Here is a 144179-nt window from a genome sequence, read left to right on the forward strand (position 1 = left end):
TTTGAGTATACAATGTCTATCTAAGTTTCGTGTTAAAGTGTTAAACTATCATTGAATTTAAATACAAGTATATATGTCTCTCAAGACTATATTGTGTTAAACTTTTCTTGAGTTTAAACATGAGAACACAATGTCTCTCTAGACAAAATAATGGAATCTCTTTGGATTATACAACAAGAAGTTGTTTGATATAAGATTCATACTCAAATAAGTGGTTATGAAATCTAGGTTTGTCCTAAAAAAACTTACTTCAGAATAGAGAAAAATATAAAAATATGATTAACTTTATTTCTAAGTTGTCTAAAAGAGAAACTATATAACTTAAGTACTTGAAAGCTTTCCCAAACTATTCTCAAGGAGGTGAGACTCACTTGTTGTCTCTTGGAACCTTAGTCTTTTCTTTGCATAAGATAACATCCTTATATATGCATCTATAAAAGACGGTTGTAAATTGTGTGTTTTAAGAAATCTTGCTACATAACTTTTCAAAAGGACAAGACTTTCTACTTGCATGTACTATGAAGTACGAGGAGATGTTTCTTCATTCTCTTTATAGTTGTTCTATTTATGCTTTAGTTAACAATACCCAAATGAGCATACACACATTGATGTATGATACTTTACATTAACATCTTCTTGGAGAGCGTTCTTAGTCAACTATCGTAGATATTAGATGATGTTATATCATACTTATGTGTCTAGTGTCGGACACTTGTCTAGCATACCTGTCTTGCATTTATATCTTCATCTAGTGCTTATGTGAGATTTTGTTGGTATTGTGTACATTAACCAGTGAAACATGTATTTGTTGCTTAAGAAAGACACATCTAGTAAAACTTGTGTATAGTGTTTACATTAGATGTGTCTAAATTTCAAAGACATCTGACACCTATACTTGTTTAGTGTTTTTCCTTTGTTTGATGCTTTTATAGAACACTTGTATCTAAGTCACTTGAGGTCCATTACACTTGCATTTGGTAAACCTTCCATCTAGTGTCAAATGTATTTATCATCTTATAGTGCATTTTGTCTTTATAAGTTTGTGACTTTATGTCTTTATAAGTTTGTGAGTTTATGATTAGAACTTTGTTTAGAATTTGACATAATGTTGCTTTATTTATCGTGACTTCTTTTCAAATGTGATCATTTTGATCATAACATGCATTTAAAAGAATGAGTGTGTCTTTGTATAATCATCATTATGACCATCTCAAAAAATTCATAGATAATTTTTTCCGCTTTGTTAAGTATCTAACATTTATTATATACTAAATAATTTTGTTATTTTTTTTATTTGTTTCCAAATATAGGTTCTTTAGTTTTGAGATAAAAAAAACTATTATCTTATTATAATTAAACTCATTTTTGTCTCAACAAAGTGTTTGAAATAAAAATAAAAACATTTTACATTTTATGCATAAAATAATTTGTAAAATAAATTATATAACCTCCTTAAATTCGTATTTTGAACTAATATACAAACTATTTTTATCTCAAAAAAACAATTTTTATACTTTCTTGTCTTTTAAAATTACTTATTCAAACACGTTTAAACTATACATAAGCAACACGAGGTTTAACCCTAAATCCTATAAAGTAATTTATAAACAGTGGTTGATAGAATATATGCAAGATTTTAAGATAAATCATCAGGAATAACATTAACGATTTCTTTTTTCTTTTGTTAATAGTGATTTATATAAAGATTCCAACGCAAGAATAATTTATGGAACATTTTGAAACTTACCTCACTCGTGAATCACACACGTGCATAATTATTATTTATATGAAGAAATTTGACAGAAATAAAATAAAATAATATATATAAGCAGTAATAATGTAATGCATACAATTCTAGTGGTGCAAATAAATATCAAGAAACACAAGCTTTTATAGTTTTAAAAATAAATAGAAACTTTCACGAGATATACGAGTTTTCTTTATTTAATGTTAGACTTTTTTTTTCAATATTATTATTATAAAATTACTTTTTTAACATACAAATTCAAAAACGTAAATCACTATCATTCATATAAACCAAATTGTAAAAAGCCCTTACATTATTATTTAGTTATAAATAATGGTAATATAATTATTAAGAACGTCATTCTAAAATTTAATAAACTTAATAATTTGTGATTAAATAACATGCCTGCTTTTATGTCATAAAATACTAAATCTATGAATGTTCTAAAATTCAATATACATAATTATCAAAATAGCATGACATGATTCAACTATTGAATCCAAATTCCAAAGAAATATTAATCAAAGAAGTGTGTAAATACGTAGTCTTAAAATAAGCAATTCCATTGAGAAAAGAAGTATTATTATATTTGAATAGGTAACTAGATAGCTAGTGCATCACATCAATTAGCAAAGGTTGTTAGACACAATTCTATTTTGTATGATATAAAAAGTTTACAAAGTCATAGTCACAGAAAATATTAATCAAAAAGCTTGAAAGCTGAAACAATTTGATATTAACAGCTAGGAAGCTATCTGTGGCTATAACCAACCAATAAACTCAACTTTTATGGCAGAGATTTGACTTTGGTCGAACCATTTTCAATAAAAAAAATTACAAAATTTAATGTTTAATATTTTATTTAATAAATATTAAGAAATGAATTTTAAGTTTAACTCAATTTTGTCAAATCAGCTAATATTATGAAATATCTTTATCTTCCTTGACGTCGAATCTTCAACACACCCTCTCAAGTTAGGGTCCTCTAACTCGTGCATATGATTATATATTTATGGGTGGTTCAATAGTGGATAACCTGATAAATCCAACAAATTTCCATATTAAGAAGTGCACTTTAAGCCTAATTAAATCATATAAATTCAGTTTATAAGATGAAATTTACATTTACTAATATATTATGAAATGTTTTTATTTCAAATCGATGTGAGATCTTTAATAATAAATTCTATGTACAATTTTATACTTTTAATAAATAATGTAAGTATGTAAAAATATAAGCTTAATGACGAAGAGTATTAATGTAAGAAGTTGACTAGTAAAAAAATATTATTAGTACTATGTTTAAGGAACTTCTTATGAAAGTTAACAATTTTATTTTATATATGCGAGTGAATTAACATGTGATTTATATGTAATAAAAAAAAAATTATATAACACACATTACTCTCCCATGTGTTTCATCTTTATGACTTTTTCCCTTTGCTTATGCGTATTGGTTTTAACTCTTATGGCCATCAAATGCTTAGAGATGTGACTTCACGTGTTTGTCTTTCGATAACAATATTCAAAGCATGCCAACCTTATGAAATTTTTGTCACTTGTCCCCATTTTGGCACAAAGCATCCATGGTAAGTTTATTACATTTTTTGGTCGATTTTTGCACCTAAATGGTGTAATTTGACTTTCTAATTATGAAAAAGAGTAAAATAAAATTTATTATGAGATTAAATCGTGTATGCATGTATGATTTATAAAGTTGTGCATGATTGAGACGATTTTAGTTGTTTTAAAACTATATTGAAATCGTATCACACATGCACAACTTTAATCATTTGGATTTAACTGTAATAAAATTATGTTATTTATGCACGATTTCAATATAATTTTTTAATTAAATTCGTTCTATCGTTATACGACTTTGACTTCGAATCTCACCAATACTGAAGTTATCTTCGTTGATAATGACTTCTTCACACAAATTTGTGCTCTCAATATACGACTTATCTAATTTCATAATAATTTATTTTAACCCATTCTCATAATTATAAAAGTGAAATTGCACCATTTAGTGAAAAAATAAAAAAGATGGCCTCTTCAAATTGAATGTGCAATTTAGGGTGGACCAAATTTTGGGTCACACTTATTGTGGTATATATTATACAAAAAGAAGGGCACGCGAATGAAAGTTGATATCTATAAGCCACAAAGAAATCTTATCTCTTGTGCAATTTTATGATTTTGGTTTCTTACAAGTGTTTCTTTTTTGGTATCTTTCCCTTAGCAAATTCTTAGAAAAACAAAAGTTTGGGAGTTGCCTTTAGAATCTTTGAAAAAAGATGTAAGAAGAATTAGATGAAGGAATTAAAGTTAAAGACACTCACACCTTTTCCCAATTGTAAGAAAACACAGCACTCAAATTGGATTAGAAATATAAGGTAATCTTTGTCTTTTGGTTAAAGTTTGTTATTGGCGAATGGTATAGAGATGTTGAATAATGCAACAAGAGGGAATTTGGAAAGAAGAGAGAAACATGGCAAAGGGGATTGAAGGTGATAGATAATGGCAAAGTGACACACTAGTCACCACAATTGCAAGCTTTTCAACGTGTAAGATTCTCCAATAACACAAAATTGTATTTGTCAAAAGTGGGGAATCACCTCATTTAATATTGAAGGGTGGCGTGGTGCTTTGGCTGGTTGAAAAATGAAAGAAGCTATGGTGCTGCTATGTTGTTTCTATATGATATTGGATTGAAAAAATTAAATGAAGTTAGTTTAGCCTTTGAAAAAGTGAGAGCCACTTCAATTCAGTTTTTAAATTCATCATGGTTTGCTTCCACTGTTTGTGGAATTCACAGTAATAGATAAACAGTTCCATTAACATACACATAATACTGCATAAATCACACTATATGATAATATTTGGTTTCAACATTTAACAATATCTAACTCCATAACAGTATGCATATATCACACTATATGATTCAACTCTTTGCATGTTTACATATAAAACAAATGTTAAAGACGGTGATTTCTTTGTTTACTAAATGGTGGAATCAGAATGTGATTTAGAGAGAATGAGACAAGGACAAAAAGAAATGCAGAATACCTTATCCGACCGACAAGTTCTTTTTATAAACCTGCACCATGCATTTATAACATGGTTGGATTAGTTTATCTCAAAATACTACCAACTTGGTTTTTAAAACTCAATTAAAAATTATAACTTTGGTTAAGATCATTAAGTTATATAGATTATATAAGAAAAAAATAACCTAGGCAAGTGGAACGATTGCTCAAAACTTTTCTGTGGAATAAAGTGGCAGGCTGCACTGCACCTTCATGGAACTTACAAACCGACATGGATTTGATAGTGATTAGTGAGAGATGAGAAGAGAGTGGTCACCCTCCCATCTGTCATGCACAAAGACAGACAACCTTTTCTTGCTAAAATGTTTTGATCAATTCCAATGGTTATTGTTCATTGAATGTCAGTTATGAATGAGTTAAAGAGTCCACTAGAAATAATCGAGTAATGTATAATTTTAGTGTCACTGTTATTATGCACCTAAAAAACAGAAGAAACATGAACTACGAGTAAAGAAAGAGCTTTACAAAGAGTTGTAAAAAATTGAATCATAAATTTATTCTAATAAATTTCAATCAATCATAATGAGAATGTTACTAGCATTCTTCTTTGCATTTGCCGCAGCATTGGCTATAATCTAATATACCAGCATTCTTGAAAATATATTTCATTAGATGAACAGCATCTGTAAGGCCTTTTTTCTTAACAAATAAAAATCAGTATACAATGAGAAGGAAGGGAATTTTGGCATCAGTCATGTCAACACAAAAATAAGAACCTGCTCCACAAATTAATACTTCTAAGCTTAACCACTACAAGAACCAGTTATGTTGAGACTAGACTCCTATAAATCATGTAAACTTTTGGTTTGAGACTATATGTAAGTGGGTATAAATCTCACCTTATGAATCATGTTTATAAAGTTGAGTTAAGCTTAAAGTTCAGATCTTAATAGAATGATTTCACTTCTTTTTGGAAAGGTTACTTGATCAGGTCTAAGTTTAGATAGTATAATATCTGAATATGTAAGATCAATTGAATTGCTGGAAAATTCAGGAAGTGAATCTTGGCTGCAAGTAAAAGATGTAAACGTTTTTGGTTTGACATCTTCACTGGGAAATTCACCCCCCATTAGGTAACCACTTTAGTTTATAGGATTTAGCTGCATTAATATCACAATATCATCACGCAAGAGAGATTGATGCAAGGTTAAAGGATAAAGTCAAATAGCCAAATAGGTAACTAAAAGCACCATATATATTATCTGCAATACCTCAAGTCCTGTATCTGCAATACGAGGTTGAGTTACTTCACGATGTCCATGTATGTAGCCCAAAGAAAATGGTGCTTTTTTCATTCCTGTCATCTCCCGCATTATCTGATCAAATGAATAAAACCAAACATAAGACTAGTGTAAAATACTATACATAACTGTAGCTAATAAAAGAAATCTCCATTCAGCAAAACACATCAACGCAAGTGAATTAACCCCTCTCATGCAATATGTCCCCTCTTGCTTTAATAAATTTAAAGAAAACTTTCAACTTGTAAAGGTATCACATTTTATATTATCCATGTATAATGTATCATTTCATAATAAGTATTTCCATAACTATCCTGAATTTGTTAATACAAACCATACATTTTTTAGAGGATAATCAAATTTAGGGGTGTGCAAAAAATTCAGTTTACTAAAAAATCGAACAGTTTTAAATTGTTCAGTCCAAATTGAAACATAATAGAGAACCAGTTGGGAGGAAAACAACTTTTCAAGAACCAGTTCTGAAGAGGTTTTGAACTAAACTGATTTCAAACCATTTAAAATATCGAATTGGTTTTGAAGTAAACCAGATTTCACTACTACTATGCAATGCATAGCTGCAATGGGTAAATGAAACAACTTTAAACAGGAATCTTACTTTGTGGGACTAAAGAGGGATTATATAACAAAGAAAGTAACATAAATCTACAGCAGTCTTCACTATCATGTGCAAAGTTTTAGTAGCACCAAAAGCAAAATGAAAATTCCAAAGAGCACATATAAATAATCTATGTTCCTTGCTCCAAAATGAAAGCTACCATTACCTATTGACTCAACCTTCATCTTATTATTACATAATTTCCTTTTTTTTTCTTTTCCATGATACTGAAAATTGTTGTGAAATATATTTCCTCTTATTTCAAAGATGATTGAATGAAAGAAAAGACTGGGAGCCTTGAATATCAGTATTCCAGGCCATATAAACACAATTCACACAATGTAATGCCTTTGATAATCTAGCTAATAGACACTAGATCCATTTGGGTCAATCCAAAGTAAATTGAGGACCTACTGATAAAAATTGGAGTAGAATAAATCCAATAATTTGAAATCAAGGGAAATAAATTTAACTCTTGCAAGTTTGCAACTCTGTCAAACTCTACAATAAAGCATTATTGTCTACAAGGACACATGTACCTCGTCTGCATTTAGAGCTGCTTGTACAGCTAAAGATTTAAAACAAAATGTTAATTTAAATTCAGAAATCTGTCAAATCTTCAAGGTATATTCATAAGTCTATATTAGGTTGTCAACAACATTAGGTCCATTAAGGATAAAAACATTCAAAATCCTAACCTCGAACAATAGCACCAACAAAATGCGTCAAAATATTTAAAAAAATCCCATCACCATTGTACACAATCATCAGGGAAGCAAAAATATATCACCTCTTGACATAAGAATTATTGGAATGCATTGGCAATTGCTGGATCAACACCAAATAAATCAAACTCCATCATCTGTAAGCTGATTCACTTCAACTTTGAAGTTTTCACAGAAGCTATCAAACCACACACTATTATCAACTCCCAAAAGCGCATAAGCACCAGAGTATTGTACAGTAAGTCTACAAACACCAACATAAAAACAACGAAAATAAAAAACCCCTTCAAAGATAATAACAAATGTGAAAACTTGGAATCCTAACTCCTACAATTCCAGCACCCCAATTGAGAATTTAGAAACTTTATGAAACTGAGCGTTAAAAAATAAAATAAAAAATGATAAAAAAAGTGTAGCATATAAAGGGTAACAGGGCCTACATGCACAGGAGCATCGTTGTTGCAAAGAACACGCGTTTTGAAAATTTGGAGTAGTGGTTTGAGCTTTGATAGAACATTTTCTAAGCTCATTATATAATCAAATCCTAATCCATTATTACTCTGTTCCGCCATGGATTCGTCTTCTTCCGGCATCCTTGTTGTGTTCTTCTTCTTCTTTCTACGCAAAAAAAAAAAAAAAAATTAAAAAAAATTGATTATGGTTTAAGGTTTTCGCGGGAATTAATTATAATATAATATAGTTTTTTTTAGCATATTTTTCATTCAAAATTACATAAAAAACGATAAAAAAAAAACTATATTTAAGTGTGTTAAATTAAATATTGATATTGATCTACTCCATTTTAGTATAAATACATTTTTTGCTTCTTTAGTTTAAATTTTACGATTTTTTTCTTTGATATTATTATCAAATTAACTTAAATCATTAATATATGTTATTATTATATTATTAAAAAGAGGTTTTTAAGTGGATTTTTTTAAAGTGTCGAAGTAGATTTTTTCTTCTTATTTTTACATCAAATTTTAAAGTCTATTTGTTTATTTTTTATTTTTAATAGAAATAACAATTTTTTGAATGTTTAATATTTAAATATAAATAATAATAATAATATTCTAATATATACACTTATATTTGTTTCTGTCGTAATTTAATATTTTATTTAAATTTTTATATTATATTAATAGATGGTACTATTCATCTTAAAATATAATAAATTATTTATATTTAATTTCATATTTTTTTTATTAATTTATTGGGGTGCAATAAAATTTTATAAATTCATTCAATAGTATATTTTTTTAAACTCATTTGTTGTATTGGCCTTATTTTTACGGGGTTAATATATACAAATCAATTATTGTTTAGATAAAATAATAAATATAAGTTTTGAAACTGAAAAAAACTTCTAATACAACCTAATATAATTTTAAAAAATATTATTAAATTTTTTTACTATTTAGATACGTTATATTTTCTTATTATATTTTTCACCCTACTTTTAGGACAAACAATAAAAATTGAAGAAAAAATTTCCATGTAACATTGACAATAATATATACCTATATTGTTGCCTCCTATCATAACTACTATATTTTTTAATTATTTAGTTTTCGAGTCATCACTATTATATTTTCAAATAATAAATATTATTCTAACCAAATCCCACACTATTTCTAATAATTCAATAATTACGTATAACGGGTTAAGTGTTACTTATTAGCTTTTGTTAAAATATCTACACAGATTTTTTTTTTCTCATAATAAAATAGATTAAAAAACTATTGTTTATGTATCGTATAAAATATTTTGTTATGTCATTAAGCCCAATCTATATTTTTTTAAACCTATATTTTGTTATATATATTTTTGTTTATATTTTATATAGATATTATAGTACAAAATTATTTGAAAAATATTTAATTTCGATGCATAATTATGGTGTTTGAAAAATGTGTTTAAAAAAAAATTATATGTGTTTAATATTTGTTTATCGGTTTAGATTTTTTTTTATCTGAGTAGATAATACAAAATTTTCAGCTGTCAAAATAATAATTTCAATTATGTTACATTTTGTAGTAATATATTGAAACCAGAAATGAGCAATATAAAAATATAATTAGTCTTTCCGACAATATTTGAAGATAAATATTAATATATATAAGTGTTTACTCTTTCATTGAAAACTTTTAATTTTTTATTATTAGAATTAAACACATTAAACCACCATAAAAAAATTAAATCCCTATCTAATTAAATACATTTTGAAAGAATAAATCGCATTTAAAGAATGTCTTTATATTATTAAATATAAAAAAATCTAAATTAAGAATCAAATTTCTAATTATATACTTTAAATATAAAGTAATTTATTATTTATATTTCATATAAAAAGTATAATACATAAATATTTTGTAAAGATTTAATTTCAATGTGTAATTACTATACGTTATCTAATATTTTATTAAAACAAATATGTATGAGTTCTAAAAAGAGTCCACTATATTTGCTAAATATTTTTTATAATTTTATCGAGGCCACAAATTGAATAGTATAAAAGTATAATTTATTTTTTCCATAACATTTGAAAATAAAAATTAATAACTAACAACTATATATTCCATGTTTACCCAGTTATTAAAAAATTCTTAATTTTTATGGTAATTAAAGACATTAGCTTATAATAAAATAAGCATTCGGATATTCCCATTTAGTTAACTAAGATTTAAAAGAATAAAGTTCATTTAAATAATATTTTATATTATCAAAAGGAATAATATAAATTAGAATAAAAATAATCACATTCTTGAAAGAAAAAAGTTATTGATTATTTATGTTTTATATAAAGATTACAGAGCGTGATCATTTGAAAAACATTTAACTCCAATACGTAATTAGTATACACCGTTGAAGTCTTTTTTATTTAAACAAATGAGTTCAAGAAAAAACGAATTGTAAACTGGTGAATAGTTTATTTTAATTTTTAATTAGAGTAAAATGATAATATAAATGTTTGAAGAATAAAAATAATATTCTCAATAATAATATATTGAAACTACAAAATCCATAATATAAAAATATAAATTTTCTCAAAATATTTAAAGATAAAAATGTATAACTGACTATTAATTTTCCATATTTACTTCCTAATTAAAAGTCTGTAATAATGCTCATTATAATTAAAAACATTAACTTAAGGAAAAATAAATATTTTAAGTCCCCATTCAATTAAATAAGATTTTGGAAAAATATATTACATTAAAATAAACAAATATACCCTTTTTTACACATTAACAATGAATAAAACAACTGAGATGCAACGATAAGGAATGGAAAATAGATTAAAATGAATTGATGGCACATAAGAAAAAGAAATATTTCTTTTCTGATTTACAGCTTTGCAGATGGAAAGTGAAAATGAATATCAGCAGCTAACCATGTGTTTGGAAACTTGTTTTACAACTAGTAATTCATGACTGGAACTCAAAATAACAACTACCAAAAGCTTCAACATATGACTAACTCGAACAAAAATCCCTATAAATTACCTTAGAAAAAAAAAACAAAAATGTGCCCTACGAATAGGGCATGCCTATGATTTCAGGGTACATTTCAAGGGAAAAGACAATCACCCCAGTACTCTCCCGTCACTGTTTCATCTCTTCTTGCCACTGGCTTTGGTCATTTTGTGCTTCTGTGGTTTAACACCTTTTCTCTTTTCTTCTCGTAAAGCATTTCTCTTCTCCTCCCTGCAGGAACCACAAAATGATTAAGGTTTTCATAGGAAGGTTTATTTCCATAAGCTATTATAAATTTATTAATAAAGTTATATTCTAAGTTTACACGGAGAAAACATCTAACCTGGCTTTTGAAATCTCTTCCTTCGATGGAAATTGTCTCTTAGTCCTCTTTTTGGGTTCAGATTCAGAAGATTCTTTGCCATTTTCTTTTAGACCGTTAACTGGTTTAGAGGGGAACTTTCTTTTCTTCGTCTTCTCGGATTCAGATTTAAGAGTTGCATTGCCATTTTCTTTTTTACCATCATTTGATTTTTCCTTCTCGTTCTCCAACGTGGTAACGGTACCTTCTTCCATCTCGGCTATTTCTGATGATTTTGCACCTGCCTTTGTGTTGCTCATTTTTTTCAACTGCAATATTAGGGAGTGCAAAAACTCAGTTTGTTTAAGCCCCACATATATAACGGTACTTTACGCTTCCCAACTAATGTATAACATTGGCAAGAAAGATCGAACTTTTCCAGCTGAGAGGTTAGATACTAAAACTAATGGAAACAATTTACATCTTTTATATTGCACTCCGATAAGTAGAACTGAACTCAATCCACAAGTTAACAACAAAGATAATTAGATAAGTTTCAAACAAACAAGATAAATTTGTAACTAGATTTTACCCAAAAATTTGTAATCCAACAATCTCGCTTTATTTATCCAATTTCATTTATCAAACAGAGAATACACACCTTTGCCACAAAAAAACCATCCATATTTTGCACGTGAGGATAGAAACGCCTTGTCTTTTCCAAAGAAGGGTGAAAACGTTGTTCCCTAAACCTTATAAACCTGATGGAATGCAAATGTCAAATATATTGACATACATAATTCCTAATCATAACAACAAAGAATTAGAAATAAAATCATTACCCTGGACGCCCAAAATCAAGTCCACATGGAACCAGTTTAACATCCCGCTTTTTGAGCGCATAGTCAATAACTGCTTCATTCTGAAGAATAATGAAAGAACTTTTAGGAAATACAACATGAAAAAGGAAAGAAAAGAAAACAAACATACAAACTAAGAAGTTTCAATTCAACTGAAAAACAAACCTCGGCAACCATGATTGAGCATGTAGAATAAACAATGTATCCCCCAGATTTTGAATTAGAATCCACCATGTCAATTGCCGCAAGAATAAGCTCCTGAGGAAAAAAAAAAGGTAACAAACAAGACTATATAAGGATAAACAATTATTCAAGTGCTATATATATTTGTTTTACCAGCAAGAAAGAAATTTATTGTGAGAGAGGCAGAATAACTTGTCCACTATTTTATTGGCAGACAAAAGATGAATTATGCCCCAGCCTGACTTTGCTCACTTCCCAAACAACATTTCAAAAAAAAAATGTCAATTTACCTTCTGTAGCTGCGCACACTTCTGTATATCTTCCAAACTTTTAGAGGATTTAACAGACTCATCTTTGGATATAACCTGCAGACATAAAGTCCTTCAGTGTCTTTCAACGTTTTTCAAGAAAAAACGACACAAAATTCCCCAAACATTAACCCCCGAATATTATTCACTATTTCTTACCCCAGTTCCACTGCAAGGGGCATCCAATAATACTCTATCAACTGCATTGACACCTAAAACTTTTGGAAGCTGAAATAGATGATATAGACATTAGACAGATGTAAGCATGTACAATAGAGAATATCATTATAGGGCCTACAAACCTACAAATTATAGGAGTTACAAATGAATAAACAATGTAACAACTTCTTGTCAAACCAAACATATAATAGAGAACAGAGAAGCCAGATGGATAGTCTAATAATAAAATACAAAACCAAATGACAATAATACAATCTAATACGAGTGGCAATGCGGGTTGACCCGCCCTACATAGGCCTGCCCCGCATTGGGGGCCGGGTTGGCCCGCCCCACACAAGGAGTGAGGGCTCATTTCACTGGCCCACCTCACATAAGAGATAACCTGCGGGTTATTTTTTTTCAAAAATTAAATTTTTATTATAAAAAAACTTATTCCTACTACTGAAAAATTAAAATTTTATTCGTATTTTAATTAATTCAATTAAGATAAAAGATATAAATTCAAAGTATGAGGGTTGTTAGAAGATTTGATTAAAAATAATTAAAGTTCAGCTTTGCATCTATTTTTTTTTCATTTTTTTCCTATATATGTATGTAAATGTATAAGAATATCTTATCAAAGTTTTGCTACAAAATATTTTAATGAAGATGACTAATTTTTTAACTATCCTATTAAAATCTCTTCTTTATATTATTTTTTTATTAACAAATTTTAAATATAAGACTTTAGTTTGAACTAAATCTAGTCAATATCACTCTTAATACTTACTAACCCCTTTAGATGATTAAAATAAAACATTATTTTTTTGGTGCATTAAATTCAATTTTTTTTAAATAAAATAAAATAAAGGTCACAATAATGGAGGAATGGGGTATAATTCTTTTTTTTACAAAAAAAAAAAATTATTATTATTATTTATGCGGGCCAGACCGCCCCATCCCGCTATTGGCCCGCACTACGGACCAAATCGGGTCAGCAGGCTAGATTAATGAGCCCGCCCTACACTTTGTGGTAGCGGGCTGCGGGTTTGCCCACATGACCCATACCGCATTGCCATTCATACAATCTAATAGCAGTAAGGACATCAAAGCTCGTTTGTAGCAAAACAAGTAAACACTAAAACAATAATAACTGGGGATAAAGATGCTAACCTCCTTTCCATCATAGTTACAGACTACAGTATTGGATACACCCATACGATGCAAATTTGCAGTCAATGACTTAAGCCTTGGTACCTTCATTTCATTTGCAAAAATTATTCCTGCCATAAAAAAGAAGTATGATTGGACCACTAGAAACATGAATTAAAAACAAAAACTCGTTTCACATGATTTTCATGCATTAAGATGCAAGAGAAAGCAAACAGTTAGTTAAGAGACACAAATTCAAAGATCCAACAGCCTGTAAAAATACCTTGCATAAAAAATGAGCAGGATAATGCTTTTTTCTATCATCAAAATTTGATTGAAAAGTTTCACATGATTTTCGTGCATTAAAAAATAATGAAACCAGTGTAAAGTTCAATCTAATTCTGATAAAACAAATTCCACAGTCCAGAATAAAGTAAAATGTTTGGCTCCTTTTCCTGCTAGTATTTATTTATCAAAAAAATATTCCAAATCATCCAACTATATATTATATGGACAAAAAGCACATAAACATACATTAAAATAAAGACACTACATACAATTCATATGAAAAAAAAACATTGTTTTACCAAAAGGGCCACACTATAATGTATTTTTTGTAGAAGACATTTCAGCTCAGCTTTTATGCATGTAGAACACAGCATTTCATGGAATATATACTTGACAATATCCAAATAAATAACATGATGAGTAACATGATTACAAGTCCTTACAACAATATGATTACAAGGTTTACAGACTATTTAGTGCCAAATAATAGGTATAAAAGGTTTGAAATGAATGAAACAAAGAAAAACATGAAAAAATACCAGAGTTCTTCATTAGAGCAGCGATGTAAGTTGTTTTACCACCTGGTGCAGCTCTGCAAAAGGTATAAACTTCCTTCAGAAAAATAAAAGCATTGCAAAAGATATGAATGATAATATTACCATCTTATAACCTAAGAAGCACAGACATCTTAAAAGCCGTCAAGCACGTCACAATCATGTTAGAACTTGACCATGTTAGCTACTGTATGGACACTTTCAATTTTAGCTACATTTTTACAATGGTTTATACTTACGCCATATCAACAACTCGTTCCTTCTCCTGAGGAGCCAAGGCCATGACAGGCAGAAAAGAGCTCGCACTTTGTAGCTACAAAAAGAACTAGTAGTAAGTGCACCATGCAATATTAAATTAAATGCCATGAGAAGCCACAGTAGTAAAAGGCCACCTACCATGTAGAAACCAGCCATATACTCAGGAGTGGCACCAATAGGCACTTGAGAATCATACACAACAAGTCCAACCTTTGGATAAAAAATATCACCCCAGTATCTTATTAGTTTGTTGCTAGTACTCACGATAAAAACAACTACATAATACAAAAAGTCAACAGCAACAAAGAAATATAAGGTCCAAATTTGCCAGACATGAGTCCTTTACCTTTGACCATTTGCTTAAAGGATCCAAATTAACTCCCCTATTTATCAAAACATCAGCCAAATCCCTTCTGCGTGTCTGAGTGAATGCAGAAGAAAAATTCATACTATCAGTGGGGAACATGATTAAATCCACATTAAGATATAAGCCCAAAATGACAGAAAATGACATGCAACCTTCAATGTGTTAGTCCTTAGACACATAGGGCGTGGCTTTTCAAAGGCTTCAATCAGTTCCATAAGTTCAACAACTGGAAACATCTGAAACAAAACAAAATACCGAGTTTTAATACAAAAACCTAATACACATCAATAAAACACAAGTCCCTTTTCTATGTCCAGTCACCCCAAGGTAAAAATGAACACAAAGAGCAATTAAAGCATTTGGGAAGAAATTAAAGTTCACCGTGCTAGCAGTAAAAATATAATGATACCAACCTCCACTAGAGCACCCATTAGGAACTCATTGTAGCCATAGTATGAGCAAATATCTTTCTTAAGCAGGTCAACATAATCTTTCCTCGTTGCCCCATCTTGCCTCAAAACCTTCAAATTTGAAAGAACACGAACAACTACAAAAACAAACATTTAAAACAGGTACAACTTAGCATGTATTTGGATATCCATTTAGAGACTTCTAAACTGAAAATCTTTCCCCACTAAGCAACAATGGGAGATGCAACTATATTGATGGATTTGGAAAAACGTGAATTGTTTTCCCAAACACGCACTTGTAGCACAACATGAACAGTATTCTCGACAACAGTCAAAGAAGGTAAGCAGAATAGTAAAACTTACTCTCTTTAATCCTCCTTTGGAGATTGGAAAGATCAGGTGGATTCAAGGCCTCTTGCTCGAGTTCCTAAAGAAAAAGAAACATATTCAACACACATTCCATCATCCAATGATGTAAAAAACCAAGAGTAGCCGGCTTAAACTGCCTTTGGACACCTTAACTAAGCTTAATAGGATCTCTTTACTTGCTTGCTTATTTAAAAAGCACGACCAAGCAAACACACACTAACAACTTACATTGCATGAAAGGTAAAAAATTCCAAATAAGCTCTACAGGAGCTCTTCCTTAATCCAAACACACCCTTACTTACAATTAGCTTACTTAGCATTCTAAAGAAATACTCATTCTAAACCACTCCTATTATTTAAGCAAATGAGAAAGTGAAACCTCTGGGGTCGGCAATCTGAACTCATCAGACTCCTGGTTGATATTGAGCTGCATTTCGGCTTCCGCATCCTCTTCCTCTCTCGCCTTCTCTTCATCAATAGCTCTCGACTTCTTTTCGATATCATCATCATCCGAATCAGAACCAGAATCTTTGTCCGAACCGGAGGCTTTTCCTGCAAAGAAAAAAAAACACAAACATTAGATGAAAGTAACAACAGCAATCTCGAATGCTACACGCGCGAGCATGCGAACAACGAGCACCTTCGTCGTCATCGCTTCCTTGGAGGAAATCGTCGGCTAACGGGTCGTCCCCTTCGGAAGAGAGCTCCGACGCGGAATCGGAGTAGTCATCGCCTAGTTCGAGTTGCTGCGGTTGCTGCTGCGACGGCGTGTCTTCTTCGGATTCGGAGCTGGAATCGTGCTTGGGTTGGGTCTTCTTAGGGTTCTTCGGGGATTTGCTTTGCTTCGAAGGTTTCTTCCTCGCGGGAGCCATTGGAAGGTAGTGAACGAAGCAGTAAAAGGGCAGTGTGGTTTGCGTGCTGAGTTTCTTCTTCTTCTTCTTCTTCTGCTTAGCAAAAAAATTAAAATTCGGCTAGGGTTTAGGGTTTACCGGGAGAAACCCCGCGACGTCGTTTTATGCTTCGCTTACTTGATTGTATGTTCTTTGGATAAAAAACGAGATAAGGGTTGGGCCATTGGGTCTTGCATCTTTTCCAAATTAGGCAATTACTTCCCGCACCATATGACTTTTGACTTCCACCCAATCAACTTTTGAATTTTCAAAATTGTCTTCATTCTAAAATTAAAAATTTAAAAATAAATTTAAAAAAAATCTAAAATAGATGTTTGTATTTTGAAAATAAAAAATTTGAAATAGAATTGAAAAACCAAAATCCTATTCTGGAGTAAAAAAATATATTCTGAAAAAAAAATCAAAAGACAAAATCAGGAAAATTCTGAAAAAATAGAATCCAATAGTTGTAGAAAAAGAAATTCTGAAATGTGTTTTAGAAATTCAAATTTAAAAATATATTAAAAATATATTTTGGTCTGCATTCTTTTATTTAAAAACTGAAATAAATCAATAATTGCTAATTTGGTTTCATTTTATATATATTTTTATAGTTAAATAAACTTTTGTTAATTTTAAAACTAGTTTATATTGAAATTGATAGGTTCAACATTTTTTCAGTATCTTTCTATTTCTAACACTTAATAAATATATAAATATGTTTCTGAAATTAATTTTATTACTTTTTGTACTGGGCCAAGAGATTGGACCGAAAGCAAGGTGTATTAAGCCGACCGAAAGCAAGGTGTATTAAGCCGACCGAAAGCAAGGTGTATTAAGCCGACCGAAAGCAAGGTGTACTAAGCCGACCGAAAGCAAGGTGTACTAAGCCGACCGAAAGTAAACTAAATAACGAAAGAAATAAAATAGAATGGAAATTATTATTAAGCAAAAGCCCATGAAACGGGGCCCAAATATGTAGGTATGTATAGTAAATGTTTAATACAAAAAGAAAAGGCCCAAATAACTTCTGGGCCCAATAAAAGAGTAGTATAAATAGAGGGTCATCCTGAGAGGTAAGGGAGGTTGAATTCATTTTAATATCCTGTAAAACTGAATCTAACTTTGGCATCGGAGCACCTTTCAGGTACGCACACCCATTTGTGAGAGGATGCCGAGACCAAAAACCGAAAGATCGAATGGAGTAAATTAAAGTTGACCGGAAAGTGTCAGTCAAGCAATTCAATAAAACGTGAAAGATTTTCAAACCAAATACAAACCAAGAACGAGTAAGCCGAAAGATCACACCGAGAAGGGAGTCCGGAAGCGAAGGCCGAGAGGTCAACAGGTGGAAGACGAAGACAGTTTGTTTCTAGGTCCTTGTAAGAACATTTTGGCGCCCACCGTGGGGCCGAGAAACAAAATGAGCGAAAGAGGAGAACATTCTAGAGAACAAGAAGATTGTCAGAACGCCATGACTATGGCCATGTTAATGCAATTGCAAGAGGAATTTGAGACACTGAAGAAGAGTAATGAAGAGGAGTTGAGCATGTTGAGAGCTGAGAATGCTTACATGAGACAAAGATTGAATGGAGAAACAGCGTTAAATACTTCCCCGAGAAACTTTGTTAATGAAAGAGAGAACAAGGAAGAGAGTTTCGGGGTTACACAAAGGAAGATACCTGAGACTTCCGGTGTCGCTGTGGAAACGCCAGTCAGAAGACACCCGTTTTCTGAGACTATAATAGAGACCCCATTACCTGACAATTGGAAGAGTTTAACAATAGAGAAGTATGATGGGAGCACAGATCCAGATGAACATGTTGCAATATACACAACTCAAATAAGTCTGTACACGTGGAACGACGCCATTCTATGTAGGGTTTTCCCAACTACCTTGAAAGGAGCGGCTCTAAGCTGGTTTACCCGGCTACCACCCTTATCTGTTGATTGTTTTGACACTTTGATAGAAAAGTTTGGAGCTCAATTCGCTACAAGTAGACCACATCACTTAACATCTATAGCTCTCGTAAACATAAAACAAGAACAGAATGAGTCACTGCGAGCTTTTATGGAACGCTTTGGAAGGATGGCTTTAAGTATTAGAAACCTCAGTCCGGAAGTTTCTATGCATCATATGATAACTGCCTTGAGACCGGGACCATTTGCCGATAGCTTATGCAAAAAACCAGCCGTAAGCCTTGATGAATTAAGACGGCGCGCAGCAAAGTTCATGCAGATGGAGGAGTTAAGGGACTTTAAGAATCAGGCAAGGATGGACGTGAAGAACGAGAAGAAAACAAATGAAAGAGAGGCAGGATATCAAAGTAGACGTTTCAGAGAGGAACCCCGTGGCCGAAAGTTTCAATAATACACACCATTGAGCACAACTCGGACCCGAATACTTCAAGAGGCGATGGCCACCGCAGTAATACCGCCACCAAGGAAAGCACGAACCCCAGATCGAGCTGACCATAGCAGACGTTGCCAGTACCATAAAAATCATGGCCATCACACTGAAGAATGCATAGCGCTGAAAGACCGAATTGAAGAGTTGATTCAGACAGGGCAATTAAAACGCTTTGTTAGAGTCAGAAGAATGAAGGCTAGTCAAAGTCCAGAACAAGATGTCAGGAGTAGAGGAGAAAAATTTGGAAGAACGACTGATATACAAAACGATCGAAAGGAGAGAAGAGGAGGAAGAGACGAAAAAAGAGATCTAAGAAGTGGAGGAAGCCACCTCCATTCTCAAGAGAGAAGGAGCCGACAACGCAGTTTGGGAAGGCCAGTCAGGGGGTTCATTAATACCATCTCTGGAGGTTTTCCGGAAAAGGAAACATATAATACGATAGGAAAGAAATATTTGAGAGGTGCCATGACCGTGAATTATGTTTTCAAAAGAAGAAGTTTGCCACCTATGTTATTTACTGATGAAGATTTCCAAGATATTGATCCTGATCAACGAGACCCAATGGTGATAACAATTGAAATTGCCAGATACGCGGTAATGAAAACTCTAGTAGATCAAGGGAGCTCAGTCGATATTCTGTTCTGGGAAACCTTCAAAAAATTACATTTGAAAGAACAAGACATGGTTCTTTTGAAGGAGCAAATAATTGGGTTTTCAGGTGAAAAGGTTGACACCAAGGGATATATTGATTTGCCGACAACCTTTGGTAGAGGAAATGCAACGAAAACAATTACAATCAGATACCTGGTGGTAGATACTCGTACTTCCTATAATGCCTTGTTAGGAAGATCTTCGTTGAATAAGTTGGGAGCTATAGTGTCGACGCCGCATTTGGCAATGAAATTTCCAACTGAACGGGGAGACATAGCAACCATATATGTCGATCAAAAAGCAGCCAAAGAGTGTTATGCGACCGGATTGAAGATGGTCTGAGAGCCGAGAGTGGCGACCGGAAGTATGGAAGCAAGAAACATGGTTGCAATGGTGGACTTGGATCCCAGAATGAATGATGATGAAAGGATAGAGCCAAGAGAAGAAATTACATCGGTTCAATTAGGCGAAGATGAAACGCAATGTACATATGTTGGGGGTAGTATGCCCGAAGAAATGATTGATGACTTAGTGGCAGTGATAAGAATGAACAAAGATTTGTTCGCCTGGAAGGCGTCAGACATACCGGGAATTGATCATAACATCATTTCTCACAAATTATCTGTTTGCCGAGAAGCAAGACCGATAGCTCAAAAACGAAGGAAGTTGGGAGAGGAAAAACGAAAAGCTGCTCTTGAAGAAACTGAAAAATTGTTACAGGCGGGTTTCATTAAAGAAATCCAATATACGACTTGGTTAGCAAATGTAGTTCTCGTCAAGAAGGCAAACGGAAAGTGGCGAATGTGTACTGATTATACAGATTTGAACAAGGCATGTCCGAAAGATTCCTATCCTTTGCCGAGTATTGACAGGTTGGTTGATGGGGCATCTGGTCAAGCCATGATGAGTTTCTTGGATGCTTATTCCGGTTACAATCAAATACAAATGTATAAACCTGACATCCCGAAGACTGCATTCACTACCGATATGGCAAACTATTGCTATCAGGTCATGCCCTTCGGTTTGAAAAATGCCGGAGCAACATATCAAAGATTGATGGATATGGTGTTTAAAAAACAAATTGGAAAGAATATGGAAGTGTATGTGGATGATATGATTGTCAAGTCTCATGCGGTAGATAACCATGTGAAAGATCTTGAAGAAATATTTGCACAGATAAGGAAGTATAACTTGCGATTGAATCCAGAAAAATGCGTTTTTGGAGTCAAAGGTGGGAAGTTTCTCGGCTTCATGTTGACTAACAGAGGAATTGAGGCAAACCCAGATAAATGTGAAGCGATAATGAATATGAGGAATCCGATAAATTTGAAAGAAGTTCAGAGGTTAGTAGGAAGGTTAAATGCATTGGCAAGGTTTTTGCCGATACTGGCCGAGAAGTCCAAACCGATAGTGAAGTTGTTGAGGAAGGCCGAAACGTTCACGTGGAATGAACAATGTGAGCAAGCTTTTGCAACGATCAAAGAGACGATAGCTAAACCTCCCATCCTGGTCAAACCTATGTCAACTCTGCCTATCATTGTCTACCTTGCCACTTCTCACGAAGCCATAGGAGCAGCCTTGATACAAGAAAATCCAGAACAAAAGCCTATATACTTCGTGAGCAGAGTTCTCCAAAGCGCCGAAACTAGATACCAACGGGTTGAAAAAATTGCTTTAACACTTGTATACACAGCAAGGCGACTTCGGCCATACTTTCAGAATCATCAGGTTATTGTCAGAACCGATTGCCCGATAGCCAAAGTATTAAGAAAACCTGAACTTGCGGGAAGAATGGTAGCATGGTCAGTAGAGTTGTCAGAATTTGGAATCAAATATGAGCCGCGAGGAGCAATCAAAGCACAAGCATTAGCAGACTTTATTATCCAAATGCCGACAATGGAAGCTGATCATGAAGCGTGGATTGTATTTGTTGACGGATCATCCAGCAAGAAGGGGAGTGGGGCAGGAATCGTGCTAGAAGGACCAGGGAACTTTCATTTGGAAATGGCTCTGAAATTTGAATTCAAAACTTCAAATAACCAAGCCGAGTATGAGGCTTTAATTGCAGGGTTGGTTTTAGCCAAAGACATGGGTGCACAAAATGTTATATGCCGAAGTGATTCTCAATTAATGGTGGGACATATGAGAGGTGAATACCAGATAAGAGATCCTTTGTTATTAAGGTATTATCACAAAGTCTTAAGCATTATGGAAAACTTTATCACAGCCGAGATCATACACATTCCGAGAGAACAAAACACAAAAGCAGATTCTCTATCCAAGTTGGCAAGTCAACGAAGACAACCTCAGCACAACTCCATTTTACAACAAACCTTGCACAATCCGACAGTTGGAGTGGAAGAATGTTTGATTGTTACCACAGAGAAAGATGATTGGATTCGATCATACAAAGAAGTGATTAACAATCAAGAACAAGGAATTGAAATTGATGTTAGAATGGCTAGAAAAGTTGCTAATTTTATCCTCATAGGGGATGAACTGTACAAGAGAGGGTTTTCAACTCCTTTGTTAAAGTGTCTTTCTCATGAGCAAGCTGAACATGTAATCCGAGAACTTCATGAAGGACTATGTGGATTGCACTGTGGTGCGCGAACAATGGCAACACGAATCTGTCGTGCCGGATATTATTGGCCGACAATACGTGAAGATTGCAATCAATACGTTAAAACCTGTAAGAAGTGTCAGGAATTTGGAAGCCTCAATCATATACCATCACAAGAGTTGCAGAGCATTGCTTCTCCTTGGCCATTCGCTAAATGGGGAATGGATATCCTCGGCCCATTCCCTTTAGGCCGAGGACAAACAAAATTCATGATTGTTGCGGTTGATTATTTCACAAAATGGATAGAAGCTGAAGCGTTGACAAAAATAACAGCTCAACAAGTTCAAACATTTGTGTGGAAGAATATAATTTGTAGATTCGGCATTCCACATTCTATTATAACCGACAATGGCCGACAGTTTATTGATAAAAAGCTTCTGGAATTCTATGCGGATTTGGGAATCAAGTCTACAACTACCTCAGTTGAACATCCGCAAACAAATGGGCAAGCAGAATCAGCTAACAAAGTCATTCTCAGTCAACTAAAGAGAAGATTGGGAAGTGCGAAAGGGTTGTGGGCCGAGAAGTTACCTGAAATATTGTGGGCATATAGATGCACACCGCAGACATCAACTGGAGAAACACCATTTAATCTCACATATGGAACAGATGTTATGTTGCCCATAGAGGTCACTGAACCAACATTGCGAAGCCAAATAGAAGATTGGAGTGTTAACAATGAATGTTTAAAGGCAGAATTAGATTTGATTGAAGAACTTCGAGAGAAAGCCAAAATCAGAGAAGAAGCAGTGAAAAGAAGAGCATGTAAGAGGTTCAATGCGAAGGTAAGACCGAGAACTTTTAGTGAAGGAGATTTGGTATGGAGAATGAGAACTGATGCAAGAAAAGATCCAGCACAAGGGAAGCTAGCACCAAACTGGGAAGGACCGTTCAGAGTAAAAGAAAACTTGAAGAATGGAGCCTATAGGTTGGAAACGTTAGACGAAAAGCCAATACCCAGAACTTGGAATATGAGTCACTTAAAATTTTATTTCAGTTAAGGCTTGTATTTAAGAACACTAACTATTGTATATTAAGATCTTTTGTTGAAAGTTCTAAGTGTTAACTAGAAACTCTCGGTCTTAGACGCTTTCACTCCAGGTGAAATCCTTCCCGAAAGAACGATTGCCCGCTTGCTTGATTAACATCGTAAGTGCCGGCCGAACGCTCACCAAATTTGCTTGATTAACATCGGAAATATTGGCTGAACGTAACATCGCAAGTGCCGGCCGAACGCTCACCAAATTTGCTTGATTAACATCGCAAATATTGGCTGAACGTAACATCTCAAGTGCCGGTCGAACGCTCACCAAATTTGCTTGATTAACATCGCAAATATTGGCTGAACGTAACATCTCAAGTGCCGGTCGAACGCTCACCAAATTTGCTTGATTAACATCGCAAATATTGGCTGAACGTAAAATCGCAAGTGCCGGCCGAACGCTCACCAAATTTGCTTGATTAACATCGCAAATATTGGCTGAACGTAACATCTCAAGTGCCGGCCGAACGCTCACCAAATTTGCTTGATTAACATCGCAAATATTGGCTGAACGTAAAATCGCAAGTGCCGGCCGAACGCTCACCAAATTTGCTTGATTAACATCGCAAATATTGGCTGAACGTAACATCTCAAGTGCCGGCCGAACGCTCACCAAATTTGCTTGATTAACATCGCAAATATTGGCTGAACGTAAAATCTCAAGTGTCGGTCGAACGCTCACCAAATTTGCTTGATTAACATCGCAAATATTGGCTGAACGTAACATCGCAAGTGCCGGCCGAACGCTCACCAAATTTGCTTGATTAACATCGCAAATATTGGCTGAACGTAACATCGCAAGTGCCGGCCGAACGCTCACCAAATTTGCTTGATTAACATCGCAAATATTGGTTGAACGTAACATCGCAAGTGCCGGCCGAACGCTCACCAAATTTGCTTGATTAACATCGCAAATATTGGCTGAACGTAACATCTCAAGGGCCGGTCGAACGCTTACCAAATTTGCTTGATTAACATCGCAAATATTGGCTGAACGTAACATCTCAAGTGCCGGTCGAACGCTTACCAAATTTGCTTGATTAACATCGCAAGTAAGTTGGCCACCTATCCTTAGTTGTTCGCTTAAAGATCACAATTAAATGGTCGATCGCCCGTTCTTGTTCGATTAAATAGAATACATTTATCGTATGAAATTAAGATAATAAATAGCTGGGACTGATCACGTAAGATAGACACGAAGTACATCAAATATTATCATATAATTTGATGCCGTATATCCAAAATTCCTATTACTATAGAGACAAAACGTCCTAAAAAGTCCGAAAGTTTTTACTCGGAGCTATTACAAAAAACAAAAAACATCCTAATTAGATTACTATTCGGCCTCGACATTCATTTTTCATCCTTCATTTTCCCTCTCATCTTCTGGAGATCCGTCATAAGGAATATCACTAACTGGAATTAATTTGCCCTTATAGAAGTCTTTGCCGACATCAAAGTTACCGGCATCTAACGGGATCTTGTAGAAATATTCGGCTTGTTGAAGAGCTTTCTCAAAACCCAACTGGTGTTGTTGGATAACAAAACTCTCAGCTTCACCAACTCTCAACTTTAACTTGTTCACTTCTGCTTCCAATTGAGAAATGCTTTCAGCATCGATTTTCTTCGCAGCAGTGAGTTTAGCAACGTCTACCTTCAATTCTTGATTCTCCGAGTTAAGTGCCAAAGTTTGGGCCGAGAGCTGGACGTTTTCACTCTTCAATTTTTCTTTCTCAGTTTCTTGTCGGTTATTAACCGCAGAAAGTTCATCAATTTGCGAATTTAGTAACGCGATTTTCTCATTCGATTCAGCTGCTTCCCTCTTCAATTTCTCAAATTCAGCAGAAGTAACACGGCTCTTTGTTTTTTCTTTTATCGCTTCACTAATCAAAAAAGCACGGCTAGTCAATTCAAACATTGAATCAGCTAGAGAAGGAACAGAAACCACTTTGAACATATCCCGAGCAGAGGAATCAAGGTTGCAATCAACAAAGTCTGAAAAGCGTGTGGACGATGTGAACATTGTTTCAAAAAGCGATTCAGAAGAACTCCCAGAACCATGACGATGCTTTTTAGAGGAGTGTGACCTTCTATTATTCTTGTCTCGTTTCCTACTCTTTCTAGAAGGTCCTATTCCGGCGTCCGCGGCTATTTCAACCTCTAAGCGAGGGGTAGGCTCAACAACTTCATTTCCTGTTCCTGGAGCTTCATTCTCAAAACGAGGAGTTGAACCTCCAGCCTGATTAAACAGCTTAGAGAAATAAGCACGATCCTTCGGTTTTGTGGCCGCCATTAAACCTGGACATCACCAACAGATTCAGCAAAGTTAAAATTCTTATTACTAAAAGAGAAAATCCGAAAGAATCACATACCCATGAAATCCTTTTGGGGTTTACGAGAAACGTATAGCCGAAGCAGAGCACGAGTTGGAATCTTATGGGAGAAGTGACTTAGAACCGCAATACTATGCTTCTCTTCGGTAGTCATCAAATGGTAAGAACAAGAGTTGAATTTCACAGGAGCACGGGTCCAGTAAAAAGGGAATTTTTGAATATCACCATCAAAGAAGTACTTTCTCCCGGTTTCCTCAATTAGAATTTTAAAGAAGCCTCCTTTGAAATTTTTATACGAAGAAGTAAATGGAGAAAGGAAACACACTTTTGTCTTACTGATCAGGGACAACCAACTAGGCTTCTTACCGAGCCGAGAGCTATAATAATATAAAAAGGTTTTCGGACTCGGAATTAAAGAAAGGTATCTACACAAAATACTAAAAGCTTGCATATAAGCCCAACCGTTGGGGTGAAGTTGAGTAGGAGCAATATTAAGAAAACGCAGGACACCCATCTGAAATTCACTTAACGGAAATCGAATATGGAGATCAGTAAAGAGACATTCATAAAAATAAAAAAATTCGTGTTCGTCGCCTTCACGGCCATGACAAACATTATCAATGGCACAAGTTCGCCGAAAAGAAATGATTTCCTCAGTGGCATTAGGAGAATACACATAAATTTTAGAAAGGAAGTTACGAAGGGTTGAAGTAAATTGGTACCGAGAGAAATATTCCCGAACTTTTGGATTAACCCATTCATACCCGCGCCGAAGGCTTAATTTTTGTTCGGCCACTTCTTTTTCCTCGACCTCAACATCTACGCCGTCCTTGCTTGACGAATTCAGACACGAAACCGTTTCAGGTGACAAAGCAGGGTTGGCATTCTTATTGGTCTCAATCACTCTCCCAGTAGATTCATTACTCGTGCTCGAAAATTCCGTAAACTCAGAAGAAACGGAAACAGAACTTGATGAGGACATTATACCTTCCGCGAATATTTGCTTCAGCTTTAATATATAATGTAGGGAGAAACTGTGAAATAAGGTGAATAGAAGTGAAGATTTATAGTGGTGGAAGAGTGGTGAAATCTGAAGAGTCATGGCATAGTGACCATCAGATTTACTTACATCCGATGGTTGGCACTTCCAGCTTGTCCTGTCAAGCGGTCTCATCAGCTTGTCTTTTCATAGTTAATACACCATTCAAGTTTTTCTCTCTTTTCTTTCAAAATTGATTTTCCCTCCAAAAAATACAAGAGGTAGCATTTTATCTTCTAATAGACATTTCGTCGTCTACACCTCCTTATGCCTGGGGGGCTTAGTGTACTGGGCCAAGAGATTGGACCGAAAGCAAGGTGTATTAAGCCGACCGAAAGCAAGGTGTACTAAGCCGACCGAAAGCAAGGTGTATTAAGCCGACCGAAAGCAAGGTGTACTAAGCCGACCGAAAGCAAGGTGTACTAAGCCGACCGAAAGTAAACTAAATAACGAAAGAAATAAAATAGAATGGAAATTATTATTAAGCAAAAGCCCATGAAACGGGGCCCAAATATGTAGGTATGTATAGTAAATGTTTAATACAAAAAGAAAAGGCCCAAATAACTTCTGGGCCCAATAAAAGAGTAGTATAAATAGAGGGTCATCCTGAGAGGTAAGGGAGGTTGAATTCATTTTAATATCCTGTAAAACTGAATCTAACTTTGGCATCGGAGCACCTTTCAGGTACGCACACCCATTTGTGAGAGGATGTCGAGACCAAAAACCGAAAGATCGAATGGAGTAAATTAAAATTGACCAGGAAGTGTCAGTCAAGCAATTCAATAAAACGTGAAAGATTTTCAAACCAAATACAAACCAAGAACGAGTAAGCCGAAAGATCACACCGAGAAGGGAGTCCGGAAGCGAAGGCCGAGAGGTCAACAGGTGGAAGACGAAGACAGTTTGTTTCTAGGTCCTTGTAAGAACACTTTTCAATTAATGATATTTACGTATAACAATATTTATAACATCAAAATAAATATGCTGACATTATTAATTAAAAAATAATAAAATGACTTCATAACCAAATTTAAATATTTATTAAATATTAGATATAAAAAATATGGAAAAGTTTTGGATGTATCAATTGTAATATGAACCAGTTTTAAAGATACTAAAAAAATATTTAATTTTGTCTATAATTTATTTTTTAAGGAGATTTGATAATCATGTTGAATATATGTAATTTTCACATGGTTTCACGTCGAAAAAATAATTTTGTCTTCGAAATTAATTTTGAGTTTAAGTAACTTCTAATAGCTTATTATGTTAAAGAAAAAAAGATCTTCTGGTAGCAGCTATTACGTTAGGTAAAAAATTTCACCATACGTTTTTACTTTTAACTTATTAATCAATTTGAACATAAATCACAATCACTTTAATCAATTCTGAGTAAAATTATTGTTTTAGGGTGAGTATTGTTCTTGCGGTTGACTTGCTCGACGGTTGACTTTGATGACAAACTCTAGCTCCATTTGTCTCTTCACGAATTCGTCCTATGCCTTGCTACTCGTAGCTCTGTTAAAACAGAGGGATCCTACCGGTTGATTGCACTCCAACGATCAAGTAAGTACAAGACTTATAAGAATTTAAGAAGTATTCAGTTTCAGTCTTAGAAACAACGTACATTAAACTAGGATCTCAAGTCTCTTTTATAGTTTACCTCTTGTAAGAGTTTTCTATCACAAGAATATAATTTCAACTGAAAACATACTCAATAGGAAAATATTCTGCTCAAGAGCACACCCTCACAGGTAGCGCTACGCTATCTTTTGAATACATGCAACCTCACATCTACGTGTCCTAGCACACATGAGCTTAGGTTTAAAGAAAAACGTTTACTTAAACTAGACCCCTGCACAGTAAGCACATCCCTAAGTCCAAAACTACCCCTCGCTAGCCCTTATGCACGAAGGGTTACACAAGAAAGGGACTACACATACATCTGGGACCTAATCACATGGTCCACCAACTTGGACCATGAGTTGAGCTGATCTGCCTATGGCAAGTGTTGAGATCTGACCACCGAGCGCACTGGTCCAGTACAAATTATTTATTATATACAAAAAAAAACTACGCAAGTAACTAAACTTAAAAAAATCATTTTATTTGATAAATGCTAGTTTGATAAATATATTATAATTAACCAAAGAAAGGAAAAATAAATAAATTTCAATAATTTCAAGTAGGTTGATAAATAATTTAAGTTAAACAGTAGATAGATCAAGTTCAACTTGATTATTGAATGAGATAATTTCTTTAACTCAAGTACCTATCATTTGGTTCAATATTATTGAATTGAGTCTGATATTATGTTGAGTTCATTCAGTCTGAAATTTAGTTGAAAACAAGGAAATTGATGGAAATGTATTATCTCGACCATTTTAGTTTTTTAATTAATTCATTTACTTAATAATAACATCATTATGTTCTTAACAATCTTACTCATCTGATAAGATAGTTATTGTGTAAGATGCTTGTATAGTTTATAAGCTAATCACAATTATTGAGTTGAACTTTCATTGTTCAAAGTAAACTAACAAATCTTCATTCTTCAATGCATGGTGATAAGAATAAAATTTTGAGTACAAGTAATATCACACAATGGACAAAACAAGTATGAATAATGCCCTCAAGCATTCAAACCATTAAGAACCAAAAATTAATGCGTTCCTATGCAGAACTTTGCAACAAAAAACATGAAAAGTGGCAATTAACAGTTAGAAATGGTTGTTCCCAGCGACTTGAAATGTCCCTTATCTGAGGTATTCATTTTCTCTAATACCAATCTCAAGAAAAGCTTGGGGCAGCCAGTTTCAAATGTGTTTCTGAAACAGCTTCACTTAACTGCAAATGTTATTCAGGTTATTCCTTTTCCCTGACAATGGTATCAAGATTAGCTTTTAGTTCAGTCAAATCCAAGCTCTTGGAAGAAGCAGATGCCAGTTTCATTTCATACTCAGCCACTTCTCTTTTAATTCTATCAGTTGCCAGAATTTTCTCAGATATTTGTTCAAAACCTTTGTGGATGCTAACAAGGAGCCTATAAACCTGCAGCCCTGTTGGATCTTTCTTTGCTTCCCTGAAAGGATAAAAAATGGAAAAAAATTGCACATTACTTAACTTTGGTTAAAAGCAAAATAATTAGTAGTATATTTTCTCTTCATCTTTCTGTTCTGTTCTGTTTCCCAAGTATATTTCAATTTCATTTCTTCTATCTTGCTTGTGCATAATGATTAGTAGTATTAGTGTGGGTATGTATGCGCTGGCAATAGAACTTCAATACCTAAAGACAATTTCATCCGCAACAGCATATGTTCTATGCAAGCTTTCCTGGATCGAATTACTTTCCAGTTGAATCTCCCGGGTATCTTTCAAGATCCGCTCAATATCGGCGTCTTGTTTCCGAGTATTTTTTGTAATCTCCTTTATCCTGTCAGTATAGGATTTCCTGGATGCTACTTTCTGCTGCTTCTCAAGATCTGCAGAAAGTTTCAAATGTTCCTCCTCCCTAGAGAGTGATGGAGAGGAGAGAACATCCAAGTCAAAAAGGCATACGCATTTTCTTAGGACTTAATGCATAAAGAACTAGAAGAAAGATAACTTCCAAGAAGTTTCCATATCTATCAGTAATGAGAAAAGAAGATATCTTCATCTAAGCAATACTTGAAGGGAATCAAGATACTTGAGGACGAACAGTATATCATTAAGCACTAGTTCCTAAACAAAACTAAAACACATGGCGCACTGGAAGTTTCCAGCAAGATTTCACCAGAAATAAGAAAATGTAGTAAGAAGAGTTCGTCTCAGCCCATTTCTTAAATTTGCATTTTCAATCTGCCTTTGCTTACTTTTCCTAAGAATTTTATTTCACATGGAAAAATCAATGCACAATAAACTTCATATGTACCTCTTCATAATTTCAGATAAAATGAACTGCTCTTCCTGCTGCATTTCTCTCATCTTTTGAAGCATTTCTAGTGCATCTGGATCATCTGAATAGAGAGACTCCTCAAGACTTCTCTTTCTCTCCTCCAGGGGTTTTCTTGCGGCATCCCTAAGACACATTAAAAACAAAAAAGTTAAAAATCATTCCACTGCCTTCACTCTCTTAAGAAGCTAAAGAAAATTATTCTGTGCTCAAGAATTATCATTTCTGTCTTACCAAGGTGATACACCCCCCCTCCCCTTTTTATTGGAGCATTGAACTATTCTACCGTATAAGAGATGCCATACTGAAATAAGTAATTTTAGAAAAATCGCATGAACAGTTTAACTAACCACTCAGACTGCATAGTCAAAAGGTAATCCCTTTTAGCTTGTACTTGTTCATTCAACTGGTCAATGTAGAAGTCAACAGAATGTTGGTTATTAAATACCATTTCAGCTGCTTCCTTCATCAGTTCCAATTCTCGTTCAAGATGCTCTAGTACTGAAGTCTTTACAGTTACTTCATCAAAGAGTTCTTTCTCCTGAATTTGAAATTTATCAGTTTCAATTCAAGTCTCATCTAGTCCAGCATCAAGCCTAAAGAAAAGAAACACATAAGGCAATATACTTCAATTTTGTACTTTTAAATTCAATAATATTGTTATACACAAATTTGCAGTTGGACATAATAGATAAAGAAATAAGAAAAAGCTGAAAAATCATATTTTCTCAACTAGACATCAGCTTATTATGAGATATTGTTAGGAAACATACTTTTTGCTTCAAGACAGTCAAATTTTCACCCCCAATATAAGCAGGATTTTCCTCATTTCCTAACGAACCTCCTCCAACATCAACTTGTCCTTCAGACAGTTCCTTCGCATTTAATACACAGTTGAATTCATCCTTGATAAAACCTTCCGTCCTAGAGCTGGATTCATCTTTGTTGACCTGATTGATAAAAACATCACCCTTGGTACTCTCTCTTCCATGTATCCAGGTGTCCATTGTGAGAGTTTTTAATGTGCTTCAATTTCAACTATAAAATAATCACCAATTACCTCTTCATTGTCTTCCTTTTCAGTTGGGTCCTACAAAGAGCTTTGTTAGTTAGCTTCTCTTAGTCTGTATTTAGGTCTAGTACATGTATGGTTGGCTTGGCAACCCTTTAACTTTCCCACAACTATGAATCCTGTACACCAGAAGATATATTCTGTTTCTTATAAACACAGTAACAGTGAACACAAGAACCATAATGAGAAGAAAAGCAAGCAAAGATACCCACACTAAAAACAATCATCATATATAATACATTTTGTCATGAAAAAGATCATAAATCTCCTGTACCAAAAAGAGAGAAGACAAAGACAGAAACACAGCTACAAATATACCAATGATATATTAAATCAGAACAACTGACAATATAATGCTCCAAAGTCCACACAACCAAAAACAAGAGAAAGCAGTGGGGGTGGATTGTTCTACAAAACAACACTCTTCGAACATCGATCATATTAGTAAATAGTTTTAAGAATTATCATACCAAGAAGCCTCAGTTTTGCACCCTATACACAATCCGGTTAAGTTGGATAACATCACAAAATATGCTTGAGCAGATTACTATGCCTAGTTTAGTTCACAACAATACACAGTCAGAACTGACATAACAAGCTAGCTTATTATTATTATTATTATTAGTTTTGCAACTCCATATTCCTTAATTTGATCAGAAATGCAAATTCACCAAAACGCACATGCATGTCAATTGTCAAGAATTATAATTAACTGACTAACTTCAACTTATAAGAGACTAATATGATGATTCTTATAAAGACATAAATTAAGTCATCAAAAGATAACAGTGAAAATGAATAACATTAACATGCCCAAAGTTTGATTTCAACCTACTAAATTGTTCAGCAAACTAGAGTTATAAAAAGGAAAACAAATAATGATAACAGATATGAAGATTTGATCACTGTTGAATGATCTGCGATTCCCACTCACTATTCCATTAAGCTGCAATGATTATACACAGACAGAACACCGCACACCAGAATACTATTTAGAAATGGAAAATCTAACTAAAAAGTAATAATTTTTATTGGTTCCCATACATCCAAACACTGACCCAGAAGGGAAAATTGCAAAAATTGAGCATTGTGACAGTACCTCGGTGAAGCTGATATCTTCAGCGTTATCGAAGTTCTCAATCACGAAGGGATTTCGGAGGTCCTGAACGACGCCGTATGGTGAATGTAAAAGTTTGAAGCTCTGAATTTTTAAGAATGGTGTCTGAGTGTCTCCATAGAAAATCCTCACACTAAACATAAGACACCAAACGATGTCGTATCTCCCCTTACCATTTTTTATACACCAAAGGTTTTATTTTATTATAAAAAAAGGGATTATAAAATTATTATTTAATATAACCCACATGATAAGTGAATAATTTGAAGATTATAAGTTATATTTAAACTTTATAGTGAATAACTTGTATTAGAATACAATATTATTTTTAATTATTAATCATTTTTTAAAATGTTGGTATTTAATTTACAAACCAATTATATATTATTAAATATTATAAAAACTCATCACATAAAATTATGATATTGATTCTTCTTTTTGTGTAAAATATATATTTTATTTTATTCATCAAAATATAGTATTATATTCAATTATAGCAATTGAAGTGTGCATAGTAAGTGTATATTTTGATTGATTTAACCAATTAGTTTATATAATTTATTCTTGATCTTATAATTTGATCATTAATTTCATGAATTTTTATATTTGCTGTGACTTCAAATTTATTATTATCATGTTTAAAATAACTTATCAAAGGAGTAATTATCATATTATAAATAATATCAGTAGAGGTTGAGAATTTTTCTTAAATATATTTTCATTTAAAAAACTCTTAAAAACATTTTTTTAAGAAATTATCCTAAAATTACTCACATGCAATATAGTTATTGTAGTTTATATAAATAAACTATTATTAGAATTCATAATATATCAATCATTCATAAATTATCATTTATAGTAGAACTGGTCATTTTTATAATACTTTTTAATTTGTTGACAGAATAAAAATCTGGCAAAGAGTAAAAATTAAAGTCTTCTAAAAGAAGTGATATAAAAACATTTTATGCTTACTAAATATTTTTATTAATTCCGAAAAAATCACTTTACTTAAAGTTGCCTGAGAGAAAGATTTCTGAAGATATAATTTCCGTCAAAGGCTCAATGATTGCATTCACATTCTTTTCTCCTCAATTCTAAAAAAATGGTTTTATGAAAAGCTAACCTATGAGTTCATCCATCTAACTGAATGCTGCAATATTGAAGGAAATGGGTTTTTTAAATGTTCAGAATCTTCTCAAACCAAATATTCTTCATTTTCTTATTATGCATATCATAATGGTTGAAAATACACCGAAAACTTTTGATATTGGTTAAAGGGCATGTATACTAGGACTAGATAGAACACACCAACAACTTGTCATGAAAAGTTTGTGTCACACAAACCAGAATTTTGCCTTTATATATAGACATGATATGATTGTTGGTTCGATGCAGTTGACTCAACACATCAGAATTTAGTTGCTAGACTTTGCCTCAAACCACCTCTCATTGACTTCACTGATCATGGAAATTGGAAGAGAGAATGAGATTGTGGACATGTCCATGTCACCCCCAGTAGTTGGTTCCATTATTAACAATGACTTTTGTTACCACAAAGAGTTCATGTCTCAGCCATATCTTCAGAATAAGTACTCAGAGATTGACATAGATACTGAAGATTCCAATTTCGATCAAAATCGCCCCCTCCCCATATTTCTCAAGGTACTAGGAAGCATGCCCTTAAGTTGTAGGACAATAATGATACAAAGCAATTTTTTAACAAGTAAATAGTGTATGCCATTAAGTTTGTTGATTTTTATAGTAGTTACTTTAAAACCAATACTTGGCACTGTTTTTTATTGAATGACAGTGTATATTTAAAGAACAAACCACCAAGTGAAGTGTTAAATAGTGTATTTAGGTGTGAATGTGCTACCTGCATTCCTCTTCTTTTGTTTTGTGTTTGTATACTTTTCTTTTGTTGCAAATTGACCAATGTTAGAATCAATTAACAAGTATCATAAGCCAACAAGAGCCATAACTGCACTATTCAGACTGTTTGAAATTATTTACTCTCGTTTCTCTTGTGCAGTTTGAAGATGTGGAGTATAAGGTGAGAAATAACCAAACAGGCTCAGGTAACCTTGTGAAGACAATGGTGTCAAAGGTAACCGCACAACTCACTGTGGAAGAAGATAGATACAAGAAAATTTTGAAGGGCATCACAGGAAGCATAGGCCCTGGTGAAATTCTTGCATTGATGGGTCCTTCTGGCAGTGGGAAGACAACCTTGTTGAGAGTTATAGGAGGAAGACTAGTTGACAATGTAAAGGGAAAAGTAACTTACAATGATGTTCGTTTCACTCCAGCTCTCAAGAGGAGGTTAAGTGGTTTACATAATCATCTGTTACTTCAGAAATGGAATCTCTACATTCACACATGAATTGGAAGCATTTAAGATAGATATCTTAAGTTGAACTAATTGAGATAAAATATGAGTCATTTGATCTTCGTCTAATGGTTCCGATTCTCTAAACTTGTGAATGCATGAACTCCCTGAATGTGTTACTTCAAGTACTTGATACTTTTATAGAACTTGAATGTGTGCTAATATTTTTTATTTTCTTTTTCCCCTACCTGCTAGGATTGGGTTTGTGACACAAGAGGATGTGCTTTTCCCACAATTAACAGTTGAAGAAACTTTAGTCTTCTCTGCACTTTTGAGGCTACCAAGCAATATGAGCAAGCAGCAAAAGTATGCAAAAGTAGATACCACCATCAAGGAGCTAGGCCTAGAAAGGTGTGTTTTGTACCATATAAATGCAAATGACAGAATTAGAGATAAGTTACTTCAATTGAAAGACATAATTTTTTCCCCTAATTAATCCCTTGCATAACCTTAGATGTCGCCACACAAAAATAGCTGGAGGATATCTCAAAGGCATATCAGGAGGAGAAAGGAAGAGAACCTGCATAGGCTATGAAATTCTTGTTGATCCCTCACTATTGCTACTTGATGAACCAACTTCTGGCCTTGATTCCTCCTCAGCAAACAAACTCCTTCTCACTCTTCAAGGACTTGCCAAGGTATATCTATCTATAACTAAATTTAATCATGTTCCATTATGATAAAATGTTCAAATGTAGACATACAACCTAAATGCATGAATATATATGCTGAGAGTTACATTTGATTTACTTATAGGCTGGAAGGACCATAATCACAACAATACACCAGCCATCCAGTAGAATCTTTCACATGTTTGACAAACTACTTCTGATATCAGAAGGCTATCCTGTTTACTATGGAAAGGCTAAGGAAACAATGGAGTACTTTTCATCTTTGAGATTCACCCCTCAAATACCGATGAATCCTGCAGAGTTCTTGCTTGACTTGGCAACTGGACAAGTGAATGACATAAGTGTTCCAACAGATATCTTTCAGGATCAAGAATCTTCCGACCCTTCAAAAATTGTTATTGAAGTAGGATTTTCCTCAGACATGTATTCATCTCTTACCAGCTTGTTATTAATTGTTTCTTTATTTTGTTAGTATCTACAGCTCAAATACAAATCTCTACTGGAGCCAAAAGAAAAAGAAGAGAACCATAGAGTAGCAAGCACACCAGAACAGCTTCAACTAGCAATTCAGGTTAAGATGGAGTGGTCATCGAGTTGGCTGGACCAATTTGTGATTCTCTCCAGGAGAACATACAGAGCAAGAAGAAAGGACTACTTTGATAAGCTAAGACTAGTTCAAGCACTTGGGATTGCACTTTTGTTGGGGCTCCTTTGGTGGAAATCTTCAACCAATACTGAAGCTGGACTCAGAGATCAGGTAATTTCCATGGCATTATGTATCTCATGCTGCATTATCAAGCTTCTAATCACAATTTTTTGTTGCAGGTTGGTTTAGCATTCTACATCTGTATATTCTGGACATCTTCATGCATTTTTGCAGCAGTCTATGTCTTTCCATTTGAGAAGTACTACTTGATAAAAGAAAGTAAAGCTGACATGTACAGATTAAGTGTATACTATGCATGTAGCACTCTATGTGACATGGTGGCAACCCTTTTCTATCCTACTTTTTTCATGCTCATCTTGTACTTCATGGCTGGCTTTAAGAGAGCTGTTGCTTCCTTCTTTTTGACACTATTAACTATTCTGTTAATAGCTATAACAAGTCAAGTAAGTTGTGTTAAAAGTACTCAATGGATGAGTTAGTGGTTTATCAATTTTTCATTCATTAACATCTATGATTATGTCATCAGGGAGCAGGTGAAATGTTTGGAGCTGCAATTATGAGTGTTAAAAGAGCAGGTACTGCTGCTTCTTTGATACTAATGCTATTCCTTCTCACAGGTGGCTACTATGTCCAGGTACATGCAATTTTTCTATTTTAGTATCAAAGCTTTTCCCATAACAAGTAGCAACAATGAGACAAAACTATAATGCAAGTTGTGCAATTAATGTATTTAGATATTTAGCATAAATAGCTTCCTCTGAAATTAGTTACTTAGGTTGCCCTATTTCTCATATGTATTAATTACTTATTCTATGACTAAATTACTTTTTATTGTTCTTTTATTTTTGTAATTTGTCTAACTCAATCCCTCTATTGTTAGATATTAAACATGGTCCTTTATTAGTTAAATATATGCAATGCCATCCTTTAAGTATGTTTTCTCATTAACAACATTAACTTGACAGTTATGTATCCATTTTTCATTGAACTAGTGAGAGAACAGATAAAAAATGCCACATTTTTGACAATTAGAGAATCACATTTAACATTTTGATGATAATAAGACCAAATAGACTAAAAGAATAAGTATATTTTAGGAAATACTAATATCTTCATTCCTTATCTAAATCTTTATAATTTAAACACAAGCCACTGCTGGTTAGTGAATGAGTAGCATATGCAGCCAATATTGCAGCCTTATTTGGGTAATCACTCACACTCAGTTCCATTGTGCAGCACATACCAAAGTTCATGAGATGGTTGAAGTATTTATCCTTCATGTACTATGGTTTTAGGCTTCTTCTAAAAGTGCAATATTCTGGAGAGCAGTTATATGATTGTGGAAGCAATGGAGGGTGCAGGCCCTTGCAGAGTTCTCCAACATTTGACATTGTAAACTTGAAGGGTGGATTGAAAGAAGTGTGGATTCTGCTAGCTATGGCATTGATCTTTCGGTTGTTAGCTTACTTGTGTCTCCGTGTAAGAATTGGTAGAAAAAACTAATGCATGATGGAATTCATTGCTTGAGATATGTGTTACAAACTTACTACCACTATAGAGAAGAATGAATAATACAAAAGTCACTCTATAAATGTTTTGTTCATGAAATTGTACTTCTATCTATCTACACTATCTGTTTATTTGTTCACTGTTTTTTTATCATTTTTCTGCATTTATCTACACCTACTAAGCCCTGTACAAAAGGAAAACATTGTACATTGTGTACATTATACATATCATACTATAATTTTTTTAAGGTGATTTGTATATTAAACATAAAATGGACCTTTTCAATTTCTTATTTCCTACTTAAAAAACTAATGGTCAACTGAATGTTGCACCAGTTGTTGCTGTACAAAAGAATAAAAAACTCTTTCATAAACAAAATATTCTTTCAAAAAACAACTTTTATACTATTATTTAATGTCCAGTAAAAAAAATCACTAAAATATGATATTTCACTATTTACTATTACAATCAAACTTTAATTGATAATAACTAGTGTATTGTAATAAAGAAAAATTTACACTAAAAATAACATCTATATTAAAAATACGCCTCATATTTAGCATAAAATAAAAAAAGTACTAGTTGTAAGATTCAAAATATATGAACATAAACTATTCAAATAAGTGTCTATTTAATTCCTTTTCATCAAATAAGATTTCCTTTAAAAAAGTTTTGTTGTGAAATTTAATAAACAAACAAAATTCAGATAAACTTGTAATAAAATTATTAGTGTGAATTTAAAAACTTAAATCTATCATCAATTTTTTTTTCAGGTTATATGTATTTATTGTCTGTTTTATTTTAAAAAAACAATTTGAAAAATAAGAAGAAGAGAAATAAATAAAAAGTTAAATAATTATTTAATTCATTTAGTTAGAAAGAGTATGAAGGAAAGATATAAACACATGTTTAAAAATAAAATCATTTTATATTTCGACAGTAAAAATTGTTTTCATAAAAAAATTAGTAAATAAAAACTATTTTTAAAGACAAAAAAATTATTAATTATTATATCTTATTTTAAAATATATAAAAATATTAATATAAAAATAATTTTTAAAGTAATATGTAATTAGTTAAATATAGATGAATCTAACAAATTTTTTCTTTCTTTTCTTCTCCTTTTAAAATATTTCTAACAATAAAAGAAATTATAACTTTTTTACTTCCTTTTTCTTTCATTCGAAACATACCATTAAAGACAGAAAAGTAAGAGAGGATTTACTGATATTTGTTGAACACTTATTCTCTCTCTCTATATATATATGTCTATATATATATATATATGTATGTATATGTACTACTTTTTTCTTGATTGTGTTAAATCCACACACCTATTTTCTCACACAAAAACAAAAAAATACTAAAAATGTGAAGCCACTCATTCAGCATATCTCTCTGTTAGTCAAAACCCAGAGTTGCTTTCTCTCTCTCTCTTCTGTCAGTTCATAACTGGCACACACTGTCAGCTCTGCTGAATCATCATCACACCATGGAACTTGTTCCCTACTCTGAACCCTCCTCCACTTCCCCAGCATGGCAGGACATGTTCCGATCCGCCTCCTCCCTCCACCCCTCCTCCGCTCCTTCTTCTCACGCGCCACCCTCCAAACCCCACGCGCCCTCCCCCTCTTCACAAGCGGCGTTCAATCCGCCATCCGACGGCGACCCAGATGGAAAAAACACATTTTCAGACGATGCCCAGGTGCGGCTGGCCCTTTACATAGCCATGGCCCATGCGGGTCTCGCATTCGCCATTTTTATTCTCTACACGTTCTCCAAGCTTCTAGAACAGTATTTGAGACCTCTGCAATGGGCCGTGCTGTGTTCTATTCCCCTCAGGGGCATTCAGCAGACCCTCGTAGCGTTTTGGTCCGAACCACTCCTTCTGGGTCTAACAGAAACCGTTCTCGCTGTACCTGTTGCTGTTTTCAGGGTTTTTGTTGGCACACTCGTTGAGATTCGTGAAGCTTCTTTCAGAGTCATTTTGAGGAAGCCAAAGTCTCAGCAGAACCACCGTTCGAGGAACCGTAGTGGGTTCTCCAAGCTGCTTCGTTTGCTTGTGTCTTTTGGGATTTTCATAATTGCTTATGAGTTGCTTGGAGGGTTTGGGGCTTTGTCACTTCTTATTTTGGGGTTTCTGTTTACTTCAAACAGTTTGGATTCCACTATGTACACTTTGTCTTCTTTTAGGAGCCATAGTTTCAGGCGTAGTGCAATTAGTGCCTTTTTTACCAGAGGGATACTGAGAAGGTTGAAGATTATTGTGGCTATTGGACTCATTGTTTGCATGATTGTGGGGTTTTTGAGTGGGGTGATTTTCTTCTCTTACAAGATTGGTGTTGAAGGGAAAGACGCAGTGATATCATTGAAATTGCATGTGGAGGAGAGCAATTATGCTGAGAGGATTGGTGTGAAGAAGTGGATGGATGACAATGATGTTGCTGGGATGGTAGATAGTTACTCTACAAAGATATATGAGACTGTTTCTGATCAGATAGATGGGTTGGCTGTGCAGTATAACATGACTGAATTTGTCTCTGGCATTAAGCATTTTGTGATATCCAATCCGGTAAACTCCTCAGTGCCATCCAGAGCCCTGACTCCCTCGCCGTACGCTGAGAAGTTCCTGAGCTTGAAAACCAGGGTTAGGAACCGCGAATGGGGCCAGATTTATGCAGAGGTTCATTCAATTTTGCGGGAGCTTGTGATCACTCGTGAGGATTTAGTTGAAAAGGCAAAAGGGTTTGCCTTCAAAGGAATTGATGTGTCTCAGCAAATTTTCGCCAGTAGTAGAACTGTCCTTGGCAGCAGTTCAAAGTTTATGTTTTCTATTGCTAATTCTATAGTCTCTGGAGCTGCTGAGGTTATCAATTTTGTGTCTCAGTCAATGGTGTTTATTTGGGTTTTGTATTACCTCATCACATCAGAGAGTGGTGGAGTGACAGAACAAGTGATGTACATGCTTCCAATTTCAAATGCTGCTAGGGTCAGATGTGTTGAGGTTTTGGATAAGGCTATTTCAGGAGTCCTTTTGGCCACTGCTGAGATTGCATTTTTTCAAGGGTGTCTTACTTGGCTTCTGTTTAGGTTGAACAAAGTACATTTCTTGTACATGTCAACTGTGCTTGCATTCATAAGTCCTCTCTTTCCAATATTTCCATCTTGGCTTGCAACAATTCCTGCAGCCTTGCAATTGGTGTTGGAAGGCAGATACATAATGGCCATTGTGTTGTCTATTATTCACCTTTTTCTCATGGACTATGGGGCGTCAGAGATTCTACTAGACGTGCCTGGGAATAGTGCATATCTCACTGGGCTAAGCATAATTGGTGGAATGACATTGTTCCCATCTGCTCTGGAGGTAATTTTACTCTTTAATTTTAGCTTTTATGTTAACTTGCTTCTTTTGGACATTGTTGCTTTAGAGTGGAAGACTGGTTTACCTGCATAACTTAGATAAAATTCTAGTTAAGCTTCGAAATGTGGCTATTAACTTGATGTGATCTTCTCCAAAGTGAACTATGTTTGGTACTTTTGAAAATAACGTGCCAATGCACTTGATATCCACTGCTCAATGAGCAACAATTGATATAAAGCAGTTCTGATTCTTCTGGGTTATGTTTTTCTCTTTCAAGTATTGTCTTTTTTTGGTAGGGTCAGAATCCAGATTCCATGCACTCACACTTTCAGACAGAGAAGAATTCGTACCATTAGATTAAAATCAGATTGTTCAAATCTTAATTCAGCATTACAAAGATAAAATGTTAATCCACCAATATTCATTCAACAGTTTCAAATGGTCAACTGTAGGGACTCTGCATCCGGGATCAGACTTGAATTTTCCTGTTGAGTCATTAATTTCAATGTTGTAATTAGCTTCATTTCTTATCATGTTTGGTTCAGTCTATAAGGAACCTTGCTTAGATACATTTCTCTTATGGTGTCACATTCATCACATCATTACATTGACTAAAGGGTGTATCTGGTTCTGCAGGGAGCTATCATGGGGCCATTAATCACTACAGTTATGATTGCAGTGAAGGATTTGTATGCTGAATTTGTGTTGCAAGAACCTAAGGACAAGGCCAAGCAGAAATCCAGCTAGCTAAGCTTCTTCTTCTACCTATGTCCATAAAATTATTTATTTGCAGTTGAAGTTTGGTGTAACTGCATGCTCTTCTTTGCCATTGTTGATGGAGTTTGCCTTTAGATTTGAGTTGCTCATAGTCACCCTACACGATCTCATTTTTATCTGTATCATTAGGTTATTATAATTGAAAAAAAATAGGATCTACTTTTTTTCCTCATTTTCTTAGTTCGAGGGTCATCAAATATTTTCACTTGGTGGCAGTGTTTGTCAAAATTGTACACAATTTGTATTTGTATTTGTATTTGTATCTGTATTTCATTCCTGTAACATTTTTTCTTATTCTTTGTACCAAAAGAAATGAGACTCATGCTGGCTTTTCAGAAATATAATAGCACCTTCAATATCAGTGGATTTAGTCATGAAGATGAGTTTCAGTATCATCATTATTTGTATACATTATTGTTATATGCATTATTCAGTCGTGTTCTGGAAGTATCACACATTTAGTGATTGTTCTCATTTATATTTTGTACACTAAACATTATATTCAAATCTTACCTCACTTTCTTGCATTTATATGAACACTTCTGCATATACTGTTCCTTTTGCTTGCAAAACTTTAGTATCAAACAAAACAAAACAAAAAAGCATGTGAGGAGCTAATACCAAAAAGGTTTTTACATAATATGGTTGCTTTATAACTAATTCATACTTATTGAAAAGTTGGTTAATTTAGTTAGATTAGAAGTGTTAAATTGTCTGTATTTATAGTATTTAAAAAAAATTGAATAGTTAATTTAAACTGAAATTTTCAATTATCTAATCTCCATAGGAGAGACAAAAAGAATTCATAATATTTTGTTATATTAAAATTGTTAAGAATATTTTGGTAAAATAATAATTAATAAATTATAGGATTCTACTGAGTAATGTAAGTAGCTTTGGTGAAAGGTTCTTAAACAAATCATAGCAAACAAATTCTATATTATGTAAGATGCCTTCTAAAATAGTATATATATATATATATATATATGATAAAAAAGTGAAACACATGAGTCTAGATTTTTCTACTCAAGTTTTGATGTTGTTAATCTACTATATCTTCAAAATACATTAATTTTGATGCATTATTTTTTTTATTATATCTTAATATCAAAATCAGTTTTGGATGCTTATATTTGAGTTGTGACATAATCTATTAGTTGCAGGATGATTCATCTTGGGAAACAGCAATGATTTTCTTAGCCTTGAAGACCCCAAATTTGGCTGCAAGTTCAAATATTTGTTCCAAGCAAATTTCAAATCTTTGTCAATGTTAGGAGTGAGTTAATGATTCTTAATATACATGAGTTCATAGTTCCAAGATTTGAAAAGGGATTTGTACAAGTTTGATCCTTGAAGTTTGAAGACCCTAATGGGAACTGCAGTGTGGTGGACTCTTTATTCATGATCTTAAACCTGGACGGTAAGCTTGAACCCCATTACTCTAAATGGAAAATTTCTTGATTGATAATGTAAAACTGAGATTGTATGCATGTACCTTCAGTTGAACTGCTGTATGAACTCTTTCATCATAGTGAAGAGATGTTGGGATGGTATGTTAGAGCCTTGATGATCCTAAAATATAACTGCATTTTGAATGGTATGCAATTGCAGTATGAATTCTTAATGAATGATGTAAATTGAGGAGGCCAAAGTTTATGTCTAGGTAACCCTAAATGCATTTAGTATGACATGATTCATAATCTAAAATATGCAATTGTACCATGAATCCTTTTTGTCCTCATAGTTTATCATATTTTTGCTCTTTTGGTTGGTTTGATTAAGGTTGAAAAATAATTTAACAAAGGTAGCAAGAAATTATAGTTGGTTTTGAAGTATAACCCTAAACCCTAAAAGATCAGATTGACAATAAAATGTTTTCACTTAGTACAGGAATTTTCTTCCTACACCACATAATTTCTTCCTGCACTTCCATAGAGGTGTTGAAATTTCCATTTTATCCTTAATAAAAAAAATAAACTAAACTCACAACACGTCCTTTTCATCTTCGTCTTCTTCATCTTCCTAACCCCATGTTCTTCCAATAAATGTCAATGGAGCCCTCTCAACTTTCCACTGGTTTCGTGGCAACTCTAACCAATTCTCCTTTTGAAAATCCTGAACAACCTTATTAGCAGTATAAACATCCTTAAAATGTGAGAGATTCCAAAGAACTCTTGATATCGTGAGAGATTTCGAAGAATAGATGCCCGAAGAAAAGATAATCTTAAAAGTTACACTAAGGAAAGACGTAACACCAACACCCACCAATCACATAGTATAACTATGTGAAAGAAAGATGATGTATGCACCCTCATTTCTAGAACCTTCAATGATATATTTAAAGCAAAGATAAGCTTGATTTTTATTAAGTTTTTAACCAACATCAATTTGTCCATTGATTCGATAAACACGTGTAATTAACATAAATCATTCATGACAATTGAAGTAAGGAAGAACACGATTTGGTATCTATCTCTTCTATCTCAATTCAAACAATAAAACAAATTAGATTAAAAAAAGAATTGTATTTTGAATTGTGCAATCTATAATGTAAAATTATATTATAAATTTAAAAACACTTTCCAAATTGTACCGTTTAGCATATTATGGACTAAGAACTATACTATCAAGAAGAAGTTCTTGATAGTACAATCTAGAATGCATCATGCTATAAGGTACAATTTAATTACAATCCAAAACCAAAATGTATTTTCAAATCCATAAAAGTCTTATAGATTATAAAATTTATAATACAAAATTTTATTCTAATACAAAATTTTATTCTAAAATGTACAATTTATATAATTTTGTATTCCAAATTGCACAATTAGTTCTTAATGCATAAAGTCCAAATTTTTATATTCTAGATTCTATAATATAATATGAAAAGTATTCAAATTTCATAATCTGGAATTGAAAAAAAAAGGCATGGTTTGAAAAGAATATTTTTAAGATTTACAAAATTATGGGAATGGAGGAAGAAATTCCCCTGGTCCATAATGTTGGGCTGGGCCATGCAGCCCGGTTTGACTTCAACAAAGAATATCCGTAAGAATAACTGCATTACACCTGTAACGATAACTATTTTAAAAAAAATCCGAAAGTATGTTTTAAATAAATAGAGATCTTGTATACATATATATCTTTTGCAAGAATAAAGACTCATATATATATAATATTCATGAATTATTATTATTTAACTATTCTATCTTTTGAAACACATAATATATGATTGTTTTACAATAATTTTAAAAATTCTACAATTTATTTTTTATGATTTTATATTGCTTTATCATCTAAAAAATGTTGTTAAGAGCTCTTGCCAGTCCTTGCCCAATTTAAGTATATTTGTCAAGATAATTAGTCTTTCTTTTCAAGGTTCCAACTTCCTATAACTTATTATAAAACTTAAATTTAAAATTATTACTACTCAAAACATAAAGAGAGTGAAAAAATATGTAGAATTTATTTAAAATTCTACATTACAATATGTTTCTATGTAGAATTTAAGTTTATAAGCATATAAACTCGATTTTTTTAGGGGTGTTAACGTGTTATATATATATATATGATTGTTTTACTAAGCATGTGAAAATATAGTAGAAAAGATGTATAAAATTAATCCCTTATGTATAATAAAAAAATAGGATTATAAATATAAACTACTAGAAAATTATTAAATAGAAACCAAATTTAGAGACAAAAAACTTTTAGTTTCTATATTGACTAAATTAAATATTATTTTAGAGACTAAAAAAAATATTGGTATCTAAATTAGTTTCTATTATTGATAAATAGTTTCTAAATTGGTATCTAATTAGTTACCTAAGTTTTAGTTACCAATTATTTAGATTCTAAAGTTGATATTTAAAATCTTGGTATCTAATTAGATACCAATTTAGAAATTATTTATCAATAATAGAAACTAATTTATATTTCAATAATTTTTTAGTCTCTAAAATAGTATTTAATTTTGTTAATATAACAACTAATTATTTTTTGTCTCTAATTGATTTCTATTTAATAATTTTCTTATTGTGAATAGATAAGAAACACATAAAAAAAAAGTATGAGTTAAACTTGTTACATCTAACATCCTCTCAAGTTAATGCATATAAATCCTATATATCAACTTTTTTTATATATATATTTTTTGATATCTAACATCCTCTCAACTTTTTTTTTAATAATAAAACTCATGTTAGAACACATGTACAAACCCATGTGAAAAGAAAAAAAAAACTAAAAACAAAGAAACTAGCCTAAGAAACTACACTGAGAGTTTAAATACAAAAATAAAGACAAATAAATTTGTTTCTCTAATTTGTAATTTCCAAAGATAATAAAAAGAAACAATTGAATCCCAAAAAATTCAATCAGATGGACCATCATTTGCATTCACCAGTGATGATAAAATCCTATGATATTTTTGCACATCACTTTTATTACTTTTTTTAGATTGACTTGTTTTGAAGGTCATCTTATTGACTTTCACTCCAACTTTAGGATGACGTCTTGGTCTCCTAGAGATTTGAACTAATTCATCGTCTTTATTTAATGGTTCCTCATTTTCCATCTTTTTAGTTCAAAACTTAGAGATCAAATTGACTTCTTTTAAGAAAATATCAGTTTAGCTAAATTCAATTGTATAAGTTGGCAAGATGATAAAACATGACTCTTGAACCTCTTATTCATCACCTAAAAGATATTTAAAATAATTTTGCAAGACTAAATCTTGAGAAACATATTTAAAAGTAAACCATTTGACAACAACTAATTTAGAACTTGTTCCAAATTCCAATAAAGATTTCCTCCCGGTTGATTTTTGGGACAAAGTGTGCTAGGAAACATTTTTCCATTAATGCAACATATATTTTTAATATTAAAATAATTGCTATAAAAAAAATAAAGCATAATGAACTTTATTTTCCTTTTGAAAAATAAATATTTTATTATTACATATAGACAAATATAATGTATTTCAAGGTTTAAAAATTAATTTAAATTAAGATTCATTAATATTACAACGATTTAAAATCCAAATTATCTTAATAATAGTTCTTTTCAATTTGACAAAGAGCATCTATATATTAAAGTTTCAAAATTTAATTTAAACTAAAATTAACTAAATGCAAGTAAGAGTGTTTAAGAGAATTTCTTGCTTCAAATTTTAGATCGAGTGGATGAAACTTTCTTGTAGGCAATGGTGTGTGCTTGTTTTACGTTGAGTGTGTGAACATGGATGGATGAATTGGTTTTGGTTATTGTGAAATTGTGAAGAGAAACCTTGAAAATGAAGAAATGAAAATTTGGTTAGAGAAGATTGTGATGTTGATGAGAAATTGGAACAAAGCCAAAAGAGAGTGAAGAAGAAGAAGAAGGAAGAAGATGCAATCTCTCCTTCAAAATTGCTTCAAGATCATGTGATCTTATTCAACCATGTAAGCATTTCATTGTTAAACAATTTCATTTGTAAACATTAAACAATAAATCATCAATTTATGTTCTACAAAATTGTCACATCATGATGTCTCTTGAAAATACTATAATTTATGATATTAAAAAAAATATTTTAAAATATTTTTTTATTGATAATAATTTAAACAACTCAGAAACTTCTACCCATTTATAAGTGTTCAATTTGGTTAAATTCACTTAAAGTACAATCATTATTTAAACATTTCTAGAATTAAGTTTTATCGAATTACTTCTATAATTCAATTAAATTGCATGATAGTTTAGTTGAATTATGCATTTTACTCACTTCTAATAATAATATTTTTTTAAAGAAACTATGTGTTTTTCATGAGTGAAAATTATTATGCTTGAATATTGTAAAATCAAACTCTTTCTTTAGATATTCAACGTTGAACTCAAAATCAATATTGCTAATTAAACTGAAGTATTATGTTTAGTTGATCCACGTACTTGGTAGTAATGAAATTTCTTCAACTAATAGAAATATAACATTGAACTTGAAAGTTAAGGAACTAAAATAAAGATTAACAAAATAAAAGATAAATAATGAATTTGATTTTTTTCTCCGCAAAAAAAATATTATATTAACAACTATTTATTTTTTACTAAAATGGTAAAGGAACAAAAGATATATATTATCTTAAAAACTAATAAAATTTTAATATAATTCAATGAATTTTTTTATACAAAAATAAAAAATGTATAATTTTTTTTTTGAAGATTACTATCATTCTAAATTAATGTTATAAGTACTCATACATTAAATAAGGGCTCTTAAATTGGTGCCCTAATATCCAATTATCCTCTGAAAGTGATTTGTTTCCTTTGCAAGAAATATGAATAATTAACATTGCATGCCCCACATGCCAAATAGGGTCAAATTCAAGTCAAATACGTTAGAAACAAGGTTAAAGTATTTCTTTTATTTGTTAATTATAGGGTGTTCTTTTCCTCTACATATCCACCTAATAAGCAACATGTTTCCAATTTTTATTGGTCATCAAAACCTTCAATTCTAGTCCTTCAAGTAACATATCTACCCATCTTCTTTCAATTCCCTTTCACACCCTTTGTTCTCAAGTCATCTACCTAATTTAAAATATAATATTTTCCAACTCCTCAAAATTCTAAGATTTTATATTATGTTTATGAAATTAATTGCACTATATTCATTCTCTATTTGTGATGTTACATGTGTTAATAAACCACTTATTAATTAACAATTAGCAATAGTTAGTTGAGTGTACACCACTCCTACCCATCAATATTTTGGCCTCCATTGAAGCTCTTTGTAGCCAAGAATAAAAAATTGTATAATTGTAGTACAAAAGAAAATGATGTATGAGCTAAAGTTTTTTCCTTTTTTTTTTTTTGCTAAACACTGAATTTTATTTCCCTTTTGTTTCAATGTCCATTTCCAATAATTGCTCAAAAATATGATCAAACTTTGACATCATTTCGGATTAGCCTTCTTTCTGTCACATTAATATGATGATGTTGACTTCCATAACCTAGCTTCATCCCAGAACTTTTACTTTGCCTGCTAGTAGTTGAATTTTTCTAGTTCTTGACAAATAAGATTCAACCTTGTTCATGTTCAACTCATTATAATGAGAAAAAAATGGTAAAAAAGTTAAAAGTTTGATTACTTTTGTTTTCACTTTCAACTACAAGACTATTAAAAAGCCCTTTTTTTCTTTATTTTATGTACAAATATAAAAAAAAGTAAAATTAAATGTGACAAATTTGTAAATAAAATCAACAAACATACCCTATGTGGCCAAAGATCTGTTTTTGACAAAAAAAATGTTACATTGTCTCCATTGATTTGCAAGTTTTGGTAAAGAAGATAGATATTCTGAGAGCTCTACATTCAATGGGCAGCATAATTGATCAGATTACAATATGAAAAGTGGATGGAGGCATTTAACCTTAAACAACACCACTTGCATGCTTATTCATGGTATCATAATTATTTGTCTTCACTGATGATTAGCACAATTAGGTGAAAATCTTACATTACCCACAGTGCAAAGTTAAGCAAATGAAGCTATCTGCATAATTAAGCAGAACCTTGATCCAAATAATCATGTAAGCAAAGTAACAGAGTCATTATCTTCACCTCTAAAAATATCAGAACAGGTTAAAAAACAAGCACCCCCCATTGGAAATGTTGTGGCCAAGATGCAAAACTGTGTCAGTCATTCCTAGGCCAAGTAGGGCCACAATCCTCTCAACATTGACACAAATTGCTAGTTGGATTAGGTGGGCAACCATTTACAACACCACACAATATCAAAATCAGTTGTCCCCGCCAGAATTCAAAAACAATTTCTTGGCTTATTGTTATTTGTGTGATATATAAAGAATGCATTTATGAAGGACACGTTATGAACAAACAAACATTACCCCTTGGAGTCCTACGCATGTATGAATGTATCAGATAATCACTTTAAGTCTTATCCACTTGAATTCAAAGAGAGAAAAAACTAATAAACTTTACTTTAATTCCAAAAATAATAAGAGGGGTGGAGAGAAAGAAAAAAAAATCTTTGCGTTTGTCCTAATTTTCACAAAGGAAGAGAGAGAAAGTTCTGAAAAATTGAACTCCAATTGCTTTCTCAGCAACTCTTACTTCATAGGAAATATAGCTATAGAGGAAGTTGGCCAACGGTTAACTTCCCTCCAAACCTTGAGAGTCTCTTGTAATCAAAGCAAAGTTCAGTAGTCGATTCTTGGTCACCTTCTGAGACTCAAACTTCACCTTCCTGACATACCCTTCATACCAATCTTCCTTTTCTGCTTCCTAACTTCCTTCTATATACACTTAATCTCCAACTCCCCTTCTTCACACTCACTACACTTTTTCACCCTCTCAGACTTGTTATGCTAAAGGGTTCATGGCATGCCCTTCAAACCTTGGTTTGTAATTACAGCAATAGTAGTATTGGTCCCTAGTTTTTGAGCTGTGGTGGTGCAGACCCTGAAAGTTTCTCCAAGTTCACAGCATGAGATGAGGCTCCTGCTTTTCAAGAATATTGGAGCTAGTTTCAATTAGTAGACAACTTTGGTTGCTGAATTTCGTGCTCTTGAGCCCTCAATAGATGGTATTTTTAAATTAAAGCATAGTGATCTTTCTTGAATGCTTCTTATGCCTTTTAAATTATCTCCAAGACTTCAAATAAGTTTGGCTCTCTCCTTCGATTCTTAAATGGTATGTACTGTGAATCAAACAAGACTTGGTCTCAGGCACACACGTTTTTCAATTTTGGACTAGTTCTGATCTGAATACATATATAGAGGCAAAAGGGGTATCTTTTCTTCATTATCCTCTATTCCTTTCCAAAGACTACATTTCCAATCAATACTCCAATTAATTGAAGCAGCATGGCTTCATTTCCTTCAAATTCTGCATCAGAACATAGCATGGCCGGTGCCCAAAACAGCCATCCTCAAGCTTCTTCACCTTCTTTCATGACTAGAGTGGCCATGAGAGTATCTAGATCAAGATGGTTCACCTTCTTGAGAAGAGTATTCCATTACCAAAATGGACCAAGATCTGATCTTGGTTCCAACCCCTTCAATTCTAGCACTTGGATGATGCTGGAGTTGATTGCTTTAGTGCTCCAGATAACAATCACAACACTCACTTTGGCCATTTCAAAGAGTGAGAAGCCTATTTGGCCTATGAGGGTGTGGCTAGCAGGTTATGATATTGGGTGTGTCCTTAATCTGCTGCTACTTTGTGGCCGCTACTATCAACTCCATGTGACTCAAGGAGGTGGTCTGAACCTTTCTGATTTGGAACAGCAGAGAAACAATGAAGAATCAAGGTACCCTTTGCTATTCATTTCAACAATTTTCCTTTCATTATCATTACCAATTGGTAGTACCAATAAGTTAGAATTTATAGGATATTCATTGTGTGAAAACTTGCCTAGTTGAAATTAGAAAATGTTTGACTGCATTGGTTTTATGGTTGAATTCAAACAACTTCAACACAGAATCTCATGTCATAAAAAAAAAAATCTAATAATTATACTGTTGAATTTTAATTGAGTAGTATAGTATTTCAACAAGAAAATAAGAAACTTCTAAAGATGGACTTTTTATTTTATTTTATTTTTCCTAAGGGAGAGCCCAATTATTGTAGTGGGCCTAAGGGTTTGCACATGGTGCACATGGGGAAACAGAGCTGGAAAGGGGTCAGAGCATTGATGAGATTGAAACTCTTGTAGTTTTAATAATGCACCTCAACTTTCATCACATAAGTTAGGACATAAGACAATAAAAGCATGAAGTAATAAAAATTTCAGAGTGAATGAAAGGGAATGAGAAAGTACCTAACTTTTTCACTGACAAAGAACTGGTTGGAGCAGGAACCAAGCAAAATATAGGCCAGACAAGAGGTTATTGCTTCGCACAATTATGTTTGAATTCGGTTGACCTAACCTAGCTTTTATTGGGTCAATCATGAGGCACCATTTTCCACCTTTGATGCCTTCAATTCAAACAAAAATCACTGTTGGTGAAAATTTTAAACTAATTAGAACAAAAGTTAACAGATTTATCATATTGGGATTAGATAACAAACAATTTACACTGTCAGTGCATATCCTGTTAAGCAAAATTAGTGTAAGATTTATTAAATTGGAGATAAAAACCAATAAATCAAAAAGCTAAACCTACTATTTAATGAGAAGCACATGAATGTTATCAAATAAAAAACATTGAAAATAATGTATTAAACAACAAAACTGTTCTATGTTTGGTACATAAAGAAAACTTCATCTGAAATTATTTTTGAACTTTGCATCATGCAGTGTGTTGAGGAGCTCACACTTGATGGACAAATGCAGAAGTTCACTAGAGCTTTTCTTTGCCATATGGTTTGTGATGGGCAATGTTTGGGCCTTTGACTCACGTTTAGGGTCATTCCAACAAGCTCCTAAACTGCAGGTGTTATGCATGATCCTACTTGGCTGGAATGCAATATGCTACTCTTTCCCTTTTCTTCTGTTTTTGCTGTTGTGTTGTTGTGTGCCATTGATGAGCACCCTCCTTGGATACAACATGAGCATGGGCTCCTCTGCTAGAGGGGCATCAGATGATCAAATCTCAGAAATCCCAAGTTGGAGATACAAAGGTGCTCACACCAACTTGGACTTTGCCAATGACTCTCAAACCACTCAAAGATTGATCAATGATGATCCAGTAAGTGACATTATCATCATAGAGAATTTGCAACATTTTGATTTTGACTTTGATATTTCATATTGAACTGATATTGTGGTGTTGGCTGAATCCACAGGAATGCTGCATTTGCTTGGCCAAGTACAAAGACAAAGAAGAAGTGAGGCAATTACCTTGTTCCCATTTGTTCCACCTAAAATGTGTGGATCAATGGCTAAGAATCATATCATGTTGCCCCCTTTGTAAACAAGGATTACAAAGGTAGCCATCATACACAACACTCAAGAACATTGATTTCGATATATGTTTCCAATTATTTTGTATTTTTTTCCTCTTTGGTTACATGAGTGAGTTTGTACATGTACAGAAGAGGTCACCAGTAACCAAAACACTACACAGAATACTTGATTCTTAGGAGTGAATCAATCCCCTTACTTTTCAAATTACTCCATTGTTTCTACAAGCTTTTCCTCCCTTGTTATCATGTCATCTAAATCTTATTGTAAGGTGTATTGAATAATGAAGTAAATATTTATATTTGCTCCTAATATTTTGTATAATAAACTTATTTAGAGTACACTTTTTTTTTATTTTTTACTTTAATCATATTATTAGTACCAAATGTTTATCAGTTTTCTCAACTACTAATTATTCCTAAAAATTTAATTGACCATTTTTAATGTTGTCTTGTTTTTAATATTTAGAACATTACTCATGGATACCGAATCTAGTATCACTCAAAATTAGTGTTTTTTTTTTAAAATTTAAATGCCACTTTTTCTCATTTGAGTTTAATTTTAGTAATTAAGAAACTTGTAAAAAAAAAAATTAAGTTGGGAAAAATAGTCCTTGCATATGTAGGGATCCTACATCAAAACTAAATTACCATTTTCAATGTTGGGTTGAAATAGATTTTGCACCATTAATGAACTCAACTCAAGTGATTTCATTGCATGTGTAACATGTAAAATCTTGAACAATTTAAAAACATGTTTGGGTAGGTTGGTACTACAATTTATTGGTTATAATGTTATATGAGTTTGATTTCACACTGGGATAAGGTTTTGTTGTACATGAGTTTGATCAACATTTGAGACTACATGTTCACACACACAAAAAAATAATTAGAATCTATTTGGAATAAAAACATAAAATGAAACTTTTTTTTATCCTGGCATCTAATTATGAATTTTTACTGTATAATTAAAATTAATATTTTTTTGTTTGAAAGTTGCTTTAAAAATTATATTTACAGTGCCTTTAAATAAAATGATAATGTAAAAAAACTGACATTGATAGTATACCATAATTAAACTTTAAACAAAGTGCTTTCATTATTTTAAACGAGTAATCAATCATATGTGTTAATTTTAAAAAAAAAAATCGTAAAAAGATAACTTTTTTATTAGAAGTTAAAATCTACATCATGATAATGAGTACGATTTTGAGAGTTTATAATATTATATTTTTTATTTAAAATGAAAAGCTGATACGTGTAATTTGAGAGGTGAAGTAATAAACTTACCTTTTTTAACACTTTTTTTTGCTATGCTTTAATATATATATAGTTTTAAAAATTAAATAAGAGTTTATATCTGTTAACATTTCTTTTAATTTGTATTCAATCTTTATTTTTCAACAAATTGTGTTGAAATGGTTGATAGTTTAAAATTTTTGAAATCAATTTCAAGAATCTATTTATTGAAAAAAATGTGTGAAATTGATTCTATGGTATCCTCTTGATTGATTTAATTATTAAAAATATTAATAAATTTATTTTTAATTATAAAAATTATGTAAAATGAATTCAAAATATATATTAACTTTACCTTGACAGGTAATCCCACATATTTCTTAGTTTTTAGTAAAATCCTTAAATTCACATTGATTATTAAAAAAAACGTAACTATCAAGAAAAAAATGATTTTAAAAATTAATTTATTAGTCTTTAAAATGATAAAATTAAATACTAATTCAAGAATTTAATAATAATAAATAATTAAAACCATAAACAATGTTAAATACCAATTTAATTTTGTTTCAGAAATCAATTTATTTACCATTATATAAAAATTAATTTAGTGAGCAAACATAAAAAATCAATTTAACAATTAATTATATAGAAATTAATTTAATGATAAATATAGAAGCTAATAATTTACTAGTTAATTGCATTGAAACAAATTTAACCACTAAATGTATACAAACTCCTTTAGTAATCAAATTTATAAATATCAAAAGATGGTCACGGTATTGAAATCTAAATAATGATAATTTATTTTAAAATATTCTACTTTCTTAATTATTTATTTAATTTTTCATATTTTATATTTATTTCTAAATTTAATTTCAATAATTTTAAATTAATACTATGTTGTATCACAAATTCAAACTCTTCCCATTATGGAAAGGATGATGATTTCGGTATTTAGATAAATGAAATCATATGAAAAAACAAAATTGGACATCAAATTATAAGGAAAAGATAAATTCTTAACATTTAAGTTAGGTAATTCCACAAGAGAACAACAACAAGCAAAACAAGCAATGATTAAAACGTTGATGAATCTCAAAGTATGAAACTAGTAAGAAAGAAAAACATTGAGAAATAATATAACTTTAAGCAATAAAACAGTAACAAAGATAACATTACAAGAAAGAAAGAATAGTAAAAGGGTGAGATATTAAAACCTACTCCATTGAAGAAGCTTCATGCAAATTTCAAATACAGGTAGAACACATATTCTAGGTTTAGATGTGTTCTGTTAGTTATTAGATATTGATATGTAATTAAATATTAATTTAAAACATAATTTAAAAATTTAGAAATTATTTTTTGATATTAATAACTTTTTTAGTATTTATTTTAGTTAATATAGTAAATAATTATTTTTTTAAATTGATTTTTATTTAATTATATTTTCAATTTTATACTTTTTGAAGTAATGCAAAGCTAAACAATTTTAGATGAAACACTGATTAAGTTAAATAACACAAATCTTATAACAAACCAGATAACAAAATTAGAAAATTGAGTCATAATATTTAAATTCATTTTTTTTATAAAATATAAAAATGAAAAAAAACAATATATATAAAAATTGATATCTGAAACTTGTATGCTTTTAATATTTTAGAACTTTATAAAGAATGTTTTCAAGTATTAACTTACCCTCAATATTTACAAAAGATATGAAAATATATATTTTTATAATTAAGTGAAGAAAATGTCATAATTTTTTTAAAAAAAAAGAAAAAAAAATATCTTTCCCCTTATATTATTAAAAAGGAGCTAATTTTCAGCACTAATTTTATTTATTTATTTATTTTAATGTAAAATGAATATTTAATAACCTAATTAGAACTAAAATTTGCACATTAAACATTTCACACTTTATTTCCTTTTTACATAGGAGTATAGAATTAAAATGTGTGCACATTAAACTCTCCCACAAACAAAGTGTCAAATCACTTGTCATAATTCACACTTTATTTAGTACAACACAACAATGAAATGCTTAAAATAAATTAAAAATCATAAAAATGTTGGAAAACACATTTTGGGGTTAATTCAGGTAAAATAGTTAAAAGAAGTTACCAATGGTGATGAAATGACACCCTAATAAAGGAAATTTATTTTTAACTGAATCTTTGTGCCTCATTTTTGTAGAAAAAAAGGTAACAACTTGCAGTTATAGACTGTTGATTTAGTTAAAAAAACCACAAATTTGTAATAAAAATGGTTGATTTGATAAAAACCACATATTTGTAATAACAAAATTAAGGTAGTGAACAACATTCCCAATGATTTAGGCTTACTCAGGGTTTTTTTTAATGGAATTTTCACTATTTTTTCTTTTGTGGGAAGTGTAGCAATTGAAAATATCACCTTCTTCTCTTTTACTCTTCCTGCTCATAATTCAAAGAACATTGAGAAGCTGGTTATTGTTCATTCAAGCTTTTTGCATGCTATATCCCACAAACACAGGTAAGTATTGTAATATTCTTTTGCTTTTAAGAACAACCATGTTTGTTCCTATAATCATGTTGATTAAACATGAAATTCTTTCTTTATATATACATATTTATTTATTGTGTGTGATTCTTTGTTTTGTGACATGATACATGAGCTTCCATATCAAACCATTTTCATATTTTCCATCTTCATCACTTGATGTTTTATGAGACTTTTACCTTTTCAAACTTCTTTAAATCAATACTAAACTTTTCTTTAATTAACGTTGAACATTATCGAATATTAGCAAAACTTCTATCAACTAAAAACTTCTCTTAATTTTTTTTCTTTGTTCTAATTCAGGTATATTTAAAATAATGAATTGATCATGTTTGTATCAATAAACGTCTCCTCATAATACAAGACTATTAATAAAAACAAATTACTTTTATCAAGCCACTACAAGAAAATCAATCATAAAATAAAAACCAATTTTAGAGACAAAAAATAATTAGTTGTTATAGTAATTAAATTAGAGACTATTTTAGAAACTAAAAAAAATGGTTTCTAAATTAGTTTATATTATTGTTAAATATTTTCTAAATTGGTATCTAATTAGCTTCCAAGATTTTAACTACCAATTATTTAGATTATAAATTTGGTAGCAAAAGATACCAATTTAAAAACCATTTAACAATAATAGAAACTAATTTAGAGACCAAATTTTTGTTAGTTTCTAAAATGGTTTCTAATTTAGTCACTATAGCAACTAATTATTTGTTGTCTCTAAAATTAGTTTCTATTTCATGATTGTCTTGTATTGAGTATTGTTATGATATAAAAAATAGAACAAAATAAGAGTAAATGAAGAAAAATAGAAATGAAATTGATTTAATGTGTAATTTGTTTTGTTAATAGGAAAAAGGTTGTGATAGGAGAAAAATGGAACCAAAGGTTGACCAAAAGCCACCAAAGATCATGGTAAGTAAACTTCCAGAATTGGACGTGGAAATCCTAAAGAAGAACTCACACATGCTTGTGTCACCAACAACATCTGAAACCTTAAATAGAAAAAGATCACCTGGGAGGATGAATTGTCTATGCTCACCCACCACACATGTTGGTTCCTTTAGATGTCGCCACCATCGATCTTCCGACATGCGTCGTGGAAAATCGATTGGTTCCAACCTCGCTGAATTGGGTTCTAAAGCTGGTCCAATCAGTGACTCACTCCAAGCTCAATAGCTATTATGCATAGGACTTTCATCTTTCTAAGTGTAAAACCTTTTTACACATACATCCATACATTTACACAAACAACCATCACTCCTATAAACTTTCCCAATCATATCAAAACTTACTTCTACTTCATCTTCAATTTCTCTCTCTACTCATTTCAAAACTCATAATTCAATCATGGTAACACCTAACTCTTTATATTTTTATCAACTTATATCTTCATTATATATGTAATACTAGATGATGTACAAAATTCATAACATACAAATATAAAAAAATAAAATATTAGAATTCATTGAGAGGTACTTATGTTATTAAAATCGTATTTGTCCTGTCCTCACACAAACCTTTATAAAAAAAAATTGAGAATGGAAAGTCTTCAAAAATATTTAACAAAATATAGTAACTTACAATATTTGGAAGCTACAAAATTAATATAATTTTTTTATTAAGAAATTATTTTAAAAATTAATAACTTTCCTTTAGTGTGATGAAGATGTTTTATTTCTTCTAGAATTTAAAAGGATTATAATATGTTAACAACTTTCAATATCTGATAAAAAAAACTTTCATAATGTTTAATAATTACGTATATTATTATTTTATTATAAATTTTATTTTTAAAAGGGTTATCAAATTGTTGTTTAAAGAAAAGTGTGTGGCAATTATTTTTCATTTTAAAATTGAGAATGTTAATTTTTCTGGTTTAGTTAATGTTTTAAAAAATAACATTCATGGTTAAGTGCGTTTTTAAATTTTAGATTTTTCACACGATTGTTTATGCCAAGAAAGTGAAAATCTCATTTTCTTTGTTGAATTTTTAAATATGATAAAAATGTTATAATACTTTATTAAATCATTTAACTCGAGGAATAATAAAAAATATGATAAACATATCATGTTATTCTTTAATTTCAAATATATATATATATATATATATATATATCTAAAAATATTTGTTTGAACAATTTTAATCCTTCCTAATAAAAGTCATCATTTTCGTGATGAAAGATTATCAAATATCAATTATACAAGACTTAATAATTGTGAATAGTCATTATTATTAATTAAAAAATATATTAAATAATCAAATTAAAAGGAGTTCAAAATATTGAAATAAGATTAGAAAAGATAATAATAGTAGAAAAAAATTATTATATAGATTTTTTTTCAAAATTCAAACCCTAAATCCTACAAAATTCATGAATATGAAAAACCTCATTGTTAGAAAGCAATTCATCCATGTCATCTTATAGTTCGTCATCTATAGCAAGTATGTATTGGAGAAATGTCTTACCCTCATCCAAGCTTAAATTTTTTTTTCCACTCATCAATTAACCTTAATATATCATTGATTACATCATCAATTATAGAAACAATATAATAGTTATCATTATTGATTTCATCATAAGTTATAGAAATGTTATCATTGTTATCATTGTTTTGGTTAGCCATTATTCTTCTCTCTTTCTCCATCAATGATCACTTAAACTCAATATTATTTCTTTTGTAACTCAAGACAAACTATACATCAACTCAATTAATATATTCACAAATAACCACAATTTTGATAATACATGTTGTATAAGTTGATATGTTGTAATTCTTATATTTTTTGTGGTTGTATTGAAAAATTTGGGGTAAGACAAAGTCGTTGTTCTTTATTAATGAAACTAGGAACAACACCCATGTTAATGTTATCTAGGGTTACGTCATGGATACTTTTTCTCTTCTTATTTTTCTTTAGGCCATTTTGATGATGTCTATATTTTTTAGCGTGACTTGCAATTTGAGTTGAAGTTTTTGATGGAATGTAACATTTTGAAATGCTTTTCCAATCTCCTGAGCTACACTTTTGGAGTCCAATAAGAAATAACCTGTAATGAAAAACCTCAAAGTTAATTCATCAAAAACTTTAATTTAAATTCGATCTTACAAAAATGTATTTGTAACTTAATATTTATATCTAATTTTATACATTAAAAAATAAGACTAAAAAGTTGATCTCATAATTAATAATAAATTCATCAAATTTAACATCAAATTTAATAAAATATATTATATTTCTATAAAACACATTTTTTTAATTAAAATTGAATAACCTCACACTAGCTCTTGGAATTTTTAGCCATTTATATATCCAATATAACAATATAACGTAGAAACAAGGAAAATAAAATACTAGAATTTCATTGAAAATGTACCTATGTTCATTTTCTGTCCGGCGCTCATAATGCTTGTGATGTGACTTCGATACGGGAGGTGTTGAGTGTTTTAAATAGTTAGGCATTTGAACCCAACCAGACGGAACATGTTCGAATATAATAGTGTTTGGTGATATGGCAGAAACATGAGTGGCAGGAACCGTTGAAGGAGTAGGAGCGTGATTGTAACCAAATATATTAGGGGAAATAGGTTGAGTGGTTAGTGTAGAAAACTCATAAGCAAATCCCCCATTATCCTTAAATGATGTAGATTTATGAGGTGAAACATTTGATATAGAGACCGTACTTGCTCCAATACAAACCTTTATAGAAGAAGATGTTCAAAGTTGAAGTTATTAAAATCATCAATCTAGTCATAAAAATATTAAATTGAGTATCCTAACTTATGAAACTACAAAAATTTTACTTTCAAAATTAATAACATTTGGTATGATGAAAATGTTTTAGCTCTCAAAGATTTTAAGAAAAATATATAATATGTTAACAACTTTCACTATATCTAATAATGATGTCATATATATATATATATTGAATAATTTTAATATATCCTATTAAATTCATAATTTTCGTGATGAAACATTATCAAATATCAATTATATAAGATGATTATGTGAGTCCTCATTATCATTAATTAAAATATTATATGAATAATTAAATTAAAAGTTGTTCAAAATATTGAAATAAAATTAGAAAATGATAATAAGAATAGGAAAAAAAAATCATATTGAAAATATTGTTAAACTCAATTTTAAACCTTAGATTCTAAAAAATATTGAGAAGAATTTGTAGATATAAAATACCTCATTAGTAGTAGAAATCAATTCGTAACCACTGAAGCCAAACATCTTATTGAAATCATCATCAATTATAAAAACTACGTTATCGTCTTTTTTCCACTCATTAGTGAACCCTACTATCCTATCGATTTCATAATAAAAAAAATGACATCAGTATTATCATTATTGATTTCACAATCAATTATAGAAATGACATCATTGTTTTGGTTAGTCATTATTCTTCTCTCCTTTTCAAGAATAATCACTTAAACTCAATATTATTTTTTTTTCTCTATGTTATACTCTCCTTTGAAATGTGTTTTCTCGTCACACACTTCTTATATCTATAAGAAATTGTTTGAGTGAAAAGAAGATTTTAAATAATATTTTTTAAATTTTAATATTATAAAGGATCAAATTGGAAAACAGGTGTATACAAAAAGAAATCTTCTTTTATATATTGTTATGTTTAAAAGTCTTTAATGATAAAAATAACCTCTTATACTAAAAAGAAGTTAAATAACCTAAAAAAAATTATTTATAAATTATTTATCCATTGAAATTAATCACTCTTATTAACATACTTAATCAACTAACATAAATATTCTACGAACCAACAACTTAAATTAATTAGTTACTTTATTAAAGAGAATTAACTCACTTAGTGTCGTCAAAGGATATGTCGTGGATACTTTTTCTCTTCTTATTTTTCTTTAGACCGTTTTGATGATGCCTATATTTTTGAGCGTGACTTGCAATTTGAGTTGGAGTTTTTGATGGAATATAATATTTTGAAATGTTTTTCCAATCTCCCCAACTACAATTTTGAAGTCCAATAATAAACAACCTGTAATGAAAAACCTCAAAATTAATTCATCAAAAACTTTAATTGAAATTCAATCTTACAAAAATGTATTTGTAAGTTAATATTTATGTCTAATTGTATACATCCAAAAAATAAGACTAAAGAGTTGATCTCATAATTAGTAATAAGTTAATGAAATTTAATAAAATAAATTATATTTCTATAAAACACATCCTTTTTTTAATTAAAATCGAATAACGTGAAACTAACTCTTTGAATTTTTAGCCATTTATATATCCATTATAACATTGAAATCAGGAAAATAAAATATAAGAATTTCATTAAAAATGTACCTATGTTCATTTTCTGTCCAGTGCTCATATTGCTTGTGATGTGACTTCAATACGGGAGGTGTTGAGTGATTTGAATAGTTAGGCATTTGAACCCAACCAGACGGGACATGTTCAGATATAATAGTGTTTGGTGATATAGCAGAAACATGAGTGGCAAAAACTTCGGAAGGAGTATGAGCGTTTTTGTAACAAAACACATCAGGGGAAATAGGTTGAATGGTAGGTGTAGGAAACTTAAAAGCAGGTTCCCCATTATCCTTAAATGGTGTAGATTGATAAGGTGAAACATTTAATATAGAGACCCTACTTGCTCCAACACAAACCTTCATAGAAGAAGTAATTCAAAATTGAAGTCATTATAGTCATTAATTTAGTCATAAAAATATTAAATTAAGTATCATAACTTTAGAAACTACAAAATTTTACTTTCGAAATTAAAAATATTTGTCATGATGAAAATGTTTTAGCTCTTCAAGAATTTTAAAAAATATATAATATGTTAACTACTTTCACAATATCTAATAATGATGTATATTATTATTTTAATTCAAAAGTCTTTTACTTTTATTTTTATTATTTTGAATATAATATTTTATTACTAATAGGTTACCAAATTGTTATTTAAAAAAATATGTGTTCCAAATGATTATATTTCAATTCAAAATTCAAAATATTTAATTTTTCTTGTTTAGTTAAAGTTTTCAAAAATAACATTCACTCTTAAGTGTTCTTTTAAATTTAATTTTTTGCAAGATTGTTTATGGGAAGAAAGTGAAAATCTCATTTTTCTTACTTGTTAAATTTTTAAATGCAATAAATATATTATATTACTTTATTAAATCATTTAACTTGAGAAATGATAAAAAGCTATGATAAAAATATGACCTAATAATAATTGTACTTGAGTAGTCGATTAATTAAAAAAATTATATAAATAATTAAAATAAAAGGAGTTCAAAGTATTAAATAAAATTGGAAAATGATTAACAATAGGAAAAAAATATCCTATTGAAAAAATTCTTAAAACTCAATGTCTAAACCTTAAATTCAAAAAAGATATAGAAAAAAAATTAAATTCAAAAAAGATGGCGAAGAATTTAAATTCAAGAAGATATAAAGAAGAATTTAAATTCAAAAAAGATAACGAAGAATTTAAATTCTAGAAGATATAAAGAAGAATTTAAATTCATAAAAGATAAGGAAGAATTTAAATTCAAGAAGATATAAAGAAGAATTTAAATTCAAAAAATATATAAAGAAGAATTTATAAATATAAAATACCTCATTGTCAAGCAAAACATCTCATTGATATCATCATCAGTCATAGAAACGACGTCATCGTCTTTTTTTCACTCATGGGTTAACCCTAAAATCCTATCGATTTCATCATCAATAGAAATAATGTCATTATTATCATTATTGATTTCACCATCCAATGTAGAAATGAAATCATTGTTTTGGTTAGTCACTATTCTTCTCTCTTTTTCAATCAAGAATCACTTAAACTCAATATGATTTTTGTTCTTTGTTATACTCTCTTCTTCTTTGAAATGTGTTTTCTTATCACACTCTTCATCTATTTATAAGAAATGAAATAGTTGAAATGAAAAGAAGATTTTAAAAATATTTATTATGTTACAATTAAACAATTTTAATTAATGAATGTACTAGATAGAGTGCTCGTGTGCTCAGGACTTCGGTCTAAGTATTTGGGTATGGTCAGTTCGGCTTTGGACCCAAAAGCGGGTCATGGACTCGGCCCAGTTTCATTGATAAGCCCGGTGGATAATAATTAAAATAGAGAAAATAATAAATTTGATCATATGTTAATATAAAGTTGTTAGTTAAATATATATGTCAATATATTAACCTTTTAGAATAAATATATGTGAATATATACAAGAGTTGTTGGTTAAATAAATATACGCATAGAGTTATTATATTGAATAGATAGAGATATTAGTTATATGGTGAGCACCCAAGATAAAAGTGTACGAGATTCTCTTTTGTTGTTAGCCCCGTGAGTAAAGGTCTCCGTAGGCAGAATATTTTTCTGTTATATATGCTTTCAGTTGAGATTATATTTGCATGAGTAAAAGCTGTTAAAGGGATAACTATAAAAGGGGTTGAGACCCCCAGTAAAGGTATGTTGTTTCTGAATACTAGAGATTGGAACTTATTATTATTGTATGCTCACACTGACTTAATCGTCGTGTGATCAATTGGTAGAGTCCCCTTTGTCTCAGTGGAGTGCACCAAGAGGAGACAGATTAGAAGCAGAGTTTGCCCATCCAGCCAATCCGAAGGTCAACCGAAAAGAACAATGAATAACTTAGTAATTATTGTTTATATTTAAATATGTGAAGCAATTCAATTATGAAATTGTTTGTAAATATTTTCTATTAGGATCCACTTAAATTTAAGTTGTTGATATTTCTTAGGATTTAGATAGATATTTTATCTTCAAATTTATTCAAAAATGTCTTATTTATTTTATCTTAAATTCATTCAAATAGATGATAAAAACTAAAATACCAATTTACTTAAGATGTAGTTTATTCCAACCACGGTTAACTTAAAATATACGGGAAAATGAAATTTATTATTATTAATTGTTATAAATGATTAATTAATAATAATTTATAAATATGTAACAATTTATTTATTTAATATAAATCTATAACTCTATAGTAATTAATAACAGTATGCAGTTTTGTAATTTTTTGGTGTGTATATTTTTAAGTATTTTGCTTTTCATAATCTAATAAATATTTCATCTACATAATCAAAATGTAGTTACTTGACACTGGTGTTAGCCTATTTTCTAATAATAAATAAATAAATGAAACTCAATTCCGTAATCCGTCTATACCTTCTCGTTTTGATAACTCGTGAATTTTAAAGAAATCGGCAGTCCGTCTGATACCGTAATTCTGCTTCATTAAATTATGTCTTAATTGTATATATTTATTCTTTTCATGGTAAGTTTTATGTTTAGCTATAGTTATTGTCGATGGACAGGCCTTGCGGGTCGGCCTGTAACCCACTACTAAAAAATGCGGGACGAGTTCACTAATCTAGCCGGCTAAACCACTTAAGCTCACCTCGCATAATTTACCACGTGCATCAACAACGGGGCGGGACGGCTTGGCCCGCTAACCTGCATAAATAAAAAAATTATTATTTTATTTTTCTTTAAAACAAAAATCATACCCCACTCACTAATTATTACAGTGTGACATTTATTTTATTTTATTTAAAAAATTGAATTTAATGTATTAAAAAAAGGAATATTTTATTTTAATCATCTAATAGGATTAATATTAAGAGTGATAGTGAATTTAATTTTAAGTAAACTTATATTTTTAAAAAAATCAATTAACTATTAATGTATAAAGCTTTTTTAACTATTAATGATGTGAGAGACAAATGATAATGGTGGTAGTTTGTACAGCAATAACAACGCCCTTCAATTGGGGTTCTTATTATAAAATAACTGAGGAATTTAAAGATGAAGAGAATTAATGTAGTATAACTGGAGAATTTATTAATTAACTGCAGTAATAACATAGATGCTATAAGATTTTTTTTTGGTTAGATTTTATCTAAGGGTTATCAAATAAAATTATTAAGGGCTCTCATTTCTTTATGTCTTTATATCTTTATATAAAAGAATAACTGAATAATTCTTATTGAGGACCTAATATAATTAAAATTAAAATATATAAGTTAAATATAATAATTCAAAGTAATATATTTTTCTCTCACGCGTGATTTAATATAAAATAATACTATTTAAACATTAACTATTTTTATTAATTATATTTTGTAATACTAACACATTTCATTTATTAATAACGTTTTCATATTTTTTATGATTTTTATTAATAACTTTTTAAGAATGATAAACAAGATTACTAAAGAAACATACGACATTCATAAAAAAATTATAGACAATATTAAGAAACATTTCGTTAGATTTTGTTGCAACTTAAAATAAGAAAAAGAAAAAAAGAAATTGACTGTAAGTCAAGTCACCCGAACAAATAATTCGTTTGTTTCTCTTCCGTCATCTGTTAAAGTTTTTTGGGAGTTTTCCACGGACTCTCGTCCTTCAACAGGTGACCTATTCCTTCGGAAACAAATGATTTTGTTTAACATCAAAGTCACAACTCAATAAGAAAAAAAATTAAATTAATTACTGAATGGGTAACACTTACAGTGTGTCTTGTTGAGTGTCTATGTCGTCGGTAACAGATATGCCTTCAGTTCTTCCTAGTGATTCTTGCAAATTTCCAATGAATTTTCGACAAAGATTAATCAAAACATAGAAAGAGAAAGAAAAGTGAGAATGAAAGTATGCTTTACATGAAAAAGGAAAGGAAAGAGAAAAGAAAAGAAAATGGGAAGTAGGGTACAAAAAAGAAAGTGGGAAGTAGATGTTGGGAAAAACGGGTAATTTTCCCACTAAAACAAAACCCTAACAGAGCTACCCGACAAATAATATTGAATAAATAAAGCGGAATAATAAAAGAGATAAAGAGGAAAAAACACACCCAAAAATTGTTAACGGAGTTCGGCCTGTTTAGCCTAATCTCCGAGCACAGCAAAAACAGCTCACTTTTATTATTATGGGAGAAGATATTACAAATTGGGATATCTAACAGTGAAGGAGGAAAGTTTAATTTATAACCCTCAAACCTCCTTCCCAAACAATGAACCCACCGATGTGGGACTTGGGATTAAGCCAAAATCAACAAATCTCCTTAATTTCAAGTCCCACCTAAAACAAATCTTCTCAAAACATAACAAAAACAAACTTTACAGTGCTTCAAATTTGCGCCTCCGGACGCCAACTTCAAATGTGCAAGATATTAACCAAGTCTAAACAGTGTTCAAACTTGGTCCTTGTAACCACCCTGGTGAGCATATCTGCAGGATTCTCCGTAGTGTGAATCTTCTGGAGAACAATCTCCTCTTCTTCGAGAATCTCACGCACAAAGTGATAGCGAACATCAATGTTCTTCGTCCGTGCACGAAAGACTTGATTCTTTGCTAAATGAATAGCACTCTGACTGTCAGAATATAACTCAAGTTGTTTCTGACCAACTCCCAAGTCTTTAAGCAACCCATGAAGCCAAATTGCTTCCTTCACCGCCTCTGTAATCGCCATATACTCTGCCTCTGTCGTAGACAAAGCCACCGTGGACTACAAGGTAGACTTCCAACTAACTGGCGCTTTTGCTAAAGTAAACAAATAGCCAGTTGTAGACCGTCGCTTATCCAAATCACTTGCATAATCAGAATCACAATATCCAACTATGCATTGACCAAGTGATTCATCTTGCTCAAATGCCAATCCAACATCTAAGGTATTTTGGAGGTACCGTAGAATCCATCTCACAGCTTGCCAATGACCCTTGCCCGGATCATGCATGTACCTGCTAACAACACTCACAACCTGTGAAATATCTGGTCTCGTACACACCATTGCATACATCAAGCTTCCAACTGCATTTGCATATGGGACTTTCGCCATGTATTCTCGTTCTTCATCAGTCGTCGGAGATAAACGACTACTCAATTTCAAATGAGGAGCAAGTAGGGTACTTACAGGTTTTGTATCTTCGTGTATACCAAAACGTTGTAGTACCTTCTGCAAATACTGCTTCTGTGACAGCCAAAGTTTTCCCCTTTCCCTGTCCCTGTTTATCTCCATGCCGAGAATCTTCTTGGCTTCCCCCAAATCCTTCATCTCGAACTCTTTATTCAACTGAGCCTTTAACCAATCAATCTCAACTTGGCTCTTTGCTGCAATCAGCATATCATCAACATATAAGAGTAAGTAAATGTAGGAACCATCTTCAAGTCTGCGCAAATACACACAGTGATCATATTTGCTTCTCTTGTACTTCTAATCCTTCATGAACTTATTAAATCGTTTGTACCACTGTCTCGGAGATTGTTTCAGTCCGTACAACGATTTGCTAAGTTTACAAACCCAATCTTCTTTACCATCAACCTTGTATCCTTCTGGTTGAGTCATATAGATTTCCTCCTTCAAATCACCGTGTAGGAACGTGATCTTTACATCAAGTTGAGCAAGCTCCAAATTCAACTATGCTACCAAGGCCAACAAAATTCGAATGGAGGAATATTTAACAACTGGAGAAAATACCTCGTTATAATCAATTCCCTCCCTCTGAGAAAAACCTTTAGCAACCAACCTTGCCTTGTAGCGAACATCTTCTTTATTAGGAAATCCTTCTTTCTTTGCAAATACCCATTTGCACCCAATTGCCTTCTTACCTTTTGGTAATTGTGTCAGCTTCCACGTCTTGTTCTTCTTCAAAGACTGCATCTCCTCTTCCATCGCACCTGCCCAATTACCACTCTATGAACTCAAAACGGCTTCTGGGTAAGTGGATGGAATGTCATCAACAACTGGAAGTGCATAGGCAACCATATCCATGAAACGAGCAGGCTTTTGAATATCTCGTCTCTGTCTTCTAACTGCAATTGGCACTGATTGCTGTTGAGATTCTTGGGTAGGAATCTCTTTCTCATCTGACTCTTCTTCTGCCATAGGAGAGTCACTTGTGGTGTTTCGTGTTGGGATCACCACTGTCGGCTCAAACTCCACATGCTTCGGGGCACACTCCACCTGTTGTGGAGTACTATAAGCTCCTTCTGGATTTACCTTCTTTAACATGGCAGATTCATCAAAGGTAACATCCCTGCTGATAATCGTCTTCTTTGCCTCTAGACACCACAAACGGTATCCCTTCACTCCAGGACTAAAGCCCATGAAAAGAGCTTTCTTTGCCCGTGGATCCAACTTTGATTCAATCACATGATAATATGCAATAGAACCAAAAACATGCAAAGAATCATAATCAGTTGCAGGTTTTCCAGACCATACCTCTAACGGGGTTTTGCCATCTATAGCAGATGATGGCAAACGATTGACGAGATGTTGAGCGTATGTCACAGCCTCAGCCCAAAACTATCTGCCTAACTCAGCATTAGACAACATACAACGAACTTAGTGTCTTGTTCATACGCTCCGACACCCCATTCTGCTGTGGTGTTTTTCTAACAATGAAGTGTCGAACTATGCCACAATCTTGACATACCTTCAGGAACGGATCACTCTTGTATTCTCCTCCATTGTCTGTTCGGAGAACCTTAATCTTCCTTCCTGTCTGATTTTCAACTTGAGCTTTCCACTTAAGGAAAATTTCAAGCACATCATTTTTGTTTTTCATAGTAAACACCCAAACTCTCCTGGAAAAATCATCAACAAAAGTGACAAAATAATGCCTACCTCCGATTGACGGAGTCTTGGCAGGTCCCCATACATCTGAATGCACATAATCCAGAATACCCTTGGTATTGTGAATTGCAGTGTCAAACTTCACTCTTCGTTGTTTTCCCAGAACACAATGCTCACAAAATTCAAGTTTGCAAGCCTACGTACCTTTCAACAGTCCCTGCTTGGTAAGAATTTGCAAGGATTTCTCTCCAGCATGTCCCAACCTTATATGCCACAACTTCGTTGCCTCAACATCCTTCTTAAAGCTAGAAGTTGTTGTCGCTACTGTCCCCACCACTGTACTACCTTGATAGTAATACAGATTGTTCTTCCTCACGCCTTTCAACATCACCAGTGCTCCTGAAGTTGCTTTAAGAATTCCATCTCGCATCGTCACAACTAGGCCTTTAGATTCTAAAGCCCCCAATGAGATGAGATTCTTCTTCAACTTTGGCACGTACCGTACATTCCGCAAAATTCTTGTGGATCCATCATGATTTCGCAACTTGATTGAACCTATCCCAGCTGTCTTACATGGATTATCATTACCCATGTAAACAACCCCACCATCAAGTTCTTGAAATTCAAAGAACCAATCCCGAATGGGACACATATGATAAGTACAACCTGAATCCAATATCCACTCATCTGGATACGATGATGCTGAAAGCGAGACAATTAAAGAGATATCTGATTCCACATCACTTTTGCATTCTGCAACATTTGCATCTTGTGGAGCCTTCCCTTTCTTCTGCAGTTTTGGACAGTCTTTCTTCCAGTGTCCTTTCTCGTGACAGAAAGCACACTCATCTTTGGCAACGGCTCGACCTTTAGACTTAGACCTCCCTCTTCTCCCCTTTGTTTGACTTTGCTGACGACCTCTTTTCATCACAAACTCAAAATATTGTATTCAATATTACAAACAATTTCAAACAACCCAAGGCGAACCTTTAGCTCTTGATACCACTTGTTGGGAAAAACGGGTAATTTTCCCACTAAAACAAAACCCTAACAGAGCTACCCGACAAATAATATTGAATAAATAAAGCGGAATAATAAAAGAGATAAAGAGGAAAAAACACACCCAAAAATTGTTAACGGAGTTCGGCCTGTTTAGCCTAATCTCCGAGCACAGCAAAAACAGCTCACTTTTATTATTATGGGAGAAGATATTACAAATTGGGATATCTAACAGTGAAAGAGGAAAGTTTAATTTATAACCCTCAAACCTCCTTCCCAAATTGAAAACTATTCTTACATACATTTTTCTTAAAATATTTCAAATAAAAATTTTGTTCACAATTTTTTACCTAATATCTTTAAAATTTTAAAATTGGAAAATGTAAAGATTTATCAAAATTTAAAAAAGTAAAATATTCTAAGATTTTTGAAAATTTAAAAATTTTGAAAATTTGAAGTGTTTGAAAAAGTCATTAGGGTTTGAAAATTTAAAATTTAAAATTTGAATTTTTTTTTACAAAATAGGAAATGACACAATGCCCACAATAATGAAATAAAATCAAATATTTATATGAGGATAAAATAGGAAAAAATTAAGGAAGTTAAAGAGGGGAATCCCCTTTATATATAAGTACATAACATTTTGTTAGCATCAGAATGTATTTTGCCGGAGAAGTCTCATCGTCCCTTTGCAACTTCAGTCACCATCATCTGGTAATATGATGATGCCACTGCAGTTTCGAAATGAAAACGCACAGCAATTTTAAAAATGGGGATGTAGGACATCAGAAATGGGAAAAATGAAAAGTGATTTTAACAAAATAGGGCAAAATGAAAAAAATACCAAATAGGCCATGAGCAGAAAGATGGAGCGTCGATTGAGAGATGAATATCAGAATGTTGAACTTCGATTGAGAGATGAATATCAAAATATTTGGAGATGAAGACAACAATGTTACTGTAGGAATGAAATTGTAAATATAAGCAACGTACAAAAACTGGGAAATGTGTAAAATTCTGAAAATGTGAAAATAATCTATACCTACTAAGTCTATGTACTCTCCTCTTTCTCCCTCTTCCATCTCTCCAATTTTCTTTCAATTCCAGATCACCTTTAAGTACATAATAAAATTGGTCTAACAATTTTTTGAAATTTTAAATTTTAAATTTTGAATTTTTTTTAAAAAAAATAATTATTTGAAAATTTTAATTTTTTTGAAATTTGAAGTGTTTCGAAAAGATTTTGGGGTTTGAAAATTAAAAAAATTTAAATTTTTTGAAAAAATAGGAAATGACGCAATGCCCATAATAATGAAATAAAATCAAATATTTATATAAGGATAAAATAAGAAAAATACCAATCTTTACCCATACTCTTTCGTGGATGTAGAAGCAGATGCAACTTTTTTTCGATGATGTAACACACACCGAATCCGGATTACACATCACTCTTAACAATGTTCCTTCGCATTGGAACCTTGCGCTTGAGGGTAAACACGACAATGATAGGAACACATACGGGAAATAGTGTCCTAAGGTTTAGTGTCTTCCTCTTTCTACCTTCTTCTAACTAAGTTTCTCCTTGTTTGATGATTGTGAATAAGTAAATCAGATTGAAAGTAACTTTTCCGTAAAACTTGGGTTAATGAGAATATATTTTAGTCACTATTATGTATGATTTTATTTAAATCCATAAAACTGTTTCCAGAAAACGTCTTATGATAAAGGACTTTCATCATTACCCTCTGCCTCCTCTCATTGAGTCCTTCTTATACCTCCAGTCACATGTTTCAATCACAATTTCATAAGAAAAATGTCAAATTAGTGTTTCACAAATTGAAATGCACATAAAGAGATTTATCGATTGTTGTGATGGTGTCTGCAACTCCTTTTGTTAAAAGTCATTCCCCTCCATCTAGTCACAAACTTCAATACGATTTCATAAGACAAATGTCAAATTAGGTTTCGACAAAGATTAATCAAAACATAGAAAGATAAGAGAAGTGAGAATGAAAGTATGTTTTACATGAAAAAAGAAAGGAAAGAGAAAAGAAAATGGGAAGTAGGGTTCAGAAAAGAACGTGGAAAGTAGAGTGGGTACGTGGTTTTATGCATAGTGAAGATATCCAGATCCAATGAGGATGAAAGACTGCTTCTTAAATCAATTTGAAAACTATTCTTACATACATTTTTCTTAAAATATTTCGAATAAAAATTTTGTTCCCAATTTTTTTACCTGATATCTTTAAAAATTTTAAAATTTGAAAAAGTCAAATATTGTAAAAATTTTGAAAATTTGGAGTGTTTCAAAAAGGCTTTAGGGTTTGAAAATTTAAAATTTTTAAAATTTAAAATTTGATTTTTTTTTACAAAATAGGAAATGACACAATGCCCATAATAATGAAATAAAATCAAATATTTATATAAGGAAAAAATTGAGGAAGTTAAAGAGGGGAATCACCTTTATATATAGGTGCATAACATTTTGTGGTTTTACTAACTTGAGCATCGGAGTGTATTTTGCAAGAGAAGCCTCATCGTCCCTTTCGAACTTGAGTCCCCATCATCTGGAGGGAGGTTGACCAGAGATCATCTAGAGTCCGACCAACTGATCGGAGATCATCTAGAATCCGACCTACCTGCTTGAATCTTCTCAAGTTAATATGGTCGTGCCCAAGTCAAATAGGTCGGATCAAGTTGGACTCACCTGATGATGTTGTTGATACTAATTTTATCACTTTATTTTTTAATTTTCATATTTATATGGTTAAAAAGTAAAATATATAATTAAATCTATTTGTACAAGTATTTAAACTCAAATACGATTTTAAACTACCGAATTCAAAATAAATAAAAATTAAAATACAATAGTGTTTTTAAAAAATATTATTTTTACATGATTCTTACACTTTGCTATTCAATAAGTTAAATGTAACATTTAACTTTTTAAAACTATAATTTATTTTTGATATATTATTTATGATATTAAAATTTTGATGAACTGTATGTTCAAAAAAAAAATATAGAGATTTATAGATATATGGTATTTATTTTTAAATTTAAAATTATATATACATGAGAAACTAATGATTAAAAAACTAATGATTAAAGTTAAAAATATTTTTTTTATATAAATACAAGTGAGAATACAGGCGCGAAAGCTTTAGTGTATACGCATTTTTTTTATTTTATCATTACAAGATATGTTACATCATTAAACAATAAAAAAAAATTATTATTTATTTTGTTACATCATTAAATAATAAACAAAAAAAATTATTATTTATAAATAACTTCGTAAACCATTTAAAAAATATTTTTCTAAAAGTTTATGTAACGTCTCAACCTTTAAATCTAACAATACGATGAAATGGAATTTTCTTATAATTTTAAAAATTTGTTACCTCCTTAAAAACAATATTTTCTAAAGAAAGAATAACTTCATAAATTATATATCTAAAAAAATAAATAAATAAATATATATATATATATATCTAAAAAGAAAGTAGAAAAAAATATTAAAAAATTAGAGAGATTTTTTTTCCATTTAAAAATATCTTTAAAAGAGATTCCATTCTTCCAATTTTATTTTTCTTTTTAATAATTCTTAGTTTTTATTTAACTTGTGTTATTTTCTTTTATAAAGTTTTATTTACATAAATATTAACATTTATTACTGGGAATTAACTGCAGTAATAGCATAGATGTTATAAACTTTTTTTTTGTTATATTTTATCTAAGGGTTATCAAATAAAATTATTAGGGGCTCTCATATCTTTATGTCTTTATATCTTTATATAAAAGAAGAACTGAATAATTCTTATTGCGGATTAATATAATTAAAATTAAAATATATAAGTTAAATATAATAATTCAAAGTAATATATTTTTCTCTTACGCGTGATTTAATATAAATAATACTATTTAAACATTAACTATTTTTATTAATTATATTTTGTAATACTAACACATTTCATTTATTAATAATGTTTTCATATTTTTTATGATTTTTATATCTTTTCTCTTCGAAAATTTAAAAATTTTAATTTTATAAAAAATGAAATAAAAGTAATTTCTTTATCCAACTTTTGAGTTCAAATGAGACACTAATAAAAAAAATCATCTAATGGAAATGTTCTACCAAAAAAAAAATAGTTAGGCAACGTATTATCTACAACCATTAGTAAAGATCATTCCTATAACTGTTTCTTGCGCATTTTTTTAATTATTTTATCTTTGATATTTTTATTTTTTTGACGTATCAAATTATTAATATTTTAACAATAAATAAAACCGCATGTCAAGGTTTGAGTTAATAAAAACAGAATAATTACTTTATTTCTTTACTATTTTTTGATACATGTAAAAAATAAAAATTGTAAAATTAACTAAAAAAAGAAATAAAAAAACAAGTAATTATTCATTTAAAAGGAGTCTAAAAACATGGAAACTAAAATAAAATATTTTTATTATTCCAAAACAATGTACACTTATATAATAATAACAAAAATACAATTAGTATAAATATAGAAATTAAAATCTTATTTTATAGATATACCGTATTTATTTTTAAGATTAAAATTATACATACATGAAAAACTAATGATTAAAGTTAAAAATATATATTTTTATATAAATGTTTTAAAATAAATTTAATACTACAATAAGCTTATATTTTTTATCTTTTTATGAAAAGTGAAAACGAAATCAGAAAATGTTTTTCATTAGACAAAATAGTTTTGAATAAAATAATTTTTTAAATAAATTTATCAAACTAATTTTAGTTTAAAAGAAAGTTAAAAAAAATAAAAAACTGAAAAATTGATATATATATTTAACTAACAACTTTATATTAATATACGATCAAATTTATTATTTTCTCTATTTTAATTATTATCCACAGGCTTACGAATGAAACTGGACTAAGTCCATGACATTAATTAAAATTGTTTAATTGTAACAGAATAAATATTTTTAAAATCTTCTTTTCATTTCAACTATTTCATTTCTTATAAACAGAAGAAGAGTGTGATAAGAAAACACATTTCAAAGAAGAAGAGAGTATAACAGAGAACAAAAATCATATTGAGTTTAAGTGATTCTTGATTGAAAAAGAGAGAAGAATAATGACTAACCAAAACAATGATTTCATTTCTACATTGGATTGTGAAATCAATAATGATAATAATATTTTTACTTCCATTGAGGATGAAATCGATAGGATTTTGGGAACAACCCATGAGTGGAAAAGAGACGATGACGTCGTTTCTACGACTGATGATGATATCAGTGAGATGTTTAGCTTGACTGATCATGAAATGATTTGTACTAGCAATGAGGTATTTTATATTTATAAATTCTTTTTTATATCTTTTTTGAATTTAAATTATTCTTTATATCTTCTTGAATTTAATTTTTTTGTTATCTTTTTTTAATTTAAATTCTTCTTTATATCTTCGTGAATTTAAATTCTTCTTTATATCTTCGTGAATTTAAATTCTTCTTTATATCTTCGTGAATTTAAAATCTTCTTTATATCTTCTTGAATTTAAATTCTTCTTTATATCTTCTTGAATTTAAATTCTTCTTTATATTTTTTTGAATTTAAGATTTAAACATGGAGTTTTAACAATTTTTTCAATAGGATATTTTTTTCTATTGTTAATAATTTTCCAATTTTATTTAATACTTTGAACTCCTCTTATTTTAATTATTTATAAAAAAAATTTAATTAATCATAACAACTACTCACATACAATTATTATTAGGTCATATTTTTATCATAGTTTTTTATCATTTATCGAGTTAAATGATTTAATAAAGTAATATAATATATTAATCGCATTTAAAAATTTAACAAGTAAGAAAACTGAGATTTTCACTTTCTTCTCATAAACAATCTTGCAAAAAATTAAATTTAAAAAAAACACTTAAGAGTGAATGTTATTGTTTAAAACTTTAACAAAACAAGAAAAATTAAATATTTTGAATTTTAAATTGAATTATAATCATTTAGAACACACATTTTATTAAATAACAATTTAGTAACCTATTAATAATAAAATATTATATTTAAATAATAAAAATAAAAGTAAAATACTTTTGAATTAAAATAATAATATACATCATTATTAGATAATGTGAAAGTTGGTAACATATATATTATATTTTTTTTTAAAATCTTGAAGAGCTAAAACATTTTCATCATGCCAAATATTTTTAATTTCGAAAGTAAAATTTTGTAGTTTCTTAAATTATGATACTTAATTTAATATTTTTATGACTAAATTAATTACTTCTTCTATAAAGGTTTGTGTTGGAGCAAGTAGAGTCTCTATATCAAATGTTTCACCTTATCAATCTACACCATTTAAGGATAATGGGGAACCTGCTTCTGAGTTTCCTACACCTACCATTCAACCTATTTCCCCTGATGTGTCTTGTTACAATCAAGCACCTACTTCTTCCAAAGTTCTTGCCACCCATGTTTCTGCCATATCACCAAACACTATTATATCCGAACATGTCCCGTCTGGTTGGGTTCAAATGCCTAACTATTCAAATCACTCAACACCTCCCGTATTGAAGTCACATCACAAGCAATATGTGCACTGGACAGAAAATGAACATAGGTACATTTTCAATGAAATTCTTATATTTTATTTTCCTCATTTCTATGTTATAATGGATATATAAATGACTAAAAATTCAAAAAGTTAGTTTCACGTTATTCAAATTTAATTAAAAAAGGATGTGTTTTATAGAAATATAATTGATTTTATTAAATTTGATTAACTTATTACTAATTATGAAATCAACTTTTTAGTCTTATTTTTTGGATGTATACAATTAGACATAAATATTAACTTACAAATACATTTTTGTAAGATTGAATTTCAATTAAAGTTTTTGATGAATTAATTTTGAGGTTTTTCATTACAGGTTGTTTCTTATTGGACTTCAAAATTGTAGTTGGGGAGATTGGAAAAACATTTCAAAATATTATATTCCATCAAAAACTCCAACTCAAATTGCAAGTCACGCTCAAAAATATAGGCATCATCAAAATGGTCTAAAGAAAAATAAGAAGAGAAAAAGTATCCATGACATATCCTTTGACGACACTAAGTGAGTTAATTCTCTTTAATAAAGTAACTAATTAATTTAAGTTGTGGGTTCGTAGAATATTTATGTTAGTTGATTAAGTATGTTAATAAGAGTGATTAATTTCAATGGATAAATAATTTATAAATTATTTTGTGAGGTTCTTTAACTTCTTTTTAGTATAAGAGGTTATTTTTATCATTGAAGACTTTTAAACATAACAATATATAAAAGAAGATTTTTTTTGTATACACATTTTTCCCAATTTGATCCTTTATAATGTTAAAATATAAAAAATATTATTTAAAATCTTCTTTTCACTCAAACAATTTCTGATAGATAGAAGAAGTGTGTGATTGGAAAACACATTTCAAAGGAGAGTATAAGAGAGAGAAAAAATAATATTGAGTTTAAGTGATTATTGATTGAAAAAGAGAGAAGAATAATGACTAACCAAAACAATGATGTCATTTATATAATTGATTGTGAAATCAATAATGATAATACTGATATCATTTCTTTTGATGATGAAATCGATAGGATATTAGGGTTCATTGATGAGTGGAAAAAAGACGATAATGCCGTTTTTATAACTGATGATGATTTCAATAAGATGTTTAGCTTCACTGATGACGAATTGATTTCTACTAATAATGAGGTATTTTATATCTACAAATTCTTCTCAATATTTTTTAGAATTTAAGGTTTAAAATTAAGTTTTAACAAGTTTTTCAATATGATATTTTTTTCTATTCTTATTATCATTTTCTAATTTTATTTCAATATTTTGAACAACTTTTAATTTAATTATTCATATAATATTTTAATTAATGATAATGACTACTCACGAAAATTGTGAATTTCAATAGGATATATTAAAATTATTCAAAAAAATATTTATATATATATATATTTATTTGACATCATTATTAGATATAATGAAAGTTGTTAACATATTATATATTTTTCTTAAAATTCTTGGAGAGCTAAAACATTTTCATCATGTCAAATGTTATTAATTTTGAAAGTAAATTTTTTGTAGTTTCTTAAGTTAGGATACTTTATAACTAGATTGATGATTTTAATGACTTCAATTTTGAACATCTTCTTCTATAAAGGTTTGTGTTGGAGCAAGTACGGTCTCTATATCAAATGTTTCACCCCATGAATATACATCATTTAAGGATAATGGAGAATCTGCTTATGAGTTTTCTACACTAACCACTCAACCTATTTCCCCTAATGTATTTTGTTACAATCACGCTCCTACTCCTTCCATGGTTCATGCCATATCACCAAACCCTATTATATCCGAACATGTTCCGTCTGGTTGGGTTCAAATTCCTAACGATTCAAATCACTCAACACCTCCCGTATCGAAGTCACATCACAAGCGTTATGAGCGTTGGACAGAAAATGAACATAGGTACATTTTCAATTAAATTCTAGTATTTTATTTTCCTTGTTTCTATGCTACATTGAGTATATAAATGACTAAAAATTCCAAGATTTTAATTAAAAAATGTGTTTTTATATAAATATAATATATTTTATTAAATTTGATGAATTTATTATTAATTATGAGATCAACTTTTTAGTCTTATTTTTTAGATGTATACAATTAGATATAAATATTAAGTTACAAATACATTTTTGTAAGATTGAATTTGAATTAAAGTTTTTGATGAATTAACTTTAAGGTTTTTCATTACAGGTTATTTCTTATTGGACTTCAAAAGTGTAGCCCAGGAGATTGGAAAAACATTTCAAAATGTTACATTCCATCAAAAACTTCAACTCAAATTGCAAGTCACGCTCAAAAGTATATGCTTCATCAAAATGGCCTAAAGAAAAATAAGAAGAGAAAAAGTATCCACGACGTAACCCTAGATAACATTAACACGGGTGTTGTTCCTAGTTTCATTAATTAAGAACAATAGCTTCGTATTATGTAAGGATTACAACATATCAACTTACACAACATATATTATCAAAATTGTGGTTATTTGTGAATATATTTATTGAGTTTATGTATAGGTCGTCTTTTATATAATTGATTTAAATGAAACATACATTTTAGTTAATCTTTATTTTTTTGAACTTGCCTTCAACATGTTCTTATTGATGATATATACTTACAAAATTAATTAATATAAGATTTATGGTTAAAACTAATTTTAAATTCAATTAACTAAATACCTCAATTTCAAAATTCAACTTAACATCATTTAATTCTATAAATATTATTTTTCCTAAATAATTATTATATACAAATAACATCGTAAATCATTTAAAACATATTTTTTTGAGAGAGTTTATGTGACGTATTAACTTTTAAATCTAACAAACTTTTATATAACTATGATATTATTTTAAAAAATAAACTTTAAAATTAATTCCATGTCAAACAACTCACAATATTTTTTCTAAAGAAAGAATAACTTCATAACTTATATATCTAAAAAGAAAGTAGAAAAATATTAAAAAATTAGAGAGATAAATTATTAATAAAATAAAGAATAAATTATCATAACATATTTATAATGTTTTATTTTTCTATCCATTTAAAAATATCTTTAAAAGAGATTTCATTCTTACAATTTTATTTTTCTTTTTAATAATTCTTAGTTTTTATTTAACTTGTGTTATTTTCTTTTGTAAAGTTTTATTTAGATAAATATTAACATTTATTACTGGGATTTAATGCTGTAATAGCATAGATGCTATAAACTTTTTTTGTTATATTTAATCTTAGGGTTATCAAATAAAATTATTAGGGGCTCTCATATTTTATGTTTTTATATTTTTATATAAAAGAAGAACTGTAGAATTCTTATTGAGGGCCTAATATAATTAAAATTAAAATATATAAGTTAAATATAATAATTCAAAGTAATATATTTTTGTCGCACCGCACGCGTGTTTTAATATATAAATAATACTATTTAAACATTAAATATTTTTATTAATTATATTTTGTAATACTAACACATTTTATTTATTAATAACGTTTTCATATTTTTTATGATTTTTATTAGTTAGGCAACGTATTATCTACAACCATTAGTAAAGACCATTCCTATAACTATATCTTACGCATTTTTTTAATTATTTTATCTTTGATATTTTTATTTTTTTTACGTATCAAATTATTAATATTTTAACTACAAATAAAACCGCATGTCAATGAGTTAATAAAAAGAGAATAATTACTTATTTCTTTACTATTTTTGGATAAATGTATAAAACAAAATAAAAATTGTAAAATTAACTAAAAAAAGAAATAAAAAAACAAGTAATTATTCAATAAAAAAGTCTAAAAACATGGAAACTAAAATAATTTTTTATTATTATTCTAAAACAATGTAGACACATATATGCCTCACACGTATGTTCTACTAGTAATAATAAAAAAATACAATTAGTATAAATATAGAAATTAAAATCTTATTTTATAACACATATTTTTAATTATTTCCTATCATTATAGAGATTTATAGATATACCGTATTTATTTTTAAGTTTAAAATTATATATACATGAGAAACTAATGATTAAAAATTATATTTTTTTTATATAAATACTAGCGGGAACACAAAGAGTGTCCATGCATCCGAATTTTAATTTTTATCATTACAAGACATGTGACACCATTAAACAATAAACAAAAAAATTCATCCTCAATTTTTCAATCAACATTAATCATGAAAAATAGTATATACAAAAGAAGAAAATATAATGAAATATGCTTATATTTTCTTTACCTTGGACTCGCAGAGAGACTTAGTCAAATCGTTCTTATCTTTTATTATTATCGTCAACCACTTCCTCCCTCTCCATATCCTCCATCATCCCACCCCCTTATTCTCTCTCAATCAAATCCCAAAACGAACCATTTTTTTTATTCATATATTAATAATGAGTAATATGTCATTGCACGATTATTTTACTTTTATTATTATCATATGTATATTTGTATCTATTAAAATGAACTAAAAACTTATGTGTAATCGTATTATGAAACATCAATTTGTCTATATACATATGTTATTTAAAAAAGAAAAAAAAATACTCATTTGAAATGTCTTGATTTTACAACAATGAATTCTTCTTTAGATGGGAGACCTTTCCTCTCATTCAAAAGAAGTAAAATTGTTCTTAACGAATATCTTTATTAATTAATTATAACAACAACTTTGTAAATTTATATTACTTAAGTAGAAAACATATTTTACCTTTGCATGATTCTTTATAATTTTGTATAGAACACGTCATCCATAATGTCTTGAGTTTTTAAGAACTACAAATTTTATTTATTATTTTCTTACTTGTGTATTCTTATTAAGATTAAAAAAATAGTAAAATTATTATAATTGCTAAGTATTATAATTTACTTGATATAGCTTTATGCATGTAGATTAAATAATAACTATAAAATAAGGTTATAAATTTAGTTTTTAACATTATAAAGTTATGCTATTATATTTTTTATATTATTTTATGTGTTATTTAGTTATTATCATTATTTTTAATATTTTAACATTAATTCAGCGTTAATTCTATTTTAATTGAATAATTATTTAAGCAAATGTTTGATTAAAATTATAGAATTACATATGGTTTTAGACTTGAGTAATTCAAGCACGCATAAGTGGTCAGTATGAGAGAGGAGTTGAATAATTTAGATAATTTGTGAGATAGTCATTTCGAGCCTATCTTAGCAAGTATTTGTTCGGCTTATCAGGTCACTCACTATCGAGTCGTTATCAGACCACTCATAATATATAGTCTCACGCACGAGTTGGTACTCTAGACGTGAGAGAAGTGTCTAGGAGATCCATTTTGAAATCAATTTTTTTATTCTTGAGAATATTAACTACAGAATTAATATAGAAGACACAAATATTATACAATTACAAAACTTAGAGATGTAAAATGTAATTTAGTCTTAATAACAGTTACCTATGGAAATGTATAATATATAACTTTCTCTTTGCAATGTATAATGATTTTAGTTTTCTTAAGAATTTATTAGTTATCTTAGAAAGATGTATATGTTAGTTGATCAATCAAAATAAGGTTCTTGGTTTCATTTAGTTAAATAAATAAGGGAGACAAATATTTATTTGAAAACTTAAAAGTGTGATTTTACAAGTAAAGGTGAATGTAAATGTGGTTGTAAATTCTCAAATTAAAATCAATTATAAAAGGGTTTACATATACATTTCAATTATATGCACCATTCCAATGCTTTATTCTTCTTCTCAAGAACGAAATCTAATAATTGATTAAAAATAATTTAAATTTCAAAATATTTATTTACAAAAGACTTAAAGATAAAGGATCAATCCAGGCAAAAAAATCATATAATTTATTTACAAAAGGATTAAATTTAAAATTATTTGATATAAATAAATTTTTAAAATATTATTTCCTCGTGTTTTTGTTATATAAGAAACTCTTTACGGTTTATGCTAAAAAATTATGGTAACCAACACAAAATAAAGTTAAGTTTTTATAGTATTAAATAGTTAGTTTTACCGTTTCCTTTTGATAAATTCTGATCTGAAGTCTACTTTAGTGTAAAATACATTTTTTTAGGTATCCGATAAGAATTTGTGATTTTTTATAATTAAAATAATTTTATAAGTTAATTATTAAAAAATTTAAAAATTACTAAAATGTGTGTTATCTTGACACAGTTTAATCAAATTTCAACTAATACTAACATAATTTTAGTTAAAATTTAATTATAACTATACTAATATGATATAACTTCTTTACAGTGAAGTCATGTTAATTTGATATAATTTCTTTAGTTATTTTAGGTGAAAAAGCATTTTACCACATAAGAGTCTATATATACAATCAATTATTTACTTATATAGTACTCGAAACCAATCTAAATAGAAGCACACAAAGAGGAGAAGATAACCCATTAATCGTAATGCAAAACCAATAATGTTATTCGAAATGTCAATGTTTGAATAACATATACATCTAAAGATAATCTTAAAGAAACCTTAATCTAATATAAAAATTTCAAGGATTAGCTATATTTTAGTCAATCTAAATATACAAATACTTTCTTTTAATGCCCCCAAAAGACTGTCTTCTTTTGCTTCCTTATATTTGGAACAATATTTAACCCAAATCCTAATGTTATATTAGTTTACAAAATTTAAAATCCTAATCCATTCAAAGCAAATTGGAAGTCCAAATATGACACTATATTGTAAAGAAAAAAAATTAAATAAAGATAAAATAGAAAAAATTCCTAGTCAACATCCATACTAAAAAATTTATTCACATAAAAAAAAATAGTTAGTATATTCACAATATTTAGAAAATTATACTCAACAACTCAAACCTGTTTTCCGGCAACGACGTCAAAAAAAACTTGATGACATTTTACGGTAAGTGCAAAGTAATAATTGTCTCTAAGGACGAATATCGATCCCATAAGTAACAATGAATTATCGAGTACAAAATTCGTTAAACATAACAACAAAACAATAAAAATAGTTTTGAAGTGATTATGGTGGCACTGGTCAATAAGAAAAAAAAAAGAATTAGTTGCTTCAATTGGAAAAATAAGGATTAAATTTCATCTCTCTTACTCTCATGTATTTTGATTAGCATGTTAATATTGAGTTCTTTGATTGAAATTGATGCCTTTAGAAAATTCATTTATATCGATCTCTCGCATATAAAATTCTTAAGAATGTTTCCTAAATATCAATCTCTCGCATACTTATAAAAGCAACTTAAAAACTCACAATCAGACGTTAATGACAATTAACATTTCAAGTTTATCTCTAGCACACTCAAATATGTTAAGTATTGATGTTTAGGTCTGAACCCTAAAAATACCTCTCTCGGTCAGATTTAAGATTCTCAATCTGTCACGAAAAGTTAAAAGTAAAACAACAATACCAATATCAAGAACTGAATATTAATATATAAGATATCACCTCAATACATAAGAGTTTGAGCAGATTACTCTCAATCCACCAAAAGGGTAGAATTAGCCACGCATACTTCTAGCACCTTTAATTCTCCCAATTGGGTTACAATTCACTCTATATGGTGTTTTCCTCTCAATCTGGCACACTAGGATTGAACCTCTAGCCCCATATTTATCCTAATTTTCAAGGGTTAGGTGGCTTCATGTGCCGCACTAATGGGCTAAGTGATAAAACATAAAAAAGGCCCAATCTTTCTTTGCATCTTTTTCCATTCTGAGACCTTCCCTAAATATCTGCAATTAACACCAAATTTGGGAATAAAATGCTCTTATTCAAATATAAAAAAATATAGACACAATCAACTTCCAGATCAAATCAAAACAAATAACATTAGGAATATCTTCTCATATGCTCACGGGTAACTATTTTCAATGAATCATAACAAATCACAGTTGCTTTTCATTTCATCTTCAAATCACAAACATATTAGAAACATATGAATCTTGAGGTCTTTTCCAGGGTTGTAATGAGGTTGGGCTTCCAAAAAAATTGGTTTTTCTTACATAACAAAATGCACAGAAGAAGAACATACCTACAATTCAATTATAGAGAACATATATGTTATCTAAATACCACTTTCTTTCGATGTCACCTTTTTCTTCATTTTCTTTCTGACTTTTCATGATTTTCATATTTTTTTTCTCTTTCTTTTCTATTTCTTTTTCTTCTTATGTTTCTCTTTATTTCTTTTTTTTTTCTTTTTTTCAATAACAGGACAAAATTCTTTCCATTTTCTACTTTTTGAACTTTCACAATCAGAACCAACTATTCCCTATGTATTGCATCTATGTTCTCCTTCATTAGACATGCTAAAGGGTAGGAAATTATAACAATAAAGGTTAAGGTGCAATATTAACAAAAAAATTCTTAGTCCAAAGGGGATATATAAAAAAATGGAATTCTAACAATATACAAGTTCGCTATTTGGCACTGGGCTCCTAATTAACACAACAAATGCCTCAATCATCTTCATGCTCTTTTATGATGTAACAAAAATAAAAATTAAGCAACCACAACTGTCAATTCATCATTAAAACTCTCAAAATTGTTTAAGGTCCACACACTCACTTGGTTTAATTGGTCTCATTCCTTTTTGTTTTGTCATTCTCTGTCTTAATCGATCATCCGATTAAATTTTCATGTATCACAATTTCAATTATATTTGAATATGGATTCAATCATATTTTCTTTTCTAACATGGGTCTAATTCATCTCACTATTTAATATTTAAACACAAATTCTTTTTTTTCCACAATTCAAAATTAATATTCTAGTTTCTTTTATTTGAGACAAATAAACTAGAAAACAAACAAATTAAAACTGAAATTTATTCAACAAAGATAATTCAAGACCTAAAAATAACAAACTAACAAAACAACAAATTTATTCAAAATGCAAAATAAGCAATTTAAACAAACTAAAAAAATAAGCAAATAAACAGAAAACAAAATAACCAAAAATAAAATAAAAACTAAACCAAAAATAAAATTCAAATAACTGAATAGAAAAGAGAATTAGAAAGATAAAACTATATTTTTGCTCAATCCCTTCTTCTTAAGAAGTCATCCAACTTTTTGGTAGAATCTTTATCTATAGTCTTGCTTCATTCGCTGGATTTGCCCCCCTAAATAATATCCCCAGGTCAAAATACATAACCTAAAATTTATTATTATTAATTGTTATAAATGATTAATTAATAATAATTTATAAATATGTAACAATTTATTTATTTCATATAAAACTATAACTCTATAGTAATTAATAATAGTATGCAGTTTTGTAATTTTTTGGTGTGTATATTTTTAATTATTTTGCTTTTCATAATCTAATAAATATTTTATCTACATAATGAAAATGTAGTTACTATAAAAAAAACTTGACACCGACGTTAGCATTTTTTCTAATAATAAATAAATAAATGAAATTTAATTCCGTAATCCGTCCATACCTTCTCGTTCAGATAACTCGTGAATTCTAAAGAAATCGGCGGCCCGTTTGATATGGTATCATTTTTCGTTCTGCTTCATTAAATTATGTTTCAATTGTATATGTTTATTCTTTCCATGGTAAGTTTTATGTTTAGCTATAGTTATTGTCGATGGGCAGGCCTTGCGGGTCGGCCTGCAACCCGCTACTAAAATACGCGGGGCGGGTTCACTAATCTAGTTCGCTAAACCGCTTAGACTCACCTCGCATAATTCGTAGTCCACGCGCGCCAACAACGGGGCGGAATAGCTTGGCCCGCTAGCCTGCATAAATAAATAAAAAATTATTTTATTTTTCCTTAAAACAAAAATCATACGCCACTCACTAATTATTGCAGTATGACATTTATTTTATTTTATTTAAAAATTTGAATTTAATGCACTAAAAAAAGGAATATTTTATTTTAATAATCTAAGAGGGTTAATATTAAGAGTGAGTGAATTTAGTTTTAAGTAAACTTATATTTAATTTTTTTTAATAAAAACAAATATAAAAAAGAGATTTCAATAAGATACTCGTTAAAAAAATAGTCATCTTCATTAAAATATTTTATAGCAAAACTTTGATAAGATATTCTAATACATTTACATACACATAGGAAAAATAATAAGTCTTCTAACAACACTCATACTTTAGTAAATCGTCGGCGTAAAGAACTATTGGGCCACCATCCGCGGTCATTCCTTCGTCCTCCTCCTTCGTGAGCCCTACAACACCCACGACGCCAACACCATCAACGTTAGCAACACCCACGATCACACCATCGACTACATTGAACGCCCCGTCGTCGCCATCCTCTCCCCTCTCAACGATGACAACATCATCACCATCGAAGCCATCATACCCGACGCCCGCAAAAGCTGGCGAATGCTCTGCCAAATCCACATCTTCGCCCGCCTCCACACCTTTGACGCCGTCAAAGACACCATCTCTCGTTCTTCCCGCAAACTTATCACCGCGTCCGAAGCCACCTTTAGCCTCTCTGACTTTGCCACCGTTAAGGCTACCAAGGCGCAAAAGAAATTAGGTCACCTGAGTAGACTTTCTCTCCAAAATCTCATATTCGACCCCAAAGCCCTATTTGCGATGACGTTTGTTTCTTCGACACGGACCAGAGGTAAATTCATCGACCTCTGCATTTCGTTCTGCTGTTCCTTTCTTTTTCTATTTAATGTTAGAATTAATTATATTTGTTCCCCTATTTTGTGATTCAGTTGTAAGTCTCTGGTGTGACACAAGCACGGAGAAAAAAATGAGGATTCATTCATTTTTTTGGCCAATCAAGGAATCTCTGGCGACTTCTTCTCTCAAATTTGTAGCACCCACCAACATTACTGACCGAAAATTCATCTATTATGCTTTGATGCTTTCTTTTATGTGTTAGTTTTTAACGTTGTTACATTATCTCCAACTACAAAAAATTTCGTTCTAAAAAATGAGCTTACCAATAAAGAGATTAGGGTATGACGCTTGTATCTCGTCTTCAATTTCCCAAGTGGAATCTCCAGAGATAGGAACCCACAATACTTTGACCATGGGAATACTTCTTCCACGAAGTTGTTTCACTTGTGAATCTAAAATTTTGTTTGGCTTCACTTCAAATGATAGATTTTCTTTCACCTGAACTAAATCAGACTTTAGAATGTGGCTAGGATCAGGTACGTACTTTCTTAGCTGGGATACGTGAAAAATATTGTGAATGTTAGCTAAGGGATGAGGCAAAACAATTTCACAAGCCACAAGGCCTATTCTCCTGAGAATTTGATAAGGTCCTATGAACATAAGAGTCAATTTCTTGGATTTGATTGCTCTTCCTACACAAGTGAATGATGTAACTCTCAAAAAGACATCCTCACCCGCAGAAAATTCTAAAGGTCTTCTTCTTTGATCTACATAAGATTTTTGCCTATTGAGATATGTTTTCAATCTTTCCTAAATCGTTTTGACATTCTCATTGGTTTATTGTATTAGTTATGGTACAATTAGCACACTCTCACCATCATAAAACCAACATAGAGGTGTTATGCACTTTCTTACATACAATGTCTCGAAAGGAGCCATTGCTATCCTTGCTTGGTAGCTATTATTGTAGGTGAACTCTACCAAAGGTTGAATTTCATCCCAATTACCCAAATGATCTAACACACAAGTCCTAAGCAAATCCTCTAAATATTGGATAGTTCTCTCTGATTGTCCATCAGTATGAGGATGGTATGCTGAACTAAATCTGAGTTTAGTCCCCAAAGCTTTCTGAAGTGTTTGCTAGAATCTGGAGGTGAATCTGGGATCTTTATCTGATATTATGCTGGAGGGTACACCATGCAATCTGACTATTTCCTGTATGTAAATTTGGGGCAACTTCTGCATAGAGATTCTCAAATCTATAGGTAGAAAGTGTGTCGTCTTTGTCAATCTGCCCACTATGATCCAAACAGAGTCATGCTTTCGCAAATTACATGATAAGTGGGTAACAAAATCCATTGAAATATTGTCTCACTTCCACTGGAATGTCTAACTGAGTTAACATGCCTCTAGGCCATTGATGTTCAATCTTTGATATCTAACTAGTTAAGCAAGCAGCTATAAACTTGGGTACATCATTCTTGATGTCATGCCACCAATAAGACTTCTTGAGATCTTGATACATCTTAGTCATCCCTGGATGTAAACTGAGTTTTCTTTATGATGTGAGTTGATTTTATGATTGTTCATTTGTATGGTGACACTTTACTTAGATTTGGATTTTAAGACAATTATAGGTGATAACCTAAGGAAAATTCCCACTGGACATTAACTTAACCAAGTGGTTAAATAGATGTGAAGGTTCATTTCCATAAGGCAAAGAGAAAACACAATTAAATGGTGATTATGATGATAATGATGGGCGGAAATTGAACAACCAAAGCAAGAACACAAGAATGGACCAAATTGTAAAACAAGGAAACAAAACTAAGAACAAAAGTATGAAAACCGAAAAGACACAAGCATAAAGGAATGTATTAATGGAAGAGACGATGAAAGAAGAACCTAGGAATGGTGAAGCTATGGTGTGTCACCCCACTTGATGGGATGGAATCACCAAGATAAGTGAGGGGATGCCGCCACTTGAGAGTATCATGAACCCAAGATAAGATCAATTTAGGAGGAGACTCACTCCCTCACAACTCACACAAAAATTGTGCAGAATTTCTTTACTATAATTTCAACTTGTAAAATACACTAGGTACGCCTCCTATTTATAGGTGAAGGAGTCTTGGAGAACAAGCTAAAGGGATAAGATGGGAAAAGGGAAAAAATGGGCACCCTTAGGGTTTGACTAAGTCAATCCCGCATCCTAGGCTTGTCCTTCTAGAAACTAGGTCAAAATGCCTCCAAATGGACTAGGAACAAGCTAAAATGTTACCCACACCGCCTATTATGATAATGGTACCTTATTCTAGCCTATATTTGCTATTTGGACCCCCAAAGTGAGCCCAATTATTTATAACACATTCTAAACATTAAGAAGACTAGCAGGAAGAACTTTAGGTGCTCTGGTCCTTGTCCAATTCTCCCTCTGGCGAGGTCTCTACTTTGAGATGACTTCTCTTTGTGTACTTTAGCATCCTTGGTCATCTCCTTGTGGGCTTGGTTTGCATCACTTTATGACCTTCAGATAACATTGTTTGCTTTAGTTCATTATCCTCTATTATGCATATTCTATTTTTGAATCTCAAAATAACATCCACTTCTAAAGAGAAGTCTTTAGCTTTGTCAATCTTCCTACCACTTCTCCTTCACTTTCTCCAAAAATTCATTAGTTATAATAAGTGTATTACAACTAATGCAATTTAAATACATGGAAACCTCCAAATTCATACTTCTGAAATCTTAATCAATGCCAACCCTCTAATCATAAGCGATGATATTTGTATCTTATTACGACTCAACGCACCTGCAACAACATTTGTCTTTACATGATGGTATATTAGTTGGAAATCATTAGTCTTTCAAAAATTCAATCCACCTCCTCTATCTCATATTAAGCTCCTTCTGATCAAACAAATACTTCAAACTTTTATGATCGCTAAACACATTAAAACTAACTCCATAAAGAAAAGGTCTCCATATTTTTAAACCAAATAAAACTGATGCCAATTTTAGATCATGAGTTGGATAGTTTCTTCCACGCACCTTTAACTGACGAGAAACGTAGGCAACAACTTTCTTATTCTGCATTAGAACACAACACAATCATGATAGGAAGCATCACAAAAAACTTCAAAAGACTGATTAGTATCAGGGATTGTCAATACATGAGCGTTAGTCAACCATCTTTTCAACTCGTCAAAGCTTCTCTCACATTGTTTAGTACATGCAAAATAATGACCCTTTCTAGTCAATTGGGTCAAAGGAATCACTATTTTAGAAAAGCCTTCTATGAAGCTCCTGTAATATCCTGCTAACCCCACAAAGCTTCTAATTTCGTAACAGTTTTACGACGCTTCCATTGAAGTACAACCTCCACTTTAGAATAATTTACTGATATTACATATGCTGAGATAAAATGTCCTAAAAATTGTATTTCTGACATCTATAAGTCACATTTTGAAAGTTTAACATATAAATATTTTTCTCTCTAAATGTTCAGGAAAGTTCTAAGATGTTTTTGCATGTTCTTCCCTTGTATGAGAATAGATTAAAATATCATCTATAAACACTACCACAGTCCAGATTCCACTATGTACTCTCATTGTTTGTGGAAAAGGAACCACACATATAACAACACAACTTTATTTCAACTTAGTCACGTCCAATGGTTGTAACATTATCCCACTTTAATACTCCACTTCAATTTTTTATAAGCCAGACAAACAAAAACCTATAAAGACACTTCCTCTTTATGTTGAACCATCGCCAAACTTCTTCAAATATTATTTTAGTTATATGTGATACTCATTAATAAATAACTTAGTTATTATTATGTATATTTAAATATGTGAAACAATTCAGTTATCAAATTGTAATATTTTTTATTAGGATTCACTTAAATTTAAGTTTAAGTTGTTGATATTTCTTAGGATTTAGATAGATATTTTATCTTTAAATTTATTCAAAATCTTTTATTTATTTTATCTTAAATTCATTCAAATAGATTATGAAAAACTAAAAACCAATTTACGTAATGTAGTTTATTCCAACCACGTTTAACATAAAATATACGGGGAAATGGAATTTATTATTATTAATTGTTATAAATGATTAATTAATAATAATTTATAAATATGTAGCAATTTATTTATTTATTTAATATAAATCTATAACTCTATAGTAATTAATAACAGTATGCAGTTTTGTAATTTTCTAGTGTGTATATTTTTTATTATTTTGCTTTTCAAAATCTAATAAATATTTCATCTACATAGTGAAAATGTAGTTACTATAAAAAATTTGACACAGGCGTCAGCGTTTTATTCTAATAAATAAAGATATAAAGATGTGGATGAAATTTGAGGTTTATTGTGAATTGGGAGCAATTTGGTTCTTCTCTTCTCTCTATCGTCTTCTTCCTCTGTTCCATTAGGGTTTCCTCTTCTCACGCGGAGCTCCCAATTGAAACTCAATTTCGCAATCCCTCCATATCTTCTCGTTCGGACAACTCGTGAATTCAAAAGAAATCGGCGGCCTCGTCTGGTACCGTACCATTTTTTGTTCCTTTATATGAAATCACCGTAAAAGTTCAATTTTAACCGTCTTTTTTGTTACCCTTTATTGCTGTGTGGTTGGTTTGTTGTGTTGTAAATTCTCCGGTTGAGTTTCAGTAGAAGCTGTTCATTATGAAGGCAACGTAGTTTTCCTCGTATGCGCTTTTGTGTTTGTGTCAAGGTGCAGAATTCAGTTCTTTACTTGTGTTATGCAGATAAATTGTATTTTAGAGGTTGGGGAAATAGGTTGAAGGGGTTTGGTACTTGTGCCATTGGATAAGAATTTCAAATATGTTGAAGCCATTAGAGTTTGAGTTGTGATATAGGGTTATAATTTGGATGCCCTAACCATGTAAATAAATTTGAATTACCATCTAGCATCTAGGTTTGATGAATGGCAAGTTGATTACACTTGGAGATGTCAAACTCATTTAATTATTTGGCAATAGTTCATAATTTTGGAGAGCGGTGTAAATGTTTGTATGTTGACGGAGCATTTGCACCAGATTCGTTGGATACATGGTGTAGTGGATAAGAACTTGAGACTGGTGTAAAGCAGTTTTGATTCCAATTATTCGACCATGAATGTTTTATTCTTAAGAAATTTCTTATTTCCTCTTTCTAGTGGTCTTTGCTTTTTGTGTTTGCCCTCCGATGAAAGTTCTCAAATCAAACAAGATGGGTAGCAAATGGTGGAGAATGTTTTTTAAATTGCTTTTTGATATTGTTTAATGATGTCGTCTTCTATTCTCTTCAGTTATGCTTGTAACTAACTATTGTTTTTCTAAAGTGAAATTTTGTTTCCATATCAGCCCTCTTCCTGCCTGGTTATCAATGTTGGCTACTAGTGCAGTTGCTTCTTTGCCCGTATTACCACCAGGTAATGATAATTTCTGACTTTTGTTACATTTCAATTTAAACTTGTGTTTAGAATAAAGTTCTGGGGAAATTATAGTTTCTCACTACTATCATTTTGCATCTGTTCGATAATGCCTGGGCAGAGAAATTCTTGGTGCAATATTCGTTGATGAATATGTTCTGTCTCATTTTACTCGCATAAGCCCTTTTATTCTTTATAGGCATGTAAGATCCTGCCAGCAAAAGTTTTTTAGGTTGTGGTAGTGTGACCTGAAGTCCAGATTGAGCACTCTAGGCTGTGAAGATTTCTCCCTGCAAACAAAATCTATGCATGTTTCATTGCATTGTTGTTTTCTTTATGATCCAAGCATTAGCATATACATGTTTGAAATCTCAAATTTTCAACACATCCACTTTCTGTATAAGTTGCATCTAATTTCTTGATTACACAATGGATTTGAATCAGTGTGAGGTGGAGGCTTAGCTTAGGCTGTCCCATTGTCTGTATTTGTGTAAAATCAACTGCTTTCATATACATTTTTTTTCTCTATTTGTATGGGTTACAGTGATTAAGGTAACCTTGTCAAATCCCTAATTCAATTCCATTTCTAACAGTGATTGTATTTTTGCTAACAGTGAGAAGAGGTGGCCACCACAATGAGCAGAATGTTGTTACCTCATTGAACTTACCAAGACGATTACGGATGACTAATAGTTCAATATCTCCTGGTTGTGCACAGTTTCCATTTGGTACAAGAGCTCGTTCTCCTCAAACAGCAAGTATAATATGTGCTGCAGCTTTGGTAATGTTCTTTACTTTCTAAAGTTCATCTTTGATTCTTTTGACACCTTCCAGTAGGCTAGGTTTCCCTAACTTTGATATTTTTCACATAGAGCTTGGTTATTTTGTTCAGACTTACTAGGCATATCTAACCACTTGAGTAGAACTTCATTTAAGGCAAATTGTCTTTAATGGCCACTTGGGACACATTTTTCATGCTATTATTTTCCCATTTTTATCCTAAGAATGTTTGAAAAAAACTACATGTGCTGAAATTTCATTTGAAGACATGCATAATAGTAATAAAAAAAAAATATTTTATCGATCCTCCATTTACTAGCATCTTCTGATATATGCAGAATGCAAGATGTGGGGCAGAGCAAACCCAAACTGTTACTCGCCAGGCTCCTACAATTACTCATATTCCTGGTAATTGCTGATGACCATCATTATTGATTGTTTGAGTCCTTTTAGTCAGCGCATATCACTTCCTTTTTTGCAATTTTTTTGTCTATTTTTAACTAATAATGAAGGACCTAGGGCCTGTTAAAGAGAAAAATTCTTCATAAGCACTTCTGGGAGAGAGAAAAAAGTTTAGCTTCTTCAAAGTTAAAATAATCTTCTATATGAGTTAAAAAACAGATTTTGGAAAAGCTTATCTAAAATGACTTCTTCAAATGAAGTCATTATAAACTAATTTTAGTTTATGGAGAACCTAATTACTTTTCCTTTTTTACTTTTCTCTCTAGAAGTGCTTATGTTGAAGTTTCTCCAAACAAGCCTTTATTTGTCCCTTCTAAAAGATACCTGCTGCCTAACATGGAAAATTTAGCAGAAGTCCTTCTAATATAAAGTTAACTCCATTGGGCTTTGTGCTACCTGTATGAAACACCTAAATGTTATTTGTTACTAATAGACCCTTACTCTTCCCAAGCATGTTCTAGATTGTCCATCATGGTTTAATTCAATTTTCAGGAAAGGAGAAGTCACCACAACTTGACGATGGAGGAACTGGATTTCCACCTCGTGATGATGATGATGGTGGTGGTGGAGGAGGTGGAGGCGGAGGCAACTGGTCTGGTGGATTCTTCTTTTTTGGGTTTCTTGCTTTTCTTGGTTTCTTAAAGGATAAGGAAACTGAAGACACATACGGGGATGACCGAAGAAGGTGAAGAATCGGTCACCACAAATGCATGTTTTGCTTGAAGTATTCTTTAATTTCCTCTCTCATATATATATACCGAAGATTGCATTGGTCAATTGAGGTTCTGGGCTTGCGTGAGATGATGTAATGCGCAGAATTTTGTAATTCCACTTGAAATATTAGTATGTGAGGAAATATACTAATAATTACTACCAACATACATCACTATCTAATCTAATTAACCTTGGCATTACTGTAGTAGTTACATTTTTTGACTTAAAATGTTATAAATTAGCATTATACTTGAATTAAGTTTTCATCCCTTATCTTTCCTCTTTAATGGGTGGAGCTCTTCCTGAGAAAAAATACACAGCAATGGGATCATGGAACACAATAATCAAAGTTATTTGACCCCTTCTTGTCTATCTCTAGGAAACCAACTCCATCTTAAAAGCATTTAATTGTATCAAATATAACTGCAATAATGGTAATGCATTCTAAAGTCTGTCATTTTACAAACCTGAAAAAGAGTTAACTGACACCAGTGAAAGATCCACGCAAGTTACTGCATATCCACACTTACTTTTTTTCTCTTGCCTTTTTTGTTTTGGTGAATAATCTTTTCCATATTGTAAAAGGTTTATGGTTTTCTTGATGAACAAAAGTTAGTACATCTTATTTGTCTTATCATAAATTTATCACCTTTGGAAAACATATATGTATATCTTATAAGTGTATACAATTTTTCAATAATAATTATACAACTCTATTATCTTCTCTTTTATCACTTTTATGGAATACACGTCTCATGATCTTTAAGGTCTTTATTCTTTTTTCCAACTATTTTTAATAAAAATTAAAGAAATATTCCAGTTTCATTTTTTTTAACCACGGACTATTTATTCTACTTATTCTCAATTTAAGATTTTTAACAAACAATTTCGGGTCAATTATTTTTTTAAAACTTTAAACATGATATCCAACTATCATAAAAAAAATATTTAAACTGCTGCCATAAATTTTATATACAAATATAACTTATGTAATTTGTATGTGATATATAGTTAACGATGACAAGACAATTCATTTATTCATTATTCATATGCTTAATATGTATGTAAATCAATCCATTGAATCCTCCGGTACAATATTTAACATACCATTTTTTAATTAAATATTTCTTAAATTTAATTTTAAAAAATCAAATATATATTTTAAATTTGCTTTAAAATTCTTTTTGAAATTCTTTTCAAAATATAATTTAAAATAACTATTTTAAATTTAAAGGTATTATTTTTATGGATGCATCCAATAAAAAATAAATTGAATATATTTATCCGGTGAAAAATTGTTAATGAGTGGATAAGATTGAATTGTTTTTAATAGATTGGATTGAATGAAATATTTTATTAAATTTTTAATGGATCAAATAAATTAATAGACCTTATCCTATTCATTCTAATTTGAAATAAAACTTATCTGATACATTCGTTGCAACCTTTAGTTAATAATTATATCTTTTTTAGTTGAGTTAAATTTAATAAATTAATTTTAGAACTAGAATTTATTCTATTTTTTCTATTAGTCCTTTCAAAAACAATATCTACTCGTGTAAGGTTTTGTATTTTATTCTTTAGTAGTACATTAATTTTAGTTTAATTTTTTGTTCTCATTATCAAAACTAATAATAATGATAATGAAAAATTACAAAAATTATTACAGTAGTAGTGTAGTACCACCACCACTTAGTCAACTTTTGAGCAGGCTAAAAAATAATTAGGAATTAAAATTGACTATTTTCATTCAAAGAAAAAAAAAAGTATTTCTCTTTAACGAGTTACTTTTCGTCTTTAATTTAACAGTAAAAATTAAAGTACTCAATAAAACTTAAAATAGATGAAAAAAAGTGAAAATAAAAATAAAAAATAGAGACAGAGAATAAGGCTAAAAGTTGACCAATAATTTTCACCAGATTTTACAAACTTTAACCCATTTTCATGATTTTACATTCCAAGGGTTGCAGACCAGTTCCCACGTAACTTCAATACTTTCCATTAGTGAATAGAAAGCTTTTTCATAGAGAAAACAACAACACTTCAAAGACAAATTATCTGAACTTTTTCATAAATTAAAACTAACAAATAAATATATACTTTTTTCGAATTTTTTGTTTACTACCTTACATATAAATTAAAAATTCATTTATCATTATGAAGAAATCTACGGGTTATCTTCCTTTGAATTATACACACAAAAAATGGTTCAGAATAATATTTACCATGGTTCAATTCTGCACCCCCACCACCCTTTCAAACAAAAAAAGTGCGCTGCTATTTAGAAATGCGCTGTTGCAGTAAACTAAAAAGGAATAAATCAAGGATGTTGGTTTTCTAGTAAGCCCCCCAGAAACTAATTAAAGAAGCCTAGTAACATAATACGAGGAAAAGAGAAATAAAAAAGTTCTAAGCATTAAAATTCTTTGTTAGGCAGTGTAGCTGTCGGTGCATCATCACTGCTCATCTTGTTGGCCTAGTCCATGTTGTTTCCGAGGTGATGGTGTTACCATAATAAACCTGCTTTGTACTATCATCCCAATAAGCCTGAAAGGCAAGTGAAAATTATGAAGATCAAAATGAATCAGTTTCACAGTTTTCAAACACGATGATATTGAGAAAATGAATCACGTTCGGTGTATAGAAGTTATTGTTATTACTTATGTATTTTGCTTCAGAAAATGGAAACAAGTTTACTAGTAGTTGAGAACACTCAGGAAAAGTGGTAACCCCAAGTTAGCTCAGTTGAAGAAATATAAATTCTGTAATCAGAAATGCTTTTAACCAATCCTCCTCAAATTAAATTTCTCATTCTAGAAAAGTGAGGACAACAGATATTGCAGGCATTTCACAAACTAATATACTGAATGAGATTGTTTTTAAGAGCGCATTGAAAGGATGATGAAAACACACCTGCCAATTACTTGGGAGACCCTTGGCGAGTTCATTCGGATCAGGCTGTTGTTGGTTTTGCTTAATAGCATCTTGCGGTTTGCTAACAGATTCTTTTGCTGCTTGTGCTCTCTTGCGCTTGACCTTTTCTCGCCTGAATAAAACAAGAAATCTAATTATTGGTGCAAGATGGACAATGCGTCAATCCGAAATTAAAGGTTTCTGAGTTCCATACCAATCACCACCTAGAGGCTGAAAATTAGCATTATCTTTGGCCTCTCCGCTTGCAATTTGCTTGGCATGCCACTCCTAAAATCAAAGGAAATTGAGAGACAAAAATTCGGAAGAGTGCAACGTTTTATGAAGGTAAGTTCCACGTGCAAACCTCTATTTCCCTTTGGCGCTTTCTTTCTAAGGCCTCATACACACTATCAGGTTCTTCTTCCTCTTCTTCAAGCATCTCCTCTTTAGCTGCCTTCCACTAATAATGATAAACAACAGAAAGAGAGCAGAAAGGTCAAATACTAGAAACTAAGATAAATTTCACATTGAAGAAGAAAGAATATGGGCGAATGAAATAAGAAAATATACATGTTTTATTTTAAAAAATCCTACCTTGTCTACCAAACTTGAAACCTTCTTATTAGACTTTAACGAGGATCCAACTGCAACTGCTCGCTTCCTAGTCCGTACAACTGAGAACAACGAAAGAAAAGTTAAGAATCAAGAATGGCAGGATTGCTATTTATCATGTAGCTTCACAGGGGTACAAACAACATTCAACAATTGCATTTCAAATTACAAGAATGAACAAATAAAAACAATTAGGAAGAAGCTGTATGCAGATGCTTGAAAAATAAATAAACCTAATTATAATCAATGGACATCAAAAATACCAAAAATGCATTGTCTTAGAGTGGACTATTTGAAAACATGAATTAACCTCACAATCCACAAATGGAAAGGCGTGCATACAAATATAACACCCATATTATTGTCAGCCAATACAAGGAGGGAGGAAGAAGGTTCAAACAACACTACCAAGTAATTGCAACTGAATACAATCAATTATTAAAAACATGATATATTACCTAGTAAACCTAGGAATGTGTTCTAGAACCCTTAGATTGCCAACAAAACCAATCAGCCTCTCTCAACTTTACAAACTAAATTTGAAACAGGATCAACCAACCAATAACACTAGACTGAATTGCTTGACATCTGTACCTTTTGATTGCGGTTTAGAAGCAATTGATGGGGCATTATTTTCTGCAGCAGTTTCAGAAGAAGCCGGAGGTAATGAAACACCTTCATCAACTGAAACAGTTGCAGGTGCATGGATACTAGATGAGGTGGACGGAACATCACTAGATACCCAGTTGGCCTCACCAACACCAGAACCGTTAATATTGATAGCAGGTATGGACTGTGAACCAGCTCCTGAAAAATTATAGGAAATCACATTGATTTATAGAAATGTTGGAATTACTCATAGTCGGACAAGAATATTTACAGTAATATAAAAATAGTAATACTTCACTATCAAAACGCGTACCAATACAAACTTACCATCTTGAACATCATAATAAGCAACGGTGTCAGTTGGATTGATCATAACTTGAGGACTTTCACTATACATGTTAGGAATTGCACTATTATAGTAAATCTGTGCCGGGGGGATAGCAATTTGTCCATATATATTACTGCAGGGGACTTCAGCAGCTGTCTGACCATAATATTCAACAGCAACACCAGGATAAGATAGAGTATATTGGGCATAGGAAAGGGGTTGCCCTGTCTCTGCATAAGATGGTAAAACACTATAAGAAGGTGGTAGCGGATCCCCAGGTGGAGGAGGCACCTGATCATCTGGCGGTGGTGGTGGAGGCACATGCTCATTATCAGGGGGTGGTGGAGGCACATGCTCATTATCGGGGGGTGGAGGAGGAATCCATTCATCATCTGGTGGGGGAGGAACAACAAACTCACCCTCCTCAAGCAACACAGAATGGTAGTCAATAGGAGGATTCAACTGAACCACTTGATCTGTTTGAACAGAATCCTTTGCAACAGGCACATCTATGACAGTAGTATTGTCTGAGGAATTCATATCTTCGACTTCCATATCAACATCCATATCAACATCTTCACTAGATACATACCCATGTTTATGAATTGGTTCTTGAGGATTTATAACTGCTTCAGCTTTTGAATTAATCTCTACATATGATTCCATATGACTACCAGGAGAACTAGACGATGGAACATGCTGACCATTGGTAAACAAATTATTGTTGATATCTTTTACAACTACAGCCAAAGCATCAACCTGAGATCCATTAGAAGCATCAGAAGTAAGAAGACTCCCTTTGTTATTATTTTGATCTACCTCAGACTCATGTTCCATACCATTCAGTTGGTCACCCAATTCTTCAGAGACAGGGACATGTTTATCCTCAACTTCATCATGTGAAGACTTGCCAGTTTCAAGCAAATCATCGTTGATTAAACTTTCAAGCAAATTTATCTTTCTGTCAGAATGCATCCAGAAAGGAAGCAGAGATGATCCATATGAAGCAAGACACCTAATATCAGAGAGCCTAATCTCAATCTCTAGCATGTACTTTGACAAGAATTCCTGGCCTTGCAGATTTTCCTTTGACCTGTGAAGTATTCTATTAGTTACTTAATCTAGAACTGGAAGATATAAGCTGTTCACACTATGAAATAAATAAATAATCAAACAAAATTCAGAAAATAAATAATAAAGAGCAGCTATATACATACTTTTTCAGTGATTGCAACCTCTCTAACAAACTCTCACACTGATTCACAAGTCGAGAAGGAAAATCAATGTCCGCTTGCTGTTCTTCAATACTAGACTTGGAAACAGATGAATGATGTTGATCTTCGGAAATACTCATATGACCATCATCTCTTGTCAACTCATTACCATTATCATCAGAACCCTGATTTTGACTTCTACATTCAACACTACCTCCATTCATCTGGGACCCATGACCACACAACTCTTTATGAGAAGTCCTTGTAGCATCCAAAGAAGTATCAGTAGTGAAAGCAGCAGAAGTGTCCAGCATCCCAGTAGAGGGCACACTGGAACTATCACCAACAGCAGCACCCTCTGTTTTATCATTGACAGAAGCATGAGGCAACTGATCTGCAGGAGCCAAGACCTGGGGCACTTCCCATGACGTTTCACCGGTTTCAGTGTTCCAGTAATAATAGCTTTGGCTTTCCTCGTGCATCACAATCTTCCACCCCAAACCAACATCAGTGACAACTCTTTCATCAAAACTTTCAGAAACATATATTTGATCTTTGGATACCATTCCGTTTTCTAAATTTTCAGTAACACCATGACTTTCATTTCTTCCACAGGATCCAACATCAAGTGAAGTAGAATTTGGCATCGCATTTTGCTGTTCATTATTGTGAGGAACAAGATCTGCAGAGACACTGATATTCAAATCTTTGGATCCATCATCAAGTTCACCCTTACCCTGACGAAAATAAAACAGCAAAAAGTATAAATAATAAATGAAAATGTAGCTCATTTACTGTAGGATTACGCACCACACACATTCCATAGACAATATTTTCTCTAATTTGTTATGACTAGGTCAGCACACCAAATATCAAACGATGCAATGAAACATAAAAAATGAGTACACATAACTCATACTTCAAGATAGAAGTACCAAAAAAAAATATGAATTTCATATTACATTATAAAGTTATGGTAAACAGAATTCCATTCAAAAGAAGTATTCATAAACTTTTGCAAACCATAAGCCTCAAATTAAAAAATTAAAAAATGTCATATTACAGCATCAGAAAAGGGCATCTCAAGCAAAGGACACCAAGAAAATAAAACAGGACAACAATTGTAAATTTTACAAATTTGCTAACAAAAGATACGTAATTCATAGCCATCAAGAAAACAGGATATCACTCTCTCAATAACAGGAGCATACGCTTAATCCATCAAAGAGGAATTCAAATGTAACACTAACATTGAACCAGGCCAAGTATTGGTGGCACACCCCTCCTCGCCATAAGAGATTCAATTATGAAGATTATTAAAATCAAGAAATATCAATTTAAGCACTGCAAGGAAAGCCACAAATGTGAAGCTCAGATCCATATCTAGTACGATATAGTCAAAGTTTTGCAAATTCGTAGGTAGTAGAATACCTCTTCATTGAGCACAGGGCTTTGCAAATTCACATCATTAAGCCCTCTGCTTGATCGGTCGTCCCCTTCATCATCACTATATTGCCCAAGTAACAGCAAGGGATTCTGTGATTCTTGACCTGAAGACAAGATGCCAGCATGTTAGAAACTACATAAATGCTGGAGTACAGACCATGCAACAGCAAGAGTATTAATTTTTTTTTTTTAAAAAACTATTAAAAAATGTGTGCTACAGTTCATAAGACAAAAAGCAAAACTCAAGGATGAAAAATAGATTCACAAGCACTTTAGCTTGTATCATTAAGTCACCTGTTACAATGAGAAATGTCAGTTAGCCATTAAGCAAATAAAGCCAAAAACATACGAACCGATAAAACTTTTTACCGTCTGAACCTCAGTAATCCCTTGATGCAGCCAAAGGGGGAAAAACGAGATTAGGAGTCATTCATATTTCAAAGTGGCAGGGCCGACCTCATCTGAAATGAATGTTCCCAAGACCACACAGCAGCCCTACAGTCTGAGAACAGTTTCTTGGGGCAAACAACAAAACATGTCTTGTATATATAGATCCATATTTCCACCAATTTAATGTTGAGCACTCATGTCCTCTAAATATAGTCCTTTTGAGAAAACTGACAGAACCCACCTGAAGACGAGGGTGAATTGGGTAACCCATCACGATGTTGAGAATCAGTATCTCCTCCAGCATCACCATGTAGAGTGGAGCCACCCAACTCTCCTGAAGAGGTATCAGATTAAGAACATAGCATAAGAAGTAAATAAATGTATTAAAAAAAACCATTTCCATAATTTGATTCTCAAAAAAAAATCCCTGGCATCCTCTTTGATAGGTGCATTAAACTCAACGCTCAAAGCATAGCTTTTCAAAATCAGTAATCTACTACAGCAAAATATGTCTTGTGCATAGCTCTACTAGTCATGCACATTCCAGGGCATTGCACTTGCGCCAATTATTTTTCAGACAATACGTGGATAGAACTACCCACCGGATAGTGCTCAAATGTGAAAACTCAAACTTTTTATTTCGCTTAAAACAAAAAAACTATGTAACAACGGCACACACCTGATTTCAATCAACGACAATGTTAAAATAAAAAATACGAGAAACCCCAGAAAGCATGAACAATACAGTATGATGAGATAAGACAAGAATCATTGTAATATGCATATATCAACTCATTCCAGTCTCGTAATACTAAACTAACAAATACACGTACAAGTCATGCTACAATCACTTCCACTAAACATAGAAGAAAAATATGAACAAAAAAACTAGAAAGCAAAAATAATACAACAGGGAAAAGATCATAGAGACATTGAAATGGATAAACTATCTCGTTCGAAATTCACATACAAATCATATTACTATCATTCTCAATTAAACCCAACAAAACCTTAGAAAGCAGTACTAGTACAAATTAAAAAAAAAAATCCATATTCAGCAAAGATGTGGACCAAAATCAGGGTTATCGAATTCGAAGTAATAGGACAAACAATCACAGAATAAAAATTTTGAAAATTCACGAGAGGTTATAGGAAGCAAAGGTAGTGACTACCAGAGGGTTCCGCAAAAAGATCGAGTTTGAGTCGGCGACCGGTGTTGCTGAGAGCAGCGAGGCGACGCTCTTTTCTCTTCCCCATTCGATTCGCTCTTCGAATTACGATTCGACCAACGCCCTGTTGAGGAAACGGAGCTACGGATTTTAGGGTTTGTAGTGAATTTTTGCATTTGAGTTTCAGAAGAACCAAAAAACATCAAAGAAGATGATAACGAGTCGGGTCACATGATACGGTTTCAAATATACGGGTCGGGCAACTCGGATACGGTTCTTCTGCAGTTACGAGTCTGGCTTGTTAATACATACGGTGTCTTCATATTTGAGCGCCACGTGGAAAAGTCAAGTTATAAATACTATAAATCCTTTTTTTAATACACTCATTACTAAAATTATTTTACTCTCAATAAATACATTACATTTACTTCACTTATTCATTAATTATTGAAATAGTTTACATACGATAAAATTTGGAAAAAAATTAATTATATCATAGAACATATATAATTTTGAAAAAAAATTATTAAAACTGAGAATAACTTTAGATAAAAGTAGTAGCATTTTATTTTTGTGATATTTAGGTTTCTATTTTGCATTTAATTAATGTATCTTATAAGGTTTAATTTTTTTTAATTTACAATATTTTTAATTTTTTTCTGAAATTTTAGTGTCTTAATTTTTTTAATTGTTTGTAATTTTGGTTCATACATTTATTTATATAATTTTTATTTTATATTTTTAATTATTTTTATTTTTATAAGATCTTTTAGATTCATTATCTATGTGTAAATGATCCATTTTACTCGGAACAATTTTCAAATGAAAACATTTTTTTTCTTTTAAAAAAAATCAATTTCTTTTTCTATTAGTAATTCAACTCAATATTGGTTTAATCAATCAAAAAATAATAATTTAGCCTTTAATTTAAGTTTTGTTATATTTCTTATTATCTTATTCTAGTTTGTTTTTTCTAATTCTCTAGTTATTGTTTAGGATACAAATCACTTTTACTTGAGAAATTATCTTTGATTAATTACTATTAAGGAGTTTTTAAGATTATAAAATTTAATACCCTGTGCCTTTTTTTTTCTAACTGGAAGACTTCTATATTTATATTTATTGGGTTGACACATTTATTCAATAAGAATATTATTTGTTGGTGTTGTTAATAAACAAATTTGTTTATCAATTTGAATTGAAAGAAGTAAAATGATAATTTCCTTTTATAACCTCCTCTAGTAAGTAATGCAAATAATTATAGTAAGTAACGTAATTAATTCAGATACCTAAATTAATTAATTACATTCCTAGAAAGAAAGTAGTATAGTTGAATATATTTAAAATATTTTTTTAATTTATTTTAATTTTTAAAATCAATAAATAGAAAGAATTTTAGAAATAAAAAATAATTAATTATTATATTGACTAAATTAGATATTATTTTAGAAATTAAAAAAAAATATTAATATTTAAATTAATTTTTACTATTAATAAATAATTTTTAAATTAATAAAATTTTAGTTATCAACTTTATAATTTAAATTTAGAAATTACTTTAAATATCAATAATTTTTTAGTTTATACAATAATATCTAATTTAATTAATATAACAACTAATTCTTTTTTATTTTAAAAATTATTTTATATTTAATAATATTTTTTAGAGTATAATTAAGTTTAATTTGTCTTTTTTTTTATCACATATACTTTTAATCATAGTTTATAAACTGTGGTTTTCTTAACTCCAACTAGTTATAATGTAATAAACTACTTTGAGGTGAATTTTATGCTTTGTTTGGATTAGAGAGTGGAAATGAGGGAGTGAATTTGAGATAATTTAAAGATAAAGTGTAAAGAAAGTTAGGGTGTTTGGATTAAGGTAAATAGAGTGGAAAGTGTGAGGAAAGTTTATAAAAGTTTGTGAGTAATGTTATGGGTGTGATTGAAATTGTATTTTTTTTAATTGATAAAAATGTAACTTTACATATTTGCCCTTACATTTAAAAATTATTCAAAAATTAATTTAATTTATTTATTTATAAATTATAATTATTTTTAATTAAAATATTTATAATTATAAATATTTGATAAAAAATATTTTTATATTAAATAACATTATAATTTTTATCTTTACTTTTTTTTAATTAATATAATTATTATATAAATTTATTTGTCAATTATTAAAAAAATATATTTATTTTTACTATTATTTATATTTATAACTTATTATATATAATATGATTAATTATTATTTTTTATAATAATTATTTTTTTATAATGTTTATATTTTTATATTTAAATTATAATTATATTTTAAATAAAAAATAATAATTTAAGTTTAAAATAAAAAGGGTAAAAAAGTAAATTATAATTAATTAATTAAATATAGATATATATACCACTTTCCTCGCAAAGTTTTGCATGAAATTTTTTTTTTTGATTTGTGTGTTTTTTTTGTTGTTATTAGGCGACTTTCAGCTCTTTTCATTGTGAATAGTGTTTTAACGTCTTTCTCTCCATAGATACGAACACAGTCTTAGTGATGATATATCAAATAAAATGTTGTACCTATAAAAGAATTTAACATTTTTTGAACTAATATGAATCAATTATGAAATGACAAATAGAATAACATCATTTATTTTTATCCTTTATGATGTCATTATTTTATTATCATCCAAATATTTTACATTAATGATGGTTGTTATTTTTTTTCTTCATCTTATTTGATTTTTTCAACTTACATTTTGTGACAATGAAATGGTTGTGTCATTATTGTGTTGGAAATCAATTTTAACTTGAAACTCCCTTTAGGGACAAAGTTCATGCACCCTTCAATCATCACAACATGACATAATTACATGATATAATTGTTAATGCAAGACTCATATAATCATGAACATGCTTGTTTTGGTTTGGTTTGAAACCAAAACATTTCAAACAACAAAGGTACAAAAAATCTCTTAGCATTTTGTAAATTAATATTATTTTAATGTTCAAATCAAATATGCTTTAAATAGTTGTGCTTATTATTCATTTGTGAGATTGATAATTGACATCAAAGCAATTCACTTATGGAAGCCAAAAGCTTAGAACAAGTGATGAAAATATATGGTAGTTGCTACCTTTCTTTGCAAAAGAAGAAATATAAATAAATTGTTAGTTGTAAGACTAGTAGTTGCACCTACCCTTGCTTAAGTCCTCCCATTTTCTAATTCCAAAATAATTTTTATTTTTTAAGATGTTGCCTATATTATATAATATGTAATAAATATTTGTCTATTGAAATGTATATAATTAAGTACTAAAGTTTTAGTCCTTATTCTTCTTGAAACTATTTTAATAGTAATATTAAAAGCTTAATTTTAATATATTTGATGGTGTGAAATTTTGTACACCATCTATTCAACTATATGACATATTTAGTATGGTTTTCAAGTAATTGTCACAATATCTAACTATGTAATAATTAATTATTATCGGTGACGTTTTATTATCTCAACTCAATTAATCTTATCATTATTAGAGAATTATTAAATAAAAATTAATTTTAAAAATAAAAATAATTAATTACTATATTAATTAAATTAAATATTATTTTAAAAATTTAATAAATTATTAATATTTAGTTTATAAAATTAATATATAAAATCTTGATGGTTAATATTAAATACAAATTTAAAAATTATTTATCAATAATGTTAATTAATTTAGATACTAATAATCTTTTAAATCTTTAAAATAATATATAATTTAGTTTATAACATTAATTATTTTTTATCTTTAAAATTATTTTTTATTTAATGATTTTTTTATAATATATTATTTAGTTTTAATAGTAAAACGAGTTTGTTGTATTATCTGTAAACTTCTTTTAATTTTAGTTATAATTACATTTAAAATTGTTAATTACGTTTTCCTTTTTTAAGACATTGTCACACATAGGAAAGATGGTTAGCACACATGTCTGGTCAATTATTTTAGTTTAAAAAGCACTTTTTAAGAATAAAGTTTGAAAAATAAGTGTTTTAATTTATGATATTATAAATTTAGGTATTGAGTAGACATGTCAATTATATGTGATAAAAAAATGTGAATTAAGAGCTTTAAAAAAATTAGAAGAAAACTTAAAAGCTTAAAAAGTATAAATTTATTTGATATTTAATTTTAAAAGTTCCTTTCTTATGCAACATGGCATAATCAAATATTTATATTGTGTTGCATGATCAAATATTTATATTGTTTTCACAAGATAATATAAATTATTAAATAAGAATGTAAAATCATAAAAAAATAATATTAGATAACTTAAATTTCAATTAACAACATAGTTAAGAATAAAAAAAATGTATAAAAAATGAAATAAAGTAGTTTTTAAAAGATCGAAGGAGAATATATGAGAATGTGGGGGAGTAGTTCATGAAATTATTGAAAGGATAAGTAATATTAATTATATTAACAACATATTATTTAAATATGGGAATATAAATAATATTAAGAATATTTACTATTAAGAATATTTAGAGAGAAATAATATCGATTTTACTTTTAAATTTGTGTATTCTAATTTATGTCATAAGAATAAATACAAATCGTATCATACTTAACATTCGTATTAAAACATCTTTGAATATATAAATCATAATTTTGATTTTTTTTCTTCTAAGAAACAATTTATAGAATACAAATTAACTATTAAAAGTTTTCAATACAATATTAAAATTTAATTTAGGGTTAAAAATTAGAAGGGCAAATTAAGTTATGAATATGATAGATGATAAAATCAGTTTTTATTATTATTGAGTTATGAATATTTTTATATTACACAATTTCTTTCCATTATTGTATTATTTCAACATTATGCTTCAAAATATTAATTTTGATATTTTTTTATTTATTTCATACTATTTTTTAATTGGTATAATGGATTTCCATTTAAAAGTATGTTATTTTTATTTTATTTTAAATATGATAAAAATATTTAAAAATGAAGTATAAGATGAACAATAAAATACACAGTATAAAAGTATAACATAATTGAAATAAAATATCCATAAATAAAAACCAGAATAAAGAGTAATTATAAATACTAAAAAATATATTTGATTGATTAAATAAAATTAAAATTTATACAAAGTACCATACGAACCTGTATATTTCTGTTATTTTTTATATTTAGTTATTTCAACAGATAAGTTTATTACATATTTATGATTTAATAAGATAGATATTAACTGAAAATTGTTAGAACATATTAAAATTTAGAAAAAAGTAAAAAAAAAATGATAATATAATAGCATGAATGAAAGCCTCACTTCTCAAAATTCAAGTTTTAATTATAGTTTTGAATTAAACTATAAAAAATTCAATAATTTAGTAACAAGACATGGAATCAAACAAAATCTGCAACAACCTGTGATTATTTGATAGTTTGAAATACTTTATAGAAAGCTTATCTTGTATTTATTAATTTTGGAGAGATAAGTGTTTGATATGAAAAATTGAGTTAACCTTTGATATAAAAATAATTTGTCAGAGGTTCTTGTGGGTTGTACTCTATCTGTCATCGACAACATTACTTGCGTCACCTTCATAAACACATTCCTTCCAATCATCCATCTCACTTCCACAAATTCCATTTAATTCCAACCAAACCCTTCACTTCTTCAAATCTTCTACGCACTTTCTTTTTCCTTTTCTGTTGCCTGATCTTCTGCCTCCAAGGTCTGATTTTTACCCCTACCCTCTTGGCCTGTTTGCTTTTCAATCATGGTTGAAGCTGCATAACATGATTTTATGGTGTATTTTTATGTGGGGTTCTTGAGTTTTCTGTAAATTTCGTTTCTTTTATTTTATGGGTTGATTCGGTGCTGGTTCACATAGATCGATGGGTTTTTCTTGCTTGTAAGGTGGTGGATATGTGTGAGCTGTGAATTGCCCTGAATTCAGAATCTGGCCACCTTGAAAGTTTGTAATTCTTTTTATGTGGGGATGTTGAAATTTGAATCTGGGGTTGCTCCAAGGCGATTTTGAGAGGTTTTGTGTGAGGAGCTTGATGTGGGATCATGGATTCTGAGTTTGTCAATTATCAGTAATTTTATGTGTGTGTTTTGAAGATTACGGAGTTACTGAAAATTTGGTCTTTGATATGGGCATGTGACCAATGTAGCATTGCCCCATCTTGTTGAGTAAGGTTTTGTTTGTTGTTTCTATTTTTGTAGTTGTTTATGGATGGTTCTATCTTGAGTTCTTTAATCCTTATTAATTTATTAAATATATGTGGCAATTTACTTCAACATCGAAACATTTTGTAACGAGTTTAAGGAGTGTCAATATATATTACATACATCATTGAAATATGAATTTATATGCACGTTTTCATGTGATTCAAAGTGAAAGGAAGAAAGCAATGCACAGTTTATAGCCTTTGAATGTTGATGCTTGTAGTACGTACGTGGTGATAAGTACTTTCAATTTCAATTTAATTGTGCTTGTGGTTGAAAGTGGAACTATTGGTGGTTTTATTTTCAATTTGGGTACTTTCTGGTATAAAAATGTCATCAATATCATGTTTCAAGTCTAAAACTAGGTTTGTTTTTCTCTGTTGCTACCTTTTCAGATCTTGCCATTTGGGATTTTCACCAGGATTGGAAATGGTTAAAAGGTTCGGTTGCCTTGTGCATGCTTATGATGACTTCATGAAGGATGAACTAAATGGAATTTCTAACTGATTTGTTCTTGGAACAGTTATGGAGTGTTCTGATTTGCGAAAGATATCATGTTGCAGTGCTTAGAGGGATTTAAGCCTTTATTTGCTTCCATATTGAGATGTTGTGATCTGGACATATATAACCAGCCAAGAGGCCTTGAAGATCCTGAACTTCTTGCTAGAGAGACAGTGTGTACGCACTTACCCTTACTTTATGCTTATGATTCATTAATTGTCACTTTTGTTCTTACATAATTGCATTACAAATTAATTCTGATTTTTCAACCTATGTGTTTTGCCTGAGAATATGGACTTCTGAAATCCTGTATCTTCTATTATTCCATCATATTCTGAGGTAATATAACTAGTGGCGATGAACAAAAAAGGAAAAGCAATAGTATAAAAGATATATTTATTTTGTTTGTGATGCTGGATTCTATTGCCTCTAACATTGCTGCTAGGAAATAAATACGTGATATTTGTACTGAAGAATGGCTATACATTTTCTTGTCTTTGCAGTCAGTGTAAGTGAAATAGAAGCACTTTATGAGCTCTTCAAAAAGATCAGCAGTGCTGTTATTGATGATGGGTTGATTAACAAGGTTTGTCTGTTTTGGGGCATTATATTTCACATAGTTGAGCTTTTTTCCAACAATGAAAGAAAGTACATGTCTAATTTTAAGTTTTATTTATCATTCTGTATGTATGCTGTATATTCTATTTCGTCATTTGCTTTCTTTTGAAGGGTTTAGTTTTAAAAACTCTATCAGATATCAGATGTTATATTCAATTTTAGATATCATTTTGCAGGAAGAGTTTCAGTTGGCATTGTTCAAGACAAATAAAAAAGAAAGTCTTTTTGCTGATCGGGTATTGCTTTCATTTCATTTTATTGATTTCCTAAGCAAATATCTTTACTTTGAAGCATGAAAGTCTCTTTCTATGGTCATATATCAGGTTATTATCCACACAGATACACAGAAAAAAATTGGTTCTCATGCTCATTTCTAGATGTTCAGTTCTCTCTCTATTTTATAATTTATTCTCATTGATCTGTGTATAATACTAACTTTGAATAGTTCACAGAACATGAGGATGCAAAAATTATGTTAAACTTTTGTAGCTTGAAAGGATGTTATTTTAAAAATTAGCATGTGCCTGTTTGTACATGTAACAAAAAGATGGCATATTTAATGCAGTATGAAATAGTTAATTTACTTGCACAAGTAGTGTATGCACACAATGCATGCCCTGTTTATACATTTTATTTCTCACATATTCCCTTCCAGTTTAAATATTTTTGAACATTATATTTTGTAACTTGTTCAAAGATTGATTCATCACATTACTCCTTGTGGTTGGTATCTCATGAATTTTTCTCTAACTCTATTAGGTATTTGATTTGTTTGACACAAAGCACAATGGGATACTGGGTTTTGAAGAGTTTGCTCGTGCTCTCTCCGTTTTCCATCCAAATGCCCCTATTGATGATAAGATTGAATGTATGTTGTAAGGAGTTTTTTTTTTTTGTAAATTTTAGCATGAATTGTCTGTGTTCATCTTTTAAATTTTAGAACGATGCATAATTGAAACCAAGTTCTTAATTTTCTTCACGACCTTTTCAAATAAACAACACTAAACCCAAATGATATCATGTTTCAGTTTCCTTTCAACTGTATGATCTCAAGCAGCAGGGTTTTATTGAAAGGCAAGAGGTAATAGTCGTTGTTTGTTTAATTCTAAATTGTTTTTCTCTTCATTCCAGAGAAGCCTGATTTTTGTATGGCTTTTTATGCAGGTGAAGCAAATGGTAGTAGCTACACTTGCTGAATCTGGCATGAACCTATCAGATGATGTTATAGAAAGTATAATTGACAAGGTTTTTACCCCATTCTTCTATCACTTACATTTCTAAGTTCTAACTGTGCCAAGTCTCATTTTCTCTTTTTCAAAACTCACTTGGATGGTTTTAACATTAAATTTTGGATTTCTTTAGACCTTTGAGGAAGCAGATACAAAGCATGATGGCAAGATTGACAAGGAAGAGTGGAGAAACCTTGTTCTGCGCCATCCATCACTTCTGAAGAACATGACCCTTCAATATCTTAAGTAATTATTGAACTTATATCTTTCTTGTCAATTTCTGCACTACACTTTCCAAGTGGACATAGCAAAATAACATTGACCTTTATATCTTCATAACTGTTCATGGTTAAATCTTTGTTAAAAAAGTATGATCAAATCTTTTCATTTGTCCTTTGTCTTACACTTGGCTTTTCTGATATCCTTTTCAATGTTGTGTTTGAGCAGGGACATCACCACAACATTCCCAAGCTTTGTATTCCATTCACAAGTAGACGATACTTGAAGATAATTTCTCCCATGGTTTCATCCTTTTGGGCTGCAGGGCCACTTGTGTAGAAAAGGGCATGGCACTTTTACTTTACATCTTTGAATAATATATTTTGTTTTGTGGATTCTTTTGCTGCCTTTCTTTGTCATTTTTTTCTTCAAATTTCCAGACAGATTTTGTTCCCATTTTTCAAAACTAGGATTTGATGGAAGGTTGTGTAGAGTTTGTTTTAAATTGTGATTTATATTTTATATTGATTGATGGAGATGGTTGTGATTCACAAATATTTAGAAACTAAAGCTTTTTTTTATTTAATGCTTTAACTTCTCTTAAATATGTTTGAAGTTCTTGAAATTGGAAAAAAACCTCACTCAGTTCTTAAAAATAGACCATTCCCTAGTAGTTTTTTTTTTAATTATTATTTATTTTGGAAATGTTGTAGTGTTTTTCTATTTCAAAAATATGGACGATAAAAGTTTTGGGTTAAATATATTTTCTTTAACTTTAGACCAATTAAATACTTATAGTATGTAAATATGATTGGAATGAATAATGAAATGTTTGTTAGTTTTTTTAAAAATTATTAGTTTGATTTTGAAATTTGTTATTATTTTAATTGCTTATTAATGTTCATTCAATACAAGGAAATTAAATAATTAATTGTTATAGTGTCTAGACACCATTTTCGAGGACTATATAAATTTTTAATTTCTAAATTAGTTTTTTTATTGTTAAATGATTTCTATATAAATTTTTAATTTCTAAATTAGTTTTTTTATTGTTAAATGATTTTTAAATTCGTATTTAATTATTTGTTACTAAATTTAAAATCTAAATAATTGGTAGTTAAAATCTTGGTAGCTAATTATATATTAATTTAGAAATTATTTAATAATAATAAAAACTAGTTTACAAATTATTTTTTTTAATTTCTTAAATGATCTTTAATTTAGTTATTATTACAACTATTATTTTACTATTATTTTGTATCTAAAAATTTAAAAATTAGAAATTAATTTTTATTTAATGATTATTTGATGATATTTTTGTTATTATTATAAATAATATACATATACGAAGATAACGAGAAAGACAATTTTACATGTAAGAAAAGTAAATTTAAGTTGTTCAACCATCATTATTATTTTTAAATAACATAATTAGTTTGAAAAGGTTGCATGAAATCTACGCTTCTTTCAATTATTCATTGTAAGATCTTATAATTATTGTTTGTTAGTTATCAAACTCTAGTTTCACTATAAATTTTCCGAACTTTTAAAAAATATATACCTCAAATGCATAATAAATCTTAATATTTAAATGAAAATAAGAATTTAAATGCTTTAAATAAATAAAAAAACCGAGTTCGCTTAATTTAAAAACAAAAACTTAATTGACTTAAACAAAAACACGGAGAATCAAACTCTAACACAGAGTAAATTAAATGGATAGAAAATATAATTAAGTTAAAAAAAGCTATATTTGTAATGGAAAAATGTATAATTTTTTTAACAAAACAAAAAAATTTAAAAAATACTTTTCAAAATCATAATTTATCTCTTTTTCATTTTATCAATTGAAAAATTGAGTACAAGATTATCAATATTTTGTCTTTATTTTTTGCCTTTTTTTGGCTTTGCATTTACAATTACTAATTCTTGAGTTGGTGGGTCCATCTCATCAACAAGTACCTAACTTTTGGATAGAGTGACAGAGATAATGTTTTGTTTGAGAATTGAATTTCAGTGGCCACACAACACAAGTATCAACCTTAATTCTCAAATTTCAATTTGAGTATGGCAGTTCTACCTTTTCTCTTAGTTCCACCTCCTTCTGCTGCTTCTGTATATTCATCTCCAAGGTATGAAATTTCTCTCCAATCTCATTTTTCTCACTAATTGTGTCCAAATATGTCATCTTCTTTGTACCCTTGAAATGCTCATTATTTTGTTCTCATGTTTAAATTTATTTTCCACTATTCTTATGAATTGCTATCATTATTCCCTGTGATGCCATCAGTTAATTGTTGGTTATATAATTCCCAATCTGTATTTTACATCATACTTTACCCTGCAATGTTTAGTGCACTAGTTTTACCCTGCTTTATATTGCTCCGATTATATCCCCTTTGGCAAATTAAGCCAACTTTAGCAGCAAAAGGAAGTAAATAGAATTTCTATGGTTTTATTATATGCTATAAGTGCATCATTTGATTAAAGTTTGCAAACCTAAGATTGAATTTGAATGAATTTCATTTTACAGAGTTTTCCAAAAAAAAAATCTCGATATTGTTTTCAATTGAAACTTCAAGTCAAATGCAAGATAGTCTTCTTGCTGGAGAAACTGAACATACCATGAAATTAAGTTTGCTAGAGTAAGTTGAAAGAGGTCAAACTTTTTGTGAAAATCAATCCAAATTTTCAAAAATTATGCTTGAAGATAAAAGACACACCCAATCCAGGAAGGGGGTCACCACCCTAAAAGAGAGGGGTGGTAATATAATGGAGAGGGTTTCTGTGATTTATGAAAAAAACTTGTAATGGGGAGAGTTTTGCTATTTTTCTTTTGTGATGGTGTTTTGCGTTTATCTTGTATCTTTGATCCTCATTATATGTGGAGGGGATAGTTTTCCTCAACAAAACCAAACACAGCCTGATTACTTATATTTTAATTCAGAATGGATTTTTCTAATGCATAAAGTTATCATCAAGCTTCTTGAGAAGCATCTTTGTTGATCAAGTTCTTCAAACCTCTATAAATTCAGGTGCTTGGAGGAAGCAAAACTCAGCTGTGTTGAGTCTAACAAAGTCTCCATTTTAACAGTGAAGCGATTTTCTAGAAGGATAGTACTTCAGTTTTTGGGGATTAATCATATGATATGGTATGCTTCTCCTGCTTTGGCTGCACCAATTATGCCAGACATGAAGGAACCTGAACTCATGCGGTTTGTCTGTCTTTCCCTTTTTTACCCTAGTCTTATTTTGTGAAATGAAAAAATGTTAGTGTATTTTGATTTGTGATTTACTATTTTTTACGTGAAGCATCTAGGACTTTGAAGCTACCAAGTGGAGTGAGAATTCAAGGTAAAGAATTTTAAAACTTCCATGTTGTATTCCTCCAGTAAAATGAAGCATGTATGTATGAGAGAAATTGTTGATTCAAAAACACTTTGAGGATTCACACTGATGAATCTCATTCTTGTTTGATGGAAAGACTAACAACCCTATTTGTTTTCATTTGAGTGTGTATGTGTTTTTTCCCACATCCCATTGTGTTTCATCCATGTTTCTCCAAAAATAGGACTGAATATACTTGGTTGTTGATAAAATCATTGAAATCTTATGCATTTTAGTGATTTTACTATTCTTTCTGATGGAAATATATCAAGCTATCCATACAAGTCTTTGTACATAAATAGGTACTTATATAAAGTTTTCAAATTAGATATTGTTGAAGGGGAAGGACCAGAAGCTTATAATGGAGATGTGGTTAAATTCAATTGTGTATGCAGGCGTGCAAATGGATACTTTGTTTTCAGGTAACTGCAAACTGGGAATTTTTCATTGACATGATATTTTACTGATTGTCATGATTCAAATCATTATGAGATTATAATACATACAACCATTTAATTTTTAGTTTCATTTTTTCTCCCTTAATTTTCCTTTAAACCAGTTTATCTGACCCAAACCTGTCTTACTGTTGCATGGTTTCATACTCTAATTCATGATAGTACAGTCGATCAATTCAGTGGAGAAAGTACACCTGTTACACTTCCCTTGGACGAGAACCAGGTCAGTTTTTTTCATTCAACTTGTAGGGTCCAGTGATCTCTTTAATATGTTTACCATTCAAATGTAAAGAAGGTTGTATTGTCATTTTTTTCTTGAATTCAATGGAAAAGTAACAAATGAAGAAAAAAGTGAGAAGGGGGCTCTTACAAAGGTCCTTCTTGTCATGTTTTTTCTACTTTGCTCAATAACTTCTAGAGTTGCAGTTACTTTTTTCTATTTCAAAGTATGGTGATACTTGAGAAACAAAAGAAAACAAACATGTAAAGATGCACAGTACAAATTTGACTGTGGAGGTGTTTTGTTGTTATAACTTCAATCATTGTTTATTTCGTTCTAACATTCTTCCAAGTTGAAAAAGAAAAAGAAAAATGTCAATGCATGCTGGTAATAAAACAAGCATGTTGATTCTTGTGAAAAAGAAAAAGAACTCTGTTGATGAACAAAGAAAAAGAAGCATGTAAAATGCACAAGACAATTCAGTTGAGTGTGGAGGCGTTTTGTTTCTACCTAACTCTAATCATCTTTGACTATGTTTATCTAACATTCTTCATGGTTGAGGATTCCATTAACCACAAAATTCTGCCCTGACTTCTGATAATACATGGCTATTCCCTTTTACTCTGCTTGTTATTTTTCTGCATTAACAACTTCACCAATTAACATATGAGATTATATTATTGATCACTTGACATTCAAATTCTTGCTTCTTCTTCTTCTGTAAACAATTTGATATCTATGAGGTCACATTATACTAATTGCATTGCATTTTTCTGCAGATGATAGTGGGCTTAAAAGAGGTCCTCATTGGCATGAGAGTTGGTGGTATGTTCCTCACTGAGTCACTGACATGCATGAGATTATATACATTTTACTCCAAACTTTGGCATGCAATCTATCGCCATGTTTCTAACATGCTTTAAAACAATATTTGAACATAACAATGGACATGACATAAAAACAACATGTTAAATTAAGGTATATTAATTAATATTATCATTCTAGTTATTGTTTTGTTTGTGGCATTTACTTGTACTTTTAGGGAAGAGAAGAGCATTGATCCCACCTTCAGCAGGATATGTAAATGAGAACTTGAAACCAATACCTGAAGAGGTTAGATTATATATTCTTTTGATTGCTAATGCAAATTCTCAATAATTAAATTTGATTGTAATACTAAATTGCAAACTGTGTTTTTTTAATTGCAGTTTGGTCCTCGTCGCAGCCTTTTTTCTCATGCACAGGAACCTTTGGTTTTTGAAGTTCAACTCTTGAAAATTTTGAGCCCTCCACCATCACCTGCATTCAACTGATTATTTGTTAATATATATTTTTTTAACTCTACTTTCAGTTTTTAGATATCATAATTGTGTGGTATTATTTCATTATATTTAAATTATTCCAATTGAATACTTTAGATGTTACAAATATGTGATTTTAGTTTTTTTTAATGATTAATTCTGTTTTTTTCTTAATATGTCATAAATCAAGATTATGTAAGCCAATTTTAAAGGACCCAATTAATAAAATTAGAAACGTCTGGGAAACTAAAGCTATAAAATAGGACAGAAATAAATTTCCAACTTTGTGTGGATATTTTGTCTTGCCAAAGAATCATCTGCTCATGCTCATGTATCAAGGATGATTATAACATAATTACAACATAACTTCAATAATAAGTTAACATGAAAAATATCCATTAAGATATAAAATATGTTCATCATATAAAATTCATTAGACATTATCAATCCTAATAACTCAACATAACATAATTATAGATTCTCAATTCATAATAGATACACATTAAACCTAATTTATGGTCTAAAACTATAAGAATTATCAACTCATAACAAAAATTACATGTAAAAATCAACCTCAATGTCTTATTTGTTAAGGTGATTCATTGACTTACCATGAAAGACTTAAAGTAGTAATTTCCTTAAGCTTTTCACCATCTCATATCTTAATGAAAATTAAACTAGAATATTGTATTTGCTTAATGAGTTTTTATACTTAATATTACAACCTCAAAGGGTCACAATACCATTCTAGATACCTAACAAATCCCGATCCATCATATCTCATCACATTAATCGATTCAACATGTGTGTATCAATCCACACACATCAATTCAACAATTTCATATATACACATCTAACCAAATTCATAAGACTTCATATACTTTAAAATATACATTTACAATTAGCATATGTCATGTGAGTGAGATGATCTTGCTCGAGCAATCTATATTTACAAATAGGAGAAGATTCATCACTTAAGTTGTAATGCACTCCTTAAGCGATATTTAATTTTTTTGAGTGAAGTTACATTTTTTTTAAGTGATACCAACTTTAGAGAAGAGATAATTTGCTCACCTCTTTCTCTCTTAAGCATCTCAATCAACACCCGAGCGCCTAATTTCTAGTAGAAAAAAATTAACACCGAATCTCATCACTCAAGCGTTATATCATTGATAAAACAACATTACTTCATGCATCAAGCCATAAACTTATAGAAACAATACAAAATTCTCTAACTTTTCATCACATGAGGGACCATTCATCTCCTGGTTATGAATGTTTCAAAATGAGAAAGAATTATTTCGACACATTTCTTATTCAAATTTCAATCTATGACGAGCGAAGATTTCTATCACTTGAGATCTAGTTGGATGCTTAAGCATTAATGCTCTATACATTCAATAAGGCTAGCATTTGAGTGTTATGTGTCGCTCGAGCAATGACTCGACAATTAAGCAATATATGTAGAAACCAAAATTTTGCTTTACAAAACATAAAATCTCCCAACACATCCAAAACTACTCCTATGCATTCTATATAATTTCTAATGCAATTTTACATATTTTAGCACATAACTTAATCAAAACAACCATTCATTATCAATTTGACTAGTTAAGACCCAAAAGTGATTTTTAGGAACTTTAATATAAAATACTCCAATTAATTCAAAACAAACTCTATAACTCTCCACAATACCAAATCAAGTTCTCATTTATTCAGGTTTAGAGTTTAGGATTTTCATTGATCTATATTTCTCAATACTATCAACAACCCAATGTAATATTTTCATCCCAAATAACTCACCTTGGTAGTTTATTTTACAATAAAAAAACAATTTTAACTCCTAAAAAACTTTCAACTCAGCATATATGAAATCAATATGTCCACTTGTTCAAATAACCAAAAAAATTCCCATTCCTTAGTTAATTGGACAAATGAGGGAAAACCTCTATGAAGAAAAAAAGAAAAACCAAAAACATGTTTCGGTGTACTCATCACTATCTCTAACATATTCATAAAAAAAGAATAATGACGAGTCTAGAATCTAGAAAAATGTATTGAGTATTTAGAAGTTTAGAAAAATATAAATTTTAAAAAATAAAGAATAAATTGTTTTAAATCTATTTATATTTTTTTAAAATATTTCGCTTCTTCATTTAATTTAAAATCATACGTCTTACATATAATATATAAAAAATACTCTATTAACACAATTTAAATTTGAAGAATAAAATCACACCATGTTAATATTTAAAAGATAAAAAATATAATTCTTTTATCTATTTTGTCAACACACACTCATCGTTTTATGTTAAGCTTTTATTAAGACTAATGAGAGACAAACAATGAAAGGAAGACTGAATAGGAGAAGAAAATGTGTTTGAGATTATTGAAAAGAGAGTAGGAGAAAGAAGAGTTGCAAATTCAGGTTATTTTGTTTTTTTATTTTTATTTTATTACATTTTTTGTCATGCACTTTAAATTGTATGTGATGGGTTAGATAGCATACAAGCGTACAAGCAACGAAAACTATTATTTTTTTTTTATATATAAAATTTTATTTTTTTTGTCACACCCAAACAAATTTAACATTATTTTTATTTTGAAGTGTGATTAGATGGTTTGTTCGTTCCAACATTTTGTGATTGGTAGGACACAAAATATCGTTGTTGTTGTTAATTATCTCACCTTAGATTTGGATGATTCCTCCAACATGATTATACTTATTGGAAGATAAATCATGTTTATATTGTTGCACTTGATGATTAAATGGTCTATTGTTAGAATGGGATTTAGTAGACGGTCTACCATTGTTGTATATATTAGCAATGTATGCTTTAGGGAACTCAATATTATTCCCTCCTTCGGCTTCTTGTAACGTAGGACAAACATCAATATAATAATTATCAGAAGTACAAGTTTAACATTAAAGAGATGATAATATAGATATGATCATAATGATCCCAAGTCATCAACAAATTCAATAATGAAATTAGTAAATCAATGTTCAAAATCTATCTAAAAGCAATAAAAGTTAGTAATAACAATAAATTAAAAGGGGGATTGAGTTTGTTTAATAAAAAATAAAGTAAACAATCACAAATAGTAAAAGAAAATATGTTGACTCTCATGTTTATTCGACAATGAATTCATCATTGATTTTCTTAAGATTTTCACTCATTCCATTCTCACACCGTATAAAACAAGCGTCAATCAAATTCAACATAATCTTATTAGCAAAACAAGTATCGACTAATGTATTAAGTATCTAATTCTAAGCATCTACTCGTGAGATATATATTTATCTTCTACCTCTTGAATTAAGCAAACAAAAGATTGATTAAGACTAAACGAATTAACCGAGACCTCCAATTAAGAAAAATAATTGAGTTCTCAACAAGTGTTTAAAAACAATTCTTTTGACAAAAATCAAAATTTCAAAAAGACCAACCCTAAAGCACATTCTGCTACAAAGAATTTAAGAATAAAACTTTATGGAATAGAAACCTTAAAATTCATTGCGAATTCACACGATAATCAACTCCAAAGACAAAACAAAATGATTACAACAAAGAAAATAAATAAAACTAAAGAAACCCTAATGTTCTATTTTTGGAACCATTGTGAAGTTTGAAGAAACTTGAATCTTTTTATAAGTTCCTTTGTTATAAGGATATTAGAATAATATTCCAGTTTAGATATTGCTAACAACTCCTCAAATCCTAACTTTTCAGAATTCTCAAATTTTATTTCCTATTTAATTATAAATTTCTTCGTATGTCCAATTTTATTTATGAGATATTGTATATTTTATTCTATATTTTTTCTCTTCAGATTTCGTTATCCATTTTAATTCAAAAAAGTAAGTTGAATTTTCATGCCGACCCATTCATAGTGCATTTCCTTCACATATAATCATTAGAAGGTCTAGTTCCAAGAAAAAGTAGATCATACTATAACTAAATCACCACAATATTAACATAAATAACATCGTACTGTAACTAAATCACCACAATATTAACATAAATAACCGTCGATGTCATAATAAATCTACTTTAGATTAATCTTATTTAAAATAATTAATTTATTTGTGATCAAAACCCAATAATTTATAATTAAAATGATTAAGTATGTGATACAATTATATTTATGAAAATGTTTGTGTAAAATTTTAAAATACTATTCTAAGTATTTCCTTTTAAGTTATAATATTTTTGGCCTATTTTTAGAAAAAAGAAAAAAAAGAGTTAGAAAGTGTGGTATGATATGGTAGCAATGGAGTGGTGATTGGATGAATACAGAGCAGAAGCAGCACCCATCTATTCAATTCTCAACAAGAATCACTCAGCACGCAACAGTTAAATCCACATACCCAATCGCAAACCCTAATTCATTTCAATTCCCCCTTTTCTCCCTCCAAGCAACAATCACTCGCAGTTGGAATTGGCCACCAAAATGCAGGGGTGGTTCTCGGCACCGAGCGGTGGTGAGGAGGAGGCGAAGCCCGCATCGTCGTTGCTTGCCGATTGGAACACCTACGCCTCCGCCCAATCCTCCCAGGACAACTCCAATTTGGGCCTTTCCTTCGATCTCGAATCGGCCGTTAGGTCCGCCAACGACACTGTTTCCGGCACCTTCAGCGTGTAAGAAACTCACTTCAATATCTTTACATGCCTCCTTTTTTGCTTCATGTGTTTGTATGTAAAAGAAAATATGGTTTTAATTATGTAGAGAGAATGATGTAATGTTGGCTTGGTTTTGTCTGTGGTGAGAATCGTGTAACAGCTTAGTTTTTGTATGTGAAATTCCAGATCCGTGCCTGACAAGCTTGGGGTGGGAAATATTTGTTCCTATTACTACAAAATTATAAGTTAGTCCAAAACAATCACAAATGTCGGTCGAATTAGTCTGGATAAACTTGTCTTTGGAAGCATTTGTAACTTATAGAGAAGAAATTCAGAAAGTATAACGGATTGGGAATCTAAATTGATTAACTCACTATACTCGCGAAGCACTTATAAGAGAAGAAAAGAATGTGGTAAAATGGATTTGGACTCTAAATTGAGTGGTTCACTCTAAAGCGTAAAAGTAAGTAATTTTGATTGTTGAGGAAAAAATCCACACTGGATGTTATTGTACATTCATGCAAATCACGTTTGTCTTAAAATATCAATGGTTGATTTTCTTTCTTATCAACAACCGTACTTCCTTTACTCCCTGAAGCGAGTTACTTGTTTTAGAGGAAGCAGATCCAATTACCTAAACTTGTCATTCGCAAGTTAAAACAACTTATGCTTTTAATTTTAAAGAAGCTCATTTGTACAACTTCTTGAAAAGCTGAGGACTTAGGTGCAAAAGTTGCTTTTTCTTTTGGAAGAAATTTGATTCATTTTACCTTTATATGTTCTTTTCTTGTTAGTGTTTATGGAGAATTTGTGATTTCTAGGAACTGAGGTGGAATTTTTCTATTTTTAAGGATGGATAAGTGCCATGCCAGTAGCCATTGGTCCAACCCGTTTAGATCTGAAGATATTGTTAAAATAACTTTAGCATGGATTTTGTTCCCTTTATTATTATTGTTGTTGTTGTAGGTTTTGATTGGTTGTACTTGTAGTTATTTTGCTTATTTAAGAATAACTTTAATTACTCAGCAGATAATTCAATGTGTTTCGAGACAAAATTCATTTTTTGTATGTTAATTTAATTAGAGTCGTGTGCATACATGTTGAAGAGTGGTTTGCATTAGTGTTTGGATGGATTGGTGTGAGGAAATCTCAACCTTGTGTTTACCAAAGAAGAATGGTTGTCGTCGAAAACTTTGTCGACAGTAGTGCTGGAATAGTGAACATGAACCTAACTTAAAGGTTTGCAAAAAATTCCTCGTGAGATAGTCCATCTACTGGCTCAACACGACTTTGAAAAAGGCTCTAGACACCATGTTAAATTAGGAAATAGAGAGACATTAAACTGAAACAGTGTGTTCTAAGGCAACACAAATGTTTTACTTATATTGAGAAAATGGAATCAATAAAATAAGTAGAAAAGACTTGATATCCTTTAATAATAAAGATATGATATGGGAATAAATAAAAATCTTCCTAATAATACATATATAATCTAGACAAATCTTAATTTATATCCTTTGTCATTGTTTTAAGCAGGTTTTGGCGGAGTTGATTTAAGATGAGTATTAGAGGTTTGTTAATTGAAGCCCCTATATAAAGGCTGAGTAATAGTTTTGTACTCACTCCTTCTCACTATCAATATAATTCCATTTCACTTTATTACACTTTTTTCCAGTTCTCTCTTATTTTTGTTTGAAACTATGTTTACTAACAATGAGAAAGTGGAGAAAGTGAGGAAGTTCACCGATAGAGGTAGAACATGAATGAATGGATTGAAGACTTGGACAAAAATAATGGAAGGCCAACTTAGCTTTGTTACTCAAAGTTAACCTTTTAATGTCTATTATATCAAAATAATTTTTTTATTACTTCTTAGCAGTGTGCCATGTTTGTCAAAGACATTTTTCATTAAGCACTTCGGCAACCCTCCCTTCAAAGCCAAATTTTAAGGGAAGAGAATAAAATCATTTTAAGTACTCCACCTAGCATCTCATATTACTTGATGTTGGATTTAGGTACCCCATGATACCCAAATCCCTATCATAGCATTGCTTCAATGTCTTGACAACTCTGCCCTATTGCACTTAGCCTTTTTGGCTGGTTCCTCTGCACGAGTAGCCTTTTTCTAAACATTGACAACCAACTCTTATTTAATTTCATTTGTCTCTGTGTGTTTATGTGAGTCTCCCTTGTCCTATATTTTAGACATTGACATTTGTGATTTATAGTCTTGTAATATTGGATATGATACTTAAGCATTTCGTAGTATCCAAGTCCCTGTCAGTAAGTTGATTCCCTTCAGGTGGGAATAACATTTATATGTAAAACTTCCATTGTTTTTTCCTTTACACACCACTTTCACGAAATAATTTTAACAAATGTAGGTGTTAATATAGTATTTTTTTTAAATACTAAAGAATGCCATTCCCATCATTATATTCCTGGGAATCTATTCCCCAAAGTAACATTCGATAACCTGAAACACAAGTCCTTTGTTTTCCTAATATCAATGTAATCATATACATGTACATGTGCATGATCTTTCTCACTTTTCTCTCGTGTCATAAACTTCACTCTCAGGTCATATTAATTCACAAGGCTGAGTCTTGGTGTCAGGAACTTTTTGTGAATTAATGTTACAACTGAGCACAGTTTCTGATGCAATTGTATATGGGAAAGTTGTCTATTTTGTCTGCCTTATATGCATGTGATAAGGTGGTGGAGTTGGAAATTGCTTTTGTTAGACAAGAGTTCTAGGGCCTAAACTTGGCCCCTTTAGAACTTAGAAGCTTAGGTTAGCCTGAAAACTTACTTAAAAATGTATTTTGTGGTAAGAATTTTTTAATAGGTAAATAACCTAACTCTAAATAGGTTAATGGGCCTAAATTTATACCTGATGTAGTTTAGTGGACTTTACCCTTTAAATAGGTCAAGTTATAACTTAAAAGAAAAATTCTGTAAAAATTTAATAGCATAGTATTTATTGATTTAAGGATGTCTGCATGTTAGGCCCTAGGGCTTTTTAAGTAAATAGATTTTTTAGAAGCCTTAGCTGGAAAAACTTGTTTGTAAGTTAGCCTAGTTGGTTTAGGCTTGATATGATTTAGAGTATAAAATGCAGCAGAAAGAACATTCGCTTGTGTATTTCAATTTCTCCTAAATTTTTAAATAGATTTTCTACTTCATGACGAAAGAGCATGCTGGTAAGAAAGCCTTTTGTGACAAATAATAATAATTTTGCCTGGACTTATCAAGCAATTTGTTTCTTATTGTTTAGGGTTTCTAAAGGTGTGAGAGATATACCTGGCAATTTTCAGTCTGCTACTAGTAATGTGCCTTCTGGCAAAGCACTTGTGTATTTTGGTTTGCTTCTGGCAAGTGGAGTCTTCTTTGTTTTCATAGCATTTACATTATTCCTGCCGGTCATGGTGGTTATGCCCCAAAAGTTTGCTATATGCTTTACACTTGGCTGTGGATTTATTATTGGATCGTTCTTTGCTCTCAAGGGTCCAAAAAACCAGCTTACTCACATGATGTCAATGGAGGTAACTTGCTAGAATTTCATTTCCTATTGCTTGCATGATGATCTTGACCTGCTGTTATGTTGCTTCAATGAATTTATTTGTTTGGGCTTTTTGAAAAAAAGAAAAATAGTCTCTCTGATTCCCGGTTTGCTGCTTCTTCCTAACTGTCTTTTATAATTATTTTTCAGAGACTCCCTTTCACATTGGCTTTTCTAGGCAGTATGGTTGGTACCATATATGTATCAATGGTGCTTCACAGCTACATCCTCTCCGTGGTATTCTCTGTAGTGCAGGTATCACTTTCACGTATCCTTAAAAATGCTTCTTTGTTGCTTAGCCATGCCCATTCCCCAATCCCCTTATGTTATGCTAAAGGTTTCTTGACTTCTATGATCTTAAATTTATTATAACAATTAGGAAAAATTCTTTCAATCTAGCAAAACCAATATAGATTTATGAACTGCTATTCACAGTTCTGGTAGTGTGCTTTATGTGATGTGAGTTGCTGGGTGTGCGGAGATAGGTCTTCTTTACAGATTTCTTTTTATTCTTCTTGTCGTGTTTCTTTATAACTATATATGTCTTACATTGAAAATTGAAAATAAAATTTTGACTTCACTTGCAGGTTCTCTCACTTGGCTATTATTCTATATCATACTTTCCTGGTGGATCTGCTGGAATGAAGTTTCTAACTTCTGCTCTTACCTCTTCAATAATGAAATGTTTTGGGCGGTGACAATTTTTTTTTGTTGATAGTTGAGTTGAGTTCGGACCAGTGTCTATAGAGTAGTTGATTTGTAAATTTTTCTCTAAAGATCTATCTGCTGAAGAGACCGAAGAATATTACTGGGTTGAAGCATCACCTAACACTTTCCTAGGGTTCAACGTTTATTGCCACTGCCATATCTGAATGGAAAAAAAATTGATTTGCCTCTTCGCCTCGTGTTTGTGAAAACAAAATAACATTGTCTGCTTGATGAAGTGAATTCTACCTTTGTGTTGCCTCCCTTCTACAATTGGAATTTGAAATAACTTTTGTTTGTTTGAGAATTTCATTTTTTTTTATTGGGAATTGATTCTCTTCCCCCCTTTCGATTTTATAACCTTATGTCAAGAAGATGCGACGTCACCCTTTTGGCATGGAAGTAGATTAATCTTGTGACATCAATACTCCACTTAAGTCTTAAAATGACTTGGACTGGTGTCACTTCAAATCCATGCTCCTTAACACACACACACGCATTATTAACATCAGTGGTTATGCATAGTATTGGATAGCAATTGGCAATATCTCTGATTTCATAGAGAAACTAAACTAGGGCTGTAGGTATGCTACCCTATAAATTCCATGGCTAATTGACTAAAATTGGCATAACAGATGCTGGTGAACAAACACTGTAGGCGATGTTCTTTAATTCAATGCCTCTGCAAACTGATGCAGAGTGCCACATCAATTGATGGACTTGTCCGCCATATTCAAAATGTTGCTATTTGATGAGGAGCAAGAATGATAATTGACAGAACCGGAAGGGAAGATAGCAAGTTTTAAGGAGAAGTTGGAAATGAAAGTAAAAGATTATAACTAGTGGAACTACCACATCCTCTAATCTGTAAATGCTATTCTATCCAACTTCTACTACTATGTGGACCATGAAGCTTCCTAGTAAACATAAAGGTTCTTTCTTTCAGCACTGTATACTTTCTTCCTCTTCTTCCGCATCCATAAGTGTGGAAAGAGCATAAATTGTCTACTAGGTTCAGAACATTTTGGATTGTATAATTTGGAATAGGTTTCTAAATTATACAATCTGAAAATTTGAATCATGAATAATTTAGATTTTCCAAAACACTAGAGTTACATGAAGAATTGATGAGGGAGGGAGAAAGAGCCAATTGGTCCTTATTGGACTGTGATGGATGTTGGTTGGCTGGTACCATCAGTGGGTAAAGTGGAATCATCAAATGGAATCTCACAGATTTGCTGATCCTGCCAAAACAATATGTAGAATTTTGCTTGAAACTGCGACCATCTTTTGGTCCCCCTCTTCTAGACATTGTTGAATTGAATACTATAAAGAGACATAACCTTTCCCGGGTTTAAAGGACCAAAGTATGTTCCATGAAACTTTTGACTTCACCAATACATCTTAGAAGGGCATTAGCTTTTGCTTCAGGGGATTTTCTTATCATCAGATCCCTCCACTTTCTTCTGAAATAAGATTAATGTGAATTACAAAATGAAGTAATATTTAAGGATGGGCTTCAAGAACTATTTGTAGTCAATAGTACAAGGGGTTACCTTTGTGGGTTTTCCCCCAAAATGATGCAATTATTATTCCTATTATGAATTTGAGTAAGTTTGAATATTTTTTAACCTTGGATTTGCTAAGTTGAGTTTTGCTCATGTAACTCAAAAGATGAAATGAAATTTAGATTTGTATACAAAAGACTAATAATTTATTTCAATTTTTAAGTTACATGAAGAAAATTCAATTTAGTAAACTTAAATTAACAAAAGTATTCTAGTGATCACCTAAATATTATTTTAAGTAAAGTCGTGAATCTAAAGACAATTTATCTAATTTTGGACATTTTTTAAAACTTACCCTAATCCATAATTTGGAATCGGAGTAGCACTATTTTGATGAAAAAAACTTCCTTTGTGAGTTTTACTTAAATGATACTATAATAAGGTAATGGAGTTTACTTTGTTTGTGAGAGTAAAAAGGAAATGAAAACATCATCCTCCTCGTCAAGTTCCACACCAATGTACCTATTTTTTTTTAATTTCCAAAGTCAAATGAAGCAAAAGACTTTGTATACCAATGTTGACTTGATTTAAAGAAGTTGAACAAGGTGTGGTTTTGGTGAAAAGGAAGGGTTTATAAGCTCTCTTTGTATTCATTACCTCTCTTTTTAATAATTTATAGCCATTGCAAAGTTCACAAGGGAGCATAAGCCCCGGATTCAAGGGGATATATGAACACAATAATGTCTGAGACTGCGATTTAACCTTTTAATATGAAGATCATGTGTGACCAAACCATGTTTCTATTCGGAAAAACCATTTTAATAATGGAATTATTGATTTTCATGGGTCATCTTCATCGAGAGAAAACAAAGCTGAAGTCAGTGGAGCACTTTGAAACTTTTAATAAACACAAGTGAAGTTAAGGAGAAAATCCAACAACTTTAGACTCAAATTAATGAAATATAAAACCATGCTCATTATGAGGGAGGCAATAATTTGAATTGTTCTAAAGCAATTTGCTAGATGGTGTGGATTTCAATCCTCAAGCTCACACACAATTACAAATAAATGTCTAAACTTAAATGCAGCAATGTTTCTGTCCACCACAATTGTCTTGTTCCCTAGAAAAAGTTGCACACTCAGTGTATGATTTTGGGATATATAATCACACTGACTGTAGATAGAAAGTAATATTCCAACTGGTTTTATTTCCTCAGATGTGAAAACTGGTGTATTATACTTTTATTTTGATGTGATTTCATATATAGTGGCAATGAAAAATGTTGTTTTGGATGCATTGATTTGTATAAGTGTTGTAGGGTACTAAAAACTCCACGTGTGGCATGCATCAAGGACAAAAGTTGTGATATGGTGTTGTAATAGTAGAAGAGGATGTCAAAAGGGTCCACTCTCAGTACAAAATCATAAAACCTCTCACCATCTTGGTTTCTGTTTGGTGTTCATGATAATGTAATTTGGCTTCATGGAAACCATCCATTTTCCTTTTTATATAGATTATGCATATTTCCAAGAAGTAATGAGTACAATTGCTCAATTTAATATAGACTCCATCTTTTATGTGAAGGGATTTCATAACATTTTTTTACTTGGTTTCTAAAGTACTACTTAAAAAAAAGTATTAGGTTCTATACACTAAACAAAAAAAATATTATATAAAAACTAATTTTAAAGATAAAAAATAATTAATTATTATATTAATTAAATTAAATACTATTTTATAGACTTTAAAAAAATATTGACGTCTAAATTAATTTTTATTATTAATAAATAATTTTTAAATTGGTATCTAGTTAACTAAAAAAATATTTATTGATAATAGAAATCAATTTAGATATCAATAATATTTTTTTAATCTCTAAAATAATATTTAATTTAGTTAATACAATAATTAATTAATTTTTATCTCTAAAATTGATTCATATTTATGTTTAATACTTTCAAACTCGTCTGTACCTAACTTCACCCACAAATTGATGGAAAAAAACGTATGCGAAAGCAACACACGTAATCACAAAAAATCAATGCAAGAAAATAAACAACACAAGATTTAACGTGCTTCGGTCGCCAACTGCAACCTACATCCACACGGACAACTATTATGTTTTATTTCTATTTCTGTCATGTTGCACATCAATTACAAGTACAACCATCTTTATAAATAAAAATTATAAAAGGGACACAATAATTAAACTCACTAACTAAAATACGATGTCTACTCAGTCCAACCGCATACATACACCGATACAAACACAATATTAGTTGTTGTTCTCTCTCTTTCTTTTTACCTATCAATGTCAATGTGAGTACAAGGAGTAGTTAAAGATGATGTTTGGTCCATTTGCACACGCCTACAATTAGTACTAAGGCTTACCGACAGAAGGAGGAAGATGAATTTTTGAGAGTCATTATTGTTATGAGATAGAGTGAAGGAGATGTGTTCATGTGCAAGATTAATGTCCTATTTTCATGTTTGGCCACTTCTACTTATCATCAATCTAAATTTGTCGGCCAAAATTTTAATTTCCTTTTATCTTTATCTTCATCTTTTGGTATTTGTCCTTTCGTCTTTTTTCCTACTATGTTGGCATTTGTGAACACAAGTTAGTATCAAATTTGAATTAAACTAAAGCAATGTTTTACTCTCCCATAATTATAAAATTATTAAACTTTTTTTTTAAATGTTTATAGTAAAAAAATGTAAACTAATTGTAAGATCAATTTATTGAAATTAATGTATTCTTCATTTATTTAAAAACTTGTATCTCCCTAAATCTTTTTCTTTTAGACTTTTCTCTAAAAAAATTCAATCTTAAATATTATTAAGAGTTTGTTAAAAATAATTGATTATATTTAAAAATATACTATAAGAAAATTATTAAATAGAAACTAACTGAGAACCTAAAATAATTAGTTATTATATTGACTAAATTATATGTCATTTTATAAACTAAAAAAAGTAGTAGTGTACAAAGTAATTTATATTATTAATACAAATTTATAAAGCAGTTTCTAAATTGGTATTTAATCATTAACTATCAATGTTTTAGCTATTAACTAATTTATATTCTAAATTAGTCTCTATTAGTTTTTTAAAGACTATTTTAAAATCTACAATATTAGTAGCTAAAACCTTGGTAATTAATTTATATACCAATTTAGAAATTACTTTGTGTAAATTTTTCTTTGTTTTTAATTTTCTCTCTTTATCCAAATTTAGACTGAGTGTACTACTTCTATTCATATCACATTTTTTTTTATTTCAATAGAAAAAAAATAAAAGAGATATGTTTTTTCATATCCTTTACCTTCTTTTTTTTTTGTTCATCTCTATTTTTTTTTATAATATGGTATCATAGTTCTGTTTGCTACATTTATTCACGAGTGAAGTTATTCATCCCTCACAAAATCTTTGTTCATATTAAGATGTTAGTTTATCTAACAATCATTTTTGAAGTTGTGTATCCACATTCTTTAATAATAAAAATAACTTTAAATACCAATAATTTTTTAGTCTCTAAAATAGTATATAATATAATCAATATAGTGACTAATTACTTTTAGCCTCACGTAAGTTTTATTTTTATTTTAAGTTCTCTTTGCTTGGTTAAGTTATATGTGAGGATATTTGTTATTATAAAATCTAAGTTCAATAAATAAATGTCTGCTGATCTAGACTTAGAAATATGTTTGGTTTAAGAATTATGGTTCTTATGAAAAAATAGGATTTCCTAACTTCTATAAGCTTTTGAAGTAAACATAAATTAAGATGATAGAAGTTAACTAAATTCTTTTTTCTAGTTTAAATGAATTGCAAACCAAGATTAACTATATATGGTTGAACTAGAAATTACTGTTTTTTTTTTACAGTAGATGAATTTGTTAGGTTAAGAGGGTATAATTAAAACTCTTGCATTAAATTAAAATTATATCGTTGAGTTGAATTTATACATGTGAAAATGTTATAAATATATAAAGCATATTTATGTGTAAATCCTGAATTTGTGTATTGAAGTTAAAATATGAGAATTGAATGTGAAATTAAGAATCTCATCTGGAGTGGGCGTGTATGTAAAAAAATAAAATTGTTCTAAAAGATGAATCAAACGTAAAACATAATTTCTCAATTTCAAACTAAAAATTTATTTTTGTTCTAAATCATCCTAATACACCTCAAATACTATTCTTCAACGTATCAAAACAAGTCTTTCAATCGAGAGTAGCAAGAAATTTTTTATTCTCATATTTAAGGTATTGTCTGTTTTGAAGTTAAAACTCAGTTATGATTTTATCTTAAAAGGTGTCTCAGATGATTAAAGAATGACGATATATATAAATTGTCATTAACCTCAATTCTCACAACAACGTAAGTCTATATTAGACATACAGAATGTAATCTAAAATTATTTCGGCCTAAAATTCTAAAAGTTACTGGTTTAGTTTTAATAAATTACAATGAAAGTAAATAATTAAGTTTTAAAGATTGTTTAATATCTTAAAAAAATATTTTGATTTTTCTTAATTTTGTATAGAGATGAAAACACTTTTCACTTTTGAACCAAATTAGTGTTTTACCTATTTTTTTTTCTTTTATTACTATTTTGTTCCAAAAGAAAATGCAGCAACATTTGGTTTGATGTGCCTAACACTGCTATGCTTTTACCTTTAACAGTGTTTGTCTTAGGTTTGTTTCTCACTTTAAATATTCAAAGTTGGTGCTTTGGAGTGAGAAAATATATTGTCAGACTGTGACTAATTGGATCCAATCATACAAATCAAATTTAAGTTCCACACATGTTTCTCACAAACCTTCAAAATAGGGTTCATACTTTATTTCTAAATCATACAACTTCAAATAAGAACACAAGAGGAAATAATTAAGAAGGGATATGTGATCCAATCTTACCAATCACAATTAGTTCCCAAATCATCATGTTATTCTAATTATATTTCTAAATCATAAAGAGAAAAAAAAAAACTTTAGGAAAATGGTAAAAGTAAAAGAAGAAAATGAATGTAACAATTTTCTTTTTTCTAAATAGCTCTTGAATTTACAAGGCAAGTAGAAAAAGGCTTGTAAAATGTGTGATCAAAGACTAAAAGGAATTATCAACAAGGATTTATGTAGTTGACACATACAAAAATATAAATTTGAATTTAATAATCGATATAATGAATGCATCTGTAAACATTTTTTTAATCTTAAAACATGTCTTTATCTTGATGAATTTATGGGATCATTTATTTAATCTTTTTAGTATAAAATAAAGACTAGAAAGGAATTAACATGCTTTTTGTATTTGTAGATGGGAAGAACATGTTTAAAGTAGAAGTCTTAGCTATGGTTTTAAATTTAAAATTTAGTTTAATAACATTTATGCAATTTTGAGTATAATATAATTATATATGTTGAAACTACAAGAAAATAATGAAATAAAAACTAATTTTAGAGACAAAAAATAATTAGTTGTTATAATGACTAAATTATAGACCGTTTTCAGTTTTAGAGGCTAAAAATATTTTTGATTTCTAAATTAGTTTATATTATTGTTAAATGGTTTATAAATTGGTATCTAATTAGCAACCAAGATTTTTTTTACCAAATTTAGAATATAAATAATTGGTAGTTAAAACCTTGGTAGCTAATTAGATATCAATTTATAAACCATTTAACAATAATAGAAACTAAAAATATTTTTAGTTTCTAAAACGGTCTTTAATTTAGTCATTATAACAACTAATTATTTTTTGTCTCTAAAATTGGTTTCTATTCAATGATTTTCTTGTAGTCATAAATGTATAATCGCACAGACAAGGTCTCGACGTAAAGAGATGTGTTGGAGATTTCACATCAATTAAAAATAAGAACATTTCATATACTAAACACAAATCTTATTTAATTTTATGAGTCGATTTTATAATTTAATTTAAACTTAAAGTTTATTTAACATTCATCATATAGACAACTTTTCTCAGTATTTCTACCTATAAAATTATATACTCTTATATAGAAATACAATAACAAATTTATATTTAAGTGTAATAAATGCAACCATATGAAGTTCTCTAGCATTCAACTTAGCTTTGAAGTGTTATATGTAAAACTAGCAAAAACTACAAATATTACAACACGAGAAGGAAAATATAATAACTTATCCTAGCATGTTTTAAACATGGATTGAGTTTTTTTTTTTCATTTTAATAACAGTTCTAATATGTTTTTTTAAAAAAAAATAAGAAATAAAGCAAAATTAAATATTAATATAAAAATAAATAGAAAAAAATTTAAAATAATATTATTATTTTACTTCAAGTAGAATTTGAACCACAACCTGTTTGGTAGTATTTTCCTTCAAATCCATCAACTTGTGAAACAATCAATATCTACTCTATTTTTGGTGTAGTCCCCCATATTTTTGTATTTTCTTTCTTTTTCCTTTTTTTAATAATATTTTTTTCATGTGATGGCAGATAATTGTTGTTACTTGAGATGTCAGCCTGAGATGTCAAGTTGCATATTGATACCTAACATGAAAACTTTTATAAAAAAAAAAAAAAAAATCAATATCTACATTATCAATACTTAAATCAAACAAAAACAATGCTTTATTTAACTCGCATTCAATCAAAGCAATTCACCATTAATATCATGATTAACTAAATGATAATATTAGCTAATAATTAATTTTTTTAGAAAATAGTTCAAAACGGACTCATAAATATTCCCTATCGAAGTAGTTGTTTTTTTTTCTTCTTCTTTAAGCAGTGACAACTCCAAAAGGAAAGTAAGAAAATAATATTAAAACCTTTAAATGAAATATTTTCTTAGAGAAAATGAGAAACCACTTCAAAGGAAATTATAATTAGCTAGTAATTACCTATAGAAATTACATTTTGTTCTTGTTCTTCTCAAAATTTCCTTATTTTATTCATAGTACTTCATCCTTACTTCATTGCCAATAGGTGAAGAATTACACCATGGCCTTCATCAATAATGGTTTTATGTGTAATGTTCATAGCATGCCCCAAAGAATGGCCATTGTTATATACTATCTTTTTCAATGAATTAAACTCAACAATAAAAATGGTCCCTCATTTTTTAAATGCATTTTGTCTCTTTTATTTCTTCTTTGTAATGCTATTAATGTCTTCTCCTTTATTATAAAATATTTCCAAACCAATATTTCCATTTAAAAATATATTTAGATTAGTATTTGTTACTAATAATAAATAGTCGAGATCATTAGAAAATTATTAAATAAAAATTGATTTTAAAGGTAAAAAATAATTAATCACTATACTGACTAAATTAGATATTATTTTAGAGACTAAAAAATTATTAATATTTAAAGTAGTTTATATAATAAAATTTATAAAATATTTTTTAAATTGGTATCTAAAGTAATTGATAGGTAAAACTTTGATAGTTAATTAGGTACCAATTTAAAAATTAGTTTACAAATGTTATCAATAATAGAAACTAATTTAAATATCAATAATTTTTTAGTTTCTAAAATAATATCTAATTTAGTCAATATAACAACTAATTATTATTTTTCTCTAAAATTGATTTCTATTAAGTGACTTTCTAGTAGTGTATGAGAACCTGTTAGTGAATGTATTTATCTCTTAAAAACCATTTGGATATTTAGTTATTTGTTAAACTTATCTTATGTTTGTATTGAGTTTGAGTTAAAGATGCTTAATATTAGTTTATCATAGTTTTCTTTTTTCAAAAATGTTTATTTGACACCCATACTCCACCCTACACCCCAATAAATATTAATATTTTAATTATTTAAAAAAATATAATTTTTTTAATTTTAAAATATTTTTCATTTTGATTGTATTTTTATTAAGGAATTTTTTTTTAATTTTTTTTATAAATATGAATATTTATTGTGAGTGTAGAATGGAGCAAGAGTGTCAAAATATCATAATTTTTTTTTAAGAGGAGAGAAGAGCTAATACTAGAACATTGACTCCATACAAAAAAGTACAACTTTTACACCCTATCAAGTGCTTTTCAAATGTAACCATACATCAAAACTCACCTTTTACTTTTTTTTTCTTTTCATCTAAAAAGCCTTCATCACATATTCCCTAGTCCAAATATTGCTTTCACAACCCTTTAACTAAATGATATCTTTTTCCTTTTATAGAACATCCTTACAAGAAGATAAAATGAATTAAAAGTATTTTCCAACAATCTTCTCCCTATATAAATTTGAATAAAATTAAATAAGTTTTTTTATAAATTTAATTTAATTTATTGATAACAACTTTTACATAAATTATTACCACACAACATATTTTTTAGTGTTATGTTATATCGAAATCAATAACATTTTAAATACACCTCTCTGCTAACCTAGTAAGATACTTTTTTAAGGACTTAAAATTCATGCTTTAAGATCTTTTGTTAATTGGTGTCATAAATTTAAATTTTTTTTATTATAAATAAAGCCATAATCTTTTATATAACTTGATTTATAGTTTATTAGTATAAAATTTTGCCAATATATAGTTAGAAAAATCCAACACTTAGTTTTTTTAATCTAAATTTTCTAGTTTTAGCCCGTGAATTCATATGGTGACTAAGTTACAAAGAGGGTGACAAACTAAAAGAATATTTAAAGAGATAATTGATCTTTGATTAATTTGGGGCAAGTGATCCATCTAGTATTGATTTATGAATTTAGCATTTGAATATTGAAGAGGGTGCAATGTTGTCCCTTCCATTCAAGGCCAGCATACTTTTCATTGTTTTGAATTCATTCTTTAAACTAAACACCATCAGACAATGTGACCAGATCTTTCAGATTTTTATTTCCCTTTTTTATTAAACATATTCCTCACCTCCATGTGCTCTTCACTTCTTCATCAGATTCCTCACCCATTTCCTCCATCTCTATATAAACAAATCCTAGTTAGTCCTTTCACAATGAACTACAAATAAAAAAAAATGTCTCTTCCACAAAAGTACTATAATTTGAGTAATTTATTTTTTGACAGTAGACATGAACACTAAGTTTTACATTCTGATATGAGTACTAAGTTAGTTGTTGTAAAACTTAGCAAAAGCATATCATGTATGTTACATCATGAGTTAATTAATTAAGGAAACAGCATCTGTGCATTGTTTGGTGAAACAAATAACAAGGTAACAACTATGGACAACATGAATGGCTCATCAACTTGAACCACATAAAATAGGTGGACCACAAAAAATGGGGCTAGATAAGCAAAGGGGAGGAGTTATATTCTTACTAAACAAATCAAGAACTATAAAACATTGAAAATAATGCAATATGTAATCATATTGTCTGTTGTGTTGGATGATCAGCCTATCACTATCATTGAGGTAATAACCTTAATGTCCCATTAGTTCAAAAGCCATTTTCCTATCTACATATTTTCATAGTCTAGTGCTAGCTAGATTTACCTTGTTTCCTGCCAACCATGGCAACTAAAAGATTATAAGAGGGTGAAAAATAATGACCAAATAATGCAGAAAACAAAGCAGGATAATAATGCTAGAGTCCACGTGGGGAGCAAAAGCTTAGGAAATCTTTTTACGTGATTTTCAGCTCCACTATTTTCACCTCTCTGACAGATTGCTATTTTTGAAACTCTACTCTAGCTAACAAAACAACTTGGAACCATTCAGATTGCAGAATTCATAAGATTTCAATTTCAACCTCTTACATGAGAGGTTAAATGGTGATGACTAGTGAAATTTATTATAATGAAAAACTAAGCAACATGGGAATGAGTATGAGCATGACCATCTTTTCATTATTAAACAACAACTTCCATTACAATAATAAAAGAATAAAGAAGCTAGCTCTTGGACCCAAATCTTCCACTCTTCTTCCTCTATAAACAAAACATGGGGTTTCCCCCTCTACAATCCCAAAACAGATCAACCGCTCTCTTCTCTCAGCAATGCCTGGAAGCTTAAGGAATCTGTCACTTTCTCCCAAAATCTTCTCCTTCACCTTGCTTCTCTCATTAAACTGTCTTCTCTTTTTTCCATGTTGTTACTCCCTTGATGAGCAAGGTCAGATTCTTATAGCATGGAAAAACAGTTTAAACATCACTTCAGATGTGTTACCATCATGGAACCCTTCAGCCTCAAGCCCATGCAACTGGTTTGGGGTGTATTGCAACTCACAAGGAGAAGTGGTAGAGATAAACCTGAAGTCAGTGAACTTGCAAGGCTCATTGCCTTCAAATTTTCAACCTCTAAGGTCCTTGAAGTTTCTGGTACTCTCATCAACCAACCTCACTGGAAGGATTCCAAAGGAGATTGGAGACTATCTCGAGCTCACCTTTGTTGATCTCAGTGGCAATTCTCTCTTTGGTGAAATTCCAGAAGAAATTTGCAGCCTAAGAAAACTGCTGAGTTTGTCTCTCCATACAAACTTCCTTGAAGGCAGCATTCCATCCAACATTGGCAATCTATCAAGCCTTGTGAACTTGACAATCTATGATAATCATCTCAGTGGTGAAATTCCAAAGAGCATTGGCTCCTTAAGCAAGCTCCAAGTTTTCAGAGCTGGTGGCAATAAGAACCTCAAGGGTGAGATCCCATGGGAGATTGGAAACTGCACCAACTTGGTCGTGCTAGGACTTGCAGAAACCAGCATTTCAGGAAGTCTTCCTTCTTCGATCAAAATGCTGAAAAAAGTCAAAACCATAGCCATATATACAACTCTGTTGTCAGGTTCTATTCCAGAAGAGATTGGCAATTGCAGTGAGTTGCAGAACCTGTACTTACATCAGAACTCTATCTCGGGCTCAATACCAAGCCAAATTGGAGAACTCAACCAGCTTAAGAGTCTACTTTTGTGGCAAAACAATATAGTTGGTACTATCCCAGAAGAGCTTGGAAGCTGCACAGAGATCAAAGTCATAGACTTGTCTGAAAACCTTCTCACGGGTAGCATACCAAGAAGTTTTGGCAACCTTTTAAATCTCCAAGAGCTTCAGCTAAGTGTCAATCAACTCTCAGGTATTATCCCTCCAGAAATTTCAAATTGTACTTCCCTGAATCAACTGGAACTTGACAACAATGCTCTCTCTGGTGAGATTCCTGATCTTATTGGAAACTTGAAAGGCTTGACTCTTTTCTTTGCATGGAAGAACAGGCTATCAGGAAAGATTCCAGATAGTGTTTCTGAGTGCCAAGAACTTGAGGCACTTGATCTGTCTTACAACGACTTGATTGGTCCGGTACCCAGACAACTATTTGGGTTGAGGAACCTCACCAAACTTCTACTTCTTTCCAATGAGTTATCAGGCTTCATACCACCTGATATAGGAAACTGCACAAGCCTCTACAGGCTGAGGTTGAATCACAATAGACTAGCAGGTAAAATTCCCCCAGAGATTGGCAACTTGAAGAGTTTGAATTTTCTGGACATGAGCAGCAATAATCTCGCGGGAGAGATTCCTCCAACACTATCTGGATGCCAGAATCTTGAGTTTCTAGACCTTCATTCCAACAGTCTCACTGGTTCTGTTCCAGATTCTCTTCCCAAAAGCCTTCAGTTGATTGACTTGTCAGACAACAGGCTAACTGGTGCATTGAGTCACACCATTGGTTCATTGGCTGAGTTAACCAAACTCAACCTTGAAAACAATCAGATAAGTGGAAAAATCCCAGCAGAGATCCTGTCTTGTACTAAGCTACAACTTCTGGACTTGGGAAGCAATAACTTTGATGGAGAAATTCCCAATGAAGTTGGTTTAATTCCTTCATTGGAAATCTCTCTCAATCTTAGCTTCAACCAGTTTTCTGGTAAAATTCCATCCCAGTTCTCTGGTCTTACCAAACTAGGAGTGCTTGATCTGTCTCACAACAAGCTCTCAGGGAATTTAGATTCCCTCTCTGACCTTGAGAATCTTGTCTCCTTAAATGTTTCCTCCAATGGCTTCTCTGGTGAGTTGCCTAACACTCCATTCTTCCACAAACTCCCTCTCAGCGATCTTGCTGAAAATCAAGGTCTCTACATTGCCGGAGGTGTTGTAACTCCTGCTGACAAAGGTCATGCTTCATCGACCATGAAGTTCACTATGTCCATTCTCTTAAGCACCAGTGCAGTTCTAGTGCTGCTCACAGTCTATGTCTTGGTCCGTACTCACATTGCCAGCAAGGTTCTCATGGAAAACGAAACTTGGGAGATGACTTTGTATCAGAAGCTTGATTTCTCCATTGATGACATTGTCTTGAGTTTGACATCAGCCAATGTGATTGGCACTGGAAGCTCTGGAGTTGTGTACAAGGTGACAACTCCAAACGGTGAAACACTGGCAGTTAAAAAGATGTGGTCCTCAGAAGAGTCAGGAGCCTTCAATTCTGAAATTCAAACATTGGGGTCAATTAGGCACAAGAACATCATCAGGCTTCTGGGTTGGGGATCAAACAAGAACCTCAAGCTGCTGTTTTATGATTACCTCCCTAATGGAAGCCTAAGTTCACTGCTTCATGGTTCAGGAAAGGGAAAGGCTGAATGGGAGACAAGATATGATGTTATATTAGGTGTGGCACATGCACTTTCATATTTGCACCATGATTGTTTGCCTGCCATTATTCATGGAGATGTCAAAGCCATGAATGTGTTATTAGGTCCTGGATATCAACCTTACCTTGCTGACTTTGGCCTGGCAAGAACTGCAACTGAAATTGGTCACAATACTAACTCCAAGCCACTTCAAAGACATTACCTTGCTGGTTCATATGGATACATGGCTCCTGGTATTCATTTTATTCCTTCTAGTAAACTTGAATTAATTGAGTGATTAGTAAAATATGTTTTAGTTCCTCAAATTTTGGTTACATATCCTTTGAAAACAGTAGTTTTAGTTTTTAAATGAGGTGGTCTTGGTTCTTGACTTTATATATACTTTTTAACCTATGGATGGATCAAATCCAACATATCTAAAAAAGTACAAAGAACAAAAATTACCATTTTTAAAATATAGGACTAAAACTGATTTGATCAAAACATGAGAGATTTGAAACACATTCTGCCATTTTTCTCTTCTAATTTATTGACCCTTTGAACAGTACTAATTTCTGTTGTCTTTGGTTTATTCACAGAGCATGCATCTCTTCAGGCTATCACTGAAAAGAGTGATGTTTACAGTTTTGGCATGGTTCTACTTGAGGTTCTCACTGGAAGGCACCCATTAGACCCAACTCTGCCAGGGGGTGCACACTTGGTTCAGTGGGTCAGGAACCACTTGGCTAGCAAAGGAGAGCCTTCTGACATTCTTGACACCAAGTTGAGAGGGAGGGCTGATCCCACCATGCATGAAATGCTACAAACTCTAGCAGTTTCTTTTCTATGTGTAAGCACTAGATCTGAAGAACGTCCAACAATGAAGGATGTTGTTGCTATGCTGAAGGAAATTAGACCCCTTGAGACCTCAAGAACAGACTCTGATGCATTGAAGGGAGGTTTAACATCACATAATTCTCCACCACCTCCTAAGAATGTGGTTTCACATGGATCTTCTACATGCTCTTATAATTTCTCAGATAACTCAATCAGTTGAGAGCATGTATATACTTCATTCCAATTGTACATAGTCTAAAGCAGTGCCAATTAGAGGTGCCCTCAATTATTAAATTATTAATTAAATTATATTATAGTACTAATATAGTGTGGTCATTTTCTCCTTTTTAGTGTAATGTCACACAGAGGATGCAGATTTCAAGTATCCATATATATGTTTAATATATAAATAAATATATCTTCTTAAGCATTTTCCTAACTAATTTAGTTGCAAGTGCTCTAACTATGAAAAACTTGCATGAGACTCTTACCTTTGGATGGTGTGAAAGAAAATTAGAGTGAAAAGTGAAATTTGTAACTGTAGATAAAAAACTATAACTCAAATGCCAATTGAAATTGAATGAATAATAAGAAGATCTAAGTATGTTATATGATGAGTAGAATGTGGTGTAATTAAACATTGTATTTGAATTGTGATGGAATGAATATGAGGAATTAAAGAGATTTTCCTTAGGTTCCTGAGTGCCAACTGGGAACAGTGAAGGCTTAACTGTGTATTAAGAGAAGGACCTGAAATCTTGTGGAAAGTTGAAGCAATGATTGGTTGTTTTGGATATATGTGTTTAGAATTTATTGATGGAGAACAATATTCCATGATTCATTCTCTCTCTCTCTCTTTCTCTTACATCCCCACAAACACACACATCCAAGCCAGCCTTTCATAACAGTACTCACATGGTCCCATGTTCAACACCACATGTCCATGTGCTGTCTGAGAGAGACTCTCCAGTTTCCAACCATTCCAATGGAAACTTCATTGCTCAAATCACAAAAACTAACACTATCCTCTTCATTTTACATTCATGTTTACATTATAGTTCAACATATATGTTTCATTTTCACCATTTAAAGAGGATTAAATGATATGTGCATATAACAACTAACTCGGTGCAAACATCATCTTATAAGTCAGTTCTGTAAAGTATAGTTAAGTTTAAAGTATATTTCTTAATATGTTATCATAGTCATCTAAAGTCTATCCTAATAAAGAATTATTGAACTTATAAAGTCATCTGCTATCAGATTGCTATCGAATCAGTCATAAATATATCATTTCACACGTATGTCAGCCGAATTTATGAGGTTGATTTAGATGAAATTGAAATTAGTAAAGTTATGTACTAACTTGAAGTTATCTGGTTTGTGACACTGAAAGGTTGCATGTATCGTAGTCAAATGCACATGCATATATGCAGGACCATTATAAATGGAACAGTGAAGGATGACATTGAATAACTGCTCCCAAACCAACTTCAGGATTTGTAAGTCAAAGCTTTTTCCCATAATAAGTGCATAATGTAACTGATTCAAGGATTTTGAAATATTCATATATAAGATTTTGTATATACAAACCAAATCGTATGCATCACATTCTATTTAACAATTTAAAATAATATATTCATATAAATCTTGGTTCAAAACTTTCTCATTTTTACTTATTATAAACACTTAGATTCTTATTTAAATGTAGCACTAGCTCTATTTTATGTTATTTTTTAAAACCAATAATGAAAATTGTAAGATAATTATGATTTATTTTTAATTTCACTTTTAGTTTTTCATATTCTCATTTGTATGTATATATAGAAAGGCTTTCAACTATTACAATGGTAAAACTTTAATTCCTTTATCAGCTTTTTCTATATAATTTGCAAGTAGGAACAAAATTGTTGTGCACATATTGCAAAACAAGGGAATTTTCCATCATTTGCAAGGTTTGACAAAGCTCTTTGTATTTACTGAAATTCTTAAAGGAAACTATTTCACAGTATCTTTGAAAAAACCATTTTTGGCTTTACCATGGAAAGATAAGAGAAGGGAAAACAAATAATG

The 144179-nt window shown here is 30.5% G+C and overlaps 13 protein-coding genes and 2 long non-coding RNA genes across 24 annotated transcripts; 11 read left to right on the plus strand and 4 right to left on the minus strand.

The window, feature by feature from the left end:
• Positions 1-4619: 4619 nt before the first annotated feature.
• On the minus strand, positions 4620-7784 carry LOC137831372 (uncharacterized). Of its 2 annotated transcripts, XR_011084422.1 has the most exons (4): positions 7505-7784; positions 6069-6173; positions 4983-5121; positions 4620-4847 (listed from the first exon to the last, which is right to left on the minus strand). It is a non-coding gene; the product is annotated as an uncharacterized lncRNA (long non-coding RNA). The 2 variants fall into 2 exon arrangements; XR_011084421.1 differs by lacking the exons at positions 4620-4847; positions 4983-5121 and adding an exon at positions 5555-5957 and having other exon boundaries at positions 7505-7780.
• A 2975-nt stretch (positions 7785-10759) lies between these two features.
• LOC137831374 (26S rRNA (cytosine-C(5))-methyltransferase NOP2B) lies at positions 10760-17223 on the minus strand. The gene is made up of 17 exons (XM_068639026.1): positions 16765-17223; positions 16504-16676; positions 16119-16182; positions 15759-15892; positions 15498-15581; positions 15325-15399; positions 15117-15188; positions 14960-15033; positions 14706-14758; positions 13900-14009; positions 12727-12795; positions 12550-12624; positions 12242-12334; positions 12059-12138; positions 11878-11977; positions 11259-11545; positions 10760-11146 (listed from the first exon to the last, which is right to left on the minus strand). The coding sequence occupies exons 1-17, from the start codon at positions 16994-16996 to the stop codon at positions 11053-11055; spliced, it is 1869 nt and encodes a 622-aa protein (XP_068495127.1). The 5' UTR covers positions 16997-17223; the 3' UTR covers positions 10760-11052.
• A 1265-nt stretch (positions 17224-18488) lies between these two features.
• LOC137833468 (uncharacterized) lies at positions 18489-19385 on the plus strand. Its single transcript, XM_068641815.1, has one exon. The coding sequence runs from the start codon at positions 18489-18491 to the stop codon at positions 19383-19385; it is 897 nt and encodes a 298-aa protein (XP_068497916.1).
• Positions 19386-19430: 45 nt separating this feature from the next.
• On the plus strand, positions 19431-20417 carry LOC137833469 (uncharacterized). Its single transcript, XM_068641816.1, has one exon. The coding sequence runs from the start codon at positions 19431-19433 to the stop codon at positions 20415-20417; it is 987 nt and encodes a 328-aa protein (XP_068497917.1).
• Positions 20418-29730: 9313 nt separating this feature from the next.
• LOC137831375 (uncharacterized) lies at positions 29731-33397 on the minus strand. Of its 2 annotated transcripts, XM_068639027.1 has the most exons (7): positions 33215-33397; positions 32104-32133; positions 31817-31993; positions 31394-31584; positions 31023-31169; positions 30399-30623; positions 29731-30194 (listed from the first exon to the last, which is right to left on the minus strand). In XM_068639027.1, exons 1-7 carry the CDS (start codon positions 33371-33373, stop codon positions 29978-29980), a joined length of 1146 nt encoding a protein of 381 aa, XP_068495128.1. In that variant the 5' UTR covers positions 33374-33397; the 3' UTR covers positions 29731-29977. The 2 variants fall into 2 exon arrangements, with proteins under 2 accessions (XP_068495128.1, XP_068495129.1); XM_068639028.1 differs by having other exon boundaries at positions 31817-32234; positions 33215-33354.
• A 1241-nt stretch (positions 33398-34638) lies between these two features.
• Positions 34639-38528, plus strand: LOC137833073 (ABC transporter G family member 26-like). The gene is made up of 9 exons (XM_068641454.1): positions 34639-34894; positions 35265-35554; positions 35817-35972; positions 36076-36259; positions 36378-36656; positions 36726-37010; positions 37079-37363; positions 37447-37554; positions 38157-38528. Exons 1-9 carry the CDS (start codon positions 34697-34699, stop codon positions 38421-38423), a joined length of 2052 nt encoding a protein of 683 aa, XP_068497555.1. The 5' UTR covers positions 34639-34696; the 3' UTR covers positions 38424-38528.
• A 1200-nt stretch (positions 38529-39728) lies between these two features.
• Positions 39729-44120, plus strand: LOC137831376 (uncharacterized). Its single transcript, XM_068639029.1, has 2 exons — positions 39729-41793; positions 42427-44120. The coding sequence occupies exons 1-2, from the start codon at positions 39922-39924 to the stop codon at positions 42535-42537; spliced, it is 1983 nt and encodes a 660-aa protein (XP_068495130.1). The 5' UTR covers positions 39729-39921; the 3' UTR covers positions 42538-44120.
• A 5764-nt stretch (positions 44121-49884) lies between these two features.
• Positions 49885-53786, plus strand: LOC137831377 (E3 ubiquitin-protein ligase At4g11680-like). The gene is made up of 3 exons (XM_068639030.1): positions 49885-51878; positions 52869-53259; positions 53357-53786. Exons 1-3 carry the CDS (start codon positions 51433-51435, stop codon positions 53501-53503), a joined length of 984 nt encoding a protein of 327 aa, XP_068495131.1. The 5' UTR covers positions 49885-51432; the 3' UTR covers positions 53504-53786.
• Positions 53787-57098: 3312 nt separating this feature from the next.
• LOC137833074 (uncharacterized) lies at positions 57099-58564 on the plus strand. The gene is made up of 2 exons (XR_011084669.1): positions 57099-57226; positions 58112-58564. It is a non-coding gene; the product is annotated as an uncharacterized lncRNA (long non-coding RNA).
• Positions 58565-92462: 33898 nt separating this feature from the next.
• LOC137831384 (protein YELLOW LEAF 1, choloroplastic-like) lies at positions 92463-95667 on the plus strand. 2 transcript variants are annotated; one of them, XM_068639043.1, is made up of 5 exons: positions 92463-92657; positions 93481-93548; positions 94163-94329; positions 94667-94736; positions 95283-95667. In XM_068639043.1, exons 2-5 carry the CDS (start codon positions 93503-93505, stop codon positions 95477-95479), a joined length of 480 nt encoding a protein of 159 aa, XP_068495144.1. In that variant the 5' UTR covers positions 92463-92657; positions 93481-93502; the 3' UTR covers positions 95480-95667. The 2 variants fall into 2 exon arrangements, with proteins under 2 accessions (XP_068495144.1, XP_068495145.1); XM_068639044.1 differs by having other exon boundaries at positions 92465-92657; positions 93459-93548.
• A 1970-nt stretch (positions 95668-97637) lies between these two features.
• On the minus strand, positions 97638-104437 carry LOC137831379 (uncharacterized). Of its 4 annotated transcripts, none has more exons than XM_068639033.1 (11): positions 104189-104437; positions 102980-103350; positions 102612-102730; positions 101184-101917; positions 99966-101059; positions 99624-99836; positions 99012-99091; positions 98782-98877; positions 98632-98705; positions 98418-98550; positions 97638-98051 (listed from the first exon to the last, which is right to left on the minus strand). In XM_068639033.1, the coding sequence occupies exons 4-11, from the start codon at positions 101825-101827 to the stop codon at positions 97968-97970; spliced, it is 2418 nt and encodes an 805-aa protein (XP_068495134.1). In that variant the 5' UTR covers positions 101828-101917; positions 102612-102730; positions 102980-103350; positions 104189-104437; the 3' UTR covers positions 97638-97967. The 4 variants fall into 4 exon arrangements, with proteins under 4 accessions (XP_068495134.1, XP_068495135.1, XP_068495132.1 ...); XM_068639034.1 differs by having other exon boundaries at positions 103005-103350; positions 104189-104435; XM_068639031.1 differs by having other exon boundaries at positions 103258-103350; positions 104189-104404.
• Positions 104438-109697: 5260 nt separating this feature from the next.
• On the plus strand, positions 109698-113515 carry LOC137831380 (calcineurin B-like protein 3). The gene is made up of 10 exons (XM_068639036.1): positions 109698-109912; positions 110808-110852; positions 110936-111090; positions 111417-111499; positions 111708-111767; positions 112291-112399; positions 112560-112612; positions 112696-112776; positions 112894-113006; positions 113208-113515. The coding sequence occupies exons 3-10, from the start codon at positions 110967-110969 to the stop codon at positions 113263-113265; spliced, it is 681 nt and encodes a 226-aa protein (XP_068495137.1). The 5' UTR covers positions 109698-109912; positions 110808-110852; positions 110936-110966; the 3' UTR covers positions 113266-113515.
• Positions 113516-114952: 1437 nt separating this feature from the next.
• On the plus strand, positions 114953-118492 carry LOC137831381 (peptidyl-prolyl cis-trans isomerase FKBP16-1, chloroplastic). 3 transcript variants are annotated; one of them, XM_068639037.1, is made up of 8 exons: positions 114953-115111; positions 116015-116194; positions 116299-116333; positions 116695-116788; positions 116984-117044; positions 117821-117866; positions 118084-118154; positions 118250-118492. In XM_068639037.1, the coding sequence occupies exons 1-8, from the start codon at positions 115047-115049 to the stop codon at positions 118352-118354; spliced, it is 657 nt and encodes a 218-aa protein (XP_068495138.1). In that variant the 5' UTR covers positions 114953-115046; the 3' UTR covers positions 118355-118492. The 3 variants fall into 3 exon arrangements, with proteins under 3 accessions (XP_068495138.1, XP_068495139.1, XP_068495140.1); XM_068639038.1 differs by having other exon boundaries at positions 116989-117044; XM_068639039.1 differs by having other exon boundaries at positions 114980-115111; positions 116074-116194.
• Positions 118493-122569: 4077 nt separating this feature from the next.
• On the plus strand, positions 122570-127541 carry LOC137831382 (protein transport protein SFT2). Of its 2 annotated transcripts, none has more exons than XM_068639041.1 (4): positions 122570-122985; positions 124504-126512; positions 126680-126784; positions 127117-127541. In XM_068639041.1, exons 2-4 carry the CDS (start codon positions 126165-126167, stop codon positions 127225-127227), a joined length of 564 nt encoding a protein of 187 aa, XP_068495142.1. In that variant the 5' UTR covers positions 122570-122985; positions 124504-126164; the 3' UTR covers positions 127228-127541. The 2 variants fall into 2 exon arrangements, with proteins under 2 accessions (XP_068495142.1, XP_068495141.1); XM_068639040.1 differs by having other exon boundaries at positions 122581-122985; positions 126245-126512.
• Positions 127542-138375: 10834 nt separating this feature from the next.
• On the plus strand, positions 138376-142536 carry LOC137831383 (LRR receptor-like serine/threonine-protein kinase RGI3). Its single transcript, XM_068639042.1, has 2 exons — positions 138376-141523; positions 141869-142536. Exons 1-2 carry the CDS (start codon positions 138709-138711, stop codon positions 142324-142326), a joined length of 3273 nt encoding a protein of 1090 aa, XP_068495143.1. The 5' UTR covers positions 138376-138708; the 3' UTR covers positions 142327-142536.
• The last annotated feature ends 1643 nt before the right edge of the window (positions 142537-144179 follow it).

Source organism: Phaseolus vulgaris, chromosome 6, assembly GCF_000499845.2.
Source record: "Phaseolus vulgaris cultivar G19833 chromosome 6, P. vulgaris v2.0, whole genome shotgun sequence".
Lineage (NCBI taxonomy): Eukaryota > Viridiplantae > Streptophyta > Magnoliopsida > Fabales > Fabaceae > Phaseolus > Phaseolus vulgaris.

Coding starts and splice junctions, on each gene's coding strand:
- LOC137831384 (XM_068639043.1), top strand. CDS start 93,503: ATGTTGGCTACTAGTGCAGTTGCTTCTTTGCCCGTATTACCACCAG. Junction 93,549..94,162: donor TTTGCCCGTATTACCACCAG/GTAATGATAATT, acceptor TTTTGCTAACAG/TGAGAAGAGGTGGCCACCAC. Junction 94,330..94,666: donor TAATATGTGCTGCAGCTTTG/GTAATGTTCTTT, acceptor TGATATATGCAG/AATGCAAGATGTGGGGCAGA.
- LOC137833073 (XM_068641454.1), top strand. CDS start 34,697: ATGGAAATTGGAAGAGAGAATGAGATTGTGGACATGTCCATGTCACCC. Junction 35,555..35,816: donor ACTCCAGCTCTCAAGAGGAG/GTTAAGTGGTTT, acceptor CCTACCTGCTAG/GATTGGGTTTGTGACACAAG. Junction 36,260..36,377: donor CTCTTCAAGGACTTGCCAAG/GTATATCTATCT, acceptor ATTTACTTATAG/GCTGGAAGGACCATAATCAC.
- LOC137833469 (XM_068641816.1), top strand. CDS start 19,431: ATGGCCACCGCAGTAATACCGCCACCAAGGAAAGCACGAACCCCAGAT.
- LOC137831376 (XM_068639029.1), top strand. CDS start 39,922: ATGGAACTTGTTCCCTACTCTGAACCCTCCTCCACTTCCCCAGCATGG. Junction 41,794..42,426: donor TGTTCCCATCTGCTCTGGAG/GTAATTTTACTC, acceptor CTGGTTCTGCAG/GGAGCTATCATGGGGCCATT.
- LOC137831381 (XM_068639037.1), top strand. CDS start 115,047: ATGGCAGTTCTACCTTTTCTCTTAGTTCCACCTCCTTCTGCTGCTTCT. Junction 116,195..116,298: donor AAGGAACCTGAACTCATGCG/GTTTGTCTGTCT, acceptor TGAAGCATCTAG/GACTTTGAAGCTACCAAGTG. Junction 116,789..116,983: donor AATGGATACTTTGTTTTCAG/GTAACTGCAAAC, acceptor AATTCATGATAG/TACAGTCGATCAATTCAGTG.
- LOC137833468 (XM_068641815.1), top strand. CDS start 18,489: ATGACTATGGCCATGTTAATGCAATTGCAAGAGGAATTTGAGACACTG.
- LOC137831379 (XM_068639031.1), bottom strand. CDS start 104,273: ATGGGGAAGAGAAAAGAGCGTCGCCTCGCTGCTCTCAGCAACACCGGT. Junction 102,731..103,257: donor CAATTCACCCTCGTCTTCAG/GTGGGTTCTGTC, acceptor TCTTGTCTTCAG/GTCAAGAATCACAGAATCCC. Junction 99,092..99,623: donor TTCTAAACCGCAATCAAAAG/GTACAGATGTCA, acceptor CGTTGTTCTCAG/TTGTACGGACTAGGAAGCGA.
- LOC137831374 (XM_068639026.1), bottom strand. CDS start 16,996: ATGGCTCCCGCGAGGAAGAAACCTTCGAAGCAAAGCAAATCCCCGAAG. Junction 16,183..16,503: donor TCAGATTGCCGACCCCAGAG/GTTTCACTTTCT, acceptor CTTTTTCTTTAG/GAACTCGAGCAAGAGGCCTT. Junction 11,546..11,877: donor ATGGTTTTTTTGTGGCAAAG/GTGTGTATTCTC, acceptor CTAATATTGCAG/TTGAAAAAAATGAGCAACAC.
- LOC137831380 (XM_068639036.1), top strand. CDS start 110,967: ATGTTGCAGTGCTTAGAGGGATTTAAGCCTTTATTTGCTTCCATATTG. Junction 111,500..111,707: donor ATGATGGGTTGATTAACAAG/GTTTGTCTGTTT, acceptor ATCATTTTGCAG/GAAGAGTTTCAGTTGGCATT. Junction 113,007..113,207: donor ATGACCCTTCAATATCTTAA/GTAATTATTGAA, acceptor GTGTTTGAGCAG/GGACATCACCACAACATTCC.
- LOC137831382 (XM_068639040.1), top strand. CDS start 122,798: ATGCAGGGGTGGTTCTCGGCACCGAGCGGTGGTGAGGAGGAGGCGAAG. Junction 122,986..126,244: donor GTTTCCGGCACCTTCAGCGT/GTAAGAAACTCA, acceptor CTTATTGTTTAG/GGTTTCTAAAGGTGTGAGAG. Junction 126,785..127,116: donor TGGTATTCTCTGTAGTGCAG/GTATCACTTTCA, acceptor CTTCACTTGCAG/GTTCTCTCACTTGGCTATTA.
- LOC137831377 (XM_068639030.1), top strand. CDS start 51,433: ATGGCTTCATTTCCTTCAAATTCTGCATCAGAACATAGCATGGCCGGT. Junction 51,879..52,868: donor AGAAACAATGAAGAATCAAG/GTACCCTTTGCT, acceptor TGCATCATGCAG/TGTGTTGAGGAGCTCACACT. Junction 53,260..53,356: donor GATTGATCAATGATGATCCA/GTAAGTGACATT, acceptor CTGAATCCACAG/GAATGCTGCATTTGCTTGGC.
- LOC137831383 (XM_068639042.1), top strand. CDS start 138,709: ATGCCTGGAAGCTTAAGGAATCTGTCACTTTCTCCCAAAATCTTCTCC. Junction 141,524..141,868: donor ATATGGATACATGGCTCCTG/GTATTCATTTTA, acceptor GTTTATTCACAG/AGCATGCATCTCTTCAGGCT.
- LOC137831375 (XM_068639027.1), bottom strand. CDS start 33,373: ATGTTTAGTGTGAGGATTTTCTATGGAGACACTCAGACACCATTCTTA. Junction 30,624..31,022: donor TTATCTGAAATTATGAAGAG/GTACATATGAAG, acceptor ATCACTCTCTAG/GGAGGAGGAACATTTGAAAC. Junction 30,195..30,398: donor GCGGATGAAATTGTCTTTAG/GTATTGAAGTTC, acceptor TTATCCTTTCAG/GGAAGCAAAGAAAGATCCAA.